Source organism: Chionomys nivalis, chromosome 4 (genome assembly GCF_950005125.1).
Source record: "Chionomys nivalis chromosome 4, mChiNiv1.1, whole genome shotgun sequence".
Lineage (NCBI taxonomy): Eukaryota > Metazoa > Chordata > Mammalia > Rodentia > Cricetidae > Chionomys > Chionomys nivalis.
In genome coordinates, this window is record NC_080089.1 from 71788305 (window position 1) to 71922429 (window position 134125).

At 39.6% G+C, this 134125-nt stretch overlaps 1 protein-coding gene and 1 non-coding gene across 2 annotated transcripts; one reads left to right on the plus strand and one right to left on the minus strand.

The window, feature by feature from the left end:
- The first annotated feature begins 3936 nt into the window (after positions 1–3936).
- On the plus strand, positions 3937–96013 carry Rfx7 (regulatory factor X7). Its single transcript, XM_057767001.1, has 10 exons — positions 3937–4402; positions 4545–4710; positions 55723–55756; positions 70513–70595; positions 71740–71862; positions 81780–81896; positions 84062–84146; positions 84964–85171; positions 88218–88513; positions 89774–96013. The coding sequence occupies exons 2-10, from the start codon at positions 4550–4552 to the stop codon at positions 93041–93043; spliced, it is 4377 nt and encodes a 1458-aa protein (XP_057622984.1). The 5' UTR covers positions 3937–4402; positions 4545–4549; the 3' UTR covers positions 93044–96013.
- On the minus strand, positions 44344–44451 carry LOC130874057 (U6 spliceosomal RNA). The gene has a single exon (XR_009057100.1). It is a non-coding gene; the product is annotated as a U6 spliceosomal RNA (small nuclear RNA).
- Positions 96014–134125: the final 38112 nt, after the last annotated feature.

Consider the following 134125-nt stretch of genomic DNA (forward strand, 5'->3'; position numbering starts at 1 on the left):
ATAAAATGCCCTACAGGCTTCCCTATAGCCTGATCTTACAGAGGTATTTTCTCAATTGAGGTTTCATCTTCTCCATATGACTATAGGTAAGTATAGTGTAAATATATGTCACACTCTAGACAGTTTCATAAAGGAGATGAGGTTTATATACATAACAGTATTAGAAAAAAGTTAATTACTGAATTTAAATGATATCTACTAAACACCTAAGCACCAGAACTATGTCCCAGACTACTAGCATAAGTTAGTCTACTCCTGGGGTGTTCACAGCCCACTTCGCCAGTTCTCTTGCTAGAACACTTCGGTGGTTTTACATATCCATCCCCATGCTGCTTCTTACAACAGCCCTATGGAGTGTATGGTTATTTCCGTGTTCACAGAGGTGAAATAGCATTTGAATCCCCAGATCTGACTCCAAGACCAGAGCTTTTCTTCCCCATTACACGGGTGTTCCTCCGATTGTGTTTTTCCATTGTCATACACACCCTCAAAGGGAAATACACTTAAACTCTCTGAGATTGGACTGTGCTCAAAATCAATGTTTTTGGGGTTTTTTTGGTTTTTTTTTTTTTTTTTTTTTTTTTGGTTTTTCGAGACAGGGTTTCTCTGTGGTTTTGGAGCCTGTCCTGGAACTAGCTCTTGTAGACCAGGCTGGCCTCGAACTCCCAGAGATCCGCCTGCCTCTGCCTCCTGAGTGTTGGGATTAAAGGTGCGCCACCACCACCCGGCTGTTTTGTTGTGTTTTTTTGAGACAGGGTTTCTCTGTGTAGTTTTGGCTGTCCTGGAACTCCCTCTGTAGGCCACCCTAGCTTCAAACTCAGAGATCCACCTGCCTCTGCCTCCCGAGAGCTGGGATTAAAGGTGTGGGCCACCACTGCCCAGTAATCAATGCTATCTCAAAAATCCATACTTACTCAAGTGTTTTATGTTACCTCCTATGGGAGTGACCTGAAACCAAGAAAATGAATCACATTTCTAAGTCTAGCCTTTACTGAAGGAATCTGTGTTTGGATTTTAGGTGACTTCACTTTTTTTTCTTCTCAGGTTTCTTAAAGGCATAGTTTTTAAATTCAGTTTCCTATGAAAATTATAACAAAGCCCAGACTTACCTTTCAAATGTCAAGGGTGATTAATGATCTTTCTTTTCCTGCAAGTAGTCTCATTCTGGCTATAGGATCTCTTTAGTCTGTTACTAGTCACAAACCTCCCAGGGCTGGTTGAACCTAATGGTTCTACACCACTGCTACAATGGCCTTGCTTCCAGTCCACAAGGTCCCAAATCTGCATAAACACACTCTTTGGAATCGCCGCTAGAGGGCAAATCGGGGCTGTAACTCTGGGGGGCCCTCTAGTGGTGCCTGTGAAATACGTAGCTCTTTATGGAACCTATTAAAAACTCAGAAGTTGCACTCGGGAAGCCAGCCTGTGTGACACCCGGTAGTGAAGTTATTTTTAAAGACATCTTGGTTCTCGACTTCCCTTTTCTTAAGGTCTTTAGCAGGTATCAGTTACCTTTCTTTGATGAATCTCCCCCTCAGGTTGTGGCAATGTGAAGCCATTATTCTGTCGTCAAAAAGATACATATTTTAAAAAGAGGTTGGCCACTTTTTTCATTGTCTTTTTTGTTTTGTTTTTTTCGAGACAGGGTTTCTCTGTGTAACAGCCCTGGCAACTGACTGTCCTGGAACTCACTCTGTAGACCAGGCTGGCCTTGATTCAGAGATCCACCTGCCTCTGCCTCCCGAGCGCTGGGATTAATGGTGAGACCCACCGCCGCCTGGCTTCTCACTGTCTTTTTATATCCCCTCGAACACAGAATTGATAAATATGCATTCAAGATTTTCTATTACAGCCCTAGGTTCAACAACGGCTTGCAAGATCTAAATCTAAGCCGGGCGGTGGTGGCGCACGCCTTTAATCCCAGCACCCGGGAGGCAGAGGCAGGCGGATCTCTGTGAGTTCGAGACCAGCCTGGTCTACAAGAGCTACTTCCAGGACAGGCTCCAAAACCACAGAGAAATCCTGTCTCGAAAAAAACAAAAAACAAAAACAAAAAAAAAAAAAAAAAAAAAAGAAAAAGAAAACCCTGTCGCAAGATCTAAATCTAACATTCACAATTTAAACCCTGGCTCTTAAATTAAAATGTCATTTAACGTTTCTAAGCTTTTGTTTCGTCTGTAAAATACAGAGACTGCTAGTATTACATAGTTTTGGGGAAGCATAACTCTAATGGTGTACACAAGGTGCTAGTACGGCACAGTAAGGGTTCAACAAGCATTAGCTACCATTAGCTATTCTTCAGTTATGCCACTGTGAACTGTATCTATCAGTGCCAGAAAAATGCAGTGTGCATAGGAAACACTGGCATATGTGCAAAATAAATTCGAATAGCCTCCTGCACTTAGCCTAAAGCTGTTGTGTCGTTAGGTTGTGAAAAGGGGGCTCATTCGTGTGATACAATCCGTGCATTGGGTACTTGGAATCCAGCTGTATTCTCACGAACTGTATTTTGCACACAAGTGTCCTTCCCTCCACCCAGCCAGGTGCACACACATTCAGGGTGAGTCTGGGCTGGGAGTCTGTGAACCAGGCCTGAGGCCACATGGACAAAAGCAAGAACATTTCAGGCCAAGGCAAGGAACAGAGCACTCAAAAGACCACGCAACCCAAGCCAAATCAGATTCCCCACCCACTAGAAGTCTGAAAGGTGGCAGAGCCTCCCAGCTCAAAGTCCACCCAGGAAAGTGGCCAGAAAAATCGGACAGGTAGAAGTCTGATAGAAACCCTGTCAGAAAGTTAAGAGCTGGAAGGCTCATGACAGCCACAGGCCCAGAGAAAGGTCAGTGAGAGCTGCGCAGCTGTTCCAGCCGGTGCCAGAGGCTTTGGCTGCTGTTTTCTACACCCAGGCTCTCAGCCTTCCAGACCAGCCCCACCTAGAAAAGCCCATCTTGCTACTCCTCTAGGAGGACTGACTTGTGGGTGGCAGTCTCCCTTCCAGCCAGCACAGCTCTCTGAGCATGAATGGGAAGAGGGCGAGCGGGTGGGCAGTCCCTGGCGGGGGTGGGTGTAGCTGGCCGCAGAGGAAGAGTTCTTGGCTGGGGCTTGTGCCTCCATGTTGTATTACATGTGTTTCTTTGAGAAACAGGAGGGGCCTTGGCTGCCAGGGACCCTGACAAGCCGCGACTTGAGCTGTGTCTCAGAGCCTGGGCTGATTGGGAATAGAAAGTAGGGAGGGCAGCCCTGGCAAGGGGGTGGGGAGCAGCATGGGCAAAGGCACCAAGGAAGAATGAATCTGCTGCGCCGGGGATGGCTTGGAGACTTCCCTGATTGGAGCTGGGAGTTCTTGCAGGGGGGATGGAGGCGGCTGTGATTGGACGGCTAAAGTGGGGCCAGATTTGGAGGGCTTTGAATGCCCGACCGAGGAGCACTTCAACCAGCTCCTCACTTGCCATTTTCCTACCAGGCTGAATCACCTCGAGGCGCTCGCTCTTCTGGGGCGGGGAGGGGGGGCGGGGGGTTCTGAGAAGTCGCCTCCAAGCTCTCACCTGCTTCAGCGCTGTCCGCTGATTGAGGGAGGAAGCCACCCCGACTGATTGGGGGGGGCACAACACACGCGTGTGCGCGCGCGCTCGTGGGCGCGGGGGTCGTGTGGATTCGTTTCACCTTACACGCTAGGAAGCAATACATTCTCCCTTCCACGCGCGGTCGCACGGGTCCCACCTCCCTCCCACCTCCACCCCGCCCGCCGCCGCCGTCACGCGAGCCCGCTCCCCCCCCCACCCTACGCTGTCCTCCCGTCCGCCGCAGCCGCCCGGCCGCTCCCTCCCGGCCCCCGCCGCGGCTTCCTGGGCCCGCGGCCCGCGGCCGCTCCGCCCCGCGCGCTCCGCGCCCCCCTGCGGCCCCCGCGCCGCGCCCGCACACGCGCGTCCACGCCCCCCGGCCGCGCGGTAGGTGTTGTGCCGTCTGCGCCGGGCCGCAGTGCGGCTGCGCGCGCTGGGCTGCTCGGGGCTGGCAGGACAGCGGCGGCCGCGGCGGCGGGGCCGGGAGCGAGCGAGCGGCGCGGGGGAGCTCGGAGGCGCCAGGCCCCCGGGGGAGGGCGGCCGGGGAGGCAGGCCCCGGAGAGACCCGTCGGGTTGGATTTGGGGGCGGAGGGGGCGCCTGGCCACGGACCTCGTTTTTCAGACGCCCCCCAGCCCCGGCCGCTGACGGGGGGCTGAGGGGCGCCGCCATGCCTCTGCCGCGGTGACGCGCGGGGCCGTGGAGGAGAACCGGGAGTGGAACAGTGACGAGAACCGCAAGGAAAACGGGGAGAGGAACCGTGAGGAGAGCCGTGAGGAGCCGCTCGGTCTCCCCGGGGATGTCCCTCAGGCGGCCGGCGAAAGCGACTCACTCGAGCCCTGGGGTATAGGCCTAGCTTATCCAGCTTCCTTCCTCCTCCTCCTCTTCCTCCCCTCCCCCTCCTCCTCCCCTCGTCGTCCTCCCCTCCGCGTCTCTTCCCTCACCCTTCCCCGCGCCCCCATCTTCCCTCCCTCCCTCCCCTCCAGCAGCGATGGCAGAGGAACAACAACAGCCGCCACCACAGCAGCCCGATGCCCATCAGCAGTTTCCCCTCAGCGCCCCCAACCCCGGGGTGGCTCTGCCAGCCCTTGTGCCCGGGCTGCCAGGGACCGAGGCCAGCGCTCTGCAACACAAGATCAAGAACTCCATCTGGTAAGAGGATCCTCCATCGCTGGGGTAGAAACAGCCTAGGCACCTTTCTGCTGCAAAGGGGGTGGGGGGCGGCGGCATCCAGAGCGCAGGCTGCTGCATTCATTGAAGGTGGGTTTCCACGGCCGGCTCGGGTGCATGGCTGTGGCACCTCTGGCGGGAGGGGGTGGGGGAGGTTGCACCCACCCCTGTCTCCTTAGACACGCACACACACCATGCTTCCCTCCCCTCCTCAATTGTAAGCAGATAAACAAGTTATTTGTGCATTTTCCACGTACAGTGAGGGAAATATGGGTCAAGATTAAGTCATTGCACGAGCGTGGCATGAACTGGGAACTTGGCATGGGCAATGTGTTGACTGCTTTTGTAGTCATAGAAGGAGGAAGAAGGAGTGGATTGTGAATTTTGACCGAACGAGACATTTGTACGCAACGACATTAATATGCAGCATAAAACCTAACGTGCCTTTTCCATTCAGTTGGGATAGCCGCTGTTTCTGGATGGGTTTGCCTCCTTTATCCTCGCTCTGAATTTCCCTTCTGGGGAATTTATTTATTTATTTTTTTTGCATTGACTGTAAAGAAAATGCTGCTTTAGCATAAAGTGTTTTTATTTTAACGTGTTAATTTACACAGTAAAGTGAATATTTTTTTAATGTAAACGATCTTGCCATTTTGTGTAATTATTAAAAAGAAACTAGATGGAGCATCCTTTCCTAGTTCTGTATTTCTTGTGGGAATTTGCTGTATTTCAGTGTTAGCTGAACTCTTAAAGACTGATAACAGTATTAATAAATACACAGAGATATGTCCATCTTCTATTAGAATCATTGCAAATGTTGTTTGAATGTGAACTTGCATTAATATTTTGTAGGATTCTTTATTATCTGAGTTTTTTAAAAGCGTGGTACTATTTTTAAAATGGAAAGCAATATTTGGGATTTGGTCTAAGATTGCTTTTAGTAGAAGTTTTAAAATAGAATTAAGTATGATGTGAAAAAAACAGCCTTGATTTTTGAGCGTGTATCTGGCAGGTTCCTCATTGAATATAACTATTAAAATAACAAAACTTGCAATTTAAGGACAAAGGTATCATAAAGCAGCTAGCATTGTATGTAAAGCAGTTGAACATATCAAGACAGTAACCAATTTTAAATACAAAATTAAGAGCTGTTGTATAGTAATTTTCATTATTTTCTTGGCCTGCTTCCATGTCATGATGCTAATATGAAGTAGGTCAGTGCAGACTCTGCTACTTTCCTGCTACACAGTAGTTGACAGCTGAGTAGCTTGCTTTCATTTTTTATTTTAATATGAAACGTAATTATTTGAAAAAGAATTTTTTAAGACTGACAATAGTTATGTGGCATCTCGGCTAGGTCAGATGTGTGAAGTGCGTGTGTGTGTGTGTGTGTGTGTGTGTGTGTTTGGCAGGGTGGGGGACACCTCAGTAGATACTTTCACCCTGCTTTCAAAGCTATAATTTAAATAAAGGTATGATTAATTTCTGGCTTTGAGGGGGTCTATAAAGCCAGATGTTTTGTCACTAGATAATGTAACTTAGGGTCCCTGAGATCACAATTGAATTGAAGTAAAACCCTTGTTTTTTTTAGCCTCAAAAAGGGGGCATTTCAGTTAAAGGACTCAAATCTTTTAAGAAAGGTAAATTTTAAAGGTTACATTCGTAAGGCTGTTTTATTATGAAAACGGTAAAGGAGAAGAATTTTTTCTTTAGAGTTCCACAGAAAGAGTGAGTTGATAGGCACTGAGGGGAGTGTTGGAATAATGATGACCGCAGAGTGCCTTTTGTTTGTTTATTTTTGTTAGATCGTAATTTAAGTCACTCATTGGTAATGATATTTGCACATCTATTACAACTGAGGTAGGCTGGCTTTCACATGAAAAAACTTCTCAAGTACAGGGAGTACTCTTCAAATTTTTGATTTGGCACTGAAAAATTAATCAGCAAACATATCTTAATATCAAAGTGTTCTGTTCTATATCTTCATTTTGTAATGACATAGCATTTCATTTCCAATTTTAGTAATTCTATTTGCAAAAATTATTCCTTATTTCTTTATATTGAAAACTTAAGGATAATAAACCAAAACCACTTTGGTGGATAATAAATATTAGTGGTCATATTTAATAAAGACTTGTAACTCCTTCACAAGAATGGATTCCTATTATTTGTCAAATAACTATATAAAATACAGATGTTAAAAAGTGAAAGTTTCATTGTTACTTTTTTTTTTTTTTTTTTTTAAGTGTAGGGCTTACTATGTAACCCTGGCTGGCCTTTAACATAGAAGTTCTACCTTCCAAGTTCTGGTTTAAGGACATATACTTTCATGCCTAACTCATTGCTACTATCTAAAAGATAATATTTTTAAAATAAATTAAAACTGGTTTTAATAGATATAACTATAATTCTATATGTATGTTGTTTCATTATTTTTTAGGCAATACTTTTTCCACCATTTTTAAAAATCATCCGGTAATGTTCTGAGAGATTGTCAGTTTCTTTGTCTTCCTTCAGTACTATTATTAACAGTTAAAATGAGATTTGAAAGAAATGTGGCATTTAAGAATTATCAACTGGGTTTTGCATTTAGGTTGATTGTAGTTTCTAACTATGGGCTTGCAGATCACAAACAAGTCTGTACTTGCCCTCCTACTCTACAAATATAAATATAGTATGTGATGTAGGCCTTTAGCAGGACAATGAGTTATTTATTATCTTGGCTCACAATTAATTTATTCCATTTATTAAATGGTATTTGATAAAAGTATTCCATTGTATTTCAAGCATTAAATATGTCTCTAAAGAGGAATAATTATTCAACATTGGGATGTAGTATTTAATGAGATTAAAACTATTTCTCAAGAGTTAGAAATAGCGTGGACTTTTAAAGTAATTCTAGAACACACACTTCTAACTTGATAGTGTTATATTTGTATTAATATGTTTGTGAGTATCTTCAAATTACGTTTAGGTTAACCTGACTGTTGTCTGTAGTTTCTTTATTTCTTCCCATTCCATAGACAAAGGCTCCAAATTACTTATATGCCTCACTTAAAATGATTTTTATTTGTGGAGGTCTTTTAATTCTGATTAGGCCATAAGAATGTTATTTATATTTTATAAATAGTATAATTTGGAAATAATCTTCTTTCTCAAATGAGGGAGAAAGGAAGACAGTATTAAAATAGTAGACACACAGAGTTTTACTTTTTGGTTTTTTGAATAGGGTTTTGATCTATGACCCTGGCTGGCTTGGCATTCATGATCCTACTGCCTCAGCCTCTCGTGCCGTGATACCTGGTACCTTAAACTTTTTTTTTTTTCTACAGGAAGACTCATACAAGTTAAGACAAAGTTATAGTCAAATAACTATGAACTTCTTTAATTTATATTGCACTTCCCTTTGGTTACTTACGTTTTCCCTTCTCAGTGACTTCTCCCTTAGGAAAAAATATGAAAATTTCTATTTAATTTAAACAACAAAAATTTTGCTACCTACCCCTATTATTTCGGACAGGGTCCCTCTATGTAGTCTTGGCTGTCCTGGAGATTGCTACATAGACTAGGCTGTCCTTGAACTCATAGAGGGATCCTCCTACCTCTGCCTACCTAGTGCTGGGATTCAAGGCATGCACTACCAAACTAGGCTTCCTCGTTTTTTTTGTTTTATTGTTTTTTTGAGACAGGGTTTCTCTGTAGCTTTGGAGCCTGTCCTGGAACTAGCTGTTGTAGACCAGGCTAGCCTCAAATTCACAGATAGACACCTATCTCTACCTCCCTAGTACTGGGATTAAAGGTATGCGCCACCACTGCCTGGCTCCTCTTTTTTTTTTTTTTTTTTTTTTTAGATATTTTAATTAGAAACCATTATAACAGTATTTGAGATCTCTTCTGTTTATTTAGTTAGCTTTAAGAATAGATCATGGACTGGATGTGGTGCACACCTTTAATCCTAGCACTCAGGAGGCTGAAACTGGAGAATACTGTGAGTCTAGAGCTACAAAGAGAGACCCTGTCTTAAAACAAAGCAAAAAAGAATAGATCATGGGCCGAGGATGTAGCTCGGGTAGAGCACTTACCTAACTTGTATAAGGAAGGTTATGGGTTATCCCCAGATACTTGGCACTGCATCAAAGGGAATGAAGGAAGAAATGTACATGGGGTTGGAGTGACTCGTATTTGCTATTAGGTTATAACCTAGTTAACCAACTTCCACCTTAAAAAATATCAAAAGAAGTCCTAACATTTTATTGTAGAAAATATTTTAATGCTGTACTCAAAAACCTTAGATTCTTATAGTAATTTTTTCAGTTAAGCCTTACAAGTCTTTAAACAGTAAGATGTATCATTATTCTTTATTCAATTCTGGTGTATTTTAGACCAAAATTGTAGTCAAAGAATTATTTTGGGTGTTTTCTAGATTATCATTTATACCCAATTAATTTTGTTTTGGTTTCTTATTGTTATGACAATAAGCATCTCAATATTAAATGATTAATCTCATTTCTGTTTTAATACAAAGAGTAGAGCATATGATAGTCTATAACATTTACACAGTAATACCATATTAGTCCTGTTTTCTGTCCTCTGGCACAGATCTCAGTAATAGTTTTGTCCTTGAGACATGCAGTTTATTAGCGCTGTAAGAAATAATTGTTATTCATCCAGCTTTAGTGGGAAGGAAACGTGCTATTAAGTAGCTCATATCTTTAGTTTATTTTAAGCCCAGGATCTTTTTTGTCTTGCATGTGTTGGTTAAATGCACCCTGACCTGAAGTTAGCTAGTCTTCTGTAATCAGCTCGGAAAAGACTTGGCTTGCTTTTGCTTGTCTGTATTGAGGCCAGCTCTGATGTTTGTGTCCCAGCACTAACTGGCTCTGATTCCAGAAAGAAATTGTCTTCCCTGTTATCCAAAAAGGCAAGTTAAGCAATTTCAAACCTGTCATATTTCTGGTCTTATTTAGTTTAACTAATGATATGTATGTGTTTAAATAATTGACCAATTAGCTCTTCCCCCCTGGAAGATTTCTTGAATGATGGTATGTCCAAACTGATTTGACTACTGTCTCTTTACTGGTTTTAGAGATTTAGGGGAGAAATGAGCTGGTAGGAAGAACAGAAATATTGTCATGAAAGGTGTGCTTTGGCTAAAAATTACATCAACTTGCTTTTACCTAAAATTTTGAAAACATTAAACATTGTCATTTACTAAAGTTGGAACACTTAAGAAAGAGCAGTACTCAACTGAATATCTGATATATACAAAGTGCTGTGCTAAATAAACACTGGTATTTAAGGAATGTTCATTTGCTCTGCTGTTAACCTAGGGAGGAAAATGTGCAGTGAAACTTCTCATGTTCAGTTGGGGACTGACCAGGGAGAGAAATGACACATGTCAAAATATGGATCCTGAAAAAAGTACGCCTTCATTTCCTCACTTATAAAATGAAAGTTATACTGAATGACCTTGCAGGTTCTTTTAGCTTTTAAATTATGAGTCTGCTACTTTATTAATATTGACAGCAGTAATAAAACATAGCATAAGCACAGTGAAAGACTAATATAATTATCATAGGCGATTAACAGAACATTTTTAGTCAACAGGTTATTAGGATTTGCTAGTGTCTACTTAGGTGTTAGCCCAGGAGGACTATCTGAAGGTGGTGTTCTCTTATCATTGCCATGTGCAAGTGTTTCATTGCATGAGATTAAGTCTGCAAATATTTATTGAAAATTATAATATTTAAAGTATTCTAAGAGCTGGTTTATTATGTACAAATATGCTAAACTGTACAATAATCCCAGTTGTTGAGGAGGCTGTGAGCTGCTGTTTGAGAGAGCAATACGGGACTGTGGGCTTTTCTTTCTTTCTTTCTTTCTTTCTTTCTTTCTTTCTTTCTTTCTTTCTTTCTTTCTTTCTTTCTTTCTTTGAAAATAAAGTTGTTTAAACCTACAAGCAAATATTTTAAGGCAGTAGTGAATGCCATTTTCAAAAATTGCTAATGTAAACAAAACAGTTGTATATTGTTTTTAGAATAATTTGGTGTAGGGTTGAACTTCACAGTAGAAATTTTAATGAGTTGTTGTGACAGTGTCTTTTTAAGAACAAGGCAATAAGATGGTTACTCCACAACCCTAACAAAATCACACACTCTTATCCATTGCCTCCATTCTGTTATTCTCTTTGTGTTGGCATTTCTTCCTGGAGGAATTCTAGGAGGTCGGGTTAAAGATGAGCAGTGTTGTCCAATAGGAAAAGACTCTTCCTCTTCTGGACAGGACAGTGAAATAAAGGTCAACATACTCCTGATTGCTAACTGTGAGACTAATATAGTTAGCTTCAACTTTAATCCATATAAATAAAAACCCTCAAACATGATTTAATTGAATCTTTTTGAGATTATAAATAAGCATTTTTCTTCGTTTTATTAACTATGTGTATTCTATTTTCAAGAGAAAATAAGAGCAGTGAAGTTTGATTAAATTTTACAGTGTTTCTGTCAAGCATCTATTATGGTAGATTTTATATATAGAGAGGTGAGGTTTTATATTTCCTTATATCTGAGAATAAATGAAATGGTATTCCTTGCTGTTTGAATCTCCATTTGGGGTACTGAATTGGGAGGATGAAAGGCTGTATAGTGAAAGACTGCAGTCTGTTATGCCATGAACTTTAGGAAGTTAAAGAGTCAGTAGGGTGTGATTTCCCATCTTTTCCAAAATAACTTTATGTAGGATAAAAAATTGAATTTATTTGTTGTCTTAGGTTTGAGTAGCAAGGGATCGGGTAATGTACAATACTTTTATACTCATTTGAACACAGGACTAGCAAACTGATTTGAATTTGCGTTCTAGGTCTGATTAGTGATGTCTGTCAAAAACATGGATAGAGAAAGTGGTGGTATAGATACCTTATATTTGTCTCCTTTTCATATCTGAAATAGACTTGCTTAGAATTTGAACTCTGTTATTGATAGTGCATCGTAGATTGGTTTTCTTGGAGGCTGTGGTCATCACTAGGGCTCTTGTGCTTTATTGACCTTTATGATTTTAAGGTATAAAGCTGAGCATGGGGCTAGGAAGATAGCTCAGTCAGTAAAGTGCCTGCCATGCAGGCATGAGAACCTTAGTTTCATGGTAAAAATGGTGCAGCTGCATGTGTCTGTAACACTTGCCATGGGGATGCAGAGATAGACTGATACTTGAAGCACACTGGCTGGCCACCCTATCTAAATTGGTGAGCTCCAGGTTCACCAAGAGACCCTGTCTCAAATAAAGGTAGTGAGTGATTCAGGAAGATATCCAGTGTCAAATTCTGGCCTCACATGAGCATGTCCATGTCCTTGCACACCTGCATGCTCCTATGCACACTACGCATGAACACATCTATACCACCCCCCTCAATAGACACACTCAAAACTTGAGCATGAAGATCACTTGGGTTCTGATTTTCCTGTTTTTCTTTGACTGTCTTTTTCATGCAGCCAAAGAGGTACAAAATGAGAATAGAGGATTACTTTACTAAGTGATCTTTTTTTTCCTACTGATACACACTGTAATTCATAAGCCACTGACTTACGAGCCTCTTAAAAGTTGTGTTATTTAATATTTCTTGGTGATTTAGACTTGCCTTACTACCTGAAATAAGTCCATTTTAGTGATGTTTAAAGGACAGTTTAACTGAATGAAACATTTTCATTTTCTAATATGTGAAGTTCAAAGGAATTAAGGGACTAAGTATGTATGAAGCTAGACCATCATCACTGCAAGAATCTTGAGTAAATATAGTATACAGTAAAATGTTATTTGTATATAGAATGACCAACAATTTATATTTTTGCTATAGATATATGAAATTTAGAAGTGTAATTGCATAAGACTTCTCTGATATCTTACTTGAAGTAATATTTATGTTTCTGGGAACCTGGAAAATGAATTTCAACGAATGATTCAGTTAATGTAAATTAATCATTTCCCCGATTTGATTGTGGTCATTAGTGCTATTAAAGGCAAATTATATAAACATCATGACAGACATTTTCAGTCATATTATTAAGTATATGATCCCCTTTTTCTGAAGCAAAAACTATTGGCAAGCAGCATTTAATCAACTACTGCATCTAAAAGTTTCTAGCAAATAAGAAAGTCAAAGATTAATTCTAAATTCATGAAAGCAAGTAATGATGGAAATGCAAATCCAGTGCATACTGCCATCCTTTTGTATGTAAAGTGCGTACTGCCATCCTTTCGTATGTAAAGTGCATACTACCATCCTTTCGTATGTAAAGCATAGGGTAGTTAAAATAGGGGACTGTCCCAGTCTTTAAAACAAAGTAAGATTTTGTTTAATTCAGTAATGGTATAATAAGTAGTAGATAAGGAAGGGATTCAATGAGGACATTAGGTATTTTTATTCACAAAGCTCAGGGTTGTAGGCTTATTAAAACATCACAAGATAGACTATAGATTTAAACATACTGCTTAACAGATCCTTACTGTGACTTCTTTATTCTCTTTGTTATGAATTAGGTTTAGAGCTGTTGATAACAGTGAACCTTACCAATAATGTAGGTGAGTAGAGGAAGATAGTTTGGGAGAAAATGTATTCGGAAAACTTACTAAGGAGTATAGTTCCCACATATAAATGGTAGTACCAACTAATTATAACCCCGTTACCTAAGTTTTAATTTACATAGGTAGAAGAAAAATGCAGTACAGGGAAGAAAAGGATGGGTATGTATGAGCACCAATCAACAGAACTCAAGTACAGGTTATTACTTTTTTTTTTTTTTTTAAAGATTTATTTATTTATTATGTATACAACATTCTGCCTCAATGTATGCCTGCACGCCAGAGGAGGGCGCCAGATCTCAATACAGATGGTTGTGAGCCACCATGTGGTTGCTGGGAATTGAACTCAGGACCTCTGGAAGAGCAGCCAGTGCTCTTAACCTCTGAGCCATCTCTCCAGCCCCCAGGTTATTACTTTAAGCTTAGCATTTTATTTTACATTTTAAATTTATTTATGTGTATCAATGTTTTCCTGCATGTATGAAAGTAAGCCATGTGCATGCATGTCTGGTGCCCATGTAGGTGAGAAAAGGATGTTGGATCCCCTGGGACTAGAATTACAGATAATTGTGAGCCACCAATAGTCTTGGAACAGAATCTGGGTTCTCTAGAGCAACAAGTGCTCTTAATCACTGAGTCATTTCTCCAGCCCTAAACTTTTAAAAGCAGTCTTTCTTCTGTACCTTGGTATCTTATGGCCTCAATTTGCCCTTGTTTTCTGTTCTACTTCTTTTGATAGTAAATACTACTCTATCTTCTTCTTTAATCAGTCTAGCAATATTGGTTACACATTTGATTTTTTTTCTGACTATGCCTCTGTTCAATATTTGGTACTTAACTCATTGACTAATTTGTATTTTAACTTAAACTTCTTTCTGTTTTCCTATTCCTACTGCCAAAACTATAGTTCAGTGTTTTAACACTATATCTATATTATTAAGGATAATAGTAGTTCTTTGTCATTATTGGAGTCTAAAATATCTCTCTTGGGTTTATGCATTTGGATGTCAAGTTCACAGCTAGTGGTTCTGTTTAAGACGTTGTGGAACTTGTAGGAAGTAGGGCCTGACTCCAGAGGCCCTTGCTTCAGTCCTGTTCTATTTCCTGTCTGCAGCTGAGATATGAAGAGTCCCAGACAAACATTCCTACTATCATGAACCCTACCATGATGTAATTAAAACTTCTGAACCCTAAACCAAAACAACCTTCCTCCCTGATTTGTCATAGCATGAGAAAAGTAATTCAGAAAATTGATACTGAGAATGGGATCATCACTGTCATGAATCTGACCATTTGGTTTATAGTTCTTCAGAATTGGTTTGCAGGAGAAATGTGAAAGAACTTTAGAGCTGTGAACAAGAAACTGTAGAGAACTAGGCTGTGTTTAATGTGCCATTCTGTTTGGAAGTGGGAAGGCCACAGTGTCTAGATAAATGAAGACAGTAAAAATTATGCTTACGAAGTTTCAAGGGGGAACAAGGACACTTACTGGGAATTGGGCTAGAGGCCATCTGTGTAATATTTTGCCAAAAAAAAAAAAAAAAAAAAAAAAACACAAACCTAACTGTATTTTGTCCATGTCCTAAAAATTTGAATGAGACTGAATTCAGAAGTAATGGACTAATCTACTTTGTGGAAGAAATTTCCAGACACTATTAGTGTCAGGCTGTGACATGGTTTTTGTTCATTGCATTTACCCAGATTTATAATGAATAAAAACAGAAAGAGAAACAGAAGGATATGAAAATGTAAAGTTTTCAAGGAAAGGAAATATATTTAGAGATGAGACCCATATAAATGGCAGTGACTGTTTACTGTTTAAAAAGATTAGAACCATTAGAGAAACCGAGCACTTTGCACTGCATAAATAGGAAATTTACCTTGATGATGAGATCTTAATAAAGAATCAGGGATGTAATAAAACTGAAAACATAATTGAAAACCTTTTGCTTTAAAAAAAAGTGGAGTAGTGGGAGGCCTAGAGAGATGGCTCAGCAGTTAACATACTCCTCTTGTAGAAGACTGGCCTGGCTGGAGTTCAGTTCTAGCATCGACAAAAGATTCACAATGGCCTGTAACTCAAGTCCATGGGATCTGACTTCCTCTTCTGAACTTCATAGACAATGGACACCTGCACTTGTGTACATAACCATACTTAAACATGTAATTTAAATAAATAAATAGTGCCTAAGAAGTTAAAGCTTCCAGAGTATACTGTTGAAAACAAAGATGGCAGAAGCGTTTTTCCCGATACAACCATTCAGGCATTAGAAGCTGCCAAGCTGCAGTAAATGGAGGCCTGACCACCTCCCAAGCTGAAAACAAAACTTGGAGTTGTCCATGTAGTATTGTTTCACAGACATGCGGAATACAAGTACTAGTTAAGAAGTAAAAGAGATTTTTACCAAGATTCCAGAGAAAGTCTTGTGAGGTCAGGCATTGTGGAATTATGTTTGAAGCTTTGGAGATGAAGCCTGATTTGCAGCAGAGATCAGAATGTTGTGAATTCCAGGAACATAGGACATCCACTGAAGAAAGCTACAGACACACAAGAGACAGCCACATGTGTTACAGCACTTGTATTGCAAATATCAGGACTATAGGAGCCACCACATTCCCCTGATAGCAGACATTTAGCTCCAAGTTTTGCTGTTTGCCCTATTGGGTTTCCATCTTGCATTGATCCAGTCATTCCTTGTTATTCCCTATTCCTTTGCAATAGATTGTTTATTCATTGACATTGTATATTTGAAGCATGTAGCATGTGATTTGAATTTGAGGAAGCTCAAAACTAAGTGGCTGTATATAGTCACAAAAGAGACTATGGACTTTTAAACTGCGTAAAGACGGGGAACTCTTGAAGTTGTAATAAATGTATTTTCCATTATGAAATAGCTGAGGTTGGGTGGACAGAGGGAACAGAAGCAGAATATTGGAATTTGAATGTGAAGTGTCCTTCATAGGCTTACAAATATAAATACTAGGTCCACAACTGATGACACTGTTTTGGTTCATTGTTGAACCTTAAGGATGGGGGTTGCCAGGGAATGGGCCTGGCTTTCCTGCTTCTTTGATACAACCCGTATTCATTCTGCCATCTCCTCCCCACCCTGCTGGACTAAAGCTTCTGAAACCATGAGCCAAAATAAACCTTTCTTCACTTAGTTGTTGTCTCGTTTTGTCATTAGTGGTGAAAAAGTAATATATTGCTATTAGCAGTTGTTCCTCACTAAACTACACCAAGTACTGCTATCTAATTAAGTCATTACAAATGTTAGTTTTTATATGGTTCCTTTCTAAAATTCTGCAGTAATTTCTTTTTCACCATCCTGTAGAAAGATTTTCAGCTTACAAGGTCTGCAAGCAATGTAACTACCATACAGTTGGTTCAACCCTATTTTGATGCTCTCTAGTATTTAGCATCTGCTTCAATCCAGAAGTACAGTACTATTAGCCTTGTGTATTGTGGTCCTACTTTTGTCCCTGTTTTTTCATGATGGATGTCTTCCTAGAATCTCCACTTGTATCTCCAAATCCTACCATTCACAGCTTAACACTTACGGAAGTTGCAGCCCAAATCATTTGTACTATGAGATAGTTTTTCTTTTTTTTTCTTTTTTTTTTTAAATTTATTTATTTATTATGTATTCAACATTCTGCCTCCATGTATGCCAACACGCCAGAAGAGGGCGCCAGATCTCATTACACATGGTTGTGAACCACAATGTGGTTGCTGGGAATTGAACTCAGGACCTCTGGAAGATAAGCTAGTGCTCTTAACCTCTGAGCCATCTCTCCAGCCCTATGAGATACTTTTTCTACTCTACTACATGTTAGCCTTTTCTTGACTTCATATTGTATAGTGAGTTCTAAATAATTAAATACTTAATCATTTAATTTTTTTCCTACTTTCTATGCTGTAATTATTTGAATCTGGTGACAGCATCTTTTGTACCTTTTTATTTTATTTGGTTTTTCTAGATAGTTTGTCTGTGTGGTCCTGGCTTACCTGGAACTCTCTCTGTAGACCAAGCTGGTCTCAAGCTCAGACAGAGATCTGTTTGCCTCTTCCTTCTGAGTGCTGGGATTAAAGGTATGTGCCACCATGTCCAGCCACCTTTTTAAGTTTTTATCTAGTGGTAGATACTAGTGACCATCTTTTGTATATTGTATTCTCATAGACACTTAGTTTTCCTCCATGTATTAATGTCTGTGCGTATGGTATGTTTAATGTGGTCATTTCCTTCCAAAGAGGTTATTAAACTGATGATGCATTTTACATGATAAAGGACTTACAGCATCTGGTTCTTTTACATTGTATTAGTGAAACTGAAGTATTAGTGAAATACATTGTATTAGTGAAACTGTTTAAGGCTTTTAGTTCTATGAGTGCCATTTCTTTTACTGTGTCTGGATTATAAGTTAATGTATGCCCTAAGTGAAAACAGTTGACCCCTTCTGTAAAATTACAGAGTAAATAGGACTGAAGAAGTGGATCAGCAGTTAACATGTGTTACCCTTGTAGAGGACCCAGGGTCAGTTCCGAGCACTTACATTGAGTGTTTACAACTGCAGCTATAGTTCCAAGGGATATGACTTCCTCTTCTGGTTTCTATGGGCACCCACATACATATGGCATCTGTGCACACAGAAACACAAATTTTGTTAAAGCTGGGCGTGGTGGCACACACTTTTAATCCCAGAGATTGGGAGGCAGAGGCAAGTGGATCTCTATGAGTTTGTGGCTAGCCTGGTCTACATAGTTTGTTCTGGGACAGCCAGAGCTCATAGTGAGACCTTGTCTCAAAAAAAAAAAAAAAAAGAAAGAGAAAGAAAGAAAGAGAGAGAGAGAAAAGAAAAACCTTATTAAATTACTGAATAAATGACTAAATCAAGTTCAGCGATCTTTCATACAAGCATACAACAGAATGTAGTTATGGAATGATTATTCAGTGTCCCAGACTACTTATCAAGAGATAAACTTGGAGTTTTGAAGTTGTGTTAACACTGAATTGGAAGATTTGGTTCTGTCATAGGGTTTGGTCTACTTAGACTACAAGACATTAAACTGAGGCAACTTGTTGAGTCATGCTGCTCTAGTTGTTTGTCTCATCTCTATAACAAATACCTGACAGCAATTTATGTGCGACAGTGCACTCCATCATGGTGGGGAAGGCATGGTGGCTGAAACTGCCAGGTTCTAGTGGCAGGGGCTTACAGCGGTTGCTTGTTACATGATATAAATAAGAAAGAAGAGAAGTTCAGCCAAAGTTGGACCAGAGTATACCTATCACTTGCTCTCCCAGCAACCTTCCTTTTTCTCCACCTGCCCTCTACCTCCTACAACTTCAGTCACCTCTATAGCACCACAGCTCGTGACCAAGTGTTCAAACACAAGAACCTGTGGGGGACATTTCGTATTTCTTAAAGTCTGAAGATGGCATAGGAAATCTGAGTGGTGGCTGACGAGGAAGGAGGTAGATTTATCTGCAAAGTGAGAAGTGAATGATTAAAATAGGAAAAGAATGCTGAGGTACTAAAGTGTTTAATTCATAAAATTGGCCACATATGCTCTCAAACCTTATTTGTCTTTTTTTTTTTTTTTGTAAACTCCTGTTTTAAAAGACTTTTTAGGAGTTGGAGAAGTAACTCAGCAGGTAAGAGAACCTGTGTTCCTTGCAGAGGAGCCAGATTCCATTCCCAGCACCCACGTGGTGGCTCACAGCCATGCCTGGTTCCAGTTCTAGCTGACCTGGTGCCGCCTTCTTTTGCTGTCACCAGGCATTTGTATTATGCACATATATACATACATGGAGGCAAAACTACTTATACACATAAAATAAAACATTTAAAATTTATTTTAAAAAGCAAGAAAAGACCCTTTTAGCTATAATTGTTCTATTTTACTTGGTTTATTAGAGCAGAATTTCTCAAAGTATGGGTATATTACATTACTTGAGAACTTGCTGACAAATTTTGAGGTGTGACCCTAGATTTACGTGAATGGAAACTTGGTGGGGTAAGTAGCAGTCTTTTTTAAATTAGTCCTCCAAGTGATTCAGCGTCTCAAGCTTACAAATATGAGGATCATTAGAAATTTTATCTACAGAAAAAATGTTAATCCAAAGTATAGCAAAGTTGTATTCTCAGTCATTCCTAAGTACCTAAGGTGGGCTTAATAATTCCTTTATTTTAATTTTCATAGTATTTGAATATAATTCTACTTTATCTTTATTTGTACTGTGTATGTTCAGGTCAAATCAGCAATTCAAAGACAGACATACTCTAAAAATGGTCTAGTCTGGAAGGCTGGGAGCCACACAATCCTGAGTTACACATCCAATAGCTTTAATGTTTCTAACAGTAAAGATAAAAGAAAAGTCCCTCTGTGCTTCCTGCAGGGGGAAGGGAAAAGTACCTATTCTAAAATATGTTCACAGCTGTCTGTTCTCTTTAACAAGGCCTGCCCTCAAAGGAAACTGTTTTACCACAGCCTCATCAACTGGATGTTTTGGTTTGTTTTGTTTTGGTTTGGTTTTTGGAGACAGGGTTTCTCTGTGTAACATTCAGGGCTGTTTTGGACCTCCCTTTGGAGGCCAGCCTGATCTCAGCAGAGATCTACCTACTCCTGTCTCCCAAGTGCTGGGATTAAAGGTGTATGCCACCATTGCCTGGCAATCAGCTGCATTTATACCAAAGCCTAAATGGCCTGAAGGGAGGGAAATACCCTTGTCTAGTCTTTGATACAAGAAGAGAGAAACGTTCAGCTCAGACTCTGAAAGACTAAGGCCTACTGATGGGCGTATACAATCCCGCCTCCCTTTACACTTTACCGCCCTATTAGTGGGGATCTTGTATAATTACAGAAGATCATATTTGAAAGAACTCTCGTCTTTACACCCTGTTTAAGGAATCTCAGAGGAAGCCTAAAATAAATGGCAGGCAAAAGGGAGAACAACAACAAAATATTAGCCTATCACACCATGGAGTAACAAATGGTAAACACAGTTTAATTTCTGCCAAATAATGCAAAACATTACAGGGGCCCTCTGCTTCTGTTGTATATCATTGCTGGGTCTTTAGCAGGTTACAAGACATGCTAAAAGATAAAAAAATAAAATAAGCAAAATCTGAAGAAGAAAACCAAGCATAGAAATCACGTATTCAAGATCAGTTTGGGTAAAGATTAGAATAGTTTTTTAAGTGAGAGTAATATTCTGGGCAACATGCAAGACCGGATAAATAAGCATAGGAATAGAAAACCCGAAGGAAAAGGCAGAAATAAACAACCCTTAGAGTTAGGGTATAGTAGTCCAAGGGTATAGCTATTTCAGTGGCAGTACACTTAAATGTCTAGCACGCCTCCGGCCCTGGAATCAGTGCCAGAACCATGAAAAACGACTAAATACTGTCGTTAATAATGTTAGAGTGGACATGACTGAGGCAAGAATCATGGAATATGAAGCTATCCCAAGACATTTCCAACACTGACATATAAAGAAAAAGAATATAAAAGAAATTGCAGTTATCAAGTAGACTCAGGAGGCAGAGGTAAGGTGGATCTCTACGAGTTCAAGGACATTCTGGTCTACAGAGGGTTCCAGGACAGCCAGGACTGTTACACAGAGAAAACCTGTTTTGAGGAGAAGGAAAAAAATCAAATAGAAATATATGACATGATAATGTCTTGAAAATTTTCCAAAGTTAATGACTAAATACCAAAATACAGATCCTAGAAGCCCAGAGAAAACCAAACAGAATAAATGCTTAAAAACATGCTTTGCCATATTCCAACTACAAATGAACACAGTCAGAAAATCTTGAAAGAATTCAAAGGAGAAAACCCCAAAATAAATCTATGTCAAACCTTTTTTTTTTTTTCAAAAAACCATGCAGGGAAGAAAACGTGAAGTAAAATATTTAGTGTCAAAATCAAAAACACTAGGCTGTGGTGGCACACACCTTTAATCCCAGCATTTGGGAGGCAGAGGCAGGTGAATTTCAGAGATTGAGTTCAGCCTGGTCTACAAAGAGAGTTCCAAAACAGCCAGAGATGTTACACAGAGAAACCTTGTCTCAAAATAAATGAATAAATGAATAAATAAATAAAAATTAAAAATAAATAAATAAAAAAAGAACACCAGCACAGAATTCAGCACTTACCAGAATTGTCCTTCAAAAAGATGGAGAGGAAAAAAAAAAAAGCCAGGTGGTGGTGGCGCACGCCTTTAATCCCAGCACTTGGAGGGCAGAGGCAGGCGGATCTCTGTGAGTTCAAGACCAGCCTGGTCTACAAGAGCTAGTTCCAGGAGAGGCTCCAAAGCCACAGAGAAACCCTGTCTCGAACAACCAAAAAAAAAAAAAAAAAAAAAAAAAAAAAGATGGAGAGGGTCAATAAAATGACTTAAGATATAAGCATATGCCGGGTGGTGGTGGCGCACGCCTTTAATCCCAGCACTCGGGAGGCAGAGACCGGCGGATCTATGTGAGTTCGAGGCCAGCCTGGTCTACAAGAGCTAGTTCCAGGACAGGAACCAAAAAGCTACAGGGAAACCCTGTCTCGAAAAATTAAAAAAAAAAAAAAAAAAAAAAAAAGATATAAGTATATGCCATCAAGCGAACCTCAGGGCTCAAACCCTGGGATACACATGGTGGAAGGAGAGAACTGACTCGTAGAAGTTGTCCTCTGATCTGCACATGTGTCACGTTATGGTACGTGATGCCACATACATATGAAATAAATAAGTACAATAAAAAGGAACAAGAAATATTAAGAGAACTTGTCACTGGCATGCTTGATTTGCAAGGAATGTGAAGTATACAATAGACTAATAATGATATAGGTCAGAAACTCAGGTTTGCATAAAGGAAGAGCAGGTAAAAATAAGGAATAAAAAACTTAAGTGGCTCATAAGAGTTCTCTCAAAATAATAGCAACATTAATATATTTATGAATAGTTCTTGGATAAGCCCATATTTAGCTCATGAATAAATAACAACAGTGTTTCAATAGATGGGACGGAAAAGTTGGGAGTGATGTCTTATGGGAGAATATAATGAAAGTGGACTTGGATTAGTTTAATTATGTTGCAAACTATAGGGCTATACTACTAAAAGAGACCAAATAGAAGGAAATGTAGTTGATACCCACTATAGTTTGGCTCAGAAATATCCTTTAAAAAATTATGGGTTTTTTGTCTGCAGCTAGTGGTACAGTTGAAAGGTAATAGAACATTTAAAAACTGTAGCCTACTTGGAAGATGTTAGATCACTGGAGACTTGCCATTGAAGTTGGTATTGGAACCTCATGATTGTTTGAGTCTCTCTCTGAGAATAAACCTTTTCTCTTATTAAGCTGATTACCCAGGTATTTTGTTATGGTAATGGAAAGCTTGCTAATACAATACACCAAAAGAATATAGAAAATGGAGTCGGGTTAGATAGATAGCTCAATTGAAAAAAGTGTTTGCGTCACACACCCAAGGTCTGTGTTCAATCCCCAGAACTCATGGAAAGGAAAGTGGAGGTAGGGATGACAGGTGCAGTGGTACAAGTTTATATCCATCACTGAAGAGGCACATAAATTCACATCCCTGGATTTGCCTCACCTATTTGGCAAGTCCCAGGCCTTTGAGAAACTCTGTCTTTAAAAAACAAAAAACAAGGTTTGAGACTGAAAAAAGTGACTTGGGGAATTAGCAGTACTGTTCTTATAGAGGACCTGGGTTTGGTTCTCAGGACCCATAGGCAGCTTCCACCGTAACTCCAGTTGCAGGGTATCCAGTACCCTCTTCTGGCCTTTGTGTGCACAGGCGTACTTACAAGCAAACAAATACTCAGACATATTAGAAGGGGGGGAAGCTTGGTTTGACTGAAAACCACCACCACCTGAAGTTGTCCCTGGCTCCCATAAGCTCTTTCATATACAGGCACGTGCACACACAAGAAAGTCTCAGGGCCTCATACAGTATGCAAATACAGCGAGAAAAGAGTACTGGAGGAGCAGCTCAGTGGTTAAGTAGTTTATAAAGACCTGATTTTTCACCCCAACATCACAAAAATAGATATGATAGAAATAGACCAAAAGAAAAAAGGAAAAGACAGCATGGTAAAGAATTAGAAATATGGCACTGAATAGTCTAAATTTGCTGGTAACTTTGTTAATATTTTAAACAGAGCAATTAAAAGACAGATTGTTGGACTGGGGAGATTGCTCAGTGGTTAGAGCACTGGCTGCTTTCAAAGAAGACCCAGTTTTGGTTCCCAGCACCCACATGATGATTCACAACCATCTGTAACTACATACAGTTCCAGAGGATCTGAAGTCCTTTTCTGACCTCGTGGGCACCAGAAATGTATGCAGGGAAAACATCTACACATATAAAATAAAAATTAAAAATTTAAAAGACAGATTGTTAGGCTCAGTTTTAAAATAAGATTTTGCCATATTTTGTCCGTAAAAATATCACTTACAGATCATACTGTGTTATTTAGTAACCAGCTGGTTGTAACATACTTCATACATGTGTTGTCGCTGAATCTGAAAACCGTCATTATACAAGTTGCAAATAATTGTAGCACAAATTCTAATTGGTTTTAATAATGAAAACCTGGAGTCAGATATTGGGGGATAAAAGCTGAAAGATCAGAGAAGCAGAGCAGTCAGCCACTAGAAACTTCTTACCTCTACCAAGCTCAGACTGAAGGGGTGACCCTGTCTCTATGAATACTCAGACTGCAACTCAGACTGCATCTGAGCTCCTGTCTTCTTCCACCTTATATTCCTCTCCACCCAGCCATATCACTCCTGTCTCCACCTCCCTAGTGCTGGGATCACCTTACTGTGAACTCTGTTTCTCTTTTAGACAGATTCAGTCTCGCGTAGCCCAGGATGGCCTTGAACTCACAGAGATCCATCTGCCTCTGTCTCCTGAGTGCTAGGATTAAAGATGTGTGCCACCACTGCTTGGCTCTGTGGCTTACTAGCAGCTTAGCTCTGCACTCTGATCTTCAGGCAAGCTTTATTTGTTAGATCACAAGCAAAATATCACTACAAGTTAATAAAATTATGAAAACAGTTCAAGGACAGTTTGCCATTTTTAAACCTAGTTATATGTATAAACCACTTCATCTTTTTGTAAGTGATTGTTGGGCACTTTGGTGACCTGTTTTATATTAATAAAATTTACATACCATTAGATTTACTCTTGAGCAGACAATGAAATTTTTTTTTTTATTTGTTTGGTTTTTTTTGGTTTTTCGAGACAGGGTTTCTCTGTGGCTTTGGAGCCTGTCCTGGAACTAGCTCTGTAGACCAGGCTGGTCTCGAACTCACAGAGATCCGCCTGCCTCTGCCTCCCGAGTGCTGGGATTAAAGGCGTGCGCCATCATCGCCCGGCAATGAAATGATTTTTAATGTGGTTACAAAATCATTGTAATGTGGCTACAAAATTATCCCTGTCTGATTTTAGAACTTTGATTTAAAAATTTATGACATTTATTGTATTTGTGTGTGTATTCATGCATGAATGCACATGTACTCATGCGGTGGCACACGTGGGGTCCAGAAGACAACTTTCAGGAGTTGTTTCTTTTCTTCCATAATGGGGTTCCAGGGACAGAATTCACCTTGGTAGCAAGAGCTTTACTCACTGAACCATTTCACTGGCCCATATGTTAATTTTTTTTTAAGTGTTGAAAAGTGTATTGTGTTGCTTGAGTTGTAAAACAATTAGAAGTAAAAGGCTATCCATTTATAATTCTAGAGTATCAAAGATAGTAGATTCATGTCCGGTAGCACTTTTATATAACACCTTGATGTGGCTTAATTATAGTACATAGATTTCTAGGCTCATAAAGTTCGCTTGACTGTTTTTTTTTTTTTTTTTTTTTGGTTTTTCAAGACAGGGTTTCTCTGTGGTTTTGGAGCCTGTCCTGGAACTAGCTCTTGTAGACCAGGCTGGTCTCGAACTCAGAGATCCGCCTGCCTCTGCCTCCCAAGTGCTGGGATTAAAGGCGTGCGCCACCACCGCCCGGCGGTTCTTTTTCTTTAAAGTCTTTATCCTCTTAGGTCACTCTTCTACTGCTTTAAATAGGTCACAAAGCTTATTATTCTTACTATTATAAGAAAAATGTCAAAATACTACATTGAATTTTACTGTCACTAATCTACACTCTCATGTGGTTCTTTTGTGGGGCACATCATTTCTAAACAGTTCTTCCTTTATATATTCATATTCATGGCTATTATGTCAGCTGCCAGATTTTTATCTTCAGTGTGTTTTGACCCAGTAAGATAATTACATTTCTCTAAATTAATTTTCTCATTATGATGGGTAGAAAATTTTTAAGAATAAAACTTTTATTTTAAACAGCTTTAAAAGTAAAAACTGATAATTACAAAGAGGCAGCAAGCCTTATAATATATTCTAGAATTGATCTCTAGATTTTCCCACCCAAGTAACCTAACTTTTTGAAGCTGTTTTCTTTTTCATTGTATGCCTTATAGGGTTATAGTACAAATTAAGTGAGATATTTCATGTAAAGTACTTACTATAGAATCTGGCATAAGGTAAGTGCTTGGCAAAATGTCACCTACTTTTTTTTTAATTCCAGTAAAATTCAAAGAATGCGCATTAATACGCCATCTGCATATAAGGAATGTTGTTATTTCTGGGTTTTATTAGAATATTAATCATATAGTAGTTAAAGGGACTGTAATACGTGAAAGGAGCATTTCTAGGAATGCTAAAACAGTGTTCCTTGTATCTGTGGGAGATTGAGTCCAAGGCACTGGAAGGTGCTTAGTTCTTACACGGCACAGTGTTTGCTTTCAGCCTATGTGCTTAAGTCATCTTTAGTTGACTGTCTAATTTCTAATACAGTGTGTATTAAGATAGGAAATGGTGACAGAAAAAAAAACAGTGTGATTATTATAGAGACTTAAAAAAATCCATGGTTTGTTGAATACATGCATGTGTATTCCACATGTGGAACCCACAGGTATTGAGTGCAGAGGCTGCATGGAAGGAGTCCGAGGGGGCAGAAATGGGCTGAGGTCAGTGGAGTGCATTGTATTTGCTTGTCTTATATTTAGAATCTGATAAGTAGATAACTGTTTTTGTTGTTTATTTTTAGAAATTAGATTGTTTCTAAGTTTAACTGGAATACTAAAGATGTAAGGAGACTAACAAAAGTATTATGTAAAATCATTGAGTTATGTGCTGAAGAGAAGGTATAAGTCAGCAGGCAGGTCTGTAAGAGGAGAGGTTGTGCTAGATGGATTGCTTGCTTTCCTGCTGTGGTCCCCACACATAAAACTACCAAGCCCTAACCTGCGGAAGACTCAGAGGAACTAAGTTAAAGGGATATTTGGGGTTCATTTATTCTTTCTTCTTTGGAGATGAGGTTTTATTGTATATCCCTGGCTTGTAAACTTGCTCTGTAGACCAGGCTGGCCTTGAACTCACAGAGCTTGAATGCTGGAATTAAAGGTATGCAACACTGTGCCTGGCTCATTTATGAATTCTTGTACCTTTTCAAACTTTTTTGATATAAATATGTCATATCTTGTTCTAAAAATTCTAAATTGCAGTATTTTCCTAATAGTTTGGAGTCATTTTTAAAGTAAGCTGAAACATGTGGCAGCTCAGTATAGAGGCTGCTTGAACAGTGTGGAGGAAGATCAAGATCTGAAATGTGGGGGTAATAATTCAGTTTCATGGAAGATTATCTGGGTATGTCAGCGGTGCTGTGTGTTTTTGTTTCTTGAGTTTATAGTTGGGTTGCATGCATTTAATCTTTGCAAGAACTTAAAATAACAAATGGACATTAGAGTGATTGCAGCAGATTAAAAATAAATGGTATAGTTTAGACTTATCTTTTATGTTCATTTTAGACTGTAGTTATCCATTATTTAAGTTCCAAATATAAAGCTGTTAAATTCAGAAACATTTAATGGTAAAAATCTTGTTTTATGCTGTTGTTTACATTCCTTTTCTTTCATTTAGAATCATAATTAAATTGTATTTACATTATAAATAAATGTTAAAAGACATGATAGGCAAGAGGGTGAGTGAAATTGTTTGACTATTTACAAGAGAAAGGGAATTCAGAGCCTTGACATAGCAATAGTAACCAGGAGAATTCCAGATGCTTAGATACTTAAATGAAAACAAGCCAGAATAGATTAACAAAATACTAAAGCATAATAAAAATTAATGGATGGAATTAAAAATTCTTTGTTAAAAGTGGTAGAAGATACCTCAAAAAAAAAAAAACCTAGATTTTACTACTTAAAATAAAAAAATCAGATAGCTCATATTTTTTCACTTAAATCTAACTCTAAAAAACAGGAAAGAATAAAATTTGGAAAGTTATACAGCTGTTAAAATGTTTACTGTATTCCATTTACAAATACATTCTATAGATAGAATATTAATAGGGTAAAAATGCAATGTAGTTAAACAATTTCACACACAAAACTAAACAAACTTGCACAGTGTGTAGTTTTTGGTAATGTTTGGAGAGTTGATGTCAGTGATTTTTCAAAATACTCTTTTTTTAAATGTATTTTTTTACCCATTCTAAAATTAGTGATTTACCTTTAAAATGTTTATTTTAAAGCTGCTTACAGAATCAAATACTGAGAAATTTCTTGACTTGATTTTCCAGCATATCCTCTCTATCCCCCTTTCTCCGACAGTTTTCCACCAAGCATAGCATAGTTCACTTTACACACATCTTCATGTGTGACCCACAGTGTGATGTGATTACTTCTGAAGGGCATGTGACCACACACTGATAGGATTACCTTCCTTCTGAAGGAAACTCTTGCTGGGTGGTCATGGAGTAACTTGGTGTAAGTTTTCCTAAAACTCTGTTCTCTATTCTCTTGATTCATTTCCTTGTCTTAAGCCAAGTAGCTTCCTTTTCCGTCTGGCCCGTAACTAGAGGCCACTCAGTTTGACCACATGCTTCCCACTGTGCTTCAGCCTGTGTGACCTCATGTGCAGTACAGCTTCTGTCGCAGCTTTCATGTGTTGTATTTGTAAATGATGTCTGTCTCACCTGGTTGATGCTGAGACAATAGATAACAACTGTACATTATATTTATCTCCATGTCTCTGCTGTATTATGTTAGCAAATATTTATGATTTGATGATTTGTCACAGTTACAGAAGGATGTTTTAGTCCATTTTTACTTTTATATATTTCTTGTTTGATAATCTTAATGTATCATCTTTTTGTAAAAGAAATTTATTTTCCCATAATAAAAAGTATATTAATTAAAAAATTAAAAATGCTAAAGAATTTTCTTTCATGATAACACATTTTTATTTCTTTAATTTGTGTACACTTTTGTTCATTTGTTTAGTCAGAATTATGTTATGTAGTACATCCTTCCTTATTTTTTTTTTTTGGTTGTTGTTTTTCGAGACAGGGTTTCTCTGTGTATCTTTGGCTATTTTGGAACTCAATCTGTAGACCAGATTGGCCTCAAATTCACAGAGATCCGCCTGCCTCTGCCTCACCGAGTGCTGGGATTAAAGACGTGCAACACCACACCCGGCTCCCTTCCTTAACATTAAAGTTATTCAACAAGCACTAGCTAAGTATCTGATATTGGAGGTACTCTTTACACAGTGAGACTAAAGCAATAAATAAGATTCTCAAAGGTACCTGATTTCACAAACCTTGTGTCTTTTTTTTAAAAAAAAATAAGATTTATTTTTATTATTTTAATTATGTGTATGGGATGTGTGTGCACATGAATGCAAGTGCACACAGAAGTCAGAGATGTGAGATCCCCGTAGAGCTGGGATTTTTAAGCAGTTGTAAGTTACCTAATGTGGATGCTGGGAACTTATCTCAGTTCCTTGGGAAGAGCAATATGTGCTCTTAACTACTGATCCATCTTTCCAGCGCAAATCTTGTGTCTTGGTGGAAGGAGACAGGTTTTAAAGAAATATACGAAGAATATTTTCTATAATGAGTATCTACTAACTTCAGTGTATTTTCTTCTGTTTATACACAAATATTTGGATATATACTTGTGTATTAAGATCATTTCAATATTAGGACAAAATCAATTTAATCAATATAAACAATAAACAGTACATACTCAAGTATGGTGGTAAATTCTCTGAGGAAAAGTAAAGTAGGAGAATAGAGATTGTGTATGTCAGGAATGGGACTAAAGTTGTAAACAGATTGCTTGGTCAAGAAGACTTCATCAAAGTAATAGTTAAATAATGACCTAAATTATGGAGTCAGCTATGTGTTTTTTGAGATCAAAGCATTAGTATATAGTGATAGAGCATCAATGTCTGACAAAGAAAGAATGCTTATTTTAAAATTACTATCAAGGTTTTACTATATAGTAATAAAAGGATCCTATTGTTAAATATGTGATAACGAGAATATATTCATCATGTAGTGTTACATGGGCAAAAATATATAAAATATATAAAATTAATTCTAATATCTTTTCTTTTTTTCCAAGACAGTTTCTTTGTGTAGCTTTAGAACCTGTCCCGGAATTTGCTCTGTAGATCAGGCTACCCTTGAAGTTACAGAGAGCCACCTGCCTCTGCCTCCTAAGTGCTGGGTTTAAAAACATGAGCCACCGCTACCCAGCCTGTCCTAATAATGTACATTTATATAACCAAATATTTGCATATAAATAGAAGAAAATACATCAAAGTTAGCAGATATTCATTATGGAAAGTGTTCTTGGTTTATCTTTTATATTTTTTTATTTCTCAATTTTTATTATTTTTTTCTTTTTTTCTCTTATTTCTCAATTAATGAAATATATAAAACACTATCTTACAAAATACCTAAAATTTTGGTACATATTTACTTTCAGGTCCTACATTAATGGAGTAATGGGTATTGAACTTACCCTCTCTAGAATCAGTTGTAAAGCTGAATAAAAACTACATTACATGTTAGTTATATTTATTGTTAAATAATAAAGCACAGAGAAGGGAAGTCTAAAAGGTATGTTTTCCTTGACAACCAGACCGTTCTTATACAGAGGTCTACAAGATGGCATAAGCCATTATTTAGCATAGCTGCTAAAGCATCGGACTCTATATGTTCAGATACTGGAGAGAAGGGGGCAGCTTGAGAAATCTGAGACACTGTTTTAAAGGTGTCCCTAACTGCCTGAGTACTGAATGTCACATATACAGGACCAGTTCCAGAAAACAGCTGTTGGGACCTGCAGTTTAAAGAGACCACATGGTACTGAGAAATGAATGTTCAGATTTAGCTGAACACTGTTGGCATTGATTGAGACTCTATAAATTCTATAGCATAGAGCTAGGTTTACTCTACAAGTATAACTGTTCTGTAAAGATTCTAAAAAATGTGAAGCTAACATTCAAAGATGTCAAGTTGAGCTCCTAATAAATTAACTTCATGCCATACAAAATACAGTTTGAAGGAAATTCACACTTTGAACAGCATAACACCCTCAAGTGTCCAGCTCTATGAAGTCTTCTACAGACAGAAACAGTGATGTTCAGTATTTATTCTTCTCTCATATTCTTCTCTCTTCTCTTGACCACAGTTTCCCCTCCCTCCCCTGCCCCAGTCTTCCCTCAGAAAAGAGTAAAGCCTCCCAGGGACATCAGCCAAACACAGCATAATATGCTCCTGTAAGACCAGGCACAAGCTATCAAATCAAGACTGGACGAGGCAACCCAGTAGGAGGAAAAGGGTCCCATAAGTAAGCAAAAGAGTCAACAACTGCCCCCAGTCTCAGTATTAAAAATCCCACAAGAGGGACTATAGAGGTGGCTCAGCTGTTAAGAGCACTGACTGCTCTTCTAGGGGACCTGGGTTCAATTCCCAGCATCCAGATGGCGGCTCACAACTGTCTGTAACTCCAATTTCAAGGGATCTGGCACCTTCAGATATACATGCAAGCAAACAAATAAATCTTAAGGAAAAAAAAAAGAGGGCTGGAGAGATGACTCAGTGGTTAAGAGCACTGACTGCTTGCTCTTCCAGAGGTCCTGAGTTCAATTCCCAACAACCACGTGGTGACTGACAACCACCCATAATGAGATCTGGTACCCTCTTCTGGCCTACAGGCAGGATACTGCATGCATGCATGCATGCATAAATAAGTAAATAAATAAAATCTAAAAGAAAAAAAAACAAACATACCTTTTTAAAAAAAAAATCACACAAGAACTTCTCTAACTGCTCCTTGGACTGGAAGGGGGGGGCGTGAGAGGAGGGGAGGAGGTGGAAATTTTCAATAAAAAAAAAAAAATAACCAGGCGGTGGTAGCACACGCCTTTAATCCCAGCACTCGGGAGGCAGAGGCAGGCGGATCTCTGTGAGTTCGAGACCAGCCTGGTCTACAAGAGCTAGTTCCGGGACAGGCTCCAAAACCACAGAGAAACCCTGTCTCGAAAAACCAAAATAAATAAATAAATAAAGTAAGTAAGTAAAAAAAATCACACAAGAATGCCAAGCTGCTCAGCCATAAATAACAAAATTTCTATGGGTTAATCTATATAGAAAGCTCAATGCACGAAAAAAGGACTTTTTTTTTCTCTTTCTACCATTGTTGCCCAGCATATATATCTACCTCTATTATCAACATTCTATATCAGTGATAGATTTATTAAATTTTTGGAGCTACTTCAACCTATTATCCCCCACAGTGTATATTCACATGGGCTTCACTCTTGATACTGTATATGGTACATGAGGATATGTACCCATGACTACATCATGAAGAATAATCTCACCGCCCTAAACATCCCCTGTGCCCTGCCTGTATATCACTAGTTCTTCCCAAACTTTGGCAACTACTGATCTTTTTACTGTTTTCATAAGGTTACCTCTTCAGATTATTGTTGGGTATGATCATATAATATGTGCTCTCTTCACATTGACTTACTTCACTTACTACTGTGCATTTAGTAATGTTCCTCCATGTATTTTTGTGGTTTATATATCTCATTTATTTTTAGTGCTGAATAATACTCCATTGATGGATTATTTTCCCGTTGTTTATTTATTCATTCACCAGCAGAATGACATTTTTATTGCTTTTAATTTTGGGCTATTATGAATCAGTCTGCTATAAACATGTGTGTAGGGTTTTGAATAAACACATGTTTTCACCTCTTTTGGATAAATGCCAAGGAATACAATTACTGGAACATATGTTAAGAATATGCTTCATTTTGTGAGAAACTTTTCTTTGAAGAGGCTCTCCCAGCTTATGTTCTCACTAGCAGTAAAATCTTGTTGTATGTGTTTTCAGATTTGGTGTTCCCGCCTTCTGGATTGTGGACATTCTAATGCATAGCAATATTTTACTGTGTTTCAGTCTGCATTTCTCTAATGACATGTGTATGTGGGGCATCTATGCCGTTTGTTTACTTTTTATATGTTTTCTTTGATGACATTTGTATGTAGTTCTTTTCTTTCCTTTTTTAAAAATTTTTAATTTGTTTGTTTTGGTTTTTCAAGACAGGGTTTCTCTGTGGCTTTGGAGCCTGTCCTGGAACTAGCTCTGTAGACCAGGCTGGTCTTGAACTCACAGAGATCCGCCTGCCTCTGCCTCCCGAGTGCTGGGATTAAAGGCGTGCGCCACCATCGCCTGACCGTTTGGTGGGTTTTTTGAGACAGGGTCTCTTTGTAGCTTTGGAACCTGTCTTGGAACTTACTCAGTAGACCAGGCTGGCCTCAAACTCACAGAGATCTGCCTGTACACACACACACACACACACACACACACACACACACACACCGCCCCTCCCCAAGTGCTCTATTTAAAGGCATGCAGAACCACTGCCTTGTGGTTCTTGTATTCTTAGTGTTGAGTTGTAAGCCTATAGCTTTTGAAAAAATAAAAAATTTAAGACCTGCTCTTACAATGCATTTCTAGCTGTCCTGGAACTCTCAGACATATGCCTGCCTCTCTAATAACAGTTTTTATCAGATGCATCTTCTACAGATTTTGCCACCTAGCTTTTCTTTTTCTTTTCATTCTCTGTTCATAGAACAGAAGTTTTCATTTAAATAAAGTCCAACTCAGCAGTCTTACTTTCGTAGATTTTGCCTTTGGTTTTATATCTGAAAAGTCACACCACATTCAGTATATATAAGCCCGCATGAGCACACAAGCTCCGAAAGATGTTCTCCTTTGCTAGCATCTAGAAAGTACTTTTCATTTGTATTTACTTCTGTAATACATTTTGATGTAGTTTTGTTCAGGGTGCAATGCTTATGTCTACTAACCTCTTTCTGCTTGTGGCTGTCCAGTTGCTCCATAACCATTTATACACTTTTTCATTATATTGCTTGTTCTTTTGTTGAAGATCAGTGAACGTACTAGTTCAGTTTACTTATGAATGCACCTAGATCTTTTGCTTTCTGCTTTGAAAGGCTATTAATTATTTACTTCATTTCTTTAGTGGATCCAGGCCTGTTCAGACTTTGTTTCCTAATTGTGATAGATTTTGTTGACCAAGGAATTTTATGTAGGTTTGTAGTGCATCACACCCGTCTGCGCTCTATGTGCTACCATACAGTTTGTGAACCGGGCAAGGGGCTGGAGATTGAAACACATGAAGACTCACAGACAGACACAGGGATCATCCTTGAAACAGGAATGCCCCCCTTATTGTATACCAGAGCCACTTATATAGAGATTCTAAACTGATAGCCACGCCACAGCCAAACCCACCAGAAGCCACTCCCCTGCCATCCTGAGGGTCTCGTGCTCAGAACAGCTGCAAGCATTACAAGTTGTTTACCAGAAATTCAGGATCTGGGGGGTTCACAGCTCCCAACATAGGTTATCAGATTTGATGGCATAGAGTTGTGCAGAGTTTTTCTTTATTAACTTTTCAATGGTCATAATGTCCACTTTTTCATTTCTGATATCAGTAATTTTTTAAACTATTTTGTGTTACTTTTCTCACTGCTGTGGTAAGATCTCTCTTTTTTCTTTTTCTGTTTTATGTGTGTAGGTATGTATATGTTCAGACTTCTCTGTATGGATACTCCCATCAATGTGTGCACATGTATGGAAACCTGAGATTGATGTCCTGAGTCATTCTTGATCACTCTTCTATCATATTTATTGAGACAAGGTCAAAGTCAAATTCAGACTTTATCTATGTAGCCAGTCTTGCTGTAGCTAGGCAGCTTACTCCGCTGATGCCCAGGCTCCTGTTTACTTGGCTAGAATTACAGGTGAACCAGCATTTGTGGCATGATGTTTTCCTCTGAGCCTTCTGATACCTGTCTTTTTGGAGCACTTTAACTTAAGGAATAACTCATTTAGGTTCATCGTTTTAAGAAGTCTCAGTTCATCATGACAAAGAAAGTGTGGTGGCAAGAATGACTCTGTCCCCTTAGTAGAAGTAGAAGTGTAAAAACAAAATGGGATGGGGTCCTCAAGGGCTTTCCTCCAGTAGCCTTTCTCTGCCAGCCATGCCCCTGCCGCACAGGGTCCACAGTCTCCCAGAACAGCACCACTAGCTGAGTGGGGATCAAGTATTCAATCACATGAGTGAGCCTGTCCAAGGCAGTGTACATTCACACCGTAGCATCTTGTCTTCCTGCTTTCGTAAGGTGAAAGCTTAGGTTATTGATTTTGCATTTTCTTTTCTAATACATATACTCTGCAATAATTTCTTTTTAAGCACTGCTTTTATTGCTTCTCACAGGTTTTGATGGATTATGTTTTTATTTAACTCAAAGTATTTTAAGATTTCTCTGGGAGTTGTAGAGCTGTATCAGCTTTGCTCTTACAGAGGACCTGGGTTCAATTCCCATCACCCATCTGACAGCTCAGCTATCTAGTAACTTCAGTCTCAGAGGATCCAATGCCTTCTTCTGATCTCTGTGGGCATCAGGCATGGTGAATATACATATATGCAATCAAAACACTCATATACATAAAATAATTCTCAAAAATAAATTTAAGATTTCTCTCGATCTCTTTTTTAAAAATTATTTATATTTTATGTATGAGTGTTCTACATATGTACTTGCATGCCAGAAGAGGGCATCAGACCCTCTTATAGATGCTTTCAGGACCTCTGGAAGAGCAACCAGTGAGCCATATCTCCAGCCCCCAAGATCTCTTTAAAAAAAAAAATCACATGTTGTTTACAAGCCTTTTGCTTTATCTCTACATATTTCAAATTTTCCAGCTATCTTTTTATCCCCAGTTTATGCCATTGTAAAATGAAAGAAAATTTGTTAAGGCATTCTCTCATAATCCAGAATGTAGTCTTGGTGAATGTTCTTTGTGTGCCTTGACAGTTGTTGGATTAAATGCTCTGCAGACATCCATTATAGGTGATTGATAGTATTAGGGTCAAGTGTGTCCTGATTTTGTTCCAACTGGTTCTGCCAGTTTCTGATAGAGGGATGTTGACATCTCCAGCTGTAACAGTGTGTTTTTTTTCCTTGTTAGGTTTTTTTTTTGTTGTTGTTTTTTTTTGTTTTTTTTTCGAGACAGGGTTTCTCTGTGGTTTTTGGAGCCTGTTCTGGAACTAGCTCTTGTAGACCAAGCTGGCCTCGAACTCACAGAGATCCTCCTGCCTCTGCCTCCCGAGTGCTGGGATTAAAGGCGTGCGCCACCACCGCCTGGCTCCTTGTTAGTTTTTTATTAGAGTTTAACTGTATTGTTTGACTCATGTGCCTTATAGGGTAATATGTCTTTTTGGAAAATTCAGCCCTTTTATCATTATGTAATGCTACTCTCTCTCTTGATAGCTTTGCCTGCTTCCAAATCTTCTCTATCCCACATTGTTACTGGAAAATGTGTTATGAATCATCCACCAGATGGCTGAACTTCTTGAGTCCCAAGCTGTGTTGTTCACTGTTTTATCCAAGACATACATACCTGTGATTAAGTTTAATTTCTAAATTGCAAATAATTAACAATTCGGACTATTACTAAAATACAGAACTTACAAATTCTGAAAATTTTCATTTAACATATTCAGTCTGCAGTTGATTGCAAATAACTGAGAGCTCAGGAAAGAAAATTGGAAATAAGGGAAAGTTTTTGTTTTGTTTTTTGACAGTGCTTGTATCTTGTTTTGTTGTTGTTGTTTGTTTGTTTACTCTGATAATTTTTTTAAAACTAGTCCATTTGGACCACCAACATTTACAGCATTTATTGATCACGTGGAATAATATTGAGCATATTTCTCACTCTTCATTGCCTTTGTTCTTATCTGCCATTCTATTGCTTCCCTTTGGATCTTAATCGAGCATTGTCCTGTGATTCTATTTTTGTCTCCTTTGTTAGCTAATTATGTATACTTACTTTATAAACATTTTCTTAATATTTACTCCCAAGTCTTCAGTGCGTATACATAACTAACCTGACCCTAATTTCAAAAAAACAGCTTTGGGGCAGATGCTGATGAGTGCCTTAAATAGCAAAGTCATATGTATTCTTTCTTGTAGTCCCTTGTTTTATTATACTTTTTTATATAGAAGCAGGGATAAGAAATGTTTGTATACACATATGCATAACTGAATATATGATTATATTGAATAAGCTAATGTGTTGAATCTGTTAAAAGTGAGTAATTTAACCATTACATTTCTCTGCTCTGATGATCTCCCTTCCTTTCTGTGGACCTGAATTCTAACCTTTGCAAGACTTCTAGTCATTTTCTTTAACATTCATATCTATTTATTTGTTTATTTATTCATTTATTTTTGGATTTTCAATACAGGCTTTCTCAGTGTAGCCCTAGCTGTCCTGGAACTCCTTTTGTAGACCAGGTTGGCCTTGAACCCAGAGATTCACCTACCTCTGCCTCCTGAGTGCTGAGATTAAAGGCGTGCACCACCACTGCCTGGCTCATTTTTATTTTTTGTTTGTGTGTATGTCCATCATATGTACCCAGAGAAGCCGCAAAAAGATGTCAGACCCCCTGAAGCAGGAGTTGCAGGCATTTGAGTTGCCTGGTGTGAGTGTTGGGAACAGAACTCAGGTTCTCTAAAAATACGTAGCAAGGCACTCTTAACTGCTGAGCCATCTCTTACTTTAACATTTCTTGCAAAGCAGAACTACTGTCCCTTAACTCTCAGGCTTTGATGAGAAGAGAAGATATTCTGCCTTCAGTTTTGAAGGTTTTTTGTTTTTGTTTCAGTTTAATGTTACAGATTGGGAGGTTCTTTCCTCTCAGTACTTTAGGTATTTTTCCTGTACTCTGAACTTGCTTCTGTGATGTCTCATGTGTAGTTGAATATAATTCTCAACTTTGCTGCTGTGTAGATATGTTTTCCTCCCTCTGCCCCTACATCTGTCAGGATTTTCCCCCTTCTATCTGACCACTCAAGTCAGAGAATACTGTGATTATATTTGTGAGGAGAGTTACTGGTGTCTGTGGAGATTGTTTTCCCTCCTTTCTGTTCTCTGGACTTTTTGGATCTCTGGTTTGGTATCTGACATTAATTTGGGAGATTTTTTTTATTTTGTCATTTTGTCATTATGATTTCAAAGATACCTCCCATTTCTCTTTTTCCCACCCTTCTAGACTTAAGCAGATATTAGGGTTTGGTTAGTTGGTTGGTTGGTTAGTCAGTTGGTTTTAGTTTTATCTCAGTTCCTCATCTTTTGACTTTTGTCAGGTTTTTTTTTTCCCTTCTGTTTTTCTGCTTTGTTTTTTTTTTAATTGATAGTCTGTCAGCTCAGATTCATTATTCAATTTTTTTTATTTTATTTATTTATTTATTTTTTTTTTTTTTTTTTATTTTTTTTGGTTTTTCGAGACCGGACTTCTCTGTAGCTTTGGTGCCTGTCCTGGAACTAGCTCTTGTAGACCAGGCTGGCCTCGAACTCCCAGAGATCCGCCTGCCTCTGCCTCCCGAGTGCTGGGATTAAAGGCGTGCGCCACCACCACCCGGCTCATTCTTCAAATTTTGTTGGTCTACCAATAAGCTTGTTGAAGTAGGAATCCTTGGTTTCTGTTGTAGTGCTTTTGCTCTCTAGCTTTCCCTCTTGAGATCCTACAGAATTCATCTCTTGCTTGTATTGTCCATCTCTGTCCTTAGAAAGACATACTTCAGCATCTTAATCATTGCCATCTGATCTTCAGAATCTGTTCTGTCATCCTTGTCCTATCACAGTTTGATTCTGATACTTGCCCTGTTCATGAAACCTGCTTTTTGCCCCTTCTATTTCTACTGGATAGAAGGAACTGCTGTGAATAGGCCTTTAACACTGAAGTAGTAGGTGCTTGGGAGAAGAGGCATTGTAGTGTTCTGTAAGTCAGTTTCAGTCTTTAATAAACCTATCCTACTGGACTATAAATTTTGTTAGTATTTCTCATTCCTTTCCTGCCACACACATACTCCACAACAGATTATCTTTAGAAGAGTCCAGAATTAGTTTCTTCTTCAGGTTCATTCAGCTCAGGTAATGCCCCAGTGGGTTTACTGAGTTTTGTTTTGAGAGTCAAACTAGTTAAGAAACATCTTTCAAAATAGACCTTCTCTCCCCCCCCCCCCTTCCTCCCTGAGTCACAAGATTTTTCTTTAGTATTCACTGAGGAAACTTTGTTGAACTCCATAAGGTAACTCAGGAAGTGTGGCTGGCCTTCCATTATAAGGCTCTCCTGCAGTTTGTATCTCTTAGCCTTTCTACACTGAGCCTGCAACAATCCATTGGTCAGAGTTAAGTTTCCTGCTGAGGTTTGTGTTAGTGATTCTCTTGTCAGTCACTCAAGTTCAAGGAGTTTGGATCTGTCGTGTGACTTCACCCTGGGAGATCTAAGAGGAGATCTAAGATGAGATGCTGGTTTTTGACTATTTTTCTTGTTGGAGGAGTAGTTGGTAACTTTTTAGTTTTTATATGCTGAACCAGAAACCTGAGGTCTTGTTTATTTTTAAATTCTTTTGTTTCTTTGTTTTCGAGACAGGATTTCTCTGTGTATCTCTGGCTGTCCTGGAACTCACTTTGTAAACCAGGTTGGTCTTGAACTCACAGACATCCTCCTACCTCTGCCTCGCTGAGTGCTGGGATTAAAGGCGTGCGCCCAGTTTTTGTGATCTTCTTAAAAGAGACCTTTATCAATTTTTCCTTTTATAGTGATTTGATGTCAAATCTAAGAACTGCCTTACTGTAAATCTGATTTTTCTCATATTTCTCCCTTAGAGATTTTACACTTTTGTTTTAGGTTAAGCCAGGCAGTAGTGGCACATGCTTTTAATCACACTTAGAAAGCAGAGGCAGGAGAATCTCTGTGAGTTCAAAGCCAGCCTGGTCTACAGAGCAAGTTCCTGGACAGGCTCCAAAGCTACACAAATAAACCCTGTCTCGAAAAACAAACAAACAAACAAACATAAAATATAGTTAAAACTGGGCATGGTGGCATAGACCTTTGTAAGCTCAAGGCCAGCTTAGCCTACACAGTTCCACACCAACCAGGGCTACAAAGTAAGACCTTATCTCAAAGGAAACAAAAAATACTCTTGTCCCACTGCCGTCAGTGCCCACAGTTACTTTTCCTGAGTTTGATTGCACTTAGGGACTCTTAAGTAGAAAGTGGAATTATGAAGTTTTTGGTCTTTGGTAAGTGGTGTGTTTCAAATTCAGCTTTCTGTCAGGCTCATGTGTTTGTAGCATGTATCAGAATTTCTTGCTTTTTTTTTTTTAATTGAAAAAAAATTTTCCTCCTCCTCCCCACCTCCCATTTCCCTCCCACTCCTCCCGCCCCTCTCTCCCTCCCCCCACTCCTCTCCTCCCTCTCCAGTCTGAAGAGCAGTCAGGGTTCCCTGCCCTGTGGAAGGTCCAAGGTCCTCCCCCCTCCATCCAGGTCTAGGAAGGTGAACATCCAAACTGACTAGGCTCCCACAAAGCCAAAACCCCGTGCCATTGTCCTTGGCCTCTCATCAGCTCTCATTGTCCGCCATGTTCAGAGAGTCCGGTTTTATCCCATGCTTTTTCAGTCCCAGTCCAGCTGGCCTTGGTGAGCTCCCAATAGATCAGCCCCACTGTCTCAGTGGTTGGGTGCACCCCTCGTGGTCCTGACTTCCTTGCTCATGTTCTCCCTCCTTCTGCTCCTCAATGGGACCTTGGGAGCTCAGTCCGGTGCTCCAGTGTGGGTCTCTGTCTCTGTAATAATACTCTGTAAATATATCATTTTGTGTTCATTTATTTATCCATTGGTAGATATTAAGGTTGCTTTTACTGTTTCTCTTATGAGTAATATTCTCTGCAAATAGGTATATAAGTATCTGTTTAAGTCCTTGTGTCACTTGCAATGGGGATATGTCTGTCTTAGGGTTTCTAAGATACCATGACTCTGGCAACTGTTATAAGGGAAAACATTTAGTGTAGTGGCTTACAGTTTCGGGTTCAGTCCATCATGATGGAACATGGCAGCATGCAGGCAGACATAGTGCTGGAGGAACTGAGAGTTATATATCTTGATATGCAGGCCACAGGAAATGGTCTGTTCACTGCTGTGACTTTAGCATATTTGAGACCTTAAAGCCTACCTCCACAGTGACACACTTCCTCCAACAAGGCCACACCTATTTGAACAAAGCCACACCTTCTTATATTGCCACTCCTTTAAAAATGTATTCCAGCAGTGGGACTGTTAGAGTATGTGGTCATTTGTTTTATATTTTGAGGATTCCTAGATTGCTCCCTGTATTGTTGCACTATTTTATTTTCCCCACCAGCTTTGCACAGGGTTCCATCTTTTACACCTCTTCACCCTTGTGTGTATTCTGGTTTGGGTTTGTATTTTAGTAATAGCCTTCCTAACGAGAATGAGGTTCTCTGTATAATGTGCAGATGTCCATTGCCACTATATCATTTGTTTTAAAGATACCTTATTTATTTTCATTTTATGTGCATTGGTGTTTTGCTGTGTTGCATGATTAATAAAAACCCAGAGACAGATACTACGGTTCAAACTGAAGGTCAGAAAAGCAAAACAGCCTAGCACTGACTCTTATCTCTACCTCAGTCTAAAATAGCGATCCTGCCTCCAGGAATTTTAGAATGAGACTGTGTGTGAGAGCTGTCTCCTCCTGTCTTATATTCCTCTCTAGGACTGAGATTAGAGGCATGCACCACTACCTCCCACTTTCTGTGGCAAACAAGTGTGGCTACTGGGATTAAAGATGTGTGTCACCGCTGCTTGATCTGTAAGGCTGACCAGTGGGCTGTTTTACTTTCTGATCTTCAGGCAAGCTTTGTTTGTTAAAATAGAAATTAAGTATCACTACATGCCTATATGTATGTCTATGTATGAAGGTGTTAGATCCCCTGGAACTAGAGTTACAGACAGTTCTGAGCTGCCTTGTGTGAGTACTGGAAATTGAACCCAGTTCCTCTGGAAGAAGTCAGTGCTTTTAACTACTGAACCATCTCTCTAGTCCCCACAATATCATTTTTATATCAGTTATTTATATCATTATTATCATTGTTAACAAAGCTCTTTTTCCTCTATTTAATTGCATATGTACCTTTGTCAGAAATCACTTGAGCATAGTTGAATGGGTTTATTCCCTTTTTGTGGTGGTTTGAAAGAAAATAGCCCCCAAAGTGAGTGGCACTATTAGGAAGTGCGGCCTTTTTTGAGTAGGTGTAGTCTTGTAGGAGGAAGTGTGTCACTGTGAGGTGGACTTTGAGGTCTTATATATGCTCAAGGCACACCCAATGTCTCAAACCACTTGTTGTTGCCTACAAGATTGTAGGGCTCTCAGCACACCATCATGTCTCACTATGATGATAATGGACTGAGCCTCAGAACTATCACTGAGCCAGTCCAATTAAATGTTCTCTTTAATTAGAGTTGCTATGGTCATGATATCTCTTCACAGCAATATCAACCCTAAGACACACTTGTTTTCTGTCCTGTTCTGTTGGTATGTATTTCTGTCACCTGTCAGAAGTATAGTGGTAATACTAGCTTTATAAGTGAACTTGAAAGTTTCTCCCATCTTCTATTTTCTGAAAGAAATGTGTAGAATTGGTGTTAGTTTATAAACATTTGGTAGCTAGCTTCCTTAAGTGAAAATATCTGTTTACATTTAATTTTGATGTTTTGATGATCAATTTTATGACAATAATGAGTAATATGATAGATCACAGTCCAGAGAAGAGAACTGAAATACAGCTTTAAGCTTTAAGATTAGTATATGGGGGGGTGGGGCTAGGGAGGGCTGGAGAGATGGCTCAGTGGTTAAGAGCACTGACTGCTCTTCCAGAGAACTATGGTTCAATTCCCAGCACCCACATGACAACTTACAGTTGTCTATAACTCAAAGATCTGACATTCTCACACTGACATACATGAAGGCAAAATGCCAGTTCACATAAAATAAAAATAAATTATTAAAAAAGATTAGTATCTGAAACAAATAGGCATCCTATAGTGTCTATATGCTTATAGCTTCATTGTTTGTTCTCTGTCCTTTGATCATATTTAAAAATCATTTTGTCTTATCTTAGGGTTTCTATTGTTGTGAAGAGAAACCATGACCACAACTCTTAAAATGGGAAACATTTAATTGGGGCTGACTTACAGTTCAGAGTCCGTTATCCTCATGGTGAGAAGCATGGTGTCATACAGGCATACATGGTGCTTGAGAAAGAACTGAGATTCTACATCTGGATCTGTAGGCAGCAAGAAGAGAATACAACACTGGATGTGGCTTGAGCATCTGAGACCTCAAAATCCGCCCCCAGTAACACTTTTCCTCCAACAAAGCCACACCTCCTACCAGTGCCAGTTCCTATGGGCCTATGGGAGCCATATTTATTTATACCACCACACATCTAGTGTTAGGATTTTGGAAGATCAGAGAGCATCTTTTAGAAGTGTTTTTTTGTTGTTGTTTTTTTTTTTGGTTTTTTTTTTTTTTTTTTTTTTGGTTTTTCGAGACAGGGTTTCTCTGTAGCTTTGGTGCCTGTCCTGGAAAGAAGTATTTTTTAACACACTGTCTGTCTGTCTGTTTGTTGACTTAATTGATCCTCTAATAAGCATTTCAGTCCTCTTCCAGAAAATGTTTTATATGTTTTTGTTTACTTATTTGCTTTGATTAGCTTTTATGCATTTACTATGATACTCACAGTGTTCTTAAGATTGCCCAGGTTCAAGTGTGGTAGCTTTAGAGTCAGGTGAGGTTTTGATCCTCGTTTATAGTTGATCTCATAAAGTTCTTTTATCTGGTTTTCAGAAAGTAAAGTGATTATTTGAGGTAAATTTTTAATTTGTCCTGTATTCCATAACCATTTTATTGAATATAGGTATGATATGGATAGTATAGCTCTGTAGATGGGTCATTATCTTTTGTTCTGAGGGCTTTTTACCTTGGGGAAAATTCTCTCTCTCTCTCTCTCTCTCTCTCTCTCTCTCTCTCTCTCTCTCTCTCTCTCTCTCTTTCCTCTCTTCTCTCTTCTCTCTCGGATTTTTACCTTGGGGAAAATTCTCATATTCTCATTCTCTCCCTCTCTCCCTCTCCTGGCTAGGGATGTAACTTTTGGTCTGTAAATAAATGATCATTATCCCACAATTCTCTCTGAAGTATCCCAAGGAGCAATTACTATCAGACATTACATTTCTACATAGAATCATGCTCTAGGAACAGGGAGAAAAATGAATGACTACATGATATATAAATATCATAAATATCTCTAATAAATTTCTGTTGGTAACTATTTTGATTTTATAGTGCTGCCAATTGAACTCAGATTGTCAGTCTTTTCCAAATCATGGTTTGAACACTGAGACTAGTTCTTTGATCTCCGTAGATAGCATTCTACTTTATGAATTGAAACAGTTTCTTTGTGTAGCTTTGGAGCCTGTCCTGGAACTCACACTGTAGCCCAGGCTGGCCTTGAACTCACATAGATCCACTGCCTTTGTCTCCCAAGTGCTGGGATTAAAGGTGTGCACCACCAGCACCCATCTAATTGGAACATTTTTTAAGTCAGGCTTTCCTTCTTTGTAGGAGAGAATTTTCCCATTAACTATCATAATGATTTTCCTTTTTTTTTCTTTTTTCTTTTAATTTTTACGCTTCATGAAATTTGCATGTCATCCTTGCGCAGCAGCCATGCTAATCTTCTCTTTATCATTCCAATTTTAGTGTATGTGTTGCCGAAGCGAGCACCATAATGATTTTCTTAAAGTGCTGTGGTTCTTGGATTTAAAGTGGATGACAATTGGATATTGAAATTGATGTCTTTGTTTTTTGGACAGGATATTCAGACATTAAACACTCAACCACTCTAATAAGTTCTAGTAAAGAGTCTTCTTCCATAAGTATCTTTTTGTTTGTTTGTTTGTTTGTTTGTTTGTTTGTTTTTTGAGACAGGGTTTCTCTGTGGTTTTGGAGCCTGTCCTGGAACTAGCTCTTGTAGACCAGGCTGGTCTCGAACTCCCAGAGATCTGCCTGCCTCTGCCTCCCGAGTGCTGGGATTAAAGGCGTGCGCCACCACCGCCCGGCTTCCATAAGTATCTTTAAAGAACTTTTTGACTACACTGTTCAGAAGTGTACTTGTATTACTTTACATGCCATGTGGGTATAGTCTATAATCAGCAGGACATCAGGCGTTGTTGCCTGATTGTGCCACCATAGAGAAAACTCATTTTAACTTCAGTCTTCTACAGCATCCCCATTCTTGTTTCCTTCTCTTATAGTCTCAAGTATCTAATAAATGATAGTGTCTTGTGCTCTTCAGCTACAAAGATTTACACATAGCACCTCACTTGTTCATCATACCAAAGGTATAATTTGTCTTAGTGTCCATGCTTGTTTGTTTCAGTTCAGAGATATACCTTATTTCTGATCCAGCTTTCTTTTTTGTTTGTTTGTTTGTTTGTTTGGTTTTTCGAGACAGGGTTTCTCTGTGGTTTTGGAGCCTGTCCTGGAACTAGCTCTTGTAGACCAGGCTGGCCTCGAACTCACAGAGATCCGCCTGCCTCTGCCTTCTGAGTGCTGGGATTAAAGGCGTGCGCCACCACCGCCTGGCTGATCCAGCTTTCTTATGATGCAACATAAGATACTAATCTGTGTGGCTTTGTGACTGTTTTTCTCACTGTGTAGTAGGGGAAATAGTTCTTTCCCTTCTGGGTTACTTATTAACATTTCCACCCCAAGTTTTAGTTTGTTTTCAGTTGATACATACATTATAAAATTTAAGCAGTAATGAAAAGTACAAGAAGGCTTTTAGAAATTTAAAAGATGTTGAAACTTCAAAAGTCTCATCTTTTAAGGAGAAAAGCTGTTTTTACATTTTTACCTTTTGGTTTATTCCATGATTTTTATTGTGAATATTAACATATTCTGTGCACATAATAAATTTTCCTGTGCTTGAAACCTGGAGTTGACTCTGCAGGACCAACCCTAAAGAGCGTTGAAGCTTAGCAAAGTGTCAGTGTCTTGAGGTATAGCCAGACCCTTCTGCCAGCTCACTCATTGGAATACATAATGGATTTATGGAAAAAGAAGTTCCAGAATCATGAGATTAGGACACAAAATGTTCTTGATTAAAATCCCAATAGAGGTATGATTATCAGATGTAACAGTAGCAAATGAAAATAAATGTGTGACCTTGCATAAGTCATTTTTGCTTTTTTTCCTTCTTTCTTGTTTTTTGTTATTTTTTTTCTTTTATTGTCATTTTTGCTTTTAAATGAATTTATTGTATGTATTTATGAAGTGTGTGTAAGTATACACACATGTCATAGCATGCATGTCAGAGATCAAGTCTCCAGAATCCATTTTTTTCCTTTTGCTGTTGTTTGCCAGGACTGAACTCAGGTCATCATAGCGATCTCACCAGCCACATTCTATTGTTTTGAGTCTCTTTCAATAACTGAAAATAAAAAGATTAGACTAGATTTAGTTTTATGTAGTGTTTTCTTTTATTCAATTAAAATTTATTTTATCTAACAATTTTAAAGTTGTATTCAATCTCAATGTACTTTTTCTTACATTAAGTGGTATCAAATGGCATTTAATATGCCTCTATTACATATTTGTAATATAGCTTATATGTCATCTTGTTTAATCCTTATGAAAAACTCTATAGGATAATGTTGTCTCAGGAGGAAATAAATGGTTAATGTAAGTAAAATACGTATAGCTAGTGCAAGACCTCAGACTCATGTTCTAGAGGGACACTGAAACAGATATTTTGGTATGGAGTTTATTAAAAGAGTTATTAGTGCCCTGAACAGATAGACAGCAGCATGACAAGGGCTATTAATAGAGGAAATTAGGGCCTCTATGGCTTAAGTGGGAGTCTCTTACACCTTTCTGAGGATGGGGATGATTTTACAGGCCTGCAGCCAGGCTCTCTGATTCTCATGCAGAAGTCAGGGAAGGGGTTAGAAGTAGGATGTGTGGCCATCTTTAATGTAAACTCACTTCCCCAAGTGAAAGATTCTGGCACTTGAGATGTCTGTTAGCTAGAGACTCATGGTCTCTCAGAAGAAGCCTGTCATTATCTCTCAGAGGAGATGGGCTGCTGCAGCTATTGAAGCCTGAGCAACAGGGTTCCAATGTTACATTCTAAAGTAGCTGCAGAATCAGATTTTTTTTTTTTTTTTTTTTTGTTAAAAAGCAGTGGTTTATTTCTTTTCTTTCCTATGTTATTGTTGTTGTCCTAGGTAGGGTTATTATTGCTGGAGTGAAACACCATGGTCAAAAGCAGTTTGGGGGAGTGGGTAGTTATTTGACTTAAGCTTCTACTGTTCATCATCAAAGGAAGTCAGGACAGGAACTCAAACAGGGCAAGAACCTAGAGGCAGGAGCTGGAGGCCATGGGGGAGTGTGTTTATTGACTTGCCCCCAAAACTTACGTGGCTTTTGGGTTTTTGGTTTTTTGAAGTAAGGTTTCTCTACATAGCCCTGGCTGTCCAGAAACTTACTATGTAAACCATGTTGGCTTTGAACTCAGAGATCGGTCTGCCTCTGCCTCCCAAGTGGTGGGATTAAAGGTGTGCACTACCTGGCTTTCTTATCGAACCCAGGACCACCAGCTTAAGGTGCCATCACTCACAATGGACTGCACCTTTCTCCATCAATAACTTACTAATAAAATGTGCTCCAGACTTTCAAAGAGTCCGATCTTATGGAAGCATTTTCCCAATAGAGTTTTTCCCTTGATTCTCTCCTTTTAGATGAGTATAGCTTGTGTCAAGTTGACATAAAACTAGCCAGCACGGTTGTTATATATGTCATGGTTTTGCAAAATAAAATTAGTTGAGGATTATTTTTTACTTCAAGAAGTGTGACATATATGAATATGTGTGAATAAACATACAGAATAAGTATTATCATGATGCATTTAATGTTCGTAGGTATCTATTGATACTTTGAACTATCATTATTGACTTGAAATTCTGTTTGCATTGAAAGAAATGAGTGAAATTCTCAGATTGAGACTAAAGGCACTTGCATGCGAACACACACACACACACACACACACACACACACACACAAATTGTTCAGTATCTAGTCCAGGAGACCATTGGATCGGATCCCCTGAAACCGGAGTTACAGATAATTGTGAGCCACCATATGGATGCTGGGACTTGAACCCAGGTCTTCTGGAAAAGTAGCCAGTGATCTTAACCATCTTTTCAGTTCCACTGAAGTGGTTTCGGTGTTTACATTCCCACTAGAAATGTATGAATGTTGAATGTTCCACAATCTACCAAAATACTGTTTTTTTCAGTTTTTACTTTGTTTTTGGTTTTCGTTACGTTGATTTGTTCTCTGTGTGAGATGTATGTTTGCATGTGTGTGTATGCGTATGTGCCCGAGTATGTATGGTGGAGAGGTGAGAAGACAACCTTGTGAAGTTTCGCCCTCCACCTTGTAGATTCCAGGATTAAATATGGGTCATCAGGTTAAGCAACAAGTGTCCTCCTTACTCTCTTAACCATCTTGCCAGCCCTTAGTGTTTTTAATTTTTTATATTCTGATAGTATGCTGTTAATATATCATTATATCTCCCTCCTTTCCTGAATGCCTAATTATGTGGACCATCTTTTCATGTATTTATTGAACATCTGTATATAATTTTTTATGAAATTTCTATTCCTGTTGTTAATATATTTATTAATTGGGTTAACTGTTTTTACTTTTGAGCTACAGGAGTTCTTTATATATTCTGGACATCTTTTGTCAGATAGGTACTGTACATATTCTTTTTTTTTCCTTTTTTTTGTGTTTTTTTGTGTTTTTTTTTTCAGACAAGGTTTCTCTGTGTAGCTTTGAATCTTTCCTTGGACTAGCTCTGTAGACCAGGGTGGCCTTAGAGATCCGTCTTCCTCTGCCTTCCGAGTGCTGGGATTAAAGGTTTACGCCACCACCCTGGCTCCTTTGTTGTTGTTTTTCTTTTTTTTTTTAAGATTTATTTATTATGTATGCAGTGTCCTGTCTGCATACAGGCCTGCCAGAAGAGGGCACCAGATCCCATTACAGATAAATGTGAGTTATTATGTGGTTGCTAGGAAAATTGAACTCTGGACCTCCAGAAGAGCAGTCAGTGCTCTTAACCTCTGAGCCATCTGTCTATCCTACACTTAAATCTTTCTCACTCTCTTTCACTGTCTCCCTCTCCTTCTCTCTCTCCTCTTCCTCCTCCCATCTTTATCTCCCCCCCCCCACGCACATGCTCACGCACGTGCGTGCGCGCACACACACACACACACACATTTATCAAGACAGGGTTTCTCTGTGTAACAGTCCTGGTTGTCCTGGGGTTCACTTTGTAGAACCGATTGACCTCAAACCTAGTGAGATCCAACTGCCTCTGCCTCCCAAGTACAGGAATTAGAGGTATGCACAACCACTGTCCAGCCTCGCACATATTCTCTTAATTGATACTTTCAACACATAGAGCTTGCTTTTCATTTTTATAGCATCCAAAGCCCCATGTAGCCTAGGCTGGTCCTGAACTCACTACGTAGCTGGAAAATGATCTTGAATTTCTAATCTTCTGCCTTCACCTTTTGAGTGCTGACATTAAAGATGTATAACAGCACAGCTGGTTTATAATTAATTTCTCTTTCGATAGTTAGTACTCCTACATCTCATGAAAGGTTTTCTGTCTTTGAAATTGTAGCCATTTCCTATAGTTTTTTTCAAAATACATTATAGTTTCAGCTTTTATTTTTAGATTCGTTTGTTTATTTGAGACAGGGTTTCTCTGTGTAACAGTTTTGGCTGTCCTGGTACTTTCTCTTTAGACCAGGCTGGCCTAGAACTCAAAGAGATCCACGAGTCTCTGCCTCCTGAGTGCTAGCATTAAAGGCATACACCACCATTGCCTGGCTATTTTTAATTTTTATCTAGCTTTAATTATCCTATAGTATGAGGTGTGTTGATTTCTATACAGATGTGTTCAGTTATGATGTTCAGTTATGATGTTCAGTTTATTATATATTGATGTTAAAGGATTCTTCTAGTTCTCTAAATATCCTTGATTTCTTTACAAATATGTTGACTGTGTTGAAGACAGTCCTCATTCCCACCTCTTTTTTGTTGCATGTAGTATTGCTTTTCTCTGGCAGCTTTCATGGAATGCTTTTTGTGTTTTCATCCTTCTGTGCTGACATGAATGTATAATTGTATGGCTGAGAGTTTTCAGGCTTCTGTGAGGTTTTGTTTGTCAAAGTTTATTTTAAAAATCTGACCCTTTATTTATTATGTATTTTGTCTCATCTTTCCTCATCTGTCACACATAGACTGCCTGGTTTTGTGGGGTTTTTTTCCTTTAGGTTCAGTAAGATCTATCAGTTTTCCATTTGTGATCCTTTTACTATTTGTTGTCTGTAAAGTCATCCAATGAGTTTTTATTACATATTTTTTTGTTCTAGAATGCCCATTTATTTTTTATTTTTATACCTTAAATTTTTTCAATTAAACTACCTTCGTATACACATTTATCATGACTACTCTTTACATACTTGAGCTTGCTTGCATTCTTTTTTTTATTTTTTGTGTTTTTTGTTTGTTTGTTTGTTTGTTTGAGACAGGATTTCTCATTGTAACAGCCCTAATTGTCCTGGAACTAGCTCTCTAGACTAGTCTGGCCTCGAACTCCCAGAGATCCACCTGCTTCTGCCTCCCAATAATTGGGATTAAAGGCGTGTGCCTCCATCGCCCAGCAATAATTCTTAACTTTAAAGATGTTATCTGCTATTTTTGATACCTGGATCATTCAAGATTTGGTTACTATGAGCTGCTTTTTCTCTGAACTCTGGGATGGGCATGCATACAGGTACTCTTGCACATTCAGAAGCTAGAGGTTAGCCTGGAGGATTAGCTGGTTGATTGTTTTTGAGATAAGGTCTCTCACCAACCTTGGACTCATTGGTTAGACTAGGCTGACTGGGCAGAGTAGTCCCGAAGATCTTTGTCTCCCCTTTTCAGCATCAGGATTACAAGCACAGCACCACACCTACTCTTTCCATAGGTCCTCATGCTTGTGCAGGGTCATACCTAGATTTTTATGTTAGTGCTAGAATCTGAATTCTGGTTTTCATGCTTGCATAACAAGCACTCTTAACTATTTAACCATCTCTCCAGCCTCCCAAATCACCTTTTAAAAAATGAGGCTTTGTAGCCTCAAATGATATGCAGCCAAAGCTAACTTTCCACTGCTGATCCTTCAGCCTCCATCTCCCCAGTTCTAGAATTAAAGGTCTATATCACTGTGGCCTGCCCCATCAAAAGAAACAAGCAAAGTGACCAGTAAAACAAGTTTATAAAGATACCATTAAGTCTGTTTTGTGTTGACCAACTACTTCTGAACACCAGGGCCTGCACTGGAGTGTAGTTAATATACCCAGTGGCACTCCATTGGCAAAAACTAATTTTTCCCTTTGCTGGTGGCTCTCAGTTGCTATAACTTTTTGGTTAGAGGTAATAGCCCATGTCCACTCCTTCCTCTCAGTACTGGGACTCCATCTGACTTGAACCTGTCTGCGCAGGCCCTGTGCATTCTGCCACAGTCTCTGAATCATGTGTGTTCCAGCCCTATTATATTTGGAGTCATCCTTCACCTCTGGCTCTTATAATTGTTCTGCCTCTTCTTTTGCACAGATCCCCAAGCCCTGGGGGAGGGATTTAATGAAGACATCCCATTTAGGACTGAGTGCTCCAAAGTCTCTCTCATTCTCTGTGCATTGTCTAATTAGGGTCTCTGTGTTAATTCTTATCCACTGCAAGAAGAAGCTACTCTGATACAAGTTGAACAAGGCACTAATCCATGGGTATAGCAATATGCCATTAGGAGCATTTTATTGCTTAAGTTCCTTTAGCAGTATTAGGTTTTCCCCTAGGCTCATACCTGTCTAGTCTCATGTTCTTGATCCTGTTAGTGGTGTTTTCACGTGGGCTCTATATCATGGAGTGGGCCTTAAATCCAGTTTTAAAAAGTCGTTGGTTACTTCATAAACCAGCATTATTCATAATTTCAAAAAATTTAGACGAAAGCTCTTTAATATGGAAATGAAACAGATATCTGCTGTCACTATCATTCTTCATCATTGTATTGGAGATTTTTAACTAGAATAATTAGGAAAGAAATATAAATAGTGAAAATTATCAAAATATTATTAATTATTCATGAAATGTTTATCTGCAAAAGAATCTATTCCGTTAAAACTAGTAAGAGTACTGGAAGACTAGTGGGGATAAAGGTCAGCTTAGAAAACCAATCAAAAGTCAGCTAGAATATGTGATAGAAATATTATCAGTATGTCATTTCTGAGTTGTTATGGAATTAATCTGTTCCTCCAACTGCAGTTCAATCTCTGTCAGTATCATTTGATGTAATTCTTAGGAGAACTGTGGAATTTGAAAAAAAAAAAAGTGGATAAATGAACCTGGCATAATAATGTACACCTCCCAACACTGGAAAGCAGAGACAGACAGATTTTCGAGTTTGAGGCCAGTCTAGTATACATAGTATACATAATAAGTTCTGGGCCAGACAAAGTTTAGGTTTACGTAAGGAGACCCTATATCAGTTACTTTATTAATTAAATATATATACAAAAATATTGTAAAATTCATCTGGAAAAGTGAATGTACATGAATCATTGGTCATATTGAAAATGGACAAGGAGAGTCAATAATAACTAGATATGTATTGAAAGTGGTACTACTCAGGGTTAAACAATAAGATTACTGCCGGGCGGTGGTGGCGCACGCCTTTAATCCCAGCACTCGGGAGGCAGAGGCAGGCGGATCTCTGTGAGTTCGAGACCAGCCTGGTCTACAAGAGCTAGTTCCAGGACAGGCTCCAAAACCACAGAGAAACCCTGTCTCGAAAAACCAAAAAAAAAAAAAACAAAAAAAACCAAAAAAAAAACAATAAGATTAGTAAAAACAAGATAAAATTCAAGAACAGATTGAAGATTACATGAAAACTTGACATAACAGATTAGGGAACAATCAAATTGGGAGAGAAAAATATGTATATTACACATACCATACACAAACATCCCAAGTAGGGATTGAGATTTTAAAAGATGACAGAATTTTCAAAATAGAATGTATACACTTAGCTGTATAGGGTTTCTTTCTTCTTTGAGGGGGTTGTCATTTTTTGAGTCAGGTTTTTGTGTAGCTTTGGAGCTTGTCCTGGAACTCACTCTGTAGACCAATCTGGCATCAAACTCAAAGAGATCCTTCTGCTTCTGCCTCCTGAGTGCTGGGATTAATAGCATGCACCACCACCACTCGGCCTTTTCTTCTTCTTCTTCTTCTTCTTCTTCTTCTTCTTCTTCTTCTTCTTCTTCTTCTTCTTCTTCTTCTTCTTCTTCCTCTTCCTCTTCCTCTTCCTCTTCCTCTTCCTCTTCCTCTTCTTCTTCTAAGATTTACTTTTAAAAAGTGTGTGCGTGTGTGTGTATGAGAGAGAGGGAGGGAGGGAAAGAGGAATATGAATATGCCATATTTTTGTGCATGCCCACATAGGCCCAGAAGAGGGTGCCAGATTCCTTGGAATTGAAGTTAATGGCTATAATAAACTGCTCAGAATGGGTGCTGGAAACCAAACTCAGATCTCTGGAATAACAATAAGCATTTCTTAACTGCTAAGGCATCTCTCTAACCCTAGATAGAAGTTCTCAAGACAAAATACATCATAAAGAGGTTAGCCAGGCAGTCTGCCTTTATGTCACGTATGCCTTTAATCCCAGCACTCAGGAGGCAGATGCAGGCAGATCTCTTTGAGTTCGAGGCCAGACTTATATACAGGCTCCAAAGCTACATAGAAAAAAACCCTGTCTCAAAAAAAAAAAAAAAAAAAAAAAGGAAGGAAGAAAAGAGAGAGAGAAAGTTAATACATTGAATTAAAAATTTTAACTTTGACCAGACACAGGTGCTATTAATTAGCAAAGTCAGCTGTATGTGAAGAGTTGGTATCTAAGATACATGACTTTCTGTAATTTAGTATCATTAGTCCGACCTGAGCCAGAGATTTAGCTCAGTTGATAAAGTATTTGTCTCTGAAACATGAAGACCTGAGTTAAGGGCCCAGAAATCACTTTAAAATGCTGGATTCATCACTGGGAAAGAGTCAGGAGGATCCTTGGGGCCAGTCAGACTATTCTGATTCTATTGTTAAGCCCCAGGGCAACAAGACACTGTCTCAAATGAGGTAGTGTGGCAACTGAGGTTCTCTGTTCTCTACATGAGCAAACGCATATATACATGTACACACACAAACATATAATAGCCAGATCCACATAAAAATAGACAAAGGATGGGAACAATTTAAAAGGAAAAATCTCATGTTCAATAGGTAACTGAAGAACAACACACAGCATTGCTGAAGAAAAATGTCAGTTAAAAAGTATACCCACGGCCGGGCGGTGGTGGCGCACGCCTTTAATCCCAGCACTTGGGAGGCAGACACAGGCGGATCTCTGTGAGTTCGAGACCAGCCTGGTCTACAAGAGCTAGTTCCAGGACAGGCTCCAAAACCACAGAGAAACCCTGTCTTGAAAAAACCAAATAAATAAATAAATAAATAAATAAATAAATAAATAAATAAATAAATAAAAAATAAAAAAGTATACCCACTTATATCCACTGTAATGATAAGTTTAAGTGTGTGTGTGTGTGATGTAAGTAACTGCACAGTAGTGGCACACACCTTTAATCCCACCCCTTGGGAGGCAGAGGAAGGTGCATCTCTGAGTTTGAAGCAAACCTGGTTTTTTTAAAGCCTGTTCTTTAGAGCGAGTTCCAGCACTGCCAGGACTATACAGATAAGCCCTGTGTCAAGAAACAAAACAAACAAAAAATTTTGTAGGATTATTCAAAGAGAATTTTAGGGCCTGGAGAGATGGCTCAGAGGTTAAGAGCATTGCCTGCTCTTCCAAAGGTCCTGAGTTCAATTTCCAGCAACCACATGGTGGCTCACAACCATCTGTAATGCCCTCTTCTGGCCTGCAGGTATACACACAGACAGAATATTGTATATATAATAAATAAATATGTTTAAAAAAAGAGAGAGAATTTTAATCCTACCTACCTAGAAGTACTTGTTACTCTTTCAGCCATTCTGAGCTTTACAACTAAACTTAATTCCATCATTCCTTTATGTTTTTGCCATCGTTGTTTTTACAATTGAAATATGGATATAAGTACACAATTCTGATGCTATGTATATTAACTGAAATGAGATTTTAATACTGATTTTCACTTTATAATCTATATCATATATCAAATAACTAGATTTTTAAAAAGATTTAATTTATATTGTGTGAGTATTTGACTATATCTGAGTATGTATGTATGTGTACCACATGCATGCTCAGATCTGGATTTACAGGTAGTTGTGAGCCTTCATGTGGGTGCTAGGAACAAAAACTCGGTCCTCTGCAAGAGTAACAAATGCTCATAACCAAGCTAGGTGGTGGTGATGCACACCTTTAATCCCAGCATTAGGGAGGCAGAGACAAGTCTGGTCTACAGAGTAAGTCCCAGGACAGCCAAGACCACACACAGAGATAACCTGTCTTGAAAAAACAAAAAATAAAAGTGCTCAGAACCATTGAGTCATCTCTTCTGCTCCATAACTAGGTTTTGTTGCATCTAAGTGGCTCTTAGACTTTTTGTGAAAGGTAATTTAGTTTATGGTATCTTTTTTCTTTTTTTTGGTTTTTCGAGACAGGGTTTCTCTGTGGCTTTGGAACCAGTTTATGGTATCTTTTAAGACTGTGTAAAGTATCTAAATGTTTTTGTATAATTTGCTTTAATTTATACTTTAATAGGTATTATAACAAAATAGAATACTTAATAAGATGCTTCAGTTTTTCCTTAGTATATATAATTATTTCTATTTAAGAGGAGTTCTTATATTTAATAATGCTCTATTCTTTATTAACTCTAACCTTCTTTTTCTTTTAGCAAAACTGTACAATCTAAAGTGGACTGCATTTTGGTAAGTGTAATACCTAACATTCTGCCATACTTAAATTAGTAATTGATTCTAAATACTGCTAAGTTGTGTGAATAAAATTTTACATTTACAACCCTCTTGCTATGTTCATTATCAACTATATTTTCTTGCATGTATCTCATCAATCCTAAAAATCACAATTGGAAGCAATTGTGGTTTTGAATCTTATTGATCTTTACTAAAAGATTACTTAAACATTTAATTTAAATGAGTCATTTTTAAAATTCTTATTACTATGTAATTATTTAAAGAACATATTTTAAATGTTTGGCTTGATTAATTAGATAACCTTTGTCATCATTGTTTTGGTGGCTAATGTTTTGGAATTCAGCTACAAAGATAATGTAAATTTAGATTATAATTATTTTTTTTTATTTTTTTATTTTTTTTGGTTTTTCGAGACAGGGTTTCTCTGTGGTTTTGGAGCCTGTCCTGGAACTAGCTCTTGTAGACCAGGCTGGTCTCGAACTCACAGAGATTCGCCTGTTAGGTTATAATTTTAAGTACTTAAAAACTTTTAATATTTTTGGTGAGTTTGTTTCTCTGAGTTTTGTTTTTTTTTTTTTCATCTTTAGGTTGCAGTTTTTAAGATTTTTAAGATACAATAATAGTTTTAAATTGGTAGTTCCTTGGGTCTTGAAAAGATTTTATTTTTATTTATGTATGTGTGTGAGTGTCTGTACATGTGTACAGTTACCTGCAGACTAGAAGAAGCTGTCGGGTTCTCTAGCACTGAAGTTGCAGGGGATTGTGAGCCTCCTGACATGGATATTTCAAGAGCTCATGACTGCTGAGCCATCTCTCCAGCCCTCCTTAGGTCTTTTAAATGTGTGGGGGAAAACCAGGCCATCTTTGCATGTAATCCCAGCAGTCATAGAGGTAAAGTGAAAGTGACTACAAGTTTGAAAACCAGCCTAGACTACTTAGTGGGACACACATTCTCTCTCTCTCTCTCTCTCTCTCTCTCTCTCTCTCTCTCTCTCTCTCTCTCTCACACACACACACACACACACACACACACCCTCTGGCACATACATACACACGCACCCTCTCTCTCATACACGCACACACTCATTCATACACAGACGCTCATACACAAGCACCTGCTGGGATGACAATACTACCACTTCCTATGCTCATGAGCATCCTACAGCTTTGCACTGTTAAATTATGAATTGTTCTTCTTCTCTCCACAATTTGTGGAATTTGTTTGGTTGGCTTGAGGTATTCTGGTGTTGTGCTAGGGATATGATAGTTTTCTAGTGTTTTCTGTTATTGTTAGCATAGACAAATGAATAACAGTTGTTCATGGGGGAAATTCCATAAGTTCTGTACATTTCTAATTTAATGGCTGAAGGATGGCTTTGTAGGGGTGTTTTTACCTGTATTTTTCACTTCCTGTTTTCCTCCCTGGCTTCTTTCTTTTACCCCTCTGCTTCTTGTCATTGTCTTACAATAATTCTCTGAAATAGGTTCTTGCTTCCTTTTTACAAATAAAATAACGGATAATCTTAGATTGTTATATGTATGCCATAAGGCATACGTACTTTGGAAGATTTTCCATGTTTTCTCATCATGGACAAAATAAGAAGATGAGTAACATCAATTAAATACTAAATAAGAAGAAAAGATTTTGTATTAAACAAACAAGTGAGCTTGAAATACCAGATATTGATAAGTGCCATGATAAAATTTGAAAAGGACACATTAAGGCAAGTGATGGTGACTAGAGTAAACTTAAGTAGGTGGTCAGGAAAGGCCTCTTTGAGGTCATAATAGCTGAGCAGACCTGGTCGGGCAAGATGGCTCAGTGGATAAAGAAGCACTGGCAGTAGCCTATCAGCTGAGTTCCATCTCCAGAACCCAAATGAAAAGAGAAAGAGCTCCACAAATTTATCCTCTGACCTCTGTAAACATGCTGTGGCATGCATGTGCACACACACAATAAACAAAAACAAAAAAATCAAAGTTGTGTAATGACCTGCCAGCAACACATAGTAGACAAAGGGAACACACATTCAAAATTAAGAATGAGTTTTTAATATTTGAAAAATAATAAGGTTTTCAGTGAGTTAACTCATGGGAGGAAGGGAAATGATAATGGTAACAGAATTAGAGTAGGAAGGGGTAGTTTATGTCTTAGCTATGACAGGAAAGTCACATGCATCCTAAGCTCATAGAAAGCCAAGTAAAAAACTTAGTAGAACAGAGTGCTCAGACTTTTCAAAAATATTGCTGAGTCGAGCATGGTGGCACATACCTTTAATCCCAGCACTCAGGGGGCAAAGACAGGAAGAATTCTGAGAGTTCAAAGCCAGCCTGGTCCACATTACAAGTTCCAGGGCAGCCAGGCTACACCGAAAGACCCTATCTCAAAATAACAACCCCCACAAAAAATTGTGTGTGTGTGTGTGTTTATCTATACATAAGGGAAATAGGATGGAAGTAGAAAAGCTAGTTAGACTATTCATTAATCCAGTAGAGCACTAGAGAATTTTGTTCAAGTGATAGAAAATGTTAACTATTTTTAAATATTTATTTTTGTTTTTGCAATTACAGAATAATATTTTTTTTAAAACCAGAACTGGAGAAATGGTTAAGTGATAAGAGCACTGACTACTCTTGCAGAGGATCTGGATTCAAGTCCCAGCACCCACATGTCAGCTCACAACTGTCAGTAACCCCAAAATCTGACACCCTCACATGACATACATGCAAACAAAACATCAGTGCAAATGAAATAAAAACAAGTAATTTTTTAAAAAAATTTCTAAATCTAGGAACTCAGGAGCTGAAGCAGGAAGATTATGAGTTCAAGATGACAGGTCTTGGGATCTTTTTTTTTTTTTTTTTTTTTTTTTTTTTTTTTTTTTGGTTTTTCGAGACAGGGTTTCTCTGTGGCTTTGGAGCCTGTCCTGGAACTAGCTCTGTAGACCATGCTGGTCTCGAACTCACAGAGATCCGCCTGCCTCTGCCTCCCGAGTGCTGGGATTAAAGGCGTGCGCCACCATTGCCCGGCTCAGGTCTTGGGATCTTTCATGATCCAATGTTCAGTTCTTTGTATCTCGAAGACTTGAGCAAAACACAGAAGAGCAGTAGTGAAGGCCATTGAGTGACAATGAAAGCCAAGTACACTCCACAAGGCAATGGGCTCCAGAAAGCACATGATTCAAAAACTCCTGTGCTTAAAGTGGCTTTTAGTTACAAAGAGGAAATGAAGGGGTTCCCTGAAGGGATTAGATCCTTCTTTGACTGGCATGGATGATTAGCATCTCTGCTTATGTAATATTATATTTACTACACATGATCTAGTCTATAATCTTTATAGCCATCTGCTTGAGATGCAGTTCATATGCTTGAGCTTTTAAGTAGTTTGTGGTATCCCAAAGGTCACCTTGGGAAATCTTGTTTTCTTAGTGCGTATGTGTATCTTTGGAGTAGTCTCTTACTGGGTTTTGTTTTCTAGCCATAGTCAGATTTTTTTTTTCTATTGTTAGAGAGGGTTTGTACAACTAAGGAACTGTCTAGGGCAGTCCAAGGGGTGTTTTCAGTTACTTGATCCTGAAGTTAACCAAGTTAACCTTCCTGGAAGTACATCTAACCCTGCTTCCTGCTTCATTTAGACACAGGCAGCCTCATTTTGTAGCATTACTATTCAGACCAAATGAGATGGGGTCACGGTAGCAGTCTCAAGCAAGAATAATCGGGTCCTAAGAGTTGTTTACTGAAGTTCAAATGTTTCTAGTAATTTAAGTACCTCTTCATTTATTGTGTTCCCTTAGGCAGCTTCCAGATGCACACAGCTGCTCTTTTTGACCATTTTGTGTCATTCTGTAAATGTTTTAAAGGAAGCATTTGCCAACATCGTTTGGTTGGTTGATTTTTGTCTTGTTTGGTTTTGCGGATGGGGGAGTATTGTTCATTTATTTGTTTGTTTTGAGACAGGGTTTTGCTGTAGACAAGTCTGAATGCAGACCTTTGTCTCTGCTTCCCAAGTGGTGAGATTAAAGGCATACGCCACAACTGCCCAACCTTTCCAACATCTTAGCCTTACTTTCCCTAATACTTTAACCTTCCCATGGAAATTTTAGCATATTTCTTTCTAAAATTTGTATAGTTTAGCCTTTTCTTTTTGATCTTTGAATCATTTTGATGTTGAATTTGCTTTTTGGCTTCAGTTGATATTTACCACTTGCATGGGTGTCTGACTGTTCCAGAATCATTTATTGAGAATTGTCTAGCCAATCAAAAATCATAATGTACAGGTCTTTTTCTAGACTGTGTTCCCCTCCACATTGATGACATAACCTCATTGTCTTGTCTGCTATCACTTTGTATGAAGTCTGAATTACAGACCTACAAACAACTCAAATTCTTTTTGCCATTTCCATACAAGTTTTAGAATTACTTTGTCAATTTCTATTTTAGAAAAATTGTTCCATTAATACTTTTATTGGAATTGCAGTGACTTTATCAAAGTCCTTCCCTATGAGTCTGGGATGTCACTATTAATTGGTTCTTCCATAATTTCTCTCAATACACTTTTATAGCGTTCTCATAGATTTCATACAAATTTTCTTTTTTTCTCTGATAATTTTTTATTACTTTATTTTATTTTATTACTTCCTCCCCTCCTCCCACTTCCCTCCCACTCCCTATACAAATTTTCTTAAAACTATTCCTAAATAATAAATTTTTTAAAGTTTGAATGCTGTTGTGGTTGGTCATTAAAAATTTTTGTTAGGGGGCTGGAGAAATGGCTCAGAGGTTAAGAGCATTGCCTGCTCTTCCAAAGATCCTGAGTTCAATTCCCAGCAACCACATGGTGGCTCTTAACCATCTGTAATGAGGTCTGGTGCCCTCATCTGGCCTGCAGGCAAATAGTTTAAAAAAAAAAATTTTGTTAGCCAGTGACTATTGCCTATATTTATATTGATCTTTTGTCATGCATCCTCACTACTTATAAACTAAATGCAGTGATTGTATTATTATTTTATGTTTATGAGTTTTTTGCCTGCATATATGTAAAGGCACCTTGTATATACAGTGCCTGCAGAGGCCAGAAGATGTTGAATTCCCCTGGAGCTAGAGTTACAGGGGTTTTAAGGCAACTGTGAGTGCTTGGAAATCCAGATCCTCTCCAAGAGCAGCCAGTGCTTTTAACTCTCTAGCCCTCTAAACATAGTAATTTTATGTGGAGGCTTTAACACTTTATGGCTGCTTAATTATATTATTAATGAATAGTACTTTATTCCCCTTCAATTTATGTCTAATTATTTTTCTTCGTTGTATCACAATATTGAATTGATTTTTCTATTTCAAATGTGAAAGAGTTCACTGGGGGGAAATTGGTCTCTGGCTTCTGGTGAAAACGTAGTAGCACTAAACCCGTCTTCCTGCACGCTAGTAGTTGCGCCTGAGTTCTCTTTCAGGAGTGATAGGAGCTCTCAGCTCTTTAATTCCCACCATCCTTTACATCCTCAGCAAAGGTATTTTGCTTCAGTGTTCTCTATTTGTATTACAATGCTTGACATTGAAGTTTGTGTTAGAGTCTTGTGGGCAAAGTTCTTCCAAGAATCATTCCTTATAGGGTTGGGGAAACCATAATTATCTATATGAGGACAGAAAGTGTGGGGGGAGCCTCTATTTTTGTATTGTAATAATGTGTACTACCTCATCATTTCTGGCACCATTACAATACTAAGTCAATAGAAAGCAAAATATAACAAAGTTGAATATAACAAAGAATAATAATATCTTGTAGGAATCTCTGCTGTAGGTCAGCCATTGTGCAAAGCATTTGCCTTTTTGCTTTGTGGCAATGCTTTTGTTTTAAACTATGCTTCCCAGCATTTTTTTTTTTTGGTTACAGCATTTATCTTTATTATGTACATAAATTTTGTTTATTATTTCGTTTCATGTTACTAAAATATAAATAATACCTAGAATGTATTAAATACTTAATTCTAAGTGAATGAATTATTTCATTTAATTTTGAAACTTTCAAGTGTGTTTCATGATTATTTTAAATGGGAAGAGAATTATCTTATTGTTCTTAACTGCTAAAGTGATGGATGGACTACAAATGGTTGGGAACACTAGAATATAGGATACATGCTTTCTGAGAACCAGACTGATAGTAAAATGAGGCCTTCTAAGGGAAATTATATACTTCCTGCCCCTGCCAATGTGTATACTACAATACATCATTGGAGAGGTTTGTATAAAGCATGGACCATTTGAAAAGTTCTTTTCTTCCTCTGCTAGAGGAAGCATTCTGTAGTGAATGCTAAGTGCTAACCAAGGTCAGCATACTAACCCAGACTTGACTAAAACTAAAATTACATTTTTGGAGTATCTAATTAAAATACACCATGGCTTTTAAATGCTTGTAGTTGGAAGATAGGTTTATTTTGTGAGATAGCCTTGGAGTCACTTAGTAAAGATGTTCTAATTATCTATGATATTTTTATTTAGTCCAAAAAATTCCATGTTGTTTCTTTCTTATAGTTTTCTTTTAATGTATTACTATTAATCCAATTTTTAAGAATTAAGCAGATAGCCGGGCAGTGGTGGCGCACGCCTTTAATCCCAGCACTCGGGAGGCAGAGGCAGGTGGATCTCTGTGAGTTCAAGGCGAGCCTGGTCTACAAAGGGAGTTCCAGGACAGGCTCCAAAGCTACAGAGAAACCCTGTCTCGAAAAACCAAAAAAAAAGGAAAAAAAGAATTAAGCAGATAAATAAATAAAATTAACATAAAAACCTAAAGTATATTTGAAACCACATTCCTAAATGTGAGCTTTTCTTAAATACAGAGAATGTTCTTTGATAATCTCTTTAATTTTTTTCTTTCTTATTAAAATCTACTCATACTGTTAGAACTTTCACAGTATTATAAACATAATCTTCTTAGAAGCACATTATCTTGGAAAATGAATTTGCCAGGATTCACATTGCAGCACCTTGGGATTCTTAGCGCTATAATTTCTCCACACATAATTATGGATGAAGTAAATTGTAAGGAGATTTTTGTTTTGTTTTGTTTTGATTTCTAGATAGAGTCCCTGCTGACAGCAAAGAAAAAGGTGAAAGCTCACATTTTGATCCACAGTGATAAGACAGAGAAAGGGGAAGGCTTGATGGGAATGAAATGAGTCTTTTGAAACCTCAGAGCCTGTCCATGGTGACATACTTTCTCTAGCCAGGCCACACCTCTTAATCCTTCTCAAATAGTTTCACCAACTGGGGACAAGCATTGAAGTCTTTGAATCTATGGGTGCCATTCTCAAACCACAACACTACAGTTTTCCTGAAGTTTGCTTATTTAACTTGGTTCATTTTTCCTTCCCTGGCCCTTAGTAACTCAACGTCTTCCAAGTATACTTAGATCACATTACTTATAGCAAAGCAGAGAAATTAAACCATTTTCACTTCATACCTAGTTCAATAGGTTTGTAAGTAGAAGGCTAAATTCTTACAGTAATCAAATATAATATAATGTAAAGTGTTTGCTCTCCTGGTTGTTTGATGTTTGTGGGACTGGGAATAGAAAAACAACTTCCTTTCACATCGTTTATGTAGGTGCCCTATAAAAGGAGATCATACACGTGTATAACTCCGCTTATTTTTATAGAAGTTAGGAAATTAAAAATTAAGACAACAAACATGGAAAATGGAGTCCTCATACCTTTCCCTCTGTCTTATTTAATTCTGTGAAATAAAGTGCTGGGGCTTGGGATTATGAATGAAGAGATTGATGTATTTGACTGACCTGGAACATCAGAAAACTTGTGTCATTTGTCTCCAAAAAGAACATGAGTAGATACTTACCACTAAGAAAAATTGTCTGAGCACATGTAACTCCTGGGGATTAGTGTACCATGTCTGTGATGAAGAGCCCTTGTGTTCGTGTGTACTCGGCATGAAAGGTCCTTTGAACACTGGTCTCAGAGGCATAATCACTGAGCAGCAATCGTAGTAGCACTTGCTAAAGATCTGCCTGTCCTGGAACAGCTTCAGAGTCATTGTATTAAAGCTCAGTGTGGCCATACTCATTACTACTTACAAAATGATGGATGAAATAGAAGCATTTCACACCATAAGGTTATTTAAGAGAGCCAGGGGTGGTGGTGCATGCCTTTAATCCCAGCACTTGGAAGGCAGAGGCCTGCCAGCTGATTTCTATGAGTTCAATGTCAGCCTGGTCTACAAGAGCTAGTTCCAAGATAGCTAGGGCTGTTACACAGAGAAACCCTGTCTTGAAAAAACAAAACAAAGCTAACAAACAAAAAAATTATTTAAAATGTAAGTTTTAATAAAAATATGGAAAAATCCTAACATTATTGCTGGGAATATAAGTTGACATAACATTTGGGGGAAGTAATTAGAAATTAATAAAGTTGAAACTGTACAATTGTTGACTTTATTTCTACTTTTAGACACGTGTTGTAAAAACTCACAAGGACACAAGGGACACAAATAATATCATTAGTGTTTAAAATAGTGGATCTTTGTGATAATTTACTCTCAGAATAATGAACATTATGCTTTTTCATTCTCCTTTTTTACTAGCATATATTGATTGTGTAAAACAGTAGCTTTTCTTATGTCTTGTTCATAAATACATATGACATCTCAGTAATGATCACCCCCCATCGCTTTCTCTCATCCTCAGCCCTCTATTTCTTTTCCTTTTAAACATCTGTAATAGTCACACTTTTATTTTTATGCCCCCCGAAATGCCATAAAGAAGAAAATACTCAGTATTTATGAGCCTGGCTTATTTGTTTCTATTTATTTTCTTACAAATGAGATGATTTTCTTTGTGGCTGAATAAAATTGCCATTGTAAGTATCACATTTTGTTTATCTTTTATCTATTGATCAACGTTTTAGACTGATTCCATTACATTAATGTTTTAAACAGTGGGTATACAGATATTTTTATTGTATTTGCCACTGAAGGGATGTCATATGATTAGAAGCAAATGTAGCATAGTAATGCATGCCTATCTGTTCTCTCTGTACATTATGTGGGGATATTTTATAATTTTAGATCTTTAAAAACAAAATTGAAAGTTTTCTGTTGGACTTTATCTTATCTTTTAGGATTCTGCCTCACAAAAGAATTAATTAGAACAAAACAGATAAAGCTTCATGTTAGATGATAGGGAAAGTATAATCTGATACTAGAAAGCATTATTAAATGAATCCATAAATGAAAATTAATTATCTATAAGCTGAACATATTTCTGAATAAATACGAGGATCCAAATCGAACAAACAGGATAGTGTTAGAAGCTTTTATTTTTTTTGTTTTGTTTTTCGAGACAGGGTTTCTCTGTGGTTTTGGAGCCTGTCCTGGAACTCCCTTTGTAGACCAGACTGGCCTCGAACTCACAGAGATCCACCTGCCTCTGCCTCCCAAGTGCTGGGATTAAAGGCGTGCGCCACCACCGCCCGGCTAGTGTTAGAAGCTTTAATTCAAGTTGAGTTGTTAACAACGATTTCAGATGTTTGTTTTGTTTTGTATATGTTTGAAGTTTAGGGGAAGAGACCAAGAAAGCTGTGTATTTTTAAACCGTTGCCTCATAGCCGTTTTTTGTTTGGTTTTGTTTTGGTTTTTGGTTTTTGGTTTTTTGTTTGTTTGCTTGCTTTATTTTGTTTTGTTTTGCTTTTTTGCCCATGCCCCACTATGGTAAGTGTAAATGTGATTTTGGCTCATTTGAAACTTTAAAATAGGTAAACTACTGTTCAAATATGAATGGATGAAAGCAGAAACCTTTTCCTCTTCTCATATTTTATTCTATCAGTTATCATCCAGTTTACTCAATAAATTAGGTAATAATTGAGGCTCATGTTAAACTTCGAACCATTTTTATAACTTTAAGAATGTCTTTTAAAAAGTGAAAACTTGGGCTGGAGAGATGGCTCAGAGGTTAAGAGCATTGCCTCCTCTTCCAAAGGTCCTGAGTTCAATTCCCAGCAACCACATGGTGGCTCACAACCATCTGTAATGGGGTCTGGTGTCCTCTTCTGGCCTTCAGACATACACACAGACAGAATATTGTATACATAATAAATAAATAAATATTTTTTTAAAAAAGTGAAAACTTAAGTCTTGTGATAAAGGGATGTTGGTATAGGTCATTGTTTTTAAAATGAGATCTTTAGATGTGAAGACACATCTCATCTCTGTTATAAACTATAGATGGTGTACTTTGTTTTTAGGATTTTTTATTTTATTTCATGTTTATGAGTATTTTGTCTTCATGTATATATGTGTCTGATGTGTGTGCCTATTGCCCATAGAGGTTAGAAAAGAACAGTGGGGCTGGGTAGTGGTGGTGCATGTGGATTCCTGTGAGTTCAAGGCCAACCTGTTCTACAGAGCAAATTCTAAGAGAGGCTCCAAAGTTACAGAGAAACCCTGTCTCAAAAAACCAAGCGAACAGAGGCAGGCGGATCTCTGTGAGTTCGAGACCAGCCTGGTCTACAAGAGCTAGTTCCAGGACAGGCTCCAAAACCACAGAGAAACCCTGTCTCGAAAAGCAAAAAAAAAACCAAACCCAAGTGAAAAGAAAATATTGGATCCATGTGTGGTGGCACACATATTTAATCCCAGCACTGGAGAGTCAGAGGCAGGGAGACCTCTGAGTTCAAGGCCAGTCTGGTCTACAGAGTGAGTTTCAGGGTAGCAAAGGCCACGCAGAGAAACTCTGTCTCATAAAACAAAAGAAAGAAAAAGAAGAGAATGTTGGGTGCCTAGTTGTGAGCTCTGGAAATTTAACCCAATTTCTCTGTAAAAGCAGCAAGTGCATTAATCTCTGAGCCATCTCTGCCACCCCAAACTATAAATTTTTCTGATAATATAAATTTTACCATTACTCACATTTACACATATATTCACAGTACAGTGCAAGTAATAATCTAATTCCAAACTGTTTGCATCTAACTGAGAAACAATATTGTGCCCATTAAGCAATCACTACACTTTCCTTCTCACTGCCTGGGGTGAAGTGGGGGCGGTCACTAATAGGCCTAGACCTCTTGTGAATGGTTTCTTACACTTAGAGCAGCAGTTTTCAACCTGTGGGTCATGACCCCTTTAAGGTCATATAGCAGATATTTACGTTACAATTCTTAACAGTAGCAAAATATCAGTTATGAAATAGCAACAAAATAATATTATGGTTGGGGTCACCACACATGAGGAACTATATTAGAGGGTCACAGCATTAGGATAGTTGAGAACAGCTAACTTATAAGTTTATTATGGCAGAGGTGTAATGATGTTTTGTTTGTGTTTTAACAAATAAAGTTTGCCTGAAGATCAGAGTTAAACTACTAGAAGCCAGGGAGTGGTGACACACACCTTTAATTCCAAGACTCAGGAGACAAAGACAAGAGGGATCTCTGTAGATGGAAGTTTCTGTCCCAGCTGGTCCTACAGCCATTTAGTCCTAAAGAAACACAGAGACTTATATTAATTATAAACTGTTTGGCCTTTTAGCTCAGGCTTATTATTAATTAGCTCTTACAACTTAAATTAACCCACAATTTTTGTCTGTGTTTAGCCAGGTGGCTTGGTACCTTGTCTCAATAAGTCAGTTTCATCCTGCTTCCTTTGCGTCTGACTGGTGACTCAGTCTCTGCCTTTCCTCTTTCCAGAATTTTCATAGTCCGGTTGCCCCGCCTATACTTCCTACCTGGCTACTGACCAGTCAGCGTTTTACCAAATTAATATGAGTGACAAATCTTTATAGTGTACCGAAACATTATCCCTCGGCAGACCTGTTAGTTCAAGGTCACCTTGGGCTATAAGAGTTTGACTCTGTCTAAAAGAGAAACAGAGCTCACACAAAGGTGATCCCTGTACTTGGGATTCCATGCCTTTAATTCCAGCGCTAGGGAGATGGAGACAGGAGTGATATGGCTGGGCTGAGAGAGAATATAAGGCAGGAGGAGAAAGGAGCTCAGTGCAGTCTGAACAGGCAGTTTGAGGACAGGATCGCCCATTTGGTCTGAGGATTCAGTACAGCTAAAAGGTCTCTCTGGTGGCTGGCTGTACTGCTTTTCTGATTTCTCGGCTTTCACCCCTTGATATCTGACTTCAGATTTTTATTAAGAACAATTAGAATTTGTGTTACACAGAAGTGGACAGATCTCTGCATTCAGGACTAGCCAGGGCTACAACGTGAGACCATGCCTTAGAAACACATACACACACACAATTCTTAAGTGTATATATTTCACTGCTGTGAAAATAGACCACCATTATCCTACATTTCATAAATTCAGCCATATGTGTTTTTTTAACAACCAGTGCTTCTCAAAACAGAATAGAAAACGCTTATTCTTTACATTTAAATTTTCACAAAGTATATTAAATAATCTGATGTTTAATGTGCTTGCCACATGATACTCTTACCTTGATAACTTAGTAGGTTTAGAGTCTTTACATAAATTTAACTAGCTTTGTTTCGGAAGCAAACATTTGGCAGTGAGTGACACCTGAAATAAATAAAACCAGAAAACTGGGCTGAACTCGAACTGGACTAAAATACTATTGGTATGCACTTGGGTCATTTTGTTCCCATTTTCTTTAAAGATTTTGATACTACCAGATTTTAGTGATATTCTGTAGTTTTTCTTTTGTGTTAAACACCAATTGCAAATAAAGAAATAACACAGATAACATTTACAAGTTTTTGTCGATTGAAATAAGGAAAAAAGTTTAATTTTCTTCCAGAATTACTCTTTGACAACTTGTAAGTCTCCTTTGAAATACATTTGCAATGTCTCATCTACTCTGAAGTCCCTCCTCTATTCTTAAAAACCATGTAGAACCCCAAGTTTCATAATCAGTGTGAGATACTTCTGTTCTTAATGATCAGAGATCATGATTTTAGTTACAGCTCTCAGACTTTGTCTATAATATTATATGTGTTTTATTATTACAGTGTAACCTCCCTAGGTTCAATATGATAGACACTTTGGAGGTTCAGTGAGAATGATGATATTTAATAAAGATCTGTAAGGAGCCAAATTAATGCATTAAAGAGGGGAGAGGTTGGAATCAGGGAAGCAATTTAGTTAGGTAACTATTGTCTTAAGTTCTTAAGGGCAAAAAAAAATGCGGTGTTGATCTTTATTGTGCTGTGTTCAAGTATTTGTACAATATACAATACATGGTATAGCTATATGATTCTCTTGCATATTTGTGAACTATAGCAAACCCAAAACATGTACTGAGTCGATGAACTCTCTTTTGTTGGTAAAGAATGGGCTAAAAGATCTAGACTACTGTGGCAGTGAAAATAAAAAGACTGAAAGACCATGGGGCAAAATGTTAATGGCCCAACTGTAGAATTAATCTGGTACACTGTGAAGAATAAAAGTAAACAAACTCCAAAACTGCACATTGTAGGAACTAAGAAAAAAAGGTAATCATCAATGAAAAATTGAAGAAACAATGCCTATTATTTTTGTTTAGTTTTTCTTTAAGAGATATAGCTCCTTAGGTATTAGAACAAAAGCCATTTGGTGATGGGGGTTTTGAAATGTACATTTAGGACCTTTATGCAAATAATAGATTAAATCACTTTGTGGATTGTCTAAGATTAAATTTTTGGGTAAATTAAGAACAGATTGTTGTGGTCTAAAGATATTGCTCAGTAGATAAGAATGTTTTCTGCACAGGCATAAGGAATTGTATTTGGGTCTCCAGCACCCACATAAGAAGCCAGGGCATGGACCTGCACCTATACTCCCAGTGTTGCTGAGGGAGGTGGGGAGAGATGGGAGTATCACTAAGTCTTACCGACCTCCAGTCTAACCAGTAAACGGCCAACTCCAGGTTAAGTGAGATACATTTCTCAAGGAAATAAAACAGTGCAATGTAGGAAGACATTCAACATCGTCTTCTGGGTTCTGTGTGCATACATACATGCATGTGTACAATTGTAAATAACACACATAAACAAAATTAATTGACTGTTCAGGGTTGTGGGGTTATTTTCCCTTCAAAATTGAATCTGTGTTTAAACTGTGCTTTATTAAGAATAAATTCTGAGCCAGGCAATGGTGGCACATGCCTTTAATTTCAGCACTCAGGAGGCAGAGGCAGGTGATCTCTGTGCGTTCGAGGCTAGCATGGTCTACAAGAGCTAGTCCCAGGACAGCTAGGACTGTTAGAGAAACCCTGTCTCAAAAAACAAACAAACAAACAAAAAGAATAAATTCTGATCTAGGCATGGTGGTACTGGTAATACCAGCTTTCAGGAAGCTGAAGCAGGTGGATCTCTTTGAGTTCAAGGCCAGCCTGAAATATGTCAAGAGTTCCAGGACAGCCAGAGCTGCATAATAGAATGACACTGTCTTGAGAAGACCTCCTCCACCCTCACAACCCCCTCAAAAATTCTGTCATCAGAAATAGCACTAACCAGTTTATTTTACATTACTTTAGCTTTGCTTGAAATAAGTTACCATGGATATCTTCATTGAAAAAGAGTTATGAGTGTAACCCAAATAGAAACCACTGTTGAAATTCAAACTATAATGTCACCTGCATAGTTCAGAAGGGTTTCCTGGTTTTATTTCAGTTTTTTAAACTTTCTTTAGCATTAGTCACGTTTTAGGTATTTGAAAATTAGAAAAACATGAGTAGCTTTTGGGGAAATATTAATGTTTACTGGGAGGAAATGTTTTAATGGTCTTTCTTTTTCCCTTTGTTTCCAGCAAGAAGTTGAGAAGTTTACAGACTTAGAGAAACTCTACCTCTACCTTCAGCTGCCTTCTGGTCTCAGCAGTGCAGAGAAAAGGTAGCTCTGTCCTTGTCTTTGTCACAGCTGTCTTGTTTGGAGGATGGGGCTAAGCTGTGTGCATTATGATTGGCTGTTGTTTTAGTAGTCCTAAGCTTTTCAGAACACAGACTGGTGAAAGAATAGATCATTTGGGTCTTTGATAATATTTGGTTAAGTATTTACCTGCAGTTTTTACTAATTCGTTTGTGGAGCTGGCTAAGTACTCTGAAACGTAAGTTGGATTTTGTTGTATAGATCAGTGGGAGTAATTATACAGTATACAGATTGGTGAAAAAGAAAAAGAACAGAAAACCAAAGGATAACCAAATAAGTATTTTTGATGAATAAGGTGTGGGGTTGTTTTAAATGTAGTGATAAGTAAGCACAACATGGGGTAAAAGAGGGGGAAAAGGAAGTACAGTGTTAAGCATAATTCGTGGTACATATACCTCACTTTAAGTGCTTGAGGTATTGCTTTAGTTTCATCATTAAAAAATACTTTAATGGAAAAAACTGTTCTTCAGATTCTGTTCTTAAGTGTTTAATTACCTTTTAGTATTTCTGAGGATTCATTCTCCTCATATGTTATTTCCAATATTCTACTCATTTAAAATTGCCCTTTAATGCAAAGAGCCTAGTTGTGAGAAGGGTTGTAGTGGGAGATTGATCCTCTTGAGATCTCTCCCATGAATTTTAGGGATGGGGTGGTTAGTATGATTTCATGGTAGGTACTTCTACATGGCATATTCTTTGAGTGTGCAGACCAAATGGAATATAAAGAATTTACCATAATATTTGTTTTAAACATTTAATGATTTAGTAAGTATAGGCAAATGAATGGGCAAGTAAGTTAGGAAATATTCACACAGAGTTGATTTTGGCCAAAACAAATACCTAATGTTGTAATATCCCTACCACCTATCATGGATCCAAACCAGGAATGGGACACTGACCGTAATTGCAGTCGGACACTGATTGTAAAAACTGACTCACAATCTCAAATGAACAATTTGTATATAGATTCCTGAATATCCACCATCTGTCCTGAGCTCAATTTGATTAATTAATATGTTTTTAACATAACATTTAGGCCTTGCTTTTAAAAATTATTAATGGAATTGCTGTCTAGTTCAGCTAAAATTTGTCTATATTTTATGATTAGTGATCAGAATGCCATGTCATCTAGTCGGGCACAGCAGATGCATGCCTTTTCCTGGATTCGGAATACCTTAGAGGAGCATCCTGAGACTTCACTTCCCAAACAAGAAGTCTATGACGAATACAAGTAAGTGTTCTGTGTCTTAATACCATGATGTATTAAAGCATATGTGTACTATGTGGTACAGTGATTGATTTTTGTCGTTCCTTACTATCTAGCTTTAGAAAATTCCATGAGTCCTTCCAGCTCTAAGCTTTTGTGGTAGAATGAATATAGAGCAAGATTATTAAATAAAGGGTTTGTCTAGGGTTCTGAGGGTAAGATGATGGCATAGAGGTACCGAATTTAAAAGATTCTTATAGAATTTCTAGAATAGCAAGAATAGTGAGAGGGACTAGAGGGACAGTCGATGGCAATACAGAAATCAGTGTATAAGAAAAAACTAAAACATCTTTTGATACTTGGACTTTTTGTTTTGTTTTGTTTTTGTTTTTCGAGACAGGGTTTCTCTGTGGTTTTGGAGCCTGTCCTGGAACTAGCTCTTGTAGACCAGGCTGGTCTCGAACTCACAGAGATCCGCCTGCCTCTGCCTCCCGAGTGCTGGGATTAAAGGCGTGCGCCACCACCGCCCAGCGATACTTGAACTTTTTAAAAAGTCATTTTTCATTAATTTAAAACTATTTAATTTTCCCTGCCAAACAAAGAATGTTGTGAATTATTTATTCAAGGATAAGAGATCAGTGACATACAAAATATGCACACACACAAATAACTGATATGCAAATAATTTCTTTAAATGTAGGAAACAAAAGTGCTTTCATTAGAGGGCTTCTAAGACAGAGCATGACTAGTAAGTGAGAAATTCAGTCTTGCTTAGTGTGTTTATAATTTATCTGAAAGAAAAAATTTATTCTGGTAGAATAAATAAAGCCAAAATTTTGTGGTTATTGAAACATCAAACTAGCAAGAATTCATTTGTTGTAATTATATAATTTGTAAGAAAATTGTCAAATAAATGCTATTGTTAATTAGTTTAAAGTTACACAGAGAAGCTACAATTATTGAGAAGATTGTTGGTGTCTAAAAAGAAAACTTTGTAGTTTTACTCATACTCCTTAGCTCATGAAAGGGAACATAGTGGGGTTATAGAAAAAACAGAATGCATACTTGAAATGAGCAAGAGAACAAATATGAACCAAGAACTTTAATGTTCTCTCTTAAGAAAAGTTGAAGCTGAAAGTTGTCATTCACGCTATCTGAAATTGTCTATCGGGGGTCTGCCAGTCTGAGGACTGACACACCCCCAGGATGTGTATATGTGTAGTAGTTAGGTGTGGTGGTCATATATGCCTGTGACCCCAGACTGATCCAGAAGAATTGTAAGTATAAAGGCAGCCTGGGATCCAGCAAGAAAGGGAGGAGTAGAAAAGATATATATATATTTATGGTAAGCATAGATCCAATGCAAATAGTAAGGTAATTAAAATAAAGAGAACATTCCGAAACTTCTAAGAAATAAATCTGAATTCAATAAAAGAATACTCGTATGATATGTTGAAGAAACCATGAGTTGAAGATTAAGAAAATAGATGTTGTCAACAAATTTCTATGACCTGGGCAAATGTTTAAGTATTCTTTTTATCGTTTGGCACATCTATAAAATGAAAAAAATTTTGAAGACACATGCAGTTTCTTTTAGCTCTAAAATTATAAACTTGTCTGAAGTAGGAAAATTTGAGAAATAATCCAAAGATGTCTTGTTAGTTTCCTAAAAGAAAAATTGACAAATGATTTTTTTTTTTTATTTGTTTGTTTTTACGTTTTTTTCAAGACAGTTTCTCTGTGAAACAGTCCTCACAATTCTGGAACTCACTCTTTAGACCAGGCTGGCCTCGAACTCACGGAGATCCACCTGACTCTGTCTCCTGAGTATGGGGATTAGAAAAACAACCTAAGGGCTGGAGAGATGGCTCAGAGGTTAAGAGCAGTAACTGCTCTTCCAGAGGTCCTGAGTTCAGTTTCCAACGGTAGCTCATAACCATCTATAATGAGATCTGATGTCCTCTTCTGGTGTGTAAGCAAACATGTGGACAGAACACTGTATACATAATAAATAAATATTCATTTAATAAAAACAAGCTCTGTTTGCTACAAAAGAAGCTTCCTTGATGAGAGCTGAGAGCTGCACTACTCTATGGGTATTAAGTGTTTAGAAGGAAGTTGGATTCTATGTCAGTCTGGCAAAATGGTAGTAGTAGGTGTAGTAGTAGTAGCCACAGGTTCTTGACAAAGTTTACAGTAGCAAATATGAGTTCCTATTGAGTTGGCCATAAGTATAATCAGATAGAGTTGGTTACCTTCAAGGTATTAGTGCCACTAATGCTGGGCCTGTTGTAATTATAGTTTGTAGGGTTTATTATTATACAGTATTCTGCCTGTACATAGGCTTGCATGTCAGATCCCACTATAAATAGTTGTGAGCCACCATGTGGTTGCTGGGAATTGAACTCAGGACCTCTGGAAGAGCAGTCAGTGATCTTAACCTCTGAGCCATCTCTGCAGCTCATATTCCAGCATCTTGCATAATGCCTTTCAACACCATGAGAGCTAGCCATCAGGAAGGAGGCTGATTTCTCCAATTCCTATGAACAAAGTGTATGATATCTCCAGCTAGAAGGTCTTACCTTCAATCAAGAGTTGTTTTAAAACTGGGCAATGGTGGCACAGGCCTTTAATTCCATACCACCAGAGACAGATGGATCTCTGTGAATTCTAGGCCACACTGGGTTTACACTAGATTAATCCAGCCTCAAAGAGAAGCAAAGACAGGTGGTGGTGGCAGCTCATACCTTTAATCCCAGTGCTAGGGAAGTGGAGAAAAGAGTGATATGGCTGGGCAGCAAAAGGACTATAAAGCGGGAGGAGACAGGAGCTCTGATGTAGTCGAGAATGAATGCAGTCTGGGGATTCAATCTGAGAATTTGTAGAATCAGGATCACCCCTTTGGTCTGAGCGTTGGTAGAGAGGTAAGAACTCCGTAGTGGCTGACAGCTCTGCTTCTCTGATTCTTCAGCTTTTACCCCCTGATAGCTGATTCCAAGTTTTATAACTAAGACCAGTTAGAATTTGTGCTGCATGCCTTATTATGTTTTCCTCTAGTATTGTCAGAGTTTCAGGTCTTACATAGTGTCTTTAATTAATTTTGAACTGAGTTTTATACTGGGTGAAAGATAAAGGTTCATTTCATTCTTCTATGTTTGGAAATCGATTTTTTTTAATCTTTTTCCTAATGTATGTTGAGTTGTATCTATGTGGGTTTATTTCTGCATCCTCTGTTCTGTTGTGTTGTCTGCGTGTCTTGTTTCTGTGCTGGTGTCAATGTTGCTGTTGTTTCTGTAGTAAACAAGAGCTAGTTCCAGGACAGGCCCCAAAGCCACAGAGAAACCCTGTCTCGAAAACCAAAAAAAAAAAAAAATCTTAAAAACAAACAAACAAACAAAAGCCCCAAAATGTAGAAAGTGAAAAAAAATTTCTGTAAAATAACCCTTTAATGGAAAAATAGCAATAGAAGAAGAGGAACAAAATGAGGTATATAGCACACAGAAAATGACCAGCAAAACCAGTAAATGTAATTTCTACCTCATCAGAAATCACACTAAATGCAAAAGATTGTAACATTCTAATTAAGTTAGGTATTAGTTCAACATGTTTAGTATAAAACATGGTCAAATCAGGTTATGTACAGATCCAAGGACACAGCAGTTCAAAAGTAAAAATAAGACAAAATGAACAACCAGAAAGAGAACAGTATGTTGAGAGCCTGAAAGAGAATGGGAGCATCTATGCTAATATCTAAAACAACAAAAATTCACAAATACATGGAAATTAACCAAGAATATTTTAAAATAATCAATGGGCTAATGAAGAAATAACAAGAGTATAGGGATAAGCCCCGCCCCTTTAGCTGTCCATAATACATGTTTCTCCAAGCTTTTAGTGCTTGTTTATTATACTTCTGAGGTATATAAATTAATTTTTCTTTAACTTGGGTAATTTTTAGCTATTTTTGGTTATTTAAGACAGGGTTTCTCTGTGTAATAGTCCTGGCTGTCTTTGAACTCACTTTGTAAACCAGGTTGGCCTTAAACTCAGAAAGATCTTTCTGCCTCTTGTGCACTACCTTGCCCAGCTGCTGTTTGCGGGGGAGGGGGGGTATTGTTGCTGTTGTTTTTGTGGGTATTGGTGTTTTGCTTTGAGTATTGGATCCTCAGGAACTGGAATTGCAGACAGCCATGTGGGTGCTGGGAATTGAACCCCGGTCCTCTGGGAGAGCAATCAGTGCTCCTCTGTTTTAGAACTCTGGTAATATCCAAATAGTTCTCAAGGATTCTGTTTCTTTGTCTTCATTCTTTCATTTCTTTTGGTCTTCAGAGATGGTAATCTTCTTAGTAGATTTTATCTTCATAATGCTGATTTCTTGGACTAATCAGATCTGCTCTTGAGACTCTGTTGAGCTTTTCTCACCAGTTATTACATTCTTAAACTCTGAAGTTTTAATACTTATTTTCATCATAGCAAATTAGTGTATATTTTCTAGAACTATAGCTTTTATTAATATGTGTACCTTCTGTCTTTCTACTGATGTTTTCTGTTTGTTGAAATTTGGTTGTTTATACACTTTATATACCAAGTCCATCAGCTATCTAGACTTCCTCAGGCATAGCTTCTAATGACTACAATTTTTTTAGACAAAGTTTTTTTTTTTTTTTAATTTTTCGAGACAGGGTTTCTCCGTAGTTTTTGGTTCCTGCCCTGGAACTAGCTCTTGTAGACCAGGCTGGCCTCGAACTCACAGAGATCCACCTGCCTCTGCCTCCCGAGTGCTGGGATTAAAGGCGTGCGCCACCACCGCCCGGCTTAGACAAAGTTTTGATTCTTTATATAGCTCATAATTATTTGTTGCAAGTTAGACATATAATACGGTACTCTGGGAATTAGATTTGGTCCCTATCTAAGTCTTGTGTCTGTTGCTTCTTATAGTTGTTAGTATTTGTTGGCTGCTGAGGGAATGATGTTTTGTTTGTTTGTTTGTTTGTTTTTTCCCTCTTGGTTTTTTTAGACAGGGTTTCTCTGTGTAGTCCTGGCCACCTGGAATTTGCTCTTTAGACCAGGCTGGCCTCGAACTCAGAGATCCACCTGTCTCTACCTCCTGAGTTCTGGGATTAAAGGTGTGTGCCACCACTGCCCAGCTAAGAAATGATGATTTCTTAAGTGACTGTTTTGAACTATACTGAATTATATCTGCCTCCTGAAGGCTACCTAGCTTAATTGTTAGCTAATAAGATTTCACTAAGGACCTACAACCAATAAATCTCCCAGTCTTTATTCACTAGGGGTCTCCATGAATGTGCACTGGGGTTCAGCATCAACAATCAGGCATGCAATTGTCCTTAGCCCTCACTTTCTGATTTAGGGAGACTTTCTCTTTAGCCCAATATGGGAACCTCAGCTTTTTCAAGTCTCTTGAGCATGCACAGAACCCTCCAAATGCATGTTATCTTCTTGAGACTTAGGACCATTCAAATTTTTCACAGCAACGCATCCATCCATCTTATTCCCCAGCTTCCCTTTACTCTTTCCAGTTAGTTTACAGTTTACTGCAATTATAGTTTGCTTGCAGTCTCAGGCAACCCTCAAAGCAAAATACTTGCTTATAATTACTTTAAAAAACTCCTCCGCATTCCATCTCCTCAAGGAGAAGGACTGGCTAAGCTCTAGATCAAGTTAGATATAATATAGACAGCCTTCTAAGTGGTCACACATGGTAATTATTTATATAAACAATAATTTAACTCTGCTTTAAATTACTTTTGTTAACTTCCAACAGAGCAGTCTTCCAAGCGTACTGATCATTACATGGTTGCCTCAAATAAATCTTTTGAATTTCAAGAGTAATTGTTTGTTCTTAATTTGAGCTCTGCTTAATAATACTAATAGTTCTAACCTCATCAAAGCCAAACCTAAAAGACACTATGACACAAACCTGGGAACCAATTGATTTGGAGACAACTGTGGTCTCCTTCACTATACTATGTATTCTGGCATTCTTTGGTGTCTGTCTCCTTCACTATACCATGTATTCTGGCATTCTTTGGTGTCTGTCTCCTTCACTATACCATGTATTCTGGCATTCTTTGGTGTCTGTCACCTTCACTATACCATGTATTCTGGCATTCTTTGGTGTCTGTCTCCTTCACTATACTATGTATTCTGGCATTCTTTGGTGTCTGTCACAAACTCCAGAACCAGTGTACATAGCCATGCCTTACCTATGTGTGATTACTGTACCCCACAATAGGGAGCAGTATGAAAAAAGCAAATTATTTATAAGTAAATATCGGACACTTTCTGAGTTTTCTCTACAGTTTTATGATTCCTTAAAAATGTTGGCATTCCAAGCCAGGCAGTGGTGGTGCATGCCTTTAATTCCAGCATTCAAGAAGCAAAGGCAGGCAGATCTCTTTGAGTTCGAGGCCAGCCTGGTCTACAAGAGCTAGTTCCAGGACAGGCTCCAAAGCTAAAGAGAAAGTCTGTCAACAAAAAACAAACAAACAAATAAATAAATAACATAAAAAAGTTGGCATTCCAATAATCCTTTTTCTTTTACCAAATTTATCTTCCGTATTACCTCAGATGTATTATTTGATTGACACTGTAAAGGGACCATTATCCAAACATATCTCTTGGACTTCCCTACATTTTTTTTCCCAGAAAGAGTCTAACTATGTAGCCTTGGTGACCTGGAGCTCTCTATGCTGGCTTAGAGGTCCACCTCCATCCCCTGCCTCCTAAATATTGGATTTAAAGGCATGTGCCACTATGCTGTATAGCTTCCCTCTTTTTGAATTGGTTGTCATCTGTAACACATGAGTGGTAAGACCACTAAAATAACAGTATGAACTTGGTTAAAAAATTGTAATACTGCCGGGCGGTGGTGGCGCACGCCTTTAATCCCAGCACTTGGGAGGCAGAGGCAGGCGGATCTCTGTGAGTTCGAGACCAGCCTGGTCTACAAGAGCTAGTTCCAGGACAGACTCCAAAAGCTAAGGAGAAACCCTGTCTCGAAAAACCAAAAAAAAAAAAAAAAAAAAAAAAAAAAATTGTAATACTTAGCCAGGCGGTGGTGGCACACACCTTTACTCCCAGCACTCAGGGAGGCAGAGGCAGATGGATCTCTGTGAGTTCGAGGCCAGCCTGGTCTACAGAGTGAGTTCCAGGACAGCCAGAGAGAGATACACAGAGAAACCCTGTCTTGAAAAAATAAAAAACAAAAAATTGTAATACTTAACTAGAAAAATAATCATTTTAATAAATTATTCTGTATAAATGTTAGAAAAAATAAATTCTTGTCTGTAAGTTTTCTTTTTTTTTTTTTTTGTTTTTTGTTTTTCGAGACAGGGTTTCTCTGTGGTTTTGGAGCCTGTCCTGGAACTAGCTCTGTAGACCAGGCTGGTCTCGAACTCACAGAGATCCACCTGCCTCTGCCTCCCAAGTGCTGGGATTAAAGGCGTGCGCCACCACCGCCCGGCTTTGTCTGTAAGTTTTCTTTTTTTTTTTTTTTTGGTTTTTCGAGACAGAGTTTCTCTGTGGTTTTGGAGCCTGTCCTGGAACTAGCTCTTGTAGACCAGGCTGGTCTCGAACTCACAGAGATCCGCCTGCCTCTGCCTCCCAAGTGCTGGGATTAAAGGCGTGCACCACCACCACCCGGCTGTCTGTAAGTTTTCTAATAAAATCATCTACCTCAAGGGTTTGAGGAAAATGAAACACTGCTTTTCATAAAGAACTAATGGTCTGGTCAGTTATTCTCTGACTGTTTGCGCCCATCTTCTCCACTGTTCTTTAGGATATTTTATAGCATTAAATAGTATTTACTTTTACATTATGTAAATTGTAAATGACATGAAAAAGTACTAAACTCTGAATTTCATGTATTTTTTTAAAAGATGTATTTATTTAGTATGTATACAGTATTCTGCCTGCATGTGTCCCTGAAGGCCAGAAGAGGGCACCAGATCTCATTAAAGATGGTTGTGAGGGAATTGAACTCAGGACATCTGAGTCATCTCTCCAGCCCCTCCTAATTCTATGTATTTTTAGTGACTTTTTTAGTCATATTAAAAGTTAATTGTACTTCCAAGTTTTTAAAACTTTTTAATTGAATCTTTGGGGATTTTACATCATGTACCCCAATTCTATTTACCTCCCAGTCCCTCCATATCTCCCCCTATCCCTCCCGCACCCCCACCCCACGAAAGAAAATAAAACAAGGTAAGCAAGACCAAAAAAAAAAAAAAAACCCATAAGCCGAAACAGAACAAACCCATACCAGGAACAGAAAAATCTGTTTCTCCTTCTCTCCTGCCTCATCACTTCTTCTGCCCTGGTTGCATTGGAGGCTTTGGTGTGTCACATAGTAAACCCTTTTGTCCCATCAGCTTGACTGGCAAGTGTTCATTGCAATGAGTCACTGGTCTGGTTCAAGGCCTCTGGTTTTTGATATACCAGCCTCACTGGGTCCTCACCAGAGCTCCTCTGGTGTGTCCTATGGCCACCCCAAGTCTTGGAGATCTTATAGGGAACATTCCATATGACCAGTCCTTTCATGAGCTCCAGCAGTTTCCAGATGAGGTAAATGCTTGGGTGAACCAACCAAAGGCTCAGTTGTGGACCTGTGTTAGCCAGCCAGGTCAGATCAACCCACAGATCAACCTCAGATGCAGGGGTGGGATCAGATCCCCTACAAGAATGAAAGAAAAAAATCTCATTTTAAGAATGGTGTTAGTTAGGCGGTGATGGTATACTTCTTTAATCCCGGCACTTGGGAGGCAGAGGCAGACTGATCTCTTTGAGTTTGAGGCCAGCCTGGTCTATAAAGCAAGTTCCAGGACAACCAGAGCTACACAGAGAAGCCCTGTCTTGAAAAACAAAGACAAACAAATTAAAAACAATGGTGTTAGAGTTTGTTATCCTATAAATAGAGCATTCTTTGTTCTTTCTTTTTTTTATTAAGTGCCTAAAAATACCTTAACTCTATGAGTTAGGTGTTAATTGACACCAAACCTTTGCTTGATGAACCCTGCAGTTTAAGCAGGAAAATGAAATGTAAAGTAACCAGTGTCTTTACTTGTCCTGGCAAGACCCATAGCTTGTAGTACAGCCCTTATTTCAAACTCATGACTGGGTGTACCCTAAAAATGCTCCATAAACTATACTCTAAACAGAATCATTGACTATTCAGAATTTTCCAATGGGTAATAATGAAATTCTTTTTCTTTAAAAATTAAAACCACTGAAATCTAGATATACAGGCTACCTCACAGTATAGCTGTCCTAATGAGGGGAGAGACTCACATGAGGTAACTCACTGTTTAACAGTATGGCCATTTCTGTGTGTAACAGGAAGTTAAGCTATGCAGCTGAATTATTTTCTCATTCTAAGCTTTCACAAAACTAAAGGGATATAAAGGAAAGGGTGACTCTGGTCTTTCAGAACTCCTCATTGCCCTTGTTATCAGCCTTATCAGTGGAGTAAAAATATTGCTACAGATGACCTCAAATGTCCCTTTTAGTTTGGTGTTTAAACCATCTCATGGCATTAACAATTATGTCCAACATTCATGATATGAGACGAAAGTTATCTCTGTATGTGAACCTGCTATGTGTGTAGAAATTGTAGCCCTGCTAGATGAACTTACATGTACTCGTTTAAAACCCTGAGTTTGACCAGAACTGGGAATTTTTTACCAATATAGTGTCTCTGTACACATTTCCCCGATAGTGTTGAAAACAATGCTGTAGACCCTTAGAGTGAGTCCAGCAAATTCAAGCTGAATTAAAGTGCAACTCCCACGAATAAGAGTTCATAAATTGTCATGAATTACTAGAAGGAATTGCTTCACCTTACCAAGGGTGCAATGGAGTAACACCATACTATGTGACGCTGAAATCTGACACTTTTTATTCGGTCTGTCCTTCTTTTGCAGGAGCTATTGTGACAATCTTGGCTACCATCCATTAAGTGCTGCTGACTTCGGAAAAATCATGAAAAACGTATTTCCAAACATGAAGGCACGCCGTTTGGGCACTAGAGGCAAATCTAAATATCCTTTATCAGAATGCTGTCAGTAGTCTCATTTGGCTCATCTACTGTTGTAACTCAGTTGGCAACTACATTTAGAAATAAATGTAAATTAACAAATAAACAGTTCAGAATCCTTAGAATAACTGCAAATGTTATTTCCCCAGCTGTTACCAAACCACATGAGAAATAGCAAATGGTGTAAACAGAGACTGCGCCAGCCCAGACCTGAATAATCACACAGAAACCACATTATTTACAGCACTGCTTGGCCAGTAGCTTAGGAGTGTTTCTAGCTAGCTCTTACATCATAAATTAATTCATTTCTATTAATCTGTGTATCACCATGGGGCTGTGACCCGTAAGATTCCAGTGTCGTCCTTAGGCAGCTACATGGTATCTCCTGACTCTGCCTACTGTATATCTCTGTTCAGATTTCCTGCCTGGCTATATTCTGCCCTGCTGTAGGCCGAAGGAGCTTCTTTATTAACCAGTGGTAATAAAACATATTCAAAAAAAATAAAAAATAAAAAAATAAAACATTCACAGTATACAGACGGGAATCACACATCAAAATGGTTTGTGAGTTTATTAAGATTCTGATAGATTTTCTTTTATTTTATATTTTTATCTATTTTTATTCAAATTTTTGTATGCATATGTGTGTACATGTATATGATCAGGAGAAGGTGTTGTTTTCCCTGGAACTGGAATTACAGGTAGCTGTAAGCCTCAAAGTGTGGGTTCTGGAAACCAAATCTACATTCTCTATAAGAGCTGCACGTGCTTTAAGCACTGAGATATCTTTCCAGCCCTTTATCACTTTTTATCCAATCACCTTTGCTTTAACAATAAAAATTAAGAAATGATGTATTTACTAACTAAATTATATCAATAAAAGTAGGGGAAGATGTTAGCTTATCTTTTTTTTTCTCTTCTCTAAGAAACATGGTAATCTCTCTGATTTAAAAAAAAAACAATAATGTTAATAATACACTCAAAAATGTTCTTGTAATAAAAGGTCCATATTTGTAGTATGATTTCTAATTGGTCTTAATAATTAAAAACCTGGAGTCAGATATTATTGGGTGAAAGCTGAAAGATCAGAGAATCAGAGCAGCCAGCCACTAGTTCTTACCTCTGTAAAATCCTTAGATTGAATTGGGTATCCTGTCTCTACAAGTAATCAAACTGAATGCCATCTCTTTGAAACCTCAGACTGAATCCTCAGCTCCTTCCTGTCTTCTCCCCCTTATACTCCTTTCTCTGCCCAGCCATATCACTTCCTATCTCAACCTCCCTAGTGCTAGGATTAAAGGTTTGAGCTACCACTGCCTGGCCTCTATGACTAACGAGTGCGGCTAGCTCCAACTCTGATCTTCAGGCAAGCTTAATTTGTTAAAGCTCAAACAAAATAGCACAAGTATTCACTATTTTTCTGGCAGCCATTAAAGCAGGGCATAGGAATGGCCCTTCTTGTGACAGAGAAATATGCATAAGCAAACAGAAGTAAAGGGGTGAAAATTAAGAATTTATTAAAGGTCTTTCTGCTCCTAGAAGAGTATAAAATAGACTTTTATTAGAAATGCCTTCATTTCTTCCTTGCTTAGCTCTTGGCATTTTTAAGGCCTTAAATTAGCTACTGTGGTAATGAGAGAAAGAGACAAGGAGGAAGGTTGCTTTTCTAAAGGAGTCATAGGTGCATTTGAACCACTCTACCCTTGTTTCTGAATACAGACAGAAAAGGTCTTGATGTGTCTTTGGCATGTTACGGGTGATAATCCTTTATGTTTCAGTGGAAAAAGAAATGTAAAGGTTAAAGACCTTGTGATACACTTAAGGGTTGTTTTTGTCCCTGTGCCCTGTACTCAAGTTTCCCATTCCTTTGCCAAGTTTCCATCTGTTGGTTCCTTCTCTCTGACCTGCTTGTTACTGGTGGCTGGCACAGCATAGTGGGAATGTTTATTCATAATGTTTTAATAGATTAGATTCATTTAAGACAGTATTACTGAACATTCTACATGAAACACTTAGTTTTGAATGCAAGAAAGTATTCTGAGTTTCTACTAGCAAATTGTGTTTTTACTGATGATTGTGTTGTCATTTCATGTACAGTTCCTTCTCAAATGCTATCTATATAGACAGTTCATTTAATTTAAAGTGGTTTCAACCTTAACTGTTTATCACATATTGCTACAGTGGACTAAGGAAAAAAGCTTTTGTTCATATGCCAACACTGCCCAACCTCGACTTTCATAAAACTGGAGATGGGGTAAGAATTCTACCGTTTCTTCTTAATAAAGAGAAATATATCTTTAGTTGAATGCTTTCTGTACAATATTCTGGTTAAAATCAGGAACTGAGAACTGTTCTTTATACAAATAAGAGGGAGAGAAAAATCACCCACAATGGCCAAAAGATGCTAGCAAAACTTACCTACATAAACATGAAATTCAGGATAATATAGATCTATGATTACTAATTTGTAGATATGTCCATAATATATATTGATGATGCCTGTTTGCGTGGGAAGGAAAATTTGTAAGATAGCTATAGTATGCCCTCTCTAGGGCTGCTAATAAGTGTTGTTTTTATTGATACTAGATAAAGCTTTAGAACTATCAAAAACATTTGTTTGAGTCTAACTGCCATTTTTGTTTGTTTGTTTGTTTGTTTGGATTTTTTTGTTAAAAGTTTTTATTTTTGTTGTTTTGAAACAGAGGCTCTGTATATAGCACTGTCTGTCCTTGAACTCACTATGTGAGCTAGAGTAACTATGAACTCACAGAGATCCACTTGCCTCTGCCTCTCAAGTGTTTGAAATGATTGAAGTTGTGTGTCACTACACTAGGCTCTAGCTGCCATTTAAAGTGCTGTATTCACCCTATACTTGACTATTCTTTACTGATTCACTCATATATGCAAAGCTGTTACCTGTCTGCCAACAGCTCCTTCATACTGTTTTGACCCAAGAGATGTATGCTGTATCTTCCAATAAGAATATATATCTTCAATGTACTTCAACTTAATTTCTCTGAAATTATTATTATTATTTTGTAAAGTTAACTTTTCTTCTTTCCTTTCTATAGTTGGAAGGAGTTGAACCATCTGGGCAGCTTCAAAATATTGATGAGGAAGTTATCTCTTCTGCTTGCCGTCTTGTGTGTGAGTGGGCCCAGAAAGTGTTAAGCCAGCCATTTGACACAGTCTTGGAATTAGCCCACTTCCTTGTTAAGAGTCATTATATAGGCACCAAGTCAATGGCAGCTCTGACTGTGATGGCAGCAGCACCAGCAGGTATGGAAACTGACCACATTGCTATATTTAGAGCTAGTAGCAAGAGGAGAGGTTGGGGCCAGTAAGATGGCACAGTAGGTAACAGCACTGCTGCCAAGCCCTCTAACCAGAACTGAATCTCCTCCTACAAGTTGTCCTAGGATCTCTACAGGCACTCTGTGGCACATGTGCACTCATGAATAAATGAATAAAATTTAAAGAATTCATTAATGAAACATTTAGTACCTGTATGAGTTTATTCTTACTCCAGTTCACACTAAATGCAGATGTTTTATTAAGCCAACAAAATAAAAACTATATTGTTAAATTGTAGTTCTTAATCCTATCTTTTGTATGATGCTCTGCTAGAGTAAACTATTTGAATTTCCCTTCATTTGGGGGGATTTTTTTTGTTATGTTTTGTTTTGTTGTGGGGTGGGGGTTTTGAAACAGGCTTCTCTGTGTAACAGTTCTGGCTGTCCTGGAACTTTCTTTGTAGACCAGGCTGACCTCAAACTCACTTCTGCTTCTGTTGAGATTAAAGGCTGTGCCACTACCGCCCGGCTAATACTTTTTTTTTTAATAAAAAAAAAGACTGTTTTTAAATATAAAGAATATTTTATGTATCTAGTTAGATGTTAAAAGTAAAATACGATTAAATTTTAAAATTATGTGCTAGGCTCCTATCCCAGAAATTAAGCTTGTGAATAAAACAATCCGATCATTATGACTGGTTACCTGGTTTCGTAAATAACAAACCTTGTGAAGTGGTACTATAAAATAGCAAGAGTTTTGTTTTTGTTTTGTTTGTTGTTTATTTGTTTTTAGACAGGGTCTCTACTGCATTGAGTCCAGGCTCTTGTAATGTAAACCAGGCTGACCTTGAACTACTAGAAATCCTCCTACCTCTGTCTCCAAGGTGTTCACTACTTGTGACTGCAAAAGAAAAAATTTTTAATTTATTTTTATTTTATGTATTTTGGTGTTTTTGCCCTCATGTATTTCTGTGTGAGGGTGTTGGATCTTCTGGATCTGGAGTTAACAGATAGGTGTGAGCTACCATGTGGGTCTGGGAACTGAACTGAAGTCCTCTTGAAGAGCAGCCAGTGCTCTTAACTGCTGAGCCGTCACTCCAACCTGAGAAAAAAAATTTAAATGGCAGTTTAAGTGAGAATTTTAATTCAAAGAGAAATTTTTAGAACTGACAATTTTAGCAATTAATATTATTATTGAAATATCTAATGCATTCCTAAATTAATAGCTGTATGTAAGGTATCAATTCTGATGGAAAATTTTATGCTTTATTTCTGTTAAACCTGATAGAGTAAATAAATTACATTACTTTAGAAAATTATTTCTGTGAACAGAGAACAAAACTTGTTTTCCAAGCTAGTTCTTCTAAGTTGAATCTAAATATTTTAAAATCTGCAGTACATTTATCCTGCAGAGAATTACTGTTTGTGGTGTGTGTGTATGTATATAATGTCTCCTACTCACTTTACCACCAGTTGAGAACCAGTATCAGCAAAACAGCCTCCCACACTCACAGTAGCTAATCACAGCTTTTCAAAACTTCATGAGTATAAACTGTATGTGACCAAACCAGATTTTGCACTCAAATTAGGCAGAAGTATGATGGTGCTTAGTAAGTCCAATGTTTGTAGCACATAAAATAATAAATAAATCTTTAAAATGTAGTAAAAAGTACACAGCAAATAGGTAATTTCCATATTTAAAAGAAATTTTTAGGGACACTAAACTTTTTGCCAATTGTATTTACTAAAAACTTTAAATCTCTTGAAATTTTGTTCTTAACTCTTAGAAAATTTTTAAAAGAGTATTTATGGTAAATATTTTCATCCTTTGAAGGCAAACTTTTTTTTTTTTTTTTTTTTTATAAATATAGTATCTGTCTTAAGGACAGGTTGTTACAAATGTCCTTTTTGTGAGTCAGCTGCTTGGAACTTAATTCCTGTCCAGAGACGCTGGCAAGAGGACAAGGCAGGAAGATGTGAGCCATTGGCAAAGGCTTTCCTGGGTGCAGGTGCTGGGAAGAAAGCTGAGACAGTGCCAGAGAAAGCAGTGAGGCTGAGTTCAAAGAGAACAAAACAATAATTACATTATTTAAAAGAAAAGGAGAGGATCAAAAATGAAGGATTACCGACCAGAGTTTGCAGAAGAGAATTCCTGTGTCTTTCTCTTCTTCTAGCCTTCCTCCCCCACCTGCACCAAGTTGTGGCTGTAAGTAGAGTGATGAAGAGCAGAACCTGGCTGGGGACAGAAGGCAAGGTGCGAGAGCGGGCTATCCTGCTCCTCCTCAGCACATGGGACTTCCTTACTACTTAGTGCCACCTCCTAAGTATGAAATGAGCTTTGTGAAAGTACTTTTATTACATACTCAGTTTTCTTAAAATTTATATCTTGCTTTTTTTTTTTTGCTGTCTTACTACTCTTTTTAAAAGTTTTCTCAGTAACACTTTTCAAAATGCCTTAACATTAGAAATTCTGCTTCTTAATTTCTCTAGGTCACACTGGAATAATCATAATAACAATTAAAATAATGGTTCATATTTTTGTGAATTTCTGGTAAGATTAAAAACTTGTTTTCCCCACATAATTTTTTTTAGGCTGTGGAGTGGTTTTAGTGAATATTTATTAGGTTATTATTATGGGCTGAATATTAAAATTATGAAAATTTATTAATTTTATCCTAATTACAGAAAGGGATAGGAAAATTTGCTGGCCTTTAATACAATGTAAAAATGCTCTGTTGGCATGTATTTTTGTTAGTGGCCCCACATTTATGATATAATTAATCCTTTAAAATTGTCTGCCATTGTTTACTTACCTGAAACTATTTGGTCAAACCATATTTTAGGATGTCAAAATCTTGCTGACAGATTTATAAACAGAGGTCTGTTACTTTGCTTTGTAAATAAGGTGAGGATTAGAATATCCTTCTTAGTTGTTTTGTCCAGTAGATGGCTACATACTCAAAGAAACTGAGTCATATGGCCTTCCACAAGAGATAGCCTTTATTTTAGCTTTCCTTTGTGTTTATTTTCAGGACTTAAAGGAATTCCCCAGCCTTCTGCTTTTGTACCTACAGCTGAAAGTAATTCTTTTCAACCTCAAGTAAAGACTTTGCCATCTCCAATTGATGCTAAGCAACAATTGCAACGGAAAATTCAAAAAAAGCAGCAAGAACAGAAACTACAATCCCCATTGCCAGCAGAATCCTCAGCAAAAAAAACAGAAGGCACTACAGCCAACGGAGTGGCTAATCTACCCAATGGAAACCCTGCGATCCTTTCTCCCCAGCCCATTGGGATTGTGGTGGCAGCAGTCCCTAGTCCCATTCCGGTAATGTTATTACTACAGTTTGGCCTTACTGAGATAGTGGAAAGTCATTTATTTTATTAAAAGTGAAAGGTGAGAAGAAGGCAACCGTATGTGGAGCTATAATCATAAACTTGTTTTATGGTCAGACTCACCTTCAGTCATTTGTCTTTAATTTCAAATGTGTGTTGCTAATGAAAAGCAAACTCTAAACCTAACAGAAGTGAATATATAAGGGATGAAGTGTGCATATAACCACTCAACTTTAGTAAGAATAAATTTATTTAAAAGTTGTTTTTATCTCTGGCTAATTCAAGAAAATATAGCTATAAACTTTTGGGAGCCTAAAGTTTTTCTGAATATTGAAGTAAATCAAATTATAGTGTTAAAGATTTTATAATTTAATGGAGCCTACTTCTGTGGTTAGTTGGATGGATAGAGGAGTAGAATATTGTTCAGGTCACTGTCATACAACTAACATAGTGAAGGGGCTCTTCAGATGTGTTTCTTGCTAAAGTAAAATGATAAACTTACACTCTTATTGATATTATTACTAAGGGGATACTTTCTCTTGTTTTTCTTGTTCTTATAAGTATCTTCATCATTATTATTTCATTAAAACTTCCAATATATGCTGCCGGGCAGTGGTGGTGCACACCTTTAATCCCAGCACTCGGGAGGCAGAGGCAGGTGGATCTCTGTGAGTTGGAGATCTGGTCTACAAAGCGATTTCCAGGCCAGCATCTTAACACAAATAAATCCTGTCTCAAAACAAACAAACAAACAAACAAACAATAAAAACACTTCCAATAACTGATGGCCATATTATCCACTGAGGAGCAGACTTCGGGAGACCTTAGTTTTGTCTAGGTCCTCCTTATCCACGTTAGTTTTTAAAACTCTAAAAGTCTCCCAAGAGTGAGCTGTCTTCTTGGGACAGATTCCAGTAGATACTTTAGAGTTTACCTTTCTTCATGATTGTATCTCTTCTCCCTGTAACCTCATTAAACCATTAGTTAGACAAGTATTTATCATAAGTTAACTGAGAAGTAACCAAGTCTTTTCCCAGGAATTACTATAATTGCATTATTCTTATATTTGTTAAAATATTTGAGGGCCTATTTATATACAAAAATACCCAAAAGAACTCTCTTCTAATATTAAAACTGCCTTATTTCTTTTTAGTTAACACTTAATAAATTCTTTAATATTATACAGATGTACAACATTCTGTTGTATCCTGAACTTATTAGAATGGACTTTTTGTTTTCTATGTTTTTGCAGGTCCAGCGGACCAGGCAGTTAGTAACTTCACCAAGTCCCATGAGTTCTTCTGATGGCAAGGTTCTTCCCCTCAATGTGCAGGTGGTCACTCAGCACATGCAGTCTGTGAAACAGACACCAAAGACTCCTCAGAACGTTCCAGCCAGTCCTGGTGGGGACCGTTCTGCCCGGCACCGCTACCCTCAGATCTTACCCAAGCCAGCAAACACGAGTGCACTCACCATCCGCTCTCCTACAACTGTGCTCTTTACTAGCAGTCCCATCAAGACTGCCGTTGTACCTGCATCACACATGAGCTCTCTGAATGTGGTGAAAATGACAACAATATCCCTCACGCCCAGTAACAATAATGCCCCTCCTAAACATTCTGCCTCAGTCAGCAGTGCTACTGGAACAACAGAGGAATCGAGGAGCGTTCCTCAGATCAAGAATGGTTCTGTTGTTTCCCTTCAGTCTCCTGGGTCTAGGGCCAGCAGCACTGGGGGAACTTCCGGTGTGGAAGTCAAAATGGAACCAGAAGGTCCATCAGATGAGCATCCTCTACAGTGCCAAGAGAACTCTGAGGGGACTAAAGCTCCCCTAACAACACCTAGTGCCCTTTGGGGGCAGAAAAGTAATACAGATGGAGCAGTATCCAAACCTTCCAATGAAGGTGTCGTTGAAGTAAAAGCAACTAAGGTCTGTGACCAGAGGACCAAATGTAAAAGTCGCTGTAATGAAATTCTGCCAGCCATCTCAGCAGGCAATAATCAAAGCACTGTTACTCTCTCGGTTGCTACTCAGAACTTACCTTTCACCAGCACCAGCTCACCATCAAATGGTGACTCAGTAAATAAAGACCCTAAATTATGCACTAAAAGTCCAAGAAAACGACTGTCTGCTACACTGCAAGAGTCTCAGGTGCCTCCTGTAAAGAAACCAATTGTGGAGCAGCTTTCTGCAGCTACCGTAGAAGGTCAGAAACCAGGCACTGTTAAGAAGGACCAAAAGGCTCCACATTCAGGGAAAACAGAAAGCTCAACAGCAGGTGCTCAGATTCCTAACAAGGTGTCAATCAGTGTCAATTCACACATCATAGAGGATGAGCCCTTGAACCCTACTCTTGTAGCCAGTGAATCAGTTCTGGAGCAGCAAACAACGCCATCATCGTCTCCAGATGTAAAAGTAAAACTTGAAGGGACTGTCTTTCTCTTGGACTGTGAGGCAAAATCAGATGGCAGCTTTAATCCTAACGAATGGCAGCAAGTTACTAAGGGTCCTGACCTCATAGCTGCCAGCTGTGAACACCAAGATATTAGTGTTATGACTGTTCCCGAACATTCTGATATCCATGATCTAGAGAGATCTGTTTGGGAATTAGAAGGGATACCACAGGACACATACAGCCAGCAGCTACATAGCCGGATTCCAGAATCTTCTTTGAATCAAATACAAGCACAGTCTTCAGATCAGTTACCATTGCAGTCCGAACTGAAAGAGTTTGAGTCTTCTGTTTCCCAGACAAATGAAAGCTACTTTCCTTTTGATGATGAACTTACACAAGATAGCATTGTGGAAGAGCTGGTGCTTATGGAGCAGCAGATGTCAATGAATAATTCACATTCTTATGGTAACTGCTTGGGAATGACCCTTCAGAGTCAGTCAGTAACTCCAGGAGCTCCAATGTCATCTCATGCTTCCAGCACCCACTTCTATCATCCAATCCATAGCAATGGCACTCCAATTCACACACCCACACCCACACCCACTCCTACACCAACCCCAACGCCAACGCCAACTCCCACATCTGAAATGATTGCTGGGTCTCAGAGTCTATCACGGGAGAGCCCTTGCTCCAGGCTTGCCCAGACAACACCTGTGGATAGTGCTTTAGGAAGTAGCCGACACACACCCATTGGTACTCCTCATTCTAATTGCAGCAGTAGTGTCCCTCCAAGCCCTGTTGAATGCAGGAATCCATTTGCATTCACCCCAATAAGCTCCAGTATGGCTTATCACGATGCCAGCATTGTCTCAAGCAGTCCTGTGAAGCCAATGCAGAGACCCATGGCCACGCACCCTGATAAAACCAAGCTTGAATGGATGAATAATGGTTATAGTGGGGTTGGTAGTTCATCAGTTTCTGGCCATGGCATTCTCCCAAGCTATCAGGAGCTAGTAGAAGATCGTTTCAGGAAACCCCATGCCTTTGCTGTGCCCGGACAGTCATATCAATCTCAGTCCAGACACCAGGACACTCATTTTGGTCGTTTGACTCCCGTCTCTCCTGTGCAGCATCAAGGTGCCACTGTAAACACCAACAAGCAAGAAGGGTTTGCAGTCCCCGCTCCTCTTGATAATAAAGGGACTAATTCATCTGCCAGCAACAACTTCAGGTGCCGGAGTGTGAGCCCTGCTGTCCATCGCCAACGGAATCTTAGTGGAAGCACCCTCTATCCTGTGTCTAATATCCCACGGTCTAGTGTAACCCCCTTTGGAAGTCCAGTAACCCCAGAAGTTCATGTTTTCACAAATGTTCACACAGATGCATGTGCCAACAACATAGCTCAAAGAAGTCAGTCAGTCCCCTTGACAGTCATGATGCAGACAGCTTTCCCAAATGCTCTGCAAAAGCAAACAAACAGTAAAAAAATAACTAACGTTTTGTTGAGCAAACTCGATTCTGACAATGATGATGCAGTGAGAGGTTTGGGAATGAACAACATGCCCTCCAATTACACAGCCCGGATGAATCTCACTCAAATTTTGGAAACTTCCCCTGTTTTTCCTAGTGCCAATTCACAAAATATGATCGATTCCAGCACTTCAGTTTATGAGTTCCAAACACCATCTTACCTCACCAAAAGTAATAGCACCGATCAGATCAGTTTTTCTCCTGGAGATAATCAAGCACAATCTGAAATTGGAGAACAGCAATTAGATTTTAATAGCACTGTTAAAGACCTGTTGAGTGGAGACAACCTGCAAACCAGCCAGCCCCTGGGAGGTCAGGTCGCATCTGATCTCACCAACACTGCATCTGATTTCCCTACTGACATCAGGTTGTCTTCTGACCTCTCAGGCAGCATCAACGATTTGAACACCTTAGACCCAAATCTACTGTTTGATCCAGGTCGTCAGCAGGGACAGGATGATGAAGCCACACTGGAAGAATTAAAGAATGACCCACTGTTTCAACAGATTTGCAGTGAGTCAATGAACTCTATGACTTCATCAGGTTTTGAATGGATAGAAAGCAAGGACCATCCTACTGTTGAAATGTTGGGATAAATTGTGTTTTATAATATGTAGCACACTGTATCTAAAGACATATGTATTGTATTTGTCTTAATGGAAGTGCCTCCCGCAGCAGAAACACTATTAATTGTGACATTTTAAAAGCGTTTGCTGCAGAAGTGGTTTCTTCTTCAATAGGAAATGGTTAGACTTGCCTCAGTTCTGGACAGGTTTCTGAAGACAGTAGGCTGTAGAGCAAGTATTAGGTTTTAAATTTTATAATGTTCCCCCATTTAATTTGCTAGTAAAGAATCCAGCTTTTTACAAGAGCAGTCTGGGTCTTTATTTTGTATAAGTTTATTTTAATTCATCAGTTGATCTATGTAGAAACCATCCATTTTTAGTCATAGGCTGTTTTATTGTTGGCATTATCTTTTAGGTATGAAATCATAGCTAAGGTATACTGTAGGCAAGAGAGTCTTCCTTAAAACAGGGATAATATTCAGGTTATTATAAATATTTAAGCTTGAAACATGAAGCTACTGTAGGATGAGAAATCTCTGTAGGACTTTCTGGGGCTTTGTTCCATTTACTCCCACAATGAAGGGCTGACGTAGGAGAAAACAATGGAAAGCAAATGTTAATTTAAGGGAAGTAAAAGCTGCACTAAAAATTTTAAGAGGAAAACTAGTAGCCATTTATTTGTGACATTGCATTAGTCCAGTTTTAAAAGGTGACTTTTAAAATGGAGCTCTCTAGCTCGCACACTTTGTTTCTCCCTCTTGATCCCCCTCTCCTTCCTACTCCCATCTCTCCCGTCCCTTTTTCTTCTTCCCTCCCCTCCCTATCACTTACACACACACACACACACAGAGAGAGAGAGAGAGAGAGAGAGAGAGAGAGAGAGACTAGACATTGAAATTTAATAGCAGAAATACAAGCATGTTAGAAAAATGTCTTGTGTTTTATTATTTGCTTGTTGAGATTGGAGTGTTAGAAGGGAAATAGAGACTTTTTCTTGGTTTCCTCACCATAGCTCTGTGTACATACTGAAGCTACTAAAGAATTCTTTTTTAATGCTTTTCGCCATGGTATCCTTTAGTAATCAGCTTTTTTCCTCAGTTTGCTCGCTCCTTTGCTTCTCTGAATGTAGTGATGCAGTTTGATCATGGATCCTTTGCAAAACACCAAGTAGGAAAGATAATATTAAGAGCCCAGTGAAAAATCATTTCCTCATGTGAGGTGTGAAGCCTCAGATTTTGTTCTCTGATAAAGCAAAGGGGTGATGATAGTACTTGAAGAGGAGGACCGTTTTATTACTTGTTTAACTTATTTATTGTGGTGGACACAGCTGCAAAAGAAGCAAAGCCCTCAGGATTTGTTTTAAAGTGTTTCTCTGTGGCTCCTGTTTTGGTTTATGAATAGTATTTATGAATTTCATGTTAACAAAACTAGTGGGCAGCTTCATTTAAGTGAGTTTCAAGGTAATTTTTAGAGAGATATTAAAGTTAACCTTAAGTTCTTAAAAGCTAACATGAAACCATTCACTGTACTCTCCTGAACCTAGCCAAGCTTTTCTTTACCTTAATTCAAAAATAAATCAGAAGACCGCAATCCAAATATTTAACAAATATGATGGAAGGGTTAATTTAATAAGGGTCCATTGTTCAACAGATTTGAAAAGTAGGGTATTAACATATTCTAATAAATCAATGGTGCTAGAGTTGGCTCAGAGGTTTATCTATGGATGTGTTGTAGTTACTGGCATATGTGTGTGTTTGCTGTTAATTTGATTTAATGATTTGTTAGATTTTTTTGATACTAGTTACTTCTTCACTGTACATTGAGATACAGCACTACTGCACACCAAAGTATGTAATACCCAAAGGAAACTGTGTGATTTCTTCTAACAAATGACGGGAGCCTTTCTCAGTGAGATACTCTGAAAAGGAGACTTTGAGGCCATTCTAATCCCTGTTTACATGTTAGCTTCCTACTAATGAAAAAAATAATGGAAATCTTTTTTGATAAAAAAAAAAAAAAGTATAGAGACTGGAGGATTTTTACCCCCCCTGCCCCCTGTACAGTATTGCAGCAAACTCTTTAAATTTGGCTGAATTCGTCCAGCAAACTTTTTGGGGTTCATATATTGCACTAAATTTGTTGAACCTGTGGTAGGCACATCTCTTAGGATAAATGCAACCAGTACAGTCCACAGATTAAAATTTTTAAATGTGTTTCATTATGAAAAGACAAAATATCATCAAAGTGACAGATGAAATTGTCTTATGTAGCAATGTGCACTGATCTCAATGAGATATTTCTATTTCTTATTCTCTTACACGAGAATATTCCAGCAGGAAGAATTAAGTTTAGTTTGCTTCACCATGTTAATACATGATCACAAAATGTGCATGAGTGTTCTTGACTTATCTTGTACAGTACTAGGTAATCCTGTAACCACTTTTTTTCCCCTCTTGGCTGTATTGAAACTGGCTCTGTGTTAACCAGGTGAGCATAGTTATTCACAGGTTATTTTGCTTTTTTAATGTTTACTAATTCTGCTTAGTTGTTGAATATGTTCTTTTCTTGGGATTTTTTTCATTGTTTTGATGTTTAAAACATTTTGCATACTGTTTTATCATGATAAGACTTCATGAAGTAAATACTTTTGCATATAATTGCAATAAGCACTGACTTTTGAACTGAGCAAGAAGGATCGTATTTGTGCAGTGCATCTGAGGTTCAGATAACAGTCTTGTACTACAGTGTGCTTACTACACCAGAGGTGACAAAAGCAAGCCCTGTTGTGTGTCATTTAGTGCAGAGTCAGATCCCGGTGCTTTGTTGTCTGTTGTACCTGCTGAGATCACAGTAGTTGAACATCGCAGTAGCATTTCAGTTCCCTTTTTTATTCAAAGTGCTCAAATTGTTTTTTAAATGTTTTCAAAAACAATTAAAAACATTTTATATTATACTGACTGGATGTTAAGATGATTTATGGGATGTGTTTTTATAGACAATTGCCATTTTATAAATTTGTACCTGATGCTATATTTCCCTCAAACTGGTGAAACGGTGGGGAGCAAGGGTGTGTAAAAATGGTACAAGGCATAGTGTGCCACATCTCTGCTGATCCAAAAGAACTGACAGCTTGTTCTCATGCTTGTGTTTGCTCTCTCCCTCCCTGCCTCCCTCCCTTCTCTGGAATTGTGTTGTTCACTTGAGATTTATTGGCATTGGTACATGGCATAGAGTGTTGTATGTTTTGTAAAAGATCATCTTCTCCTTTGTTCTTTCACATGGTCTTTCCTTTCAGGTGTTAGGTTGAGGACTATCTAGGTTGCTGTCTTTCAGGAACATTAAATACGAAGATGAAGATTTTAAAGTCCCAGATGTGTTAAAATATACAGAAATTATAAGCCAGAGAACAGGCCACAGGTCTACAAAGAGGCAGAAAATGACAGAGACTTCAGCTTCTACAAAGCCATGGAACCATTTGGTCACTTTGATACAGAATCTGCAAGAACCAATATCTGGGAATATAACATATCATATCCATGTTCTAAATGAAACAGCCTACTTACCTGTATATACACTATATCTGACAGCCCCACTATCACCCCTGACCTCGATCCCCAAGTTCAGACAGGTGGAAGCAATCACAAAGTAAATGAAAATTGAGAAAGGAAGGTGGGTAAAATACAGGAAGACTCTCACATTAGACAGGTAGGTAGTCACTCACAAAAGAGAAAGATTGAGAAAGTAGGTGGGTGTGCTGTCCAGGAAGGCTCCCACATAGATTGGACCTACAAACCAAAATTCCAAAGCACTTGAAAATGAAAGTAACCCTGAAAACTATAAATCTCTCACGATAAAAGCAATGAGCCTCCTGGGTGTTGCTTTAAGTATGACGGTCTAAGGAAATTTAGCTGTTGTCTTAACAATTTTAGTGTCAAAAGTAGTAGCATGTGCCTGAAGTCCCAGCTACTGAGATGCTAAGGCAGGAAGATTTCCTCAGCCTAGGAGCTTGAGACGAGATTGACCAATAGATTGAAACTTCACCCCTGGGAAATAAGACTGGAGACAGAAGGTTCAAGGAGTTCATTCAATGGTTTATTTGCACGGACAGGTCCTGCCTTCTGTTTCTTCAGTTGTTTCATCACCAACTTTGGTTTGTGTTACATCATAGTCACTGTGGTTCCCTTAGTGTGTCCTCCTTCATCCCAAGGATAGGAAGGGCAGTTCTTACTGCCTTTATCAGAGAAAAAGCTTTTCCAGAATCTCCCAGTTACTCAATCCTCCCAGTTTCATTGGACAAGCGAAAATCTAAAAAGCCAGTTTGTTAGATTATTGGTTCATTATTCATGGTTGGTGAGGAGCCTGCTTTCTGTATGTGGTCATCTTGAGGGCCATTGAGATGGCTCAACAGATAAAGGTAACTACCCCCAAGTCTTAAGTTCAGTCACCAGGACCCATGTGGTGACAAGAGAATGATTTCCACAAGTTGTCCTCTGACCTCCACAGGCACTCTGTGATGGACATGTGCACACACAAAAATACTGTGTTACTAAATTTCATAACCTAAAAATATCAATGATTTCATCTCTGGGAGGGGACCATTAGTGGTCAAAAGGAAAACAACAGCTGAGTAAGGTCAGTTTTAAATATTGTGTGTGTGTGTGTGAGTGAGAGAGAGAGAGAGCATGTGTGCTGGTGCCCACAGAACCCAAAAGAGAACGTTGGATCTCCCAGAGCTGGAGTTATACGGTGCTGGAAACTGAACTCAGTACCTCTCGAAGTACGTGCTCTTAGCTGCTGAGCCCACCTTTGGGAGTTCAGAGCTTGGTAAAGAACTAGTTACAGAGTTGGCTATGTAATATGCTATGTAGAAGAAAAGGAGAGAAGGCAAGAGAAAGGCTAAGAGGGCGTTTGTTTGATTTGGGATTTTCTTTTTTTCTTTTTGTTTTGGTGGTGTTGTTTTCAAGACAAGATTTCTCTGTATAGAACCCTGGATGTCCTGGAACTCACTCTATAGACCAGGCTGGCCTTGAACTCACAGACATCCTCCTGCCTCTGCCTCCCGAGATAAAAGAATTCACTATCACTGCACAGCTTTTTTGTTGTTGTTGATTAGTTGTTTTTTTGAGAGGCTAAAGGTTTGTTAAGACTTCAGTTCATTCACTGATATAAACTGCTAACTGGTATCCACCCTTCTCTATAAACTGACAAATTGGGTATTATTTTCATAACTACAAATTGTCTCAGTTTCTATTACTACAGTAAACCACATTTTCTTATTAAATGTATATAGTGGATGTTAATGTATTATTTATGGACATTTAAATAACATTACAAGTTTGTTAATTCAATCATAAATAATGTTAAGTGTACAGCTGCTCTGGAGTTAATAATCTTACAGGAGAAGGAAGTAAAGACAGAAAGATTGACATTTCAAGAAAGACTGTCCCAGTGGATGGGGGTGGCGCACGCCTTTAATCCCAGCACTCAGAGGCAGAGGCAGGCAGAGCTCTGTGAGTTCAAGGACAGCGTAGTCTACAATTTGAGTTCTAGGACAGCCAAAGCTGTTACACAGAGAAACCCTGTCTTGAAAAACAAGACTGCCCCTTAAAAGGGCTTTTTCTTGGAAAGAAGGGAAAACAGTTTTATAAATAAAATCTATCATGAGAATGGTCTTGCGGCAATGTGTAGAGTATCTGTTTGCTTTAGATCCTATACTAAATCGTTTATATATGTTCTCATTTCCTGATTGTAACAGTCCTGAGAGAATATTATTTTTCAGATGAGAGAATTGTATTTCAGCGATGAGATGATGGAGGTGGTGGTAGCAGGACTACAGCAGCCTCTGTCTCGAAGCCTAGCGCTGCACCGTACTGTACATAATCAGGGCTTGCTTACACTACCTACCTACTACAGTGCTCTGACCTGGTTATTTCTTTTCCTTTTTCTGTTTTTCAGTCTTTTTATTTTTCCTCATTGCCTTAGATTTTGTCTGTGGTTTAGTTTTCTAATTTTTGTTGTTTGTTTAAAATTTGTATGTGTATGAATCTTGCCTGAATGTCTGTTAACACAGACCAGAAGAGAACAGTGGGTCTCCCTAGAACTAGAGGTTCAGGAGGTTGTGAGCTGCCGTATGGGTACTGGGAACCAAACCTGGGTCCCTTTAAAGAGCAGCAAGTGCTCTTAACTGCTGGCCCATCCCTCAAAAAATAATAATGAAATATTTTAAGGAATATTTTTCCACCCTCAATCCAGCCCTAGAAAGGCAACAGCAGGTAGATCTCTTGAGTTCCAGTCCAGCTAAAGCTACACAGTGAGACCCTGTTTCACAAACAAACAGTAAGACAACTGAATAATTGAGGAAATTTGAATAAGGACTGATTACTCATAAATACTGAGGAATTATTGGCTGTACTCAGAGCATTTTGTTTGTACGATAATACCCATCTGTTAGGTATAATGGCATTTGCCTTTTATGCTAGCACTCTGAGTTTGAGGTCAGCATGGTCTACAGAGTAAGTTCCAGGACAGTCAAGGAAACAGGTCCACAGAAACCTTGTCTCAGGGTGGGAGGAATGACACACAATAAATAATATCTACCTTTTTTTTTTTTGATAGATTCATGCTGAAATGCATAGGGGAACACAGAATACTCTGGCTGTGTTCTATATTCTGAAATGCCCTAGGAAAGATGAGGTGATGGAGGAAGGGTGGAAAACAGCAAGAATGTTACTTAAAATCGTGACAGTTAATTAATCTGCATGTGATTTTGTGCAGGTTCATCATGGATCAAATTTGGTTTTTACTCTATATGTTTCCATGTAAAACAGGTTGGTTTTATTTATTTATTTATTTATTTATTTATTTATTTATTTATTGTCATCCACCATTTTCTAATGAATAGATTTAAAGGGCAGAACCCAAAATCCAGGCTCCTTTAAAGGTTTCTGAGGGTGCTGAGTAGTCAGCTCCTTCAAATCTTTTGAGTTGAGAAGGGGGTAGGACTGAGTGCTAAAGAAAGCCATGCACAGTACATACTTAAGGCCATTGTCATCTTCCAAGACTTGCTGTTTCCTGGATAAAGCACACACTCTTGCCTCTGATCTTACTCAGGCTGGGGATGGAGTTTATATTTTGCCCTGCATGGGTATATATCGTTGTATCCCTATACTTACTGAACTAGAAGCTTTTTTGGGGTGGGGAGTGTTGTTGGTTTGGAGGTTTTGTTTCTTGTTTTATTGGGATTGGGTTTATGTGTGTATCAGTCCTGGCTGTCCTAGAACTCAATCTGACCAGCCTGGCCTCAAACCCACAGAGATCTGCCTGCTTGTGTCTCCTAAGTGCTGGGATTAAAGGTGTGCACACCACTGCCTGGCAATGAGAAGTGTTTTAAAGTCTTCTTCCCTGGTATACATCAAAACAGGCCTATTAACTCCTGTAGCAAGGGTACAAAGGGGGCTGGAGAAATGACTCAGTGCGTAAGAGTGATTGCTGCTTTTACAGAGGACCTGGTTTAGGTCCCAGCACCCACATGATGGCTCACAAACACCTCCATTTCCGGGGAATCCAGCATAGGATTCTATGAACTCCTGAATGTATGTGATGCACATTCACAAAGTCAGAGGGAAAAGAAAGTGAGGGGAAGAGAGAGGGAGCGAAGGAGAGAGAAAGGTAGGCAGTTTGAATATGTCCCCCATAAGCTCATATATTTTAGTGCATGATCCACAGTTGTTAGAACTGTTTGGAAGGATAGGAAGTATGGCCTTGCTGGATGAGGTGTGTCACTGGGAGTAAGCTTTGAGGTTTCAAAAGTCTATTTTAGTTCATTGTGTTTTGCTCAGGCTTTCTTGGCGGGCCCACCACCTAGCTCTCAAATAAATCGCATGGAGGCTTATTATTACTTATAAATGTCTGGCCTTAGCTTAGCATGTTTCTTGCCTGCTTTTCTTTTTTATTTTTTTTTTTGTTATAGTGATTTTTTTTAATATTTATTTATTTATTATGTATACAATGTTCTGTCTGTGTGTATGCCTACAGGCCAGAAGAGGGCACCAGACCTCATTACAGATGGTTGTGAGCCACCATGTGGTTGCTGGGAATTGAACTCAGGACCTTTGGAAGAGCGGGCAATGCTCTTAACCGCTGAGCCATCTCTCCAGCCCCTTTTATTTATTTTTTAACAACATTTTTTTAATATTTATTTATTATGTGTACAATATTCTGTCTGTGTGTATGTCTGCAGGCCAGAAGAGGGCACCAGACCTCATTACAGATGGTTGTGAGCCACCATGTGGTTGCTGGGAATTGAACTCAGGACCTTTGAAAGAGCAGGCAATGCTCTTAACCACTGAGCCATCTCTCCAGCCCCCTTGCCTGCTTTTCTTAACATTATCCTGTCTACCTTTTTCCTCTGGGCTTTTACCTTTCTCTCTTTCTGTATATCTTTTCTTCTTATTCTGTGTCTGGCTGTGTGACTGGGTGGCTGGCTCCTTTTCTTGCTCCTTCATCTCCCAGATTTCTCCTATTAATCTTCTCTGACTACCATTCCCATCTTTCCTTCCTCCTGCTTTGCTATTGGCCGTTCATTTCTCTTTTTTTCATTTTTTTTTAAATATTTATTTATTGCCGGGCGGTGGTGGCGCACGCCTTTAATCCCAGCACTTGGGAGGCAGAGGTAGGCGGATCTCTGTGAGTTCGAGACCAGCCTGGTCTACAAGAGCTAGTTCCAGGACAGGCTCCAAAGCCACTGAGAAACCCTGTCTCGAAAAACCAAAAAAAAAAAAAAAAAAAAAAAATTTATTTACTATGTATACAATATTCTGTCTGTGTGTATGTATGCAGGCCAGAAGAGGGCACCAGACCTCATTATAGATGGCTGTGAGCCACCATGTGGTTGCTGGGAATTGAACTCAGGACCTTTGGAAGAGTGGGCAATGCTCTTAACCACTGAGCCATCTCTCCAGCCCCGTTCATTTCTTTATTAGACAATCAGATGTTTTAGACAGGCAAAGTAACAGCTTTACAGAGTTAAACAAATGCAACATAAAAGAATACAACACATTTTTGCATCATTAAATATTCCACAGCATAAATAAATGTAACACATCTTTAATACTCTACAGCAGTCTTTGCCATCCCCAGTTAACTCTCCCCCTTTCCTCCCTCCCTCCCTCCCTCCCTCTCTCTGCCTTGTGCTTGTGGATCAGACATAAGTTCTCACTACTACTCCAGTCACGATGGTCATGGATGCTTACCTTCTAAAACAGTAAACCCCAAATTAAATGCTTTCTTTTGTAAGTGCCTTGGTCATAGTATCTTGACACAGCAGTAGAAAAGTAACTAAGACTCAGAAGTGGGGAAGGAAGATATTACACTAAGAAATTTTAAATAAATATTTTAAATAAATAGAATGAGCATTGTCTGAGATTCCCAGACTAGATATTCAATCCAAATCATCTATAGCCAAGATGCCTGCTTACAGATCTGCAGGGGAAGATTTGGATGTGTTTTGAAATATGTAACTTTCTTTGCCAGCCCCAACAGATGGTCACCCTTATTGCTTTTAACAGAATTTTTAACTGATGTGACAATAGCCATATGGTCGTTCTGGGAGGAAGCTAAATATTTGCGTTAAACTTATCTTTGATTAAGCCACCATTTTACTGTATAAGTCTAAGAACATCTTCAAACTGAAAGACAATTAAGTGAAAGTATTTTGTGTTTTTAATTTGATGACTGGGGCTGGAGAGATAGCTCAGAGTTTAAGAGCACTGGCTGCTCTTCCAGAGGTCCTGAGTTCAATTCCCAGCAACCACATGGTGGCTCACAACCATCTATGTTGAAATCTGGTGCCCTCTTCTGGTGTGCAGGCATATATGCGGGCAGAATGCTATATACATAATTAATAATAATAAATTTGATGGCTGAGTCCACAGCATACAGTCACAATTGTGAATTTGTGCTATCCAAATCTATTGTTAAATTTTTTATAGGTGTTTCGGTTTTTCCAAGAAGATTCAATGTAGTCCTGTGTTTGACTTTAACAATCAGATAAACTCCTGTCCTCTCTCCCCTCTGGATATGATGGTCTTATGGACAAAAGGTGAACACCTTAGGAGAGGAAAATTAACTAACATTTCTTGAGCACTGTGCAGAATCTTCCATTAACTTAGTACAGAATACCAAGTTTGAGGCTTTGAATGGGCTCTCAAAGTAAGAAACTATTTCCTCCTGCTTCTTAGTAACCTGTTACCCACCTCAGGGAGCCCAGGTTACAACCCACAAGTTGAGAACCAATACTCTAAAAGGACTAGGAAAAGTAGGAATAATATATATATTATATATATATTCATAGTTTTAGTAATATTATACCCCACTTCAGGTACTAATTTAGTTTTAGTTATCTACTTCTATGTAAAAAACCTACCTCAGTTGCTCTGTCATTTCCCAGCTTGTCAAACTATTTTTTGTTTCATTTTTAATGAATGTAAGTGCTAGGCAGATGTGGGTGGCACCGACCTTTAATTCTAGCACTTGGAGAAGAAGACATGTGAATCTCTGTGAGGCAAGCCTGGACTACATCATCCAGACCATCCAGGGCTACATAAAGAGATACTCTCTGTGGAGAAAAATGCTTAGCCTAGGGCTGGAAAGATGGCTCAGCGGTTAAGAGCATTGCCTGCTCTTCCAAAGGTCCTGAGTTCAATTCCCAGCAACCACATGGTGGCTCACAACCATCTGTAATGAGATCTGGTGCCCTCTTCTGGCCTACAGACAGAATTTGTATACTAAATAAATAAATAAATAAATAAATATTTTTTTTTTTAAAAAGTGCTTAGCCTTGGAGATTATGGCTGGCTGGCCCCTAGCATCTTCCTCTCCTTGTTCTCTTGCTCTTTTTCTTTCCAGATTTCTCCTTCTATTTATCCTCTCTGCTTGCCAGCCCCACCTACCCTTTCCCTTATCTCACTATTGACCATTCAACGCTTTATTAGACCGTCAGGTGTTATATGCAACACAAAAGCAACACACCTTTACATCATTAAACAAATGCTCCATAGCTTAAAAAATGTAACATATCTTAAAATAATATTCTACAACATAATATCCTATAACATGCCCAACCTAACAATGAATAATTCTCCACATAACCAAAACAGATAAATGAATTTAAAAAGGCCACACAGGATCTGAACGAGGACAGAACAGGAATCACAAAGAAAATGAGAGACTATAAAGGTCAGATGGGAAAGTTGGTTGGCAGCCTCAATAACAAATTATATCAGGCAGAGGGAAAAAATGTGTGTGTGGGTCTCTTCAAACACCACAGCCAGCAGAGTGTTGATTACAAGAGGCAAGAAGTCCAGCTCAGCATGACTCAGTAGACAGCACTGGTTTAAACTCTGAGAGCCTGACACCAGCTCAATTATTTTAGGCATATTTAAGCACAGCACAATTTGGAAAAAAGTTTTCTGGTGATAATTAATTCAGTCCCATATGCACAACAAAGGTTAAACCATGATTACATTGAAACTCTTGTAAAGTACAAGTGACATCTTCCACAAAAATCGGTTCTCTAGATTAACAGAGGAAACAGGTTCAAGATAAACAAACTAATGATAAGGGTCTTGGGAAGGATAGTGCCATAGATTGGTTGAGACAACCCTAAGAGGCTGGGGGAGCTGGTGTGGCCTGGCTATATAGATAATGCAAAGGTTACCCAACTTAACGACATCTGTTTCCAGTTCTCTGGTCAGAAAACGGGTCGTACATCTCTCTTTGAAGGAACAGCCCTGTGTGTTTAACATTCCTGGTTTCCCTAGTGCCTATCTGTAAGCACAAGGACCTACAGCCTCCTACAAAAAAATAACAGCCTGAAGACAGATCTTTTGAGTTGTTAGTGTCTGACAGAAAGAACAAAAGAGAGGTTTAAAAAAAAAAGGTATGATGAGAAAATGCAAGAGCTTTGGGATACCCTTTAAAAATTAAAATATTTAAGATCATTGGCATACTTGAGGGAGAAGAAGTAAAGATCAGGGGCATAGAAAACCTTTTCAGTAAAATAACAGTAGAAAACTCCCCAAGTTTTTGGCAAGACATGACCATCCATGTAAAAGAGGCATTTAGACCCTCAAACACACATCATAAAAGTACATCACTATGACATATTATAGTTAAATTGTTAAAAAAAAATACAGGACAAAGAAAGTAATATAATCTACAAGAGAGAAATGTCAAGTAATAAAGGTAAATACATCAGATTAACAGCAGACTTCTTAGAAAGAGCTCAAGTACCAAGAGGGCATGAAATGATGTATTTTGGGTCCCAGAAGAAAATAACTACCAACCAAGATTATTGTACCCAGCAAGGCTATACTTCAGTTGAAGGAGAAGTAAAGACCTTCCATTTTAGGAATAAATTAAGGGAATTCATGACCCCTAGGCCAGATGTGCAGCAGATCCCTAAGGGAATCCTATTCCCAAAAGAGAAGGAATTCAGTAAGCACTGTCATTAAAAATATGAATAAATCCTACTAGGAAAGAGATATACCAATGAGGATTAAGAAAGAAATATTACTAATATAGTAAATCATCAGATTTATGAGATAGATAGGAAGAAATAAGCAAAATATATTCAAAGCTACATGAAGATCTTGAGATGTAAATGTATATGCCAAATGTTGGAACAGCACCTAATTTTATAAAAACAAAATGCTAGTGGACATAAAAAGTAAGTTTAGGCTACAGTGTAACAGTGGGTAACTTCAATACCAAGAATGATTTTGCATAACTAGAAAATGTCTCGAAATTCATGTAAGAGCACAAAGACTTCAAGTAATCAATGAAACCTAAGCAAAACCATACTGGAGACAAAGTAAGACATAAGGAAAACATCTCGGGGTATTGGCACACGTAGATTAGACTTCAAAAGTAGAAAAACAAAACTTGACATTGGAATTACGTCCAAAGGTTCTACCCAGCAAAGCGGATGCTCTTCACTTTGTCAACCTACAGAATGAACCGGCCTGTGGTGGTTTGAATGAGAATGGCCCCCATAGGCTCATGTATTTGAATGCTTTGTCCCCAGTTGATGGAACTGTTTGGGAAGGACTGTGAGGTGTGGCTTTACTGGAAGATGCTGGAGGAGGTGTGTCACAGGGCAGGGGTTAGAGGTTTCTGAAGATTCCTGCCATACCTAGCATGCTCTCCCCACTGCTTGTAGGTTCAAATGTGAACTCTCAGCTGCTCCTGCTGCTATGCCTTTGTCCTGCTATCATGGACTCTAATCCTCTGGTACCATAAACCTAATTAAATTCTTCCTTTTGCTAAAAAAAAGAAAGGAAAGAGAAAGCAATGTAAGTGCTAAATAGGACAGAATTGATTAAAATAAAATAGATGACTTGAAAAAGTATTCTGGGGGCTGGAGAGATGGCTCAGCAGTTAAGACTACTGGCTGTTCTTCCAGAGGACCCTGGTTCAATTCCCAGCACCCACATGGCAGCTCTCAACTGCTTGTAACTCTACCTCCAGGGGTTCTGACACTGTTGTGGAGTAATCTTTTTGTATACTGTGAATATGTGTCGCTCTGTTTGGTTAATAAAAAGCTGGCCAATAGCTAGCAGGAGTTTCAGGGCAGAGAGAACACTAATAAGAAGAAGGGCAGGGTTGCCAGGAGACACAGAGGGAGCAAGATATGCTGGAAGACAGGTAAAGCCACTAGCAATGTGGCAATAGGTAAATTAATAGAAATAGGTTAAGTTATAAGAGCTAGTTAGTAATAAGTCTAAGCTATGGCCAAGCTTTAATAATATAAGTCTCCATGTCATTACTGGGGATCCATAGAACCCGATGAAAAAGGCTGACTTCACAACACTCTCACACAGACATACACACACAAAATACCAGTGCACATAAAAATAGATAAATAAAAATTAACCTTGCCAGGCAGTGGTAGCACATACCTTTAATCTGAGCACTTAGGAGGCAGAAGCAAATGCCTCTCTATAAATTTGAGACCAACCTGGTCTACAAAGTAAATTCCAGGCCATCCAGGACTGTTGCACAGAGAAACCCTGTCTCATAAAACAAAAAAGCAAAAAAATTAGTCTCCTTATGGACAGGAAATATAGCTCGGTGATCAAGTGTTTGTCTGGCATATGTGAGGCCTGTATTCATTTCCAAGTACTGGAAATAGATCCCTCTCCCGGGAGCATTATACCATTGTTTATATTATGTCAAACTACCTTCAGTTTCTCCCTCCTTCATTTCCCCTCTTTCTTCCTTCCTCCCTCTAGCCCATCCTGATTTCTGCTTTCCTTTCTTCTTCCATCCCTCCCACCCCCACATCTTTTGAAGCCAATTTAAAAAGAACATCAAGCAGGGTAACAGAATCTGCGAAGTATTTCATGCTGTACTGTGCCTTCCTCAGCTCTGGCCTTCAGCCTCGTGTCTCTTGAGCAGAGTAGAAGCCATTGCAGGCAAGAGCTGCCCTCACCTGAAATCCTGGTGAGGGTCAGGACTAGAGAGTGAGGGCTGAGCAGGAGAGAGAGCAGCAGAGGATGGAAGCCCTGCTGGGTGAGACCCCTTCTTAGGCCAATGGTCAGGTCCCTCGCAATTCACAGGCCTGCTTTGTGATGTCTATGATGTCATAGTGTTAGCCTTGATTTCCTAGATTTGCCCTTGAATGCTTCTTAGAGTAGCGTGGAAAATCAGATGTCGTAGAGAAACCTTTAGTTCACAAATTGCACAAAAATTGCTAAATTAGAGGAGTCTGAGATCATGTCTCTAGTCATGGATGAGAAACTAGTCTACCCTTGATCTTTTTAAAAGTAAACCTAGGTCCTGAGGATACTGCTCAGTTGGTAGACTGCTTGCCTAACATTGACAAAGCCCTGGGTTCAGTCTCTGCGCGAACTGGGAGGTAGAAGCACCAAGATCAGAAGTTCAAGGTCGTTGTCAGTTATATATGGAGTGAAAAGCCAGCCTGAGATACTTGAATCCTTTTCTTAGAGGGGCCAGGGAAAGAGGAAAAAGAAGAAAAAGAAATGGGGAAGAAAAAAGCCATTGGAAATAATTGTAAGGATGTCTTTTATCATGTAGGAAATTTATTGGAAAATGCATCAAGAAGGATTTGTACCTGTTTGAGTTCTCCAAAACAGGCCACGGCTGAAGGAGCCTGTGGTGTCAGGTAGGCGCTGCTTTAGTTTTTCTGCAGCTTGACTGCTATTTGCATTGCTTCACAGTTGTATTAGGTAAGTACAGAGCTGCGCGCTGTTTTTCAGTTTGACCACTAGATGGAGAATCTATCTTCTCTATCAGCCAAGACAAATCTTGAATTGTGTCTGTCTAGTGTAGTACTGGAGGCTGCTTGTGACCAAATACACGATGCAGACAACGCGAGAGTGACATTCTAGTCAGTAGAGAAAGATGGGAGCTCAAGAACCTGTATCTCAGAGCAGCATGGAGCTTTAAAATTCTCATTTTACACTTCTAAATTTGCAATTTTTATATTTTAATTTACATTAGTCTATTTCTTTTCTTTCTTTTCTTTTTTCTTTTTTCTTGGAGATAGGGTCTTGATATGTCTTAATATGTATCTCTGGTTATCCTGGAACTCACTATACCAGGCTGGCCTCAGACTCATAAAATCCACCTGCCTCTGCCTCCTGAGTACTCGGATTAAAGTCATGTGCCATACTCCTGGCTTACATCAATCTATTTCTAAATTTAAGACATTGGTACTTTTCTTCCTATACTATCCAGGCAGATCTGAAACTGAATGGCTCAAACAATCCTCCTCCTTCAGCTTCCTGGATAGTTGGGATGGACCGGTATGTGCCGACACACTCAGCTTCTGTGTGTACTATGAATGCAAAATGTCAACAAGACATACAATGAAGAAAAGAACAATTCCAAAATGTTGGCAGACTTTTGGATGACATCATACCTGGTTTTGAATGTCAAGTAGTATTCCTGTAGGGTGAGGTGAAGATTGTCACAAAAAATACAAAGCAGAGAGTGTATTAGTCAGGGCTTAGATCTGGTAGAATGAGCATATATATTAAAAGGGAATTGTTAGAGTTTCATTAAAGTGACTTACATCTGTGGCCTGAGTGGACCAACAATGGCTTTCTCCTGACAGAAAGGCCAAGAACCCGGTAGTTGTTCAGTCTGTGAGGCTGGATGTCTCAATCGCTCTTCAGTCTGGTTGGGATCCCAAAGAAATAGGTTCTAATACTACCTCAGGAAATCCTCAACAGCAAGACAGATGAACTTGCCAGCCAGCATGAAGGCAAGCAGGCAAAAAGCCAAAGCTTCTTTTTTCATATCCTTTTACATAGGCTGCCATCAGAAGGTATGACCCAAATTTAGGGTGGGTCTTCCCACCTCAAATGGTCCAGTCAAGAAAATCCCTCAGAGGAGTACTTTGGTACTTAGGTTTTAATTGATTCTAGGTGCAGTAAAATTGACAACCAAGATTAGCCATCAGAGAAAGCATGAGCATACGTTTTCAGGATAGGAGTGAGATTTGACAAATAGTAGATATTTGGAGATGCAGAGACGGTAATTAATTTAGTCAGCAGTGGAACTGCTGCTGAAGGCTTCTGTGAGGTACCAGTGCATGATAGGGCCCTGCTCTTCCATGTTCCATCCTAGGGATGACTAGGAGCTGCCATTTCCACACAGCGTCAAACACTCCCCACTGGAGTGACTTGTGGGCAGAGAGTTCATAGCATTGTGCGTGCTGCATGGTGGTATGATGGATATGAACGGGAGAAGACCGCTTCGACATGGGTTTAAGGCAATAGCCAGCTGGTGACTACACTGGGTGTTCAAGATCCCAATGTAGCCCTGAGCCTTTCTCAGGGTGAGTTTTAAGCATAAAGGCCATATTCTGAGTTGACATACTTCAGTTAGCAATAACAGTTACCCAGAAGCAGAACTACAGATACCAACAAGCAAGGTTAGTTCATTTAGAGACTTTCCCAGAACTATGGACTTTGATGGATTAGGTCTTTGTTTTTGTTTTGGCTGGTGGTGCTGTCTACATGCTGAATTTCATGGCCTGAATGGTACTTTCCCCATCATGGAGTCAGTCATGCTAAGGTCTGAAGGCCTGTTATAGTAGCTGCTCTGAAGGAAGATGCAGAGCCTGGGAGGCTAGAGAAGCGAGAAGGCATCGGACCAGCTTAGTAGAGGGTAGCACGTAATGACTGATTGAACTAGGAGGCTGCAGTGGGGATGATGCAGAGACATGTGAAAGGTAGGCTCAGAGGTGTCCAAACAGACAGATAGAAGACGGGAACATGAGAGAAAATCCAATCCCAAACTGGTTTTCCCTACCTTTTCCTCATTATAAAAGGTATTCATATTATTAATTGGAGATGCTTAAAAAATACTGCTGGGTATGGTGGCTCACATCTTTAATCCCAGCTCTTGGGAGGCAGAGGCAGGCAGATCTCTGGGAGTTCGAGGCAAACCTGGTCTACAAAGTGAGTTCCAGGACAGTCAGGGCTGTTTGACAGAGAAACCCTGTCTCAAAAAATCAAAAGAAAGAAAAGAAAAAAAAAAAGAAAAAAATGGCATTACCTGAGCATCTAATGTATATTGCTCCAATATAAAATGTCCTGTTAGGACATGTTAAAAACTGATTACTTGGGATCTGCTATAGGTGTACAAGACCTAATACATTTATCATGTACATATTATCATGTACAAGACATGATAATAGCTAAGAATGCTGCATACGAGCAGATAGGCCAGCAAAATGGCTGCAACATAATGAACACAGTACCCTTGGGGGCTTTGATAACAGTTTTGAAATACATTGATGTGCTTTTCGTTTTTTGTACGTCTTGCTCGTGTCTTTCCCCCTAGTTTAAACATCACTGCCTTCAAAAGTTTAGGATTTTTACAACAGGAATGCAAAGATATACTCTTTTCCTCTAGAACCTCATTTCAATAGTAAAGATCTTCAAAGCCAGATCTCTCCATTAGATTCTAACCAAGAAGACACTTTGGGGAATGTAGCTCAGCTTGTAGAATGCTTGCCCGGTATGTACAAAGCCCTGGGTTCATTCCCCAGCACCAGCACCCTATAAACCAATGGTGGTACATACCTGTAATCTCAGGAGACCAGATCAGTCCCCCTCAGCTCCTTAGTGAGGTGGAGACCAGCCTTGGGTACAGAAGACTCTGTCTCAAAACAGCAACGACAGAAATCTTACAGAGGAGGGCAACAGTGAACAGATAGTTAGATACACAAGAAATGGAGGCAAGGAGAAAGCAGAGTGGCTGCTGAAGTTCTATTAAAAACTGGTCACAGCAGCAAGATCAGAGGGGCGGGGAGATGATCCCAGGAGGACCCGGATCCACGGCGGAGTGCAGCAGTGTTCAACAAGTACCGCTCTAGCTCCAGGGAATCCCCAGACCCTCCCATCCCCACTCGCACTGCTGTCTCCAAGGGCTGGGTTAGAATTTACAGATCATGTGACTTGCAAACATCAAGCCCCAGAGCAGAGAGCTGGATAGGGCAAGGGCAGGAATGGCCTGCAGCACACAGGCTCGGAACATGCTTGCTGAGTAGAAGGGCCAACTTGTCCTGTTTGAAACGTACAAAATATCCTCAAATATCTGGAGATATCTGAGGCATAGAGTAGTATAGTTTTTAATATAAACCGTAAGACATGAGGTCATGGTAATTTCCTGTCACATACAAAAAAAAAAGGCAATAAAAGCCCTTCCTGGTTAGGGAGGAGGAGCCTAGAGAGAAGGCCAGCAGCTGGAATTCTCCATTTGGGTGAAAGGGAACCTTCGAAGAAAGGCAGCTCAGGCATTCTTTCTGTTCGGGGACTTGGAAGAAACACCCCACACCAAAGTAGGGTTGTTGCAAACAGAGCCGCAGGGCTGGAGTGGGCTGGGTGAGCAGAAAGGAGCGTGGCTGGGGCTCGTGAGCTTTTAAGGGTCCTGAGTATCCTAAATAAGGTCCACAATATTACTGGGCTTGAAATCCCAGCCTATGCCTCAGCAAACCAGACTTTGCTGCCTATCCTCAGTAAGCCAGTTAAAGCAGCCAAATTAATGATAAAAGCCGAGAAAAAAGATTTTTACTTAATGTGGCCACGTTGAACAAAGAGACAAAGGGATCTAGTGACCCACTCAAGTTTGCATTGGGGTCTTGAAGTAAGGCTGAGTTTTAAGTAGAAGCCAAGCTAAACAGTCCTGGGCAGGCTGTGGTTCTGTAACCATGGTCCTGCTATTGCCTGGCTGACAAATTGCTAATCTCTTTTCTGAAATTTTCCTTCTGCCTGGCCCAGGCTTTAGATTTTTCTCTTCTCCCAGCATGAGGTTCCTAGGGGAATTCCAGTTTATTGGGGCCCATTCTTCCAATAGTCTGATGAGCAGAATGAAAGACACAGTGTTCTTTAGAATGTCAGTCATCCCTGCTGGGCTGGTTACAACAGGGCTGGTGTCTTTGAGAGGGCTCTGCAATGACTGTGAGGACCTGTGGGACCCAAGGGACTGGATTCAGTCCAGAGGGCTACACCCTAAGCAAGAAGTCAGCACAGGCCTCCACAGCAGGACATAGCAGTCTCGCAGCAAATGGTACCCACAGTAGAGAAAACACCTCTGCCTGCAAGGGGCAGAGGGCAAAAGGTGAAGCAGACTTTCCTCTCTACGGTGCAGAACTAGGTGATGGCGTGTACCACCTGCCTGCTGCCTGCACCCAGTCTGAGGTGTAAAGAGAAAGAACAACCGAGGAGTGCCTAAAGATAGACAAATCTGAACGGTCTAAATAGGAATCCTGGCTGCTTTTCTAAGAGAAAAGATCTAAACTAGAGGTGTCCTTAAAAGAACAAGGTGAAACTTTCCATAAAATAGAATTGGGGGACTTTCTGTTTTTACTGACATACAAACCCAAGTTAAATATCTCTGCGCATGGGTCATTGTAACCATATACTTTAAACCCGATGTGTGTGTACACCTTGGGCAAGTGTGCTAGCCCTGAACCTAATCTATCTTTCTCTCTCTCTCTCTCTCTCTTTCTTTTTTCTTCCTTCCTCCCTCCTTCCCTCTCCCTTTCCCTCCCCCTCCATCTCTCTTCTTTCTTTTAAATAGGGTTTCTCTGTGTAGCCCTGGCTGTCCTGGAACTCTCTGTAGACCAGGCTGGCCTCAAACTCTTGAACTCAGAGATTCGCCCGCCTCCGCCTCCTGAGTGCTGGGATTAAAGTGTGCACCACCGCCACCCAGCAAGGTCCTGAATTTAAACACACACAGCTGTGTCAATGTGCACACGTCTAGTCCCAGATATTTGTAAAGTTCACTTAAAGCCAACCTGCTCAACAGTGAGATGCTACCTGAAACAAAAATCCCAGTGAACATACACGTGCCCACATAATAAGCACACAGAGAACTTCACACACATGTGAACACACGTGCACACATGTGCGTGTGCACCCACACACTTTTCAGCCCTTCAATCTCCTTTGTTCTTAGATCAATCTTTCCCTTAGGTGATGTATGTCATTCTGATGGGTCAACAGTCAATAGGCAGCAATATCATTTTGGGAGAAAAACAAATCTTGGCTTAAAAAAAATTTTTTTTTTGTTTTTTTTTTTTTTTGAGACAGGGTTTCTCTGTAGCTTTGGTGCCTGTCCCGGAACTAGCTCTTGTAGACCAGGCTGGCCTCGAACTCCCAGAGATCTGCCTGCCTCTGCCTCCCGAGTGCTGGGATTAAAGGCGTGCGCCACCACCGCCCAGCCTGGTTTAAAATTTTTAAGTGTCATCCCAAACTGCAAATTCATTTCTCCTGGTATATTACATGAGCCTCACAAAGATATTTGATCTAGACCACTTCCCAGGAGGCCCCTGTATGGAATCCTTTATGTCTCTTTTCCCAAGCCCTGCAAGTTCACTGAAGAGGCCTTGGAATTTGGTAAAATTCTCATATTGCCTCACTGGTGGCTCACTTTCCTGCTCCAGCTGCCACGAGCCCTTAGGAAGCTCAACCACAGAACAGAAAGCCTCCGCTGATGGGGATATCCTCCGTGCAGCTTTTGGAGGACCTCAGGCAGATGCATGCTGGATCCTTACCTATGGTAGCAGGACCTTCATTTGTTTCTTGCTCCATTTATGAAACGTTCCTTCAGAAGCCTCCCTGGTGAACACGGCCCTCACCTTTACATCAACAGCAGAGGCTATCATCTGTCTTTCCCGTTGTGTAGTTGTGTGCAAGTGCATGTGTGTGTAGATACACATTCCTGTGCATGTATGTGAAGGCAGAGGTGGACATAGGTGTCCTCAACTGCTTTCCGCCGTATTATTCTGAGGTAGTGTCTCTCACTGTGACTGGAGCTCAGCCATTGTGCTAGGCTCGTGAAATCCTGTCCCTGCCTTCCTGTGATAGAATTAGAGGCTCACACTACTTGGATTTCTAGGTGGGTGCTGGGGATTCGAAGCCAGCTCCTCATGCTTGCACGGCAAACTTTACTCCCCAGCCCCTGTCTTTCCTGTTCTAACAGCAACAAGAAGCCCTTCAAGGCTGACTCTTTGGCTTGAATCTCCTCCCTGCTAAAGACAGACTTCTTGGCTGGCTAGAGAAAGAATATGGACAACTAAGCCCATTTCTCCAACATTCGTGTGGCATCTTCCCTCCATGGCCGAATCCCAAGCTGCCCTCCCAACGATGAAGGCTGCTCCTTCAAACCTCGCTGGAGCGTCTGTCTGTCTCTGGACCCAGCCTTCTAGGGTCCCCACACCCTCCAGCTGTGTGGCCCAGGTTACTCTCTGACTCCCTGGCGCTTCATGACTTTCTCTGGAAAGATTCAGCTTTTCCAACTGTTCAGAATCCAAGTTCTTCTTCTGCAAGATTTCTGGTATCTGTCCCACGTGGCACATCGCTGTGCATTTCCTCTGCTCCGTCCCACCCCGGGCTGCTCCAGGAACTCACGGGTCTCATCCATCTGGGTCACACAGACCAAGGGACACTCATTCAGGGTCTCTGAATCTAAGATCCACTAGACGCCATTCCTAACCCTCTGAGCTGCGCCTGGGAGTGTGCTGCCCTGGGTAGTTCGTGTAGAGAGCAGGCAAATGACGGCTGATCCATCAGCCCTCTCTGTCACTGCAGATTTGACCAGCAAGGCCTTGGAAACAGTCCCTCTTAGGTACTTCAGCTCCCTTGACTTCCTGATTTCTCCCTCCCAACCCAGGAAATGCTTCTGTGGTTTTCCTGCCCAAGAAGAAGGCAGGGGAGCTGTGAGTCACTTCATTGTCCTTACTCTGCGGTGAATTCTCCTAAAGTTGAAAACTTCGATCCTCTAATATGATTTAAGCTTTGCAACCAAGCCTTTTTTGAATTATAAATAAGATCTTTTATTTTTCTTTTCTTTCAAAGGCTTGACTCATACAAATCCAGAGTGCTGTGATTTGAGATTCCTTTGGCAGGTGTGAATACAAAAATCCGCTCAGACCTTTCCATGAAATGATTTCTTTGTAGACAGTGTCTGCTCTCACCCAACAATGAGTGCCATTGTTGAGTAGATGGAAATATGCACAATGATTTTAAGAGACAAAAAAAAAAAAATCCCTCTCTAAGGGGCCCCGTGAGATGGCTCAGATGATAGAGAGCACTTGCCAAGCAAGCCTAACGGGTTGAATTCTGTCCGGAAACCCACATAAAGGTAGGAGGAGAGAACCGCCTCCGCCAGTGAGTCCCCTGCCTCATGTGCACACTGTGTGCTTGAACGGACATGCACACATTATAGTAACACATTTTAAAAATGTAAAATTCTGACATCTCCAAACACTAGCCCAGGATATCTTTAGAAACAAGTTTGACTACAGCTTTGCTTTGAGATTATTGCCGATATTATAGCTTTCTTTTTCCTCTTTATTTTCCTTCAAGAGTACAGGCAGGATGTCGGAGATGTTTAATAGACCTTTTCCCTACTGCCGAGTCCTGCAAAACCACATTCACTGGGAAAGTAGTAGCCTTTTGAATTATGAAACAATTATATATATATAACATTTCTATATAAATAGGCATGGATGTTTTTGACAGAATAAAAAATAAAATATATGTGTTTGTTTAGAATGGGTGGCTGCATTTTTTATCTTCCTTACTCCTTTTCTTGCCCAGCATAAACGATTTTTAGGGGGTTAGGGAATGACTTTTTTCAGAGGAATGTGAGCACTTTGGAGAACATCCATCTAAAAGGTCTGTTTAGCTCATGGAACAGATAGTGGTTTTATAAATAATCTTCTCTGGAATACGGAACGAAACCAAAGTGGAAAAGGAAAGAGTGTGGTGGGCATTGACAGGCTTGTCTCTCTTTCTGCCCCGCTTTCTCTCTCTCTCTTCTATATTTATTTAATATATATGTGTACTGTGTGCCTGCAGTGTTCCTGGAAGCCCAAGAGGGCACTGTATCCCCTGGAGCTGGAGTTAAGGCAGGTTGAGCCTTGTAGGTGCTGAGAACTGAGTCCAGGTCCTTTGAAAGAGCAGCAAGCATGCTTAACAGCCGAGCTATCTCTCCAGCCCCCAAACTTTTCCCTCCTCCTCTCCCTCCCCACCTCTCTTTTTGTTTATTTATTTATTTATTTATTTTTCTGTCTATTTACTTAGAGACAGGCCCTGATGTAGCTCTGTTGCCATGGAACTCATTATGGCTGTGAACTCAGAGATCCACCTGCCTGTGCTTCCTGAGTGCTGGGATTAACAGCGTGTGTCCTCATGCTTGGCCTGACTTGTCCTTCTTAATGATATATTTTGGTCTTTCCTTGATAACGAAATTTTGGTAAGAAAGGCCACTGAGGTGGCTCAGCAGGCAAGGTGCTTACTGGCAAGCCCGCTGACCCAAGTTGGAGCCCCTGGACCACGTGGTGAATGGAGAGAACGTGTTCTCACAAGTCTTGACGTGACCTTCACAAATGCACCGTGGCGTACACAGGCACACATACGTGCATACATGCGTACAAAATAAATAAACGTGATTTTTAGGATGATTTTCAGAAAGAAGACTGAAGGCAACTGTGCCCCTCTTCTGGGGGATCCCACCACAGAGACACAGACTACAAGGGGTGTCTTTCCCCTTCTAACAGTCTGTAATTTCTCCATGGATGCAAGTCAGGTACAAGGTGGCAACTGCTTCTACTTACAAGTAACCCTATTTTGGGTCTCAGAAATGAGTCAAGAGGAGTAAGAATTCACATACAACAAATTTAACAAGCAGCTTGTGAAGCGTTTATCTATTCCTGTCTCTCCCACCAAACATCAACCAAGTTTGAGCATCTAGATAGGGTGTTCAGCTGAGTTTGTGATTTCCTGTAAAACCCTAATGCAGTTTGATCACAAAACGCCTCTCAAAAAACAAACTGGAATTTAATCTATATTTGGAAAAAAAAAACTTGAAGACAGTTTTCTAATGTTTTTTAGACGTTAGAAGCTTATGTAACTTTAAAATGTCCTCTTCTAACAAGGAAAACCCTAAGAGAGACATACATGGATCCCCCTGGGAAGGAGACATAGACAAGATCTCCTGAGAAAATTGGGAATGTGGGGGTGCCGTGGGGTGGGAGAAGGCAGGGCAAAAGGGGAGGGGAAGGGGAGGAGGAGAGGGAGAAGGAGAACTTGAGGGAACAGGATGATTGAGATGGGAAAATGACGGAGAGAGAGAACAAGGAAAAGATATCTTGATAGAAGGAGTCATTATGGGGCTAGTGTAAAACCTGGCACCAGGAAAATTCCCAGGAATCCACAAGGATGAACTCAGCTAAGACCCTAAACAATAGGCCTTCCCCTGTAATCAGACTGATGACTACCTTAATTGTCAGAGAACCTTCATCCAGCAACTGATGGAAGCAGATACAGAGATCCACAGCTAAGCACTGGGCCAAGCTTCTGGAAACCAGTCCAAGAGAGGGAGGAGTAATATATGAACAAAGCGGTCAAGATCATGATGGGGACACCCACAGAAACAGACCTGAACTAGTGGGAGCTCTCTGACTCTGGACTGATAGTGGGGGGAACCTGCATAGGACCAAACTAGACCCTCTGAATGTGGGTAACAGTTACGTGGCTTGGGCAGTCTGGGACCACTGGCAGTGGGACCAGGATCTATCCCTAGTGCTTGAACTGCCTTTTTGGAGCCCATTCTTTTTGGAGGGATACCTTTCTCAGCCTAGATATGGGTGGGGGGGGGGGGCTTGATCCTGTCTCAAAGTGATGTGCCAGGCTTTGTTAACTCCCCATGGGAAGCCTCACCCTCTCTGAGGACCGGATAGGGGCTGGGGTGGGGAAGGTGAGAGGAGCAGGAGGAGAGGAAGGAGTGGAACTGGGATAGATATTTAAAATGAGAAAAGATTGTTTAAAAAAAATATCTTAAAAAGGATAAAATAAATGTCCTCTTCATCTTAACTAAAACTACATACACAGAAAGAAGCCATTGATAATGGCGTATACCTGCCATCCCAGCACTCAGGAGGCTGAAGCAGGGAAGATCACCACTAGTTCAAAGACAGCCAGCTCTGCCTAGTAAGTTCTAGGCCACCCAGGGCTACAGAATGAGACCCTGTCTCAACCTTTCCCCACCAAGAAAGAGAGAGAACCACACGGGCACACCCCATAGACATTTCCTATAGAATAATGGCAAAAGCTTTATCTGGAGATAATGTTTTTATTGACACTTTTAAATTACTTCAAATAACAACATGGAAACACAAGAACATTAGGAGGAATCGTTTTATAATGTGTTTGCTCTATGTTACAATACAGCAAAAGCAAGGAGCTTAAATGCTTAATTTTAAATTAGTAAAACAGATGAACGTGTAATACCATATTAAGAAGAAGAATAAAAATAACGGCCAGAGAAAAAGAACCCACTCACAGCAGCTTTTACCCTTTTAGGGAACAACATGAGGGATTTTTGCCTCTTGAATTGTTGCTTCCCTTTCCCTTCCTTCCTTCCTTCCTTCCTTCCTTCCTTCCTTCCTTCCTTCCTTCCTTCCTTCTTTCCTTCCTTCCTTCTTTCCTTCCTTCCATCTTTCCTTCTTCATTTCTTATATGAAGACAGGTTCTTTATAGTTCAGGTTGGTCTGGAGCTCTATATATAGTCTCAAACTTATAATAATCCTCCTGCCTCAGATTTCAGCCTCTTGCCAATGTTTCGTTCCTAACTTATTAATGTTTCAAGAGATAACCCACAGACTAGACCTAACTGCTGCTCATTCTATTTTTATATTTTACTCTTTGATAATTTTATACATGTATGCAATGAAAGATGATCATATACTCTTCCCATTTCCCCTCTCCAACTCCCCTGTTACCCTCAGCAACACCTACCACCCCCTCCTGACTTTATGCCTTATTTTTAATAGGTCACTAAGTCCAGCCAGTGCTGCTCATATGCTCATGGTGTGGGGCCGTCCACCGGAGCATGGAAAAGCTACCAGCGGCCACACTCTCAAAGGAAAATGATTCTCCCTCCCTCTGCTACTATCAACTGCAGTTGCTCCTCAGTAAGGCATGGGGCTGGAGAGCATCTCCATCTACTAGGAATTTGGGCTGACTTGATCTTCCCTATGTCTGGGACAGGTAACCGCAGCTGCTCTGAGTTCATGAGTTCAATAGCCACGTCACATCTAGGAGACAGCATTTCACAGTGTCCCTCCCTGTCTTCCAGATCTCACATTCTTTTTTGTTTGTTTGTTGTTTTTTGAGACAGGGTTTCTTTGTGACTTTGGAGCCTGTCCTGGAACGAGCTCTTGTAGACCAGGCTCAAACTCAGCGGTCCGCCTGCCTCTGCCTCCCGAGTGCTGGGATTAAAGGCGCCACCGCCCAGCCAGATCTCATATTCTTTCTGCCTCCTCTTCTGTGATGGTGCCTGAGCTTTGGCAGGGAGTTGAAAAAGATGTCCCATTCAAGCTGGGCACTGCACATCTTCTCAGCACTTTGTCCTGTCACGCATCTCTGCCTTATCACTGTCCGCTGCATAAAGAGGTTTCTCTGACCAAGGCTGAGCGCGGCCCAGGCCCGTGAGTGTAAGTACAAATATTTAGAAGGCAGTTTAGCAATGTGACCATTTAGCAAAACAGCAACAGAAGACTCTACCCTAGGGCCTAAGACTTTCCCAGCCATGGGCTTTTGATCAGATTGTAGTACCAGGCATGAAATTCCCTTCTGTGAATTTCAAACTCATGTAGAAAGCGGTTAGTTACTGTCCTGTGTTGGTTAATGCCACTGTTACACATCTTGCCTCTCAGGTCAGTATTGCAGCATGCAGGCCCACTGCTGGCTAAAACCATTGATGCTTCCCCTCCCCCTCAGCAGCCTGCACAGCACCCTCTGGCAAGGTAAAATCTAGCCAGCAAGGGGGAAGTTTCCTGGTCAGTTTGGATTGATTTTTCTATATCCTGCAGCCAAAGTGAAAGGTATTTGAGCAAAGGAGTCTTACCAAGTAGTTATGGTGGGCAACCAGAACAGAGGCAATATATGTGCAGTTTGGGTGCTTCTGAGGCTCCTGAGTAATAACTCAACGGCAAGTGGCCCATGCTTCTTCCTGTGACTTCTGTTTAACCACCCATGCCGTCTGGGAGCAGCACTGTCCATCCATAGAGACTCTCCTGTTAGAACTCTGAAGATTAGTTTCCTAACTAGTGGGCTTCCATATGGCTTTTTCTCATACATCTTTGGATCAAGTAGGTCAGCCCACTCTCTTCTCCCTCCCCTAGACCCCAGCCCCCAGCCCCCTTAGCCTTCTAGTTTCCAGCATTCCTTCTTCTCTTACATGGAATATATCCTACTACCAATTATCTTTCTAATTGGCTTTGAGACGGCAGCCTTCAGTACCCACCAAGTTACCCTCCCCATCCTAATTTCCTCCACACCCCCCCACTTAAGCCTTTTCACTACCAGTACTTTTGTATAATCTGCTTCCCCTCCTTCAGCATATCCCTCTGCCAATGGCCCCTTTCTGGTTTCTTGGATGTCAATTATGCTCCAGATTAAACAGACAAAAGCTCTGAAGGTAGGTTCTGCATGAGAGAGAGGATTGCGGTGTTTGTCTTCCTCACTCAGGATGACTTTTCCAGTTCCACCTATGTATCTGCAAATTTATTATTTCATTTTTCTTTAGAGCTGAGTAATATTCCATCATGCACCACATTTTTCTTTTTCTTTTCTTTCTTTTTATTTCTCTCTCTGTCTCTGTCTCTGTCTCTGTCTCTGTCTCTCTCTCTCTCTCTCTCTCTCTGTGTGTTAGAGATAGGGTTTCTCTGTGTAACAGTCCTGGCTGTCCTGGAACTCACTTTGTAGACCAGGTTGTCTTCAAACTCACTGAGATCTGCCTCTCTCTGCCTCCTGAGTGCTGGGATCAAAGGCGTGCACCACCATGCCTGGTGAAGCACGTTTTTCTTATCCATTCATCTATTGATGGACATCTAGGTTGATTCAGTTTTCTCCTATTGGGAATAGAGGAGCAATGAACATGGATGAGCATGTGTCTCCAGGGTAAGATATAGAGTTCTTTGGGTGTGTGCCCAGGACTGGTAGAGCTGAGTCATACGACAGCTCTGTTTCTAGTTGCTGCTCATTTTAACTAATAGCTCATCAGCTGGGCCTGGAGAGTTGCCTCCATGGTTGAGAGCACTGGTTTGCAAAGGTTTGGATCCTGGCACTCACATGGTGGGTCATACCCATCTGTATCTCCACTCCCAGGGGGTCTGATGCCTCTTCTGGCCTCTCTGGACACTGCATGTACATGGTACACAAACATGCATCCTGGTACAACCTCACACACATAAAATAAAAATAAAGAAAACGTTAAAAAGTATGCCAGGTATGGTGGCGCAGGCATTTAATCCCAGCACTTGGGAGCCCGAGGCAGGTGGATCTGTGCGTTCGAGGCCAGCCTGGTCTACAGAGTGAGTTCCAGGACAGCCAATGGTAAAAAAAAATTTTTTAAGTAAATGCTTGCAGTCATTGTAGAAAGATAATGCTTTTGTAATAAAATTATATGTCATTTATATTCATATGTAATTTATGTTTATGTGCTTTTGTAGTAATTTATATACGTTCTCTGCTCTTTCGTTCTATGAATTTGTTAGTAGCTGAAATTTGTGGTTCTTTACTTTATGCTTGGCAATGAAAACAACAGCATTTGCTCACAAGTTTTTTTTTTTCCTTTTGGGTTTTCAAGACAAGGTTTCTCTGTGTAGCCCTGGCTGTCCTGGAACTTGCTATGTAAACCAGATTGCCCTCAAACTTGGAGATTCACCTGCCTTTGCCTCCCAAGAGCTGGGACTAAAGACATGCACCATTGATTGTCACCACCAACAGATTACAAGGTTGATGGGATTTTTTGGTTTTTGGTTTTTTTTTTTTTTTTTTTTTTTTTTTGGTTTTTCGAGACAGGGTTTCTCTGTGGCTTTGGAGCCTGTCCTGGAACTAGCTCTGTAGACCAGGCTGGTCTCGAACTCACAGAGATCCGCCTGCCTCTGCCTCCCAAGTGCTGGGATTAAAGGCGTGCGCCACCACCGCCCGGCTTGGTTTTGTTTTTTAAGTGCATGTCTGTCTGTGCACTTTGCCCACAGAAACCACAAGAGGGCATCAAATCTCCTGAACTAGAGTTACAGAAGTATGTGAGCCACCATGTGGGTGCTGGGAATCAAACCTAGGTCCTCTGCAAGAGCAATCAGTGCTCTTAATCTCCGAGCCATCTCTCCAGCCCCTGCACACAGTTATTAATGTCGGGACTGGAAAGATGCAGCAAGTTAAGCTGCTTGCTGCCAAGCCCAAAGACTCAAGTTTGATCTTCCAGAACCACATAATGAAAGAAGCCCTGACATCTATACGCATCTACAAACACACGCATATGCACACGAGCGTGCACACACGCATATGCACACAAGCGCGCGCACACACACACGGAGTAATAACAACAAAAGCAAGCTCTGAATTTTAGGGTGTTGCTATATGTGAGACTTACCTATCGTAGAACCAAATCATAGGTGGTAAGAAAACAAAGAACCCGCCAAAATGAAGACTAACGGAACAATGTCAGTTTGTCGCAAGCACTCTCCCCTGTCGATGGAAAAGATCATCTTCCGCTCAGTTTTCATATTACTAATTAACTGGTGACATGTCCACTTGATCAAGATACAGAAATTCCCACTGTCAAAGAATTTCCATATTAATTCAGGGAATACAAAAAATTTATAAGACAGTAGATTAGGCGCTGTGACAGTGGTATGGATAATTTTTGGCTTGGATAGTATGGTGCGTTTTGTTGTTGCTGTTGTTTTGTTTTTTGTTTGTTTGTTTGGTTGGTTTTTCGAGACAAGGTTTCTTTGTGTAGCCCTCACTGTCCTGAACCAGCTCCATAGACCAGGCTGGTCTTGGACTCACAGCGATCCACCTGCCTCGGCCTCCCAAGTGCTGAAATTAAAGGTGTGTACTACCACCACCTGGCTGGATAGCATGTTTCAGACAGGGTCTCATGTATCCTAGGCTGGCCTTGAATTTACTGTGTAGCTGAAGATGACTCTGAACTGCTGAACTCCTGAGACTCTTGTCTCCACTTCCCTGGTGCTGAGATTATAGGTGTGTGTTGTTGAATAATCTTTCTGTACACCGTGAAAATGTGTTGCTCTCATTGTTAAGAAAAAGTTGATTGGCTGATAGCTAGGCAGGATTTGGGGGGCAGAGAGAATGCTGGGAGGAAGAAGGGCAGAGTCAGAGGAGTCACCCCAGAAGAAGGAACATAAGAAGTTCATAGATGAGGTAAAGGAGCCCCAGGGCAGCACACAGATGAATAGAAATGGGTTAATGTAAATTGAAGAGCTGTCTGGAAACAAGGCTAAGCTATTGGCGTAGAATTTATAATTAATAATAAATCTCTGAGCAGTTATTTGGGAATGACTGCCGGGAAACAGAAAAGCTCTACCTACAAATGGTGTCCAAATGTCCAGCACCTACATCCACATAAGACCTGAGGAAGCCTAACAAAGGCTCTCAGCACACAAAAACAGAGGCAAACGCAGCATCCTAGGCTCGTGCCTCTTATACTGACCTCAGTTTAACAGAGACGCTTTTCCCAGCCTCTGCCTGCAGCCTTGAATCACCAGCGCAAGCCCCACCATCACGCCACGAACTAAGCCACATGGCAGGTTTACGTTTTGTTCATACCAACAGAAAAGTTTACAGATATGTAGTAAAGACAGATCTAGACTGAAAAAATCCTCTACACGGGGTACAGTGTATTTAAAAATATACATAGACAGCTGGGCGGTGGTAGTGCATGCCTTTAATTCCAGCACTTAGGAAGCAGGCCGATCTCTGTGAGTTCAAGGCCAGCCTGGTCTACAGAGCGAGTTCCAGGGCTGGCACCAAAGCTACACAGAGAAACCCTGCCTCGAAAAACAACAACAAATACACACACACACACACATAACCATAGGCTTGGGAGAGAAAAGAGAAATGATGTAGACAGTCATAGAAAAAATAGTTTAAAAATAATGTAGTCTTTAAAGAAAAATAAAGTAATATAAAGGAAAAACACCATGCAAAGATGGAAAATACACAGGAGTCGGATTCTGTATGTTATTGTGTTGCCCTTGACTTTTTTGATTGTTGATGAAGGAATGATAGCTGCAAAGACACATTGAATTATGGAAACTGCTGAATTAAACCAACCTTTATATGTCTTGACTCCAAAATGGAAGTCAAAAGATGTGTTACTTTGGGGAAAAAGTTATGCTTTTATTTCCATAGGAAATGAATGGCTGTGGATTCATTCCAGGTTGATATGAATCAGGTTTGATAGGGGAAGAAAATTCTGAAAAATCCTGGCTACAAACATAAAGAAATAAACATAGGGAAACTACAAAACACGTAACATATTTTACCTGCTCAAACATAAAACAAAAATCATCTTTGGCTAGCCTGTGTATAACACACAGCCTATATTTGAATTAGTACAGAAATGTATGTTACTTTTAAAGGCTTATGCATTTTCAGACACCAATGAAAATGGATGGCCCAGGTGATCCAGCCTCTCAGAGTGCTTCTGCTACACTCTCCTTAGAATTCTGTATCCAGAACAGCTTCAAGGCTGCTGACTGAGGTGGTTCAGCCTCACACACTACTCCAGCCAAGACCTAACAATTATCCTGGTTTTTTATCTCAAGTTTCCCCCAAAGATGCCAGTGCCTACAGACTGCAGGAAGTAGCTAAAGAACAAAGCCCCCATTCCCAAGAGATGGGGTTTGGGTTACTCAATGGATTGCAAATGTTTGACATTATTTGGGGGTTGGTTATAAGTTGTTATTGGTCATAGTTAGAAAAAAAAGTTAAGCAAAAGAGTTAAATTAAAAGATCTCTTTCTAAAGGAAAAAGGGGAATATGATAGAGGAATGATAAGAAAAAGGATAGATTATTAAATCTATTTTAATCCAAACACAATTATTAATCTCAAAATACTTTCCATTGGTATGTATTTTGACTTATTGATACAAATTTAAAGTTATTTTTCTATATTATATGTATGTTTCTACTCTGGGGTATTGTGCTTATGCAGCTCATTTAAAATGTAATATAAATTAAAATACAGGTTAGTAGTTAGTCATTTATAATAGTCAAAGCTATAATCATGTTAGGTATGTTTTCAAACATATAGATATGTTTAGATAGTTGATCTTCAAACACTTCAAAGACTTACAGAATATGGCATTTAATATGTTTAATAATCTAAGGTTTTCATGACAGTGAGACACCTCTGCTCCTACAGTACCAGTTTACTTCAAAAGAAGATGATGGGCATCCAAGAACCTCTGTATGAAATTTGCTTTTTTATGGCAAAAGCTACTAGTCATATGGGCAAGAAACTGCCCTTGCCTCAATTGCTGATTATTGTCCAAACTGGATCAGGAGGACATGCACAGACACAAAAATAAATAGCAACTGCCAGACTTTGCTAAGACAAGGTAGAACAGTCCTTCAAATTTCCTGCTTCTCAAAATGTCTGTCAAATATGCCAGACCTGCAGGCTAAAGTTGGGTGCCCCAAAGCTGCATAACAACCTTGGGTGACTGTCCAGGCAGCCAGATGCCCCTGTCATTAGGTAACATTTCACCCTTCTGAAGTCTTTAATGGAGTTAAAGACTAAATAATTAAACATAGCTTTCCTTGGTATGATAAAATGTAAATTAGGTATAAAACTTTAGATTCATAAAGAAAAGATAGATAATAAAGTATTTTCTTTATTTTTGCCAAATACGAATGAACTGGATATTATAACTGTAATTCTTACTTGATAACTGTTTTTGTTGTATATAGTTTTACTATGTTAAAGTTAAAACATTTTTTAATTAGGCAAAAAGGGAGAAATGTTATGGAATAATCTTTCTGTACATTGTGCAAATGTGTTGCTCTCATTGTTAATAAAAAAGCAGATTGGCCAATAGCTAGGCAGGATTTTGGGGACAGAGAGGAAGCTGGGAGGAGTCTGAGTAGTCTTGAGCCAGCTTCAGAAGAAGCAACATGGGAAGTTTATTGATGAATGAGCCTCAGGGAAGCACATAGATTAGTTGAAATAGGTAAATTTAAGTTGTAAGAGCTGACTAGAGACAAGCCTAAGCTATTGACCAAAATTTATAATTAATAATAAGTCTCTGAGTGTTTATTTGGGACACAGAGAAACTACACCTACAGGTGTGCACTACCATGTGCACTTCATGCAGTACTGGGGATTGAACTGGGGCTTCATGCATGTTAGGCTGATGCTCTATCACTGAGTCATATTCACATCCTTGTACAGATAATTTTAGAAAATTTGTTTCATTGTTGTGTGTGTTGCAGGAATCCATATTAAGGAATGTGTGGAGGTCAAGGTGAAATGTGGAGCTGGTTCTCTCCTTCAACCTTTATGTGGGTTCCAGGAATGAACTTTGGTCTCCAGGCTTGTGCAGTAAGCAACTGCTGAACCATCTTGCCAACCCTAAATTTTCATTCTTAAGAATGAAAGGGGCTGGACATGGTGGCACATGCCATTAATCCCAGTACTCTGGAGGCAGAGACAAGCAGATGTCTGTGAGTTTAAGACCAGCCTGATCTCAAAAATTCAGTTCTGGTTTTGGGAGGGATACTGTAAACACCCCAGAATCACTCCAACAGAAACCAAGTTTATGTTATGTGGTCACATATAGATCTCTAGGGTCTGGGCCCAGCCTGCTTGTTAAGGAGTCTATTTCTGTGGTAAACAACATGACCAGAAGTCACCTAGGGAAGAAAGGGTTTATATTAGCTCACAGCTCTAAGGTCCTACTGCTTCTCCGAGGGAAGTCAGGGCGGGAACTCAGGCAGAGCAGAAATTCCGATTGAAGCTCAAGCCATGGAGTGTTTACTGGCTTGCCCTCTGCGGCTTGCGCAGGCTGCTTTCTTAAACCACTCCGGATCGGGATGGTATCGCCCACATTGAACTAGGCTCTCCCACATCAATCGTTAAATCAAGAAAATGTCCTACAGCCTTCCCTACTGGCCAGTTTTATGAAGCCATTTTCTTGGTTTAGATCCATCTCCTCAAATACCTCTAAGTTTGTGTCAAATTGGCAACAACCAACCATCAATGTTAAATTAGGGAAATGCAATGAGTGAGTGGCAATTCTCTCTGAGTTGGTTTAATATCCTGGTAAGGATGCCTAGCTCTGGTCTTTGTTTTTGGTAGTGATGGGGAACGAACATCAGGCAAGGCCTAGATCCAGTTTTAACACTCTGCTGAGAAGTTCTTTGGACAGAAGCACGGCATAAAGCAAATGAGACAGAGGTGTCTGAATTGTACAGTAGTCATTAAAGAAAAAAACAGGACTGGGGTATTAGAATTGATTTGTTACATGGATCAGAGAACTAACCCCCCCCAATTCCATTCCCTAAAGAGAGACAGATGATATGACTTCACAAAGGCAATAGGAAAAGTATGGCTGGGGGTGGGGGTGGGGGGCAGCATCCAGAGCAGCTCCTTGACTGTCCTGGGGCAAGAAAGCAATAGTGAATATTTTCATGAAGTTATATTTATTAAAAATGATAGGATTCTGGCCATTAAGATGGTTCATCTGATAAAAAGCTCTGGTCTGACCCCTGGGATCTACATCAAGCAGGGAAGAACTGGCTAAGTTAGCCTCTGGTTCTCCCAGGTGTGCCAAGGCAAGTGTGTACTCCCCATAATAAGTAAATACATCTTTTAAAGATAAAAACAATGTCAGGCGGTAGTCACACACAACTTTAATCCCAGCACTCGGGAGGCAGAGGTAGGCAAATCTCTGAGTTAGAGGCCAGCCTGGTCTACAGAGTGAGTTACAGGACACTGGGACTACACAGAGACCCTATCTTGAACCCCCAGCTCCCCCACCCCCAAAGATTAAGAAAATGGTAAATTTTGGAGGAGCAGAGACTTGGAGCACTTGTCATGATAAGTTGGTGATAGACTCGCCCATAGACTGGGTTTTCTGTTCTCACACTGTGAGGTACTGCTGGGTTAGGAATCCTGGCTTCCGGTGTGGAATAGAGAAGGTGTGTCTTCCGGGAGACGCATGAACGTTCGGTTGTGCTAAAAGCTATGACCATCTACCCAAACTTCCCATATTGTGCGCTAGCACACAAAGAATTACTGGATCAGGGGACATAGCTCAATTGGTAGGACGCTTGCCCAACATGCATGAAGCCTTGGGTTCCATTCCTCGGTATAAACTGGGTGTAATGGTACATACCTGTAATCTAGCCCTCATTGGTGAGACAGGGGGATTCAAAGCTGTCTTCAACCATACAGGGAGCTGTGGGCCAGTCTGGGAAACATGAGACCTTGTCTCAGGGAAAACACAAAACGTTACCATGTTGCCAGTGCTATGCTGTCCTTTGGGTCTTAAGCGTCTCCAGCAGGACTGTGAGGTCAGGCTGGGTCTCTATCCTCACGCTTGTGCCATTGTAAAGGCTTGGTCCCCAGCATACGATTACTGGGATGTGGATTTTGGAGGTGGGGTCTAGTGGGGGTCTTTAGAGCTCTAGGGATGAGCTTCTTGGGGTTGGGGACTGTGGGACACCCACCCCTTTCTCTCTTTTCCTTTTCTGACCATAAGTTGAGTAGATTTGCTCCACCATGCTTTCCCACTGCATGTGCTTCTTTAACACAGGCCCATCCAGTCCTGGACGGAACCATCAACACTGTGAAGCTTTTCCCTTTACATTTATTGCAGGCATTTGTATACAGATAAAGAGCTGATGCTGGCTACAATGACGGGTAATGGTTGGGCCATTAAAGAAGACCAGCAGAGGAGATGCTGAACTCGGGGTGTGTGTTTGGGGGGTGGGAGTGGAGGGGGTGGGGGAAGAATGCGCTCTGCTGGCATATCTCAGTACCTGCATGTCCAGTGCTAACTGTAGACGAACACGGATGGCAGCAAGCACAATTAATGATTCATACCCCCTGGGGATGAAAATTTGAGTCACCAATAGGCAACAGCCCAGATCTGCTGAATGCTGGCCAAGGGTGGGGACGCTTGGAATGGGTGGAATAGAAGGGAGATGAGGCATATCAGTGCTACCCTGAGACCAGTTTATATGGGGGATACGGCAGCTCATCCCCTGAACCGTAGCCTATTGAGTCCATTAGGACACAGGCTGTGTGATCGGCTGGACTAAGTCAGGGCAGAACTGGATGTATGAGTTTCCTCTGTCACTCTGCTGTGTCCCCTCAGTAAACTTCCTGAGGCCCTTGTTGAGGACATCGGTTATGTGGAGGATGAATCTGGAAGCCCACTCACTTGCACTGCTCAACCCAGCTCTTCTTCCTCTTTGCCCTTGGGCCTCTTTGCCTCTGCCATTCAAGATGCCTGCAGTTGCCTGCTCAGCCATTCTACACACAAGCAACATTGGAAATATTAGGGAGTTCACACCCTAGTCCAGCAGAGATGGAAAGTAACCAGCAAACATTCTTCCTGGAAAGGACGGTAAGGAGATACGCTCTAGACCTAATTGAAAAATCTCAACTCCGCTCAAGAATACAAGCTCCATATTCACAGAACCTTTGCACCAGGGTGGCTCTCTGCCTTGCTCTACTCATCCCCAGTCCTCTACTGGAGCTTGCACCAAAACATGCTAATACTCTGTGGGGACACTGTCATGCTTGGCAGGGTCTACCCAGAACTGCAAACACACTCACAGCATGAACTTTAGATTGCAGGCTTCTACCACATCTGCAACTTGGAGAGCAGGTATGCACAGCTGGCCCTTGCCCTTGGAAGTCAGTGCGAGTAGATTCAGTGTCTCACTGGTGGGAACGGTGTCTCGAGAAAACTGAGACATTGTAACTTTTGTGTTAGCCCATGAGAGCAAAAGCCAGGCAGTGGTGGTGCACTCCCATAATCCCAACATTTGGGAGGAAGAGGCAGTTGGATATCTGTAAATTTGAGGTCAGCCGAGTCTACAGGGCGAGTTTCAAGACAGCCAGGGCCACACAGAGAAGCCCTATTTCAACAAACAAACAAACAAAGCATTGGCAGTCTGGGGTGAGGGCTCCGGGGCTAAGAGTCCTTGCTGCTCTTGCAGAGTACTCAAGTTTAGTTTCTACAAGACATATTGGCATCTAAAACAGCCTGTAACTCAAGTTGTAGGGGATCTGACGGCCTCTTTTGGCCTCTCCGGGCACAGGTATACAGGTATGCACGTACATGGGCATGCACACACACATACAAATACTTAAAAAATAAAAACAAAATAGAACCAATAACAAACTGACATTAGCTATGGAATTCAGCAAGATGGAGGTAGAAGTGAGAGGGGGGCAGAGAGAGATGCTCTGGTTCATTTTCTATTGTACAGTAAACTGGTGGAGGGCAGAAGAGAGGGAGGGCAGGGAGCATGAATTGAAGGTTACTCATCTTTGGGAATGTAATAGATAAGAACACCATCTCCAGTGGGTTAAAGGCACATGCCTTTAATCCCAGCACCAGGGAGGCAGAGGCAGGCGAATCTCTGAATTCAAAGCCAGCCTGGTCTACAAGAGCTTGTCCCAGGACAGCTAGGGCTGTTACATAGAGAAACCCTGTCTTGAAAAACAAAACAAACAAACAAACAAACAAACAAACAAAAAGAACACCCTCTCCAGAGACAGGGAGAAGGCTGATGGAATTTTCAGGTGCACTGGGTTTGAGGGTTTTTCATGGGATTCTGATAGAGCTAGCTAGTAAGAAACACAGCCCTGGAGCTTAAGAAATACATTTAAAAATGGGGAGGCAAGATATTAATGTGAAAACCTGTGTGTGTGTGTGTGTGTGTGAGCGCGCACGCGTGCACATGTGTGTGTAGGTGCACATACGGAGGCCAGAAGACAGCCCCAGGTGTTGTTCCTCAGGAGTGATCAATCTTGTTTTCTGAGACAAGTCTCTCATTTGCCCACTGAGTAGACTGAGGTAGCCTGCCAGCAAGCCCAGGGATCTGCCATCTCCACCTCTCTAGCACTAGATACAATTCCTAACTTGCTTGTGTGTATGAACTCAGGTCTCAATGCTTCCGCAGCAAGCCATCTCCTGAGTCTTGCTGTGAAATTTCATTTATTTATTTTGTTTATTTATTTAATTTATTTATTTTTAATCTTGAGACAGAGTCTCTCTACATAGCCCAGGCTGTCCTGGAACTCACTATGTAGACCAGGCTGGTCTTGAACACACAGAGATATGCCTGTCTCTGTCTTCCAGGGCTGGGATTGAAGGCATGCTCCATCAAGCATGGTAAAAGTTTTTTGACAATGATTTAGTATTCTGGGAATACCCTGCCAGCTTTCCCCTCCCACCAGGCAGCAGGGCTTCCTAAATTACTGCCCTCTGGGCAGAGAAGAAAATGGTGGCTCCCTTTGTCAGTTTCAATAAGAACCTTTGAAGTTCCTGGTAAAGTAAGTTCAGGAGAAGGCTTTTCTTCTTCTTCTTCTTCTTCTTCTTCTTCTTCTTCTTCTTCTTCTTCTTCTTCTTCTTCTTCTTCTCCTTCTCCTTCTCCTTCTCCTTCTCCTTCTCCTTCTCCTTCTCCTTCTCCTTCTTCTCCTTTCCTTTTATTTATTTATTTTTATTTTATTTTATTTTTTTTAATAGTCTGGATTTTGAAAACTAAGAGTCAACAATGACCTCATCAGGAGGGCTTCACAGGCAGCTCTTGCCACCTAGCCTGACGTTCCGAATTTGATCCCTGGGCCCACACTGTGGAACGAGAGAAATGATGCTTTGAGTTGTCCTCTGACCACTACGGCTACACGCCTGCGCACACGTGTCCTCTAACTGCTTTGGCTACACACCTGTGCACACTTGTCCTCTAACTGCTATGGCTACACGCCTGTGCACACGTGTCCTCTGACCACTACGGGCTACACACCTGTGCACACGTGTCCTCTGACCACTACGGCTACATGCCTGCGCACACGTGTCCTCTGATCACTACGGCTACATGCCTGCGCACACTCACACATCTGCTCAATCAATCAATCAATCAATCAATCAATCAATCAATCCATGGCAAAAGAAACGACTTAGTTGACTTCAGCTAGGTGTCTGCATTATGTGGGAACTGAGACAGAACAGAAACATGGAAGATTATGGACATGGGAATAGTGAAGCCACTTACCAACTGAGAATGAAGAATTCTAGTACAAGAGCACCGGCTCAGTGGCTGAAGTGCTTGCTTTGCAAGCATGAGGACCTCAATCTGATTTCCGTAAACTTCTGAGAAGATAATGTACATAAAAGAAACTTCACACGGAGTTTACTTTCTTACCTACCTAGCGAGTTCCAGGTCAGTGAGAATAAAAAATGATAAGAAGTGGGTGGACATAGGAGAAGGACAAGCTGTTGGATTGCACATTGAAGGTGAACATATGGTCTCCATACACCATGTACACCAGCACTCACATTGCACACACACACACACACAAATCCAACACAACTAATATTTGCTTGAGGCCTTCCCATACCTCCCTGCAGTTTGTTCTGATTCTCACCAGAAACCCCAGTGACAGGCAGTGGAAAGACATGTCCTGACTCCTTGTGCAACCCTAGTGGCTCCTGATTTTATCTTACCTGACTGGAATCCCATCCAGGGCACCTCTGGAACCACCCTAGAATCTCACTTAACAAAAAGAGAGGGAAAAAAATTCTTACCGACCCTGTGAGATGTAACTTGAGACCACCAGCATGATATGTCTACAGCTCAGACACTTAGGCAGTCCTTTCCTTGAGAAGCCCACACCCATGCTCTCGAGAATGCTTTATTCTCTCTTCTCTCTATTTTTAATAAACGCCAGTTCTGCTTCATACAGGTTAATCCTGAAATTATTTTCGGAGGTATGGCCGAGGATCTGGTTTTGCCTGAAGCGAGGTCTCTGAAAAGACCTCAGGCTGCTGCAGGTGACAGTGTGAAGCTGGGAATCCATCCCTGCCACTAGACAGGAATGATTACATGGGACATACCTATGTGGAGATTGCTTGGTTTCCAGTCAGGTAAGCTGAGGTTCTATCCCCCAGGTTCCAGTGGGCTGCAGTTTGCTTTAGAAAGGCAAGGAGCTGGAGCTTTTCAAGTACTGATTTCAGTGCACTTCTAAGAGAATAAAAAAAGAAGGATTTGAGTTAAAAATCTGAAAAACCTAAGTCTAGAGTATCTACATCACTCTGTTAACAATTACCATAACCGATTACCACATACATTAGGGTTCTTCAGAGAGTATATGGATATGTAAAAGGGACTATTATGGAGACTCCGGAGGCCCATATTCAATCCCTAGAACCCACATAAAGATGGCAGGAGAGAAGCAACTTCACAAAGTTGAGTCTGACATCCACATTCTCACTGTAGCATCCCAGCATGAACATACACCCTTCACCACTTCCATGACTAGCCCATAGAGCTGAGGAAGAATACATGGAGAAAAGGGGTTCTCCAGTGTAGTTATTGGACCACCAGGTAAGAGCTTCTTTCAGGAGCCGGCTTCACAGGGCCCCTCCCAGTTTTCTGTGGGGCGATAGTAATCACTCCTGTTCATCCTATGGAAGCACCTGTCAGGTTAACTCTTCCTTGTGATTTTCATTGGATG

Coding starts and splice junctions, on each gene's coding strand:
- Rfx7 (XM_057767001.1), top strand. CDS start 4,550: ATGGCAGAGGAACAACAACAGCCGCCACCACAGCAGCCCGATGCCCAT. Junction 81,897..84,061: donor GGCACTAGAGGCAAATCTAA/ATATCCTTTATC, acceptor ACTGTTTATCAC/ATATTGCTACAGTGGACTAA. Junction 85,172..88,217: donor GATGGCAGCAGCACCAGCAG/GTATGGAAACTG, acceptor GTTTATTTTCAG/GACTTAAAGGAATTCCCCAG.